The sequence below is a fragment of the Homalodisca vitripennis genome, chromosome 1 (assembly GCF_021130785.1).
Source record: "Homalodisca vitripennis isolate AUS2020 chromosome 1, UT_GWSS_2.1, whole genome shotgun sequence".
Lineage (NCBI taxonomy): Eukaryota > Metazoa > Arthropoda > Insecta > Hemiptera > Cicadellidae > Homalodisca > Homalodisca vitripennis.
Window position 1 is genome coordinate 194,159,115 of NC_060207.1, and position 144,179 is coordinate 194,303,293.

At 34.3% G+C, this 144,179-nt stretch overlaps 7 protein-coding genes across 9 annotated transcripts; 4 read left to right on the forward strand and 3 right to left on the reverse strand.

Moving 5' to 3' along the window:
• Positions 1–442: 442 nt before the first annotated feature.
• Positions 443–37,780, reverse strand: LOC124352976 (SWI/SNF complex subunit SMARCC2). Of its 2 annotated transcripts, none has more exons than XM_046802738.1 (15): positions 37,535–37,780; positions 35,284–35,403; positions 32,607–32,711; positions 19,732–19,900; positions 18,292–18,491; positions 16,116–16,214; positions 11,598–11,710; positions 9,985–10,118; positions 7,370–7,500; positions 6,744–7,088; positions 5,918–6,135; positions 5,547–5,767; positions 4,364–4,518; positions 1,489–1,584; positions 443–1,230 (listed from the first exon to the last, which is right to left on the reverse strand). In XM_046802738.1, exons 1-15 carry the CDS (start codon positions 37,649–37,651, stop codon positions 574–576), a joined length of 2,880 nt encoding a protein of 959 aa, XP_046658694.1. In that variant the 5' UTR covers positions 37,652–37,780; the 3' UTR covers positions 443–573. The 2 variants fall into 2 exon arrangements, with proteins under 2 accessions (XP_046658694.1, XP_046658693.1); XM_046802737.1 differs by having other exon boundaries at positions 32,598–32,711.
• On the forward strand, positions 21,255–24,550 carry LOC124352977. The gene is made up of 3 exons (XM_046802739.1): positions 21,255–22,797; positions 23,148–23,280; positions 23,891–24,550. The coding sequence occupies exons 1-3, from the start codon at positions 21,380–21,382 to the stop codon at positions 24,464–24,466; spliced, it is 2,127 nt and encodes a 708-aa protein (XP_046658695.1). The 5' UTR covers positions 21,255–21,379; the 3' UTR covers positions 24,467–24,550.
• A 9,630-nt stretch (positions 37,781–47,410) lies between the features above and the next one.
• Positions 47,411–66,480, reverse strand: LOC124352978 (modular serine protease-like). 2 transcript variants are annotated; one of them, XM_046802741.1, is made up of 11 exons: positions 66,283–66,480; positions 63,997–64,042; positions 62,845–63,095; positions 61,683–61,734; positions 59,037–59,281; positions 57,794–58,009; positions 55,810–55,914; positions 55,027–55,157; positions 53,432–53,599; positions 51,978–52,131; positions 47,411–49,748 (listed from the first exon to the last, which is right to left on the reverse strand). In XM_046802741.1, exons 1-11 carry the CDS (start codon positions 66,317–66,319, stop codon positions 49,489–49,491), a joined length of 1,665 nt encoding a protein of 554 aa, XP_046658697.1. In that variant the 5' UTR covers positions 66,320–66,480; the 3' UTR covers positions 47,411–49,488. The 2 variants fall into 2 exon arrangements, with proteins under 2 accessions (XP_046658697.1, XP_046658696.1); XM_046802740.1 differs by having other exon boundaries at positions 55,810–55,980; positions 66,283–66,477.
• A 4,717-nt stretch (positions 66,481–71,197) lies between these two features.
• LOC124352979 (complement factor I-like) lies at positions 71,198–95,249 on the forward strand. Its single transcript, XM_046802742.1, has 16 exons — positions 71,198–71,415; positions 73,410–73,437; positions 75,539–75,792; positions 76,765–76,974; positions 77,372–77,420; positions 79,090–79,328; positions 79,885–80,103; positions 81,895–81,937; positions 82,545–82,692; positions 83,927–84,044; positions 84,979–85,182; positions 86,811–86,984; positions 87,765–87,880; positions 89,390–89,557; positions 89,901–90,087; positions 94,628–95,249. The coding sequence occupies exons 1-16, from the start codon at positions 71,370–71,372 to the stop codon at positions 94,837–94,839; spliced, it is 2,415 nt and encodes an 804-aa protein (XP_046658698.1). The 5' UTR covers positions 71,198–71,369; the 3' UTR covers positions 94,840–95,249.
• A 5,880-nt stretch (positions 95,250–101,129) lies between these two features.
• LOC124354453 (coagulation factor IX-like) lies at positions 101,130–102,338 on the forward strand. The gene has a single exon (XM_046804912.1). It carries the CDS (start codon positions 101,130–101,132, stop codon positions 102,336–102,338), a length of 1,209 nt encoding a protein of 402 aa, XP_046660868.1.
• An 18,996-nt stretch (positions 102,339–121,334) lies between these two features.
• On the reverse strand, positions 121,335–122,245 carry LOC124354461 (aldo-keto reductase family 1 member C1-like). Its single transcript, XM_046804925.1, has 2 exons — positions 121,755–122,245; positions 121,335–121,702 (listed from the first exon to the last, which is right to left on the reverse strand). The coding sequence occupies exons 1-2, from the start codon at positions 122,161–122,163 to the stop codon at positions 121,359–121,361; spliced, it is 753 nt and encodes a 250-aa protein (XP_046660881.1). The 5' UTR covers positions 122,164–122,245; the 3' UTR covers positions 121,335–121,358.
• A 1,456-nt stretch (positions 122,246–123,701) lies between these two features.
• Positions 123,702–124,205, forward strand: LOC124354466 (aldo-keto reductase family 1 member C23-like protein; the record flags this gene model as incomplete). Its single annotated transcript, XM_046804939.1, has 1 exon — positions 123,702–124,205. A coding segment is annotated over one exon (504 nt), but the record flags the coding sequence as incomplete, so codon positions are not given.
• Positions 124,206–144,179: the final 19,974 nt, after the last annotated feature.

Genomic DNA, 144,179 nt, shown 5'->3' on the forward strand with positions numbered 1-144,179 from the left:
AATTGAAAAAAAGTTTAAGAGAGGTAACAGGATTTCATACATAAAAGGCAGTTTTTCAAAATGATGTTTCATTTCACACCTTTTTTGTAAAATAAAATACTGCCTGATATTAAATATTTTATACAGACTTATATACTTTGTGGATTCTTTTGACATATTGAAGATATTGGGATAATTTGGTCCCAATTTCATCACTTGAAGGGATTTCACCAAACTTTTACTTCAAATTATAGTTTAACTTGCCCATAAATACATACATTGACAAAAATACTTGATAGACTGCAAAATAATAATTGTTTTCCATCATAAATACTAACTGAATGTTGCGTTTATAAACTTCTATTTATATCGATTGCTCTGCCCATTACACAAAAAAGATAAACTTTTTCATCAAATATAAAGAAAATATTTTAAATTTTTGGTTTTTAATAAATAACACAGATAAAACATCCATTCTCATAATGGAAACTTTTTTAATACTAGTAAAATAAATACTTTTAAAATAGACATCAAAAGTTGTATAAAAGGAAATAATGTTGAATACAGTAAAATAAAGGCTGCAGCAGTCACTGTCTACTGGTTGGGAGAGGGTGAGGTGGCTGCAGGATGTGGGGTGGGTACTGCTTGCGGTGAGGGAGGTGTGGGAGTTGTAGAAGGGGTCTGTTGTTGTTCTGCAGCCAGTCGCTGGTGAGCCTGCTGCCTTGCACGGAACTCTGCAGCTTTCAGCTGCTCAAGATGGAACTGCTGCCTCTCCTGTATCAGCTGTTGTCTCTGGTACTCCAAACCTTCTCTTTCCTTCTCCATCGTCGTCTCCAACTCCTCAAAGTGCCTCAGTTTGATTTCCAATTTCTTCATTTGTGTCTCCACCAGTAGCGCAACCAGTGATTTTATTTTTCGCTCCTCCACAGCAGCAAGGTGTTTTGCCTTCACTGCTGCTGCTGCTAGAGCTGCCGCAGCAGCCGCTTGAAGCTGTGCATCCTTCACCAACTTCTCCCTCTCTGTTTCCTCCTTCGCTACCTCTACACCTTCTTCCTCCTTTTTGTCCTCCTCCATTGGCTCTGGTGCCGGCTCTGCTGGTTTCTCAACCTCTTTTTTCACAATAGCAGAAGCATCAGGAGCTGATTCTTCACCGTTCTGTTTTGGGTCTTCTCCTTCTTTGGATGGCTCCCCTTCCTTCTTCTCTTTCTCCGCTTCCTCATCTTTTTCTGGAACTGTTCCCGCTATACCACTCTGGAACCAAAATTACATTCATTCATTAAAGCAAGATATGATATACAGTATAAAGTGCAATTAATACTGCATTTTAATACTTCTAGAGGTTTAGCTCCTTCATAAATTATTTTAAATTCATATATGCTCTGAATTTGTTCTAAATTATACACTATAAATAAATCTCAATACATCATTACAAGAAATGTATATATAAACAAAGGAATATCTTAAATTGCTCAATAAATATAAGGAATATGAAAATATGAAGAATGCTACCTGCACAAGACCTGCTGCTGGATCGAATTTGCCATCAGTAGTAGAAGCTTCTACATTTTTTATGTGAGCATCCATGAGAGCTGCTGGAACTTCATCCTTGAAAGCAAAATAATAGTTTGGAATTAAAACATTTTATGGGATGATCAGATTTTAAAACTAAACCGCTAAAAAAACTAAATCAGTTCAAAATTTTTATTTTTGTCTCATAACTTGTCCAAATACAATGTCTAATAACTTTCAAAAGAACAAATATATATTTCTGTGGATATGTTTCCAAAATTAAAAGATATTGGAGTTGAGCAACAATAGTTGTTGTAGTTTTTTTCTACACCTTCAACTTTATAAATAAGAAACAAGCCAACATAATTTATTAAGGTAGAGTAATCAATTTTGGGATTGAAAAATAGTGTTATGTTAAATTCATAGCCCTTTAAAATAATTACCCTAAGAACTAAACATTTTTTAACACTCCAAAGGAGATTACAGGTATTTCAAATGGGAAATTTAGACATTCCAATTAGACATCTTTCCAAAAACGCCCACATGAAAAAAGCTGAAGACAAAAATTTAAAATTTGTATATTAGGTATATTTTTGTTTATAAACAATTTTATTACATTAAGAAAAAATAGTTACAAAAATATTATTTTTTTAAATTATATTTAATTTTTTAAATATAATTTTTATTAGTCATAAATGAATATAAATACCCAATTCAAGAATGAGTGACAAGATGAGACATTTAAATCAATAACATGTTAATTTCTTTTTTTCAGTTTTTAACCAGTTTGGTTCACTTCAGTATGGAAAATAGTTTGCTGATCAGAGTATTGTTTATAAAATACCAGGGATGTTATTCAGTAACACTTAACTCTTCATGAATACTATCTGAGAGTTAATTTACATTATCTTTTGTGAAAGTGATAGAAAATGTTCTCCTAAGAAAGAAATTTATCATCAGTTGTAATAGTTTATGTGATAACCGAAATAAGAGAGAATCAAAAGGTTTTAAAATATTAAAGTATACTTACTGATAGAAAAACTATGCCTAAATTAGATTATGAAACATTTTAGTTAATCGTAATATATTGCTCATAATATGATGATCTACATAAACATTCTTATTTAATATGAAACATGAAAACATAACTTTTGAGTTTATAAACAGCTCTCTTTAACAAATCAGAAAAATGTATGGAGAAAAGTATGATATCAAATATAGTTTGTTTACACAACAAAATAAAAGAGCAAAGTAAACCATTAAAACATAAATTTACCATGTTCACTAATAACATACATATTTCTTGCCCTTGTATTGCCAAATGTTTTTACCCTTTTTTTGTTTCTGGCTTGGTTTCAACAAAATTGTTCTTCCGAAACTATTGCCGCTCTAGTTAAACTGAAAGGACGGATTACATCTTAATCTTGTAATTGATGTTATAGACTTTCAAAGATTTCACAATTTTCAATGTTGCTGGGAATGTAATCACAAATTCAACAAAAAATTATCCTTTTAGGGTCCACTTGTTCCCCACCGGGTTGACTCAACGGGTCCAGTTTATTTCAAGTGAACATGCGTATATTTCAATATTCACTCTTGTTTTTTTCAAGAAAGAACCTCTTACCATTGTTGTAAAAGTAATGCAAAGTAAAATTTGTATTTATTTTTAAAATAAAGTAACAATATATTTTTGTTCAGGATTTTAAACTTTATTTTTTTTTAGTCAAAACTCTAGGGAAGTACCCATCATAAGTATTAGTCATGTTCTAAATAACCCACATGCATTATTAAGTTCATGGCTTAGGAAACATGTCATTTGAAAATAAAAATGTATATTGTAATCTATATATAACGTATTTTATTCATTAAAATACCTACATTTTAGCTTATGAACGAATGTAGTCCTGCACTTAACATTAATAAACTGTAGAAGTGAATTAGTTGTTATGCTCTTTTGAACAAAGTAGGCTACTTGAAACATAGTTAGGCCTACATAAATTAATTGGGTTCATTTTAACTTGAAAACTGAGTATTACAGTACTATGATACTAAATAAAACTAAAATTAAAAGTCATTACTATAACAATGGCTTATTGAACTGTACATAAAATTAAAAATGAACAAAAAGGACATTTACAAAATATACACATAATTCCCCAGTTATGCTTAAGTCTTAGACCTACTCTCTGTAGTTTTTTGTAGTATGATACTTGTCAAAACATGAGTTAGGATGGAGTCCAGGTTTGCATGGGCCTCGGTCTAGACCTTACCCTATCTAGTGCTGAAGGAATTCAGCTTCATTGTCATCTAAATCAGGATCACTCATTACACTTCCATCCTCAAAAATAGCAAAATCAGGATCAATATCATCATCTTCACTATCAAAATCAAAGAGTGCAACCTTAATATATTTCTCGTGCAATTAAATTTGCATCACCGCCGCCTTGGCTCGTTAACGTCATTTAAGTTAAAAATGAAAACTCATTTTACATGCTTATTTGTTGACAACGAAATAATCATAATAAATCTCTATTTATTTCTAAACAAACGACTTCAAAATTAACGTTTAACCAAACAGCAGCAGACGCTACAAGTTGTTGACTGGCTGAAAATAAACACTACGCAGGTTTTCAGCTATACAACGTAATAATGGCAAAAGTGAAACCACAGAGAAAGATAATTTGTGACTAGTTATTTAAAACCATTTCACAAGATTTACAGAGATGTTACATGGATCAAATATGAGTCCGAACTCCTTTTTTTGTTAGATTTTTACGTTGCAACAAATGTTAGACTGAGTCTGGCCTTGGACCGGAACAGCCGAGATAGCGATGTCAGACTGAGTCCGCCTACGGACCCCAAAAGGTTTAACTACCTTAATGTTGGCAAACTCCTCCATGGCAGCCTTGGCGGCACTGGCAGCTACTCGGGGGTCGACTACGGAAGCCAAAAATGCCACAGTAGACATAATAGGGTTACCAGCTTTGCTGAAGGGGATAGGCTGGTATGCAAGAGGACCCAGTGCACCACCTGCAGCACACATTTAAACATTGATAAAGTTCATATCTCAATATTAAAACTCTCTAACTCAACTCTAAAAATAAATTGTAAACCATCTATACATGTAATAGGCCAGTTTTGATTGTTGAATAACATATGAATGAACAATAATAATCCTTAACTATAAAATGTGACTCGCAAATAACAAACAATTAAAACGTTAACTATACAACACTGATAAAATTTGGTAGATTCAAAATTGAATTATTCATTTTAGAACATACTGATGCAATTTTAAAATGTTAACCCTATTAGTATTACAACATATGACAGCCATACTTAACTCTTTGGCCTAAAATTAAAACTTACTAGTAACAAAACAGGCTCATTTGAGGCATTTTGTATAGTTGTGCCATTATTACTGTAGCTCTGTAATGCTTATAACTAGAATGGTCATTTTTGGGGTTGGGCCAGTACCTAAAAAATTTAATTCCAATTCCAGTACTGATACCAAAATTATAATCACGATTCTCAATTCTGAACTGTATACCCATTCCTGAATTATTTGTAACTAAGAATATAACACGCTAAGTGGTTTTGTTTTGTTACCGTAAAAGTAGATCTGGTCAGTACGAGTGGCCCGCAAAAATTTCAAACCACTCCTAGCCATGATAAAACATTTTAAGATATAAGCATACATATATTCTTATATAGGACATTTTTACACAAATAGACAAATTAGGAGATAAACAAAGATTAGAGAATGTCCATTACATGTTACACGATTTATCCGTACAAGTAAATTTTATAACAATAAATGACTAATTATTTCAAAGTATTATATTACTATCTTACTAATACTTGAGTTCAATCCTAAATTACATGTCAGCCTCAATCTAAAGATGCGTTCAAATCATTCACAACCTAACTCATTACATTAAACATCAGTCATTTGTAAACACTCAATAATAATTATTGTAAGAAGCATGCAAGACGTCTGTGTCTTTCATTAGTATTAAAAGACTCTCTGTTTGTCGAGTGTAAGAAATGGGACGTACCAGCCTCATGGTCCTCTAGGTAAGGGTCCTCGATCGGCAGCCGTAGGAAGTGTAAGATACACTCGTCCTGTGTGCGTGAGCCCACGTGTTCGCAAACCTTGTTCCAATCATCCTTGTACAGTTCCAAGGCCTCCAGCAACAGCAAGGTCTCCTGTTCAGTCCAATCACGCGTCAGATTGGCCGCTGTCTTGTTGCGTAGTACCGCCGGCTTACGAGCATATCTGGCAACAGTTCTATTTCAGTAACATGTACTTTCTAAAAAAGAGGGACAAACCTTATGTAGCTGTGACACAAGTATCACTGGTACATGTTTTTCTGAAAATTGTTTACATACTTTGTTTTTGGACAAATTAATAGTTTGAATGACTCACTGATCCAATTTGAGGCCAAAATTCATGCCCAAATCACTGTCTGCTTTCTTAGGAGTACCGTCCAGTTTCTTGTCCATGTCCAGGAGCGTCTTGGCAGCAGAGGGTTGAGGGGTCTTGGGAGGATTGACAGGCTGCAGTCCAGACGGTGTGTCTGATAACACGTGGAAGTGAGAGGTGGGGGGTGGACCCATTGGGGTAGGTCTGCTGTCGGCATCCACCTAAAATAGCATTGATACTAATAAAAGTGTCATAAACGTACAACATAATCTTATTTATTTTCAACTATGTCCTGTGTCCATGCAAATAATGCATGAAAAATAAACTCAATTACATACTTAGGCTACATTATAAAAACAGAAAATCCATACTTGCAATAACTTATATAAGAAAATACTAAATAAAATTAATTAAGCATAAGAGTTGGAATTGGACCTGGAATAAGTTTATTCAACTATTATACTGAGGAAACTTATAGTAAATATCTTAGTTTTGCAATTAATTTGTAAACAGCAATTTCAAAACATTGCTAAAATGCTAAAATAAGTAATTTAATATCTACTAAATGGAATTTAATACTGTCATAAATCCAAATGAATCTATGATAAAATGAGACATTTTAGTTGAGGAACAATTTTTATAGTATTGATTTACACATTTTAATAAATACTGGAATCTATAGTCAAAAATACTTGTTTTGTACAATAAACGCCAATTTTCTATTCATAAGTTATGCAGAAAACTCACTACCGCTGTTATGATATTCTATGACAAACCTAATCTGTCATGTTTTTTGAAATTGTATTGCTATTATCAGAATGAAACGTACCTGATAGTTAATAAGCCCCCACTGCTCCAGGAAAGCGTGTACCCTCATGATAGCACATACATCACCAGCCAAGTTTCTGCGTGACGCTGTACTTGTTATGTACTCAGTGGGGTTGAGTCTGTAGGTATCTATCATGAAGTTCCGGTATGCCAAGTAGATTTCTGGTGTCTTGCTCTTGTTTTTGCCGTTGAAAAACTCAGGCAATGCCCTCTTTTCTATTGTGTGGATGGAATTGTAGTCAAACCAGGCCGAGTAGCTGGGGATGATAATGTGGTGGGTCTGTTCTGTGACATTGTCTTCCACACCATCCTCTTTCTCTTTATCCTTCTCCTTTATCACTCCCTCCTATGCAGAAAAAGGATAAACCATTAAACAATAATAACTCAAAATAAAAATACTTTGTGGAAATAAAATTGGAGTTCAAGAAGCAATATTGCCACAAAAGTAGAGAGAATGACTTTTTATAACAATAGGGATATTATAATCCTAAAAAAAAAATGTGAACAACTTTGGAAGTGGATGCTAAGTGAGCGCCACCTAAAACTCTTAACTGTATAATCTGTCCAAGTCTAGAGAATTACAATTTTTCTTCCTTCCATTTTAATTTTCACTACTCTGTTTAATACCTGAGAGCTCTGTGGGTCTGGGGTCTTCACCGGCTGACTGTCCTCATTCTTTTCGCCTTCTTCGTCCAAATCAGTCATCGTACCACTCTTGATCGGCTGTGTGTCTATGTCTTTTTTCGAGAGTGATACTCCTGAAAATAATATATACAGTTTAATCAATATTTAATCTTTTCAAATCAACAGAAACCTGAATAAAATTAAATTACCTCAAGAAATATCATTATAGTTCTACTGTTTATAGATGGTTAGATTAACGTGGATCATCATATGTTGTAATTAGAGTAAATATTTCCACATAAGACACAATCTTCCACATTGTCTCATGAAGTCTTGTATGCCTGATCTCAAAAAAATTTCTAATCTCCTTAAAAAGGGACAGCCTATTTAGAATACAGTATCAGGACCCCAACACCGGAATTGCCTGGTTTCTGGAGCCCTCAATCTCTGGAGCTATTAGGAATCTAGACAGCTCTTGTCCTAGAAGATCCCAGATTGTGGATCAACCAGATTTCTGAGATAATCATTATTGTGGATTAACTAAATTAATTGATAGAATTTGTTTACAAACTTTAGCCAAAATCTATTAGCCCCATCTTTGGTACACCATATCCACATATCCAGGTCAGTTTTATTCAGCAATAAGTTTATTCTAGAAAATAAGTTTATTGTAGATAATGATAACCCTTATACAATATACAAATGAATTCATGAACTTTCCTTGCATAATACTTGTTTATAGAATACTCATACCAATTTCTGTTAATATCCATGCATCTATACAATGTCTAGGATAATTTTATAAACAATTTTTTGTATCTTTACACCCTGGCTTCAAAAGCTATTGACAAATTTTCTTAACCTATACTTATTACATAGAATATCCACACCAGTTTTGATAGGTTGTGTTGAAAACAGTTCACACCTAAAACTACACCCACTTGGGTTCAAATGGCCTCAACAACAAAATAGAAATTCCATAACAATATTGTATTTAAGTTCCAAAAAATTATGAGCTTAATTGAGATGATGTATATATAAACTTTTTTTAAACAATTCATCAATAACAGAGATTGTCACATTATTTATTAGATAAATAATGTTCTTTTGAGGATATAAAATTTTGGTTTCACTTTTGTTTTAAAAATATGCTTTTTATTGAGAGAGTTATTCAGTTAAGTCATTCAGTCGTAAACAACAGGAAGTTATAAAAAAATAAGAGTACCTTTGTGAAACCATCTAAAGTATAACATAGCTATGGTAGAAAAGATTGATTTAATGTGAATGTTGAGTTTAGCTCTAGTTCACCTTTCTTTTAGTACAACATATGAAATCTGATGTCAAAGTTATGAAAAGAGTTCATTTTGAGCTTCTTTGCGACCAACATTTTCATCTCTTCAGACGAACATGATTCCAGATCCCAGGCATCAAGTATGTGCCAGTGTCAGATTCTACAATCACATCTTAAGTACTTGATTTCCAAACAGTATACTGATGTGGAATTATATGTAGTGTGACAATGAGTTGACTTAGAGAAAAGTACAAAGTAATAAGTCAGGTCAATACGAAAAACAAGAAGATATTATTTTGATATAAAACAAGACATCATTATTTGACGTGATCATTTATTAATATTTTTAAGCCATGGTTGCCGATGACTATATTTCAAATGTGAAGTGGATTTAAATAAGTTATTGACAAGTAATCCCAGAAATACAACTAAATATTAATTCTTGATTATGAATAAAAGATATGAGTATCTAATAACAAAGTTTCCCAGTTCACACTGCCTCAAATTCTTAGACACATTGCTTACGCTAATGCTTTCAACTACAGTGGCATCAATTAAGCTAATACATTGTTTACTATTTAATTATAATTGTGATAATGATAATGCAATAAATCGTAATTAATGATATATTAAATTTTTATTTAGATGTCCAAGAATACTAAATCGACCCTGGTTTCTGGAAATCATTCTTCAAAATATTTATTATTTTTTAATGTTTACAACTTGAGTTAATAACTTAATGTTATCAACTCATTCGTAATCAGCTGTTCTGATTGGTTAACTCGATTTGCACCAGTTGCTCACATATTTCTATTACTAGCTGACTCGCATTCCTTTCTCACACGTTTAACTAAAATTATTTGGGAGATGAGTGAGTTTGAGGTTATAATATGCCAACACTATAAGTACCGATGACGCATTTGTGTCATCAGAGTACTGTATTTTAAGTGAAAAATAACATTTAATCTACTAAACGATGTTATTACTATATATATACCTGTATTTATTATATCAAGAGTTTTAACGTAAATATTTGGTCAGTGTGACACATATTTACACCGTTAGTACCGATGACGATATGGTGACGGCGTCAGAGTACTTTTATATTTAAAAACTATGTTTGGGGTTTCTGGTGCTATACTCTACATAGGACTAGGCTTGAGTGTGTTAAATTATTGAAATATTTCAGCCTCACTGTAGAGAGCCATCTTCAGTTACAGATGTTAAACCGAAACATCAGTTTAATTCTGATAGTTTTAGAATTATCATCAGACCATGTACTAAGATTTATGAGTACCTTCACGAAACGAATTCTAAAAAAGCTTACCAGGTTTAGGGACAGGAACCTCAGTGATGTTTGGTTCTGGCACAGGCTCCGCCATATCCTTGGTCAAGTCATCACCCTCATCGTCGGCATCATCTGACTTTGACTTCTTGGTGCCCACAGCTGGACTGCGGCCACTGTCAATACCAACCACAGAAAGAACAGATTATATTTGGACCAATGACTAATGTGATAGATTTATTTTGAGAGGAAATAGAAAAATATTACTAACATCTTCTTTGTGTGGAAGCTATACAACGATTTACCATGCACAGTTGTTGTACAGTGAGATGTTGGTGAGGTGAATAGTCAGTTTACTAAAGGAATACTAAACAAAAAAATAATTCAGATGTTACGCTACAGCTGTTCATTTCCCCTAAAAATTCTCAGATTTGTAAGTTATCAATATTTTTTAACTTTTCTAACTGGATGTTTCTTTGTATTCTGTCTAAATTTTGGTTCACAGACATCAATTTTTATTAACTTAAGGTCTGAGGAAATATGGTATTTATTTGAATGAGAATGGTATGAGTTAATTACATTTATCATTAGGGTTATGTTCATAGCTTATGGAATCTGAAGAACTTATAAAATGAGAAAATAATAATTATAATGAGAAATTTAATAAAAGTATTAAGGAACTTTAGCTGTGATTTGAGTTATTTTAAACGTTTCTATGTGTGGAAAGCATAGGATTTTGTTTTGTCTTAAAAAGTTGTTAGTTAAAATATTACTACTCCAGAAAGTTGAAGATGATCACAAAATATTTATGAGATTTTTGTTCATATTTATTTACAGCCCTGATGATAAGAAAACCCATAGTTTCACTCGAGCCTTTGACATTCAAATAAAATGAACGAGGATTCCAAATTAACAGCTATTCAACTCAAAATACAATGAATTGTGACAGATCCCAATAATGTAAGAAATTTAATAAGATAAACAAATTTGAAAATAATACATTTGATTCCAACAGTATAATTATGAAAATGATAAATGGACTCATGTGTAGAAGCAAAACTGGAATGAAACTGTTTAACCCTTTGAAAAATAAATATATTTTGTTTCATTATTACAAACTAACATAAAAAAAATTGTGTATATTAATCATTGCATTCACTTCACACGCTGAATAAAATTTGGCCTTTACACAATTAGCGCACACTTTGTTTATTTTTAGTTTTTGTTGTTCTTTTTTTTCTCTTGGAACATGAAAGGTAACAACAAATCTGTATTCAAAAAAAATCCGCTGTGACTGGTGCCCACCAGCTAGCTGACAGTCATAGCTGCCGTACACCTATATACGAATACAGCAACACGCATCACCAGACAAAACGACCACATAGATTTACACTGGTTATTGATTTACTGTTGCCATGATAAGACTCTAGTTTACTTCCTGACAGTAACAAAATCAATACATTTATGTATTCCTGAACATTCGTGGAACTTTAGAGAATTGTATTGAACACAATAAACTAAAATAAGGAAAATGATACAAAATGGGACAATTCAATTAATTCCAATGGTTCAAACATTTCCTTATTCCGTGTTTTGCAAAGTAAAACTAATAATAACAAAAAATTGAATATATAAGATTAATTGCTTATAATTACCTTTTTCTCTTCCCTTTTAGAGGAGGTGGAGAAGGGGAACGTTTTCTCTTCTGTTTCTTCTTAGATTTATCAGGGTCACCTTGACTCATCAGATCTTCGACAGACAAACGGAGCTGAAATAATTGATTTAACATGATAATAGATTCAAAACACAATCGCAGATGATATAAGCTGGACTGTAAAATGAAAATTTCAATCAAATCTCTCTCAGTGTGGGTGATAAAGTACCGAGTGGGCACAAAATATCCCACTTATAGGCCTATGTGTTCATTTTCCAAAGAGGAACAACTTACCGATTTGGTACAGATAAGTCTACCTTTCCTACTCTAATAAAACTTTCTCGTTAAAACTTATCTTACCCTATTAAATAAAAAAGTTTTCATATATAACATGTCATGTTCCTTACTGTTGCTAACTCAATAGTGAGTAACAATGATTTTTTGGCACACTTTTGATGAGCAGAAGAAACCAAATTTGTCATTGAACTACAATTCCAAGTCACTTAAACAAATATAGTTAAATATCTTGTTTGTAAAATGCATTATAAACAAAAGCTTATACAACAAAGAAATATATTTTTAAACATATAAACATATAAAGAGATCAAATGTCTGAAATTGTATTATTCTTTCGTTCACTCACTGTCAATAACAGACTTTAAACAAGAAATTATAACTTATTATTTACACACCAATTTATTTTATGAGAATGAGTTATTATACAGATTGTTCATAGATTACCTGAATGACATTTCATTTTTGTTTTATTTTCAACTGCTGAATAAAAAATTGAAAACAATAAAATAATAAACTTATTGAAAACGTATATGCTGGATACTTTAAAGTGGGAGGTGTTTCCACATCCGCCTTACAGTCTGGACCTTGCACCCAGTGACTACCATGCTTACAACAATGAAGACCTGATTCACATCGCAGCACTTTGATGACGACATGGAACTGCGGGAAAAATATGACTACCTGGTTTTAAGTCTAAGGCGGCAGAATTCTATAACACTGGATTTTCAAAACTAGTTCAACGCTATAAGTGCATACATTTTGTATGGCGATTATGTTGAAAAATTGTATTTTAGTGTAACTCAAATGCATATAATACAATTCTTTCTACTTTCTGGATAGCCCTTGCATGTGCGCCTGTGTGTGTGTGTAATCTGTATTTGAATGTGAATAATTCCATTATTAAAAAAAACCTTCAAGACTTTCCATGAGTCTTGTGACAGTTTTAGGGAAAAAGTAATAAATTAAATAATTGAAATTAGTTATTCTATTATTTATTTCAATACAGGCACTCCCTTTTTTTTAAATCACAAACTCTTTAAATTATTATTTATATTGAAACCAATTAGATTATCTTATCTTAACCCTTTTACTGCCGACGTCCGATATGTCGGACGTCGGCATTTTTGCTGAAAACGCCAACGTCCGATATGTCGGACGTCGGTATTTTTTTATTGTTACTGGCTACTGTTTATGTTCAAATGCCGAAATATTCCGTATTTTGGTTGTTTAGGAGCAAAGGATAATGAAAGAAGCCATTTGAAGAACTTTGGATTTCTATTTTCGTCGTCTTTGACTAGAATTGACGAACTACCTAGACAGCTGTCAAAACCAGTTGATCGGGTTATGTTACTGAAATCTTCGTTCGTTGTTGTTGTTGTTTACAATGTTATCGAAAGTTTTTTGAAACTGTTACTTTTGTTGATTAAAGATAAAATGAGTAAAAGAGTTAGATCTAACTCTCCTGTGAGTGAGGGAACAATAATTAACAGTTTAATCGATGGTGGTATACATGTGCAAGACGAACTGAGTGACGATTTCCTTCAGAATTTGTCAGATTCAGATGCCGAGAACGAATCTGATATTAGTGTTAGGGCTAGTGATGACAATGAAAGTGATGTGGATGACACTGATGACGATCCTGACTTTATCTTACCATCAGATAATGAGGAATTATTAGATAGTGAGGAGGATGTGGCACAGATAAGTTTACCTTCAACTTCCACTGGTAGGCCTAGAGGGAGGCCTAGAAGGAATAACCTAATAGGCTGTCCTAGTGATAACATAAATGATGGTTTATCTTCTCGTGATAGTCACAGGCCTAGGCCTAGTAATCTACATGCAGGACATGCTCTAAGTGATGTAGTATGGACCCCAGTAAATGAAAACAAATGACCCCGGACATAATCACAATTTTTATTTTACTGAGCAACCAGGTCCTAAGCACTGTCCACCCTCTGACTCTAAGCCAATAGCTTATTTTAATCTTTTTTTCACTACAAACCTTGCTGAACCTATTTGTTTCTTAGAACAAATCAATATGCCGACCAGTACATGAGGGCCCATCAGAACACTTTTTCCCTGGATCTCGAGCTAAATCAGTGGAAAAACACCACCTTCGCTGAAATTAAAGGGTTCATTGCTGTCATCCTGAATATGGGGATAATCAGAAAACCAACAATAGCTAGCTATTGGACAACTTCAGACTCCCACTTTGTGCCTTGGTTTCGGCAAATTGTTTAGCCGTAATCGTTTTGAAGCCTTATTACAATTTTTTTCATATAGTCGATAATAGCACCCTACCTCAACGTGGCCAACCAGATTATGACCCCTGCTCCAAATTCAATCCACTAGTAGAACACGTCAACAGACTTTTTAGAACATACTATACACCTCATAAAGAAATTTCTATAGATGAAAGTCTTGTAGGAACTAAATGCGGTCACAATTATTACAGTATCTCCCGAACAAGCACCACCACAAATGGGGGGTTAAAATGTGGATGATTTGTGACTCAGTTAGTAACTATTGTCTGGGTTTTTATTGCTACAAAGGTTCTAAAGCTAACGATGGTAACAAAGAGGTAGGCCTAGCATTCAATGTTGTCAAAAAACTTCTTGAACTTGGTCAGTATCTCAACAAAGGCTTACCACCTCTTTGTCGACAATTTTTTTATGAGTATTCCCTTGGCCCAATTCTTATACAGTAAAGACACCTTTGTAACTGGCACAGTGAGGAGGAACAGAAAAGGTATACCAACTCAATTGAAGGAAAAATTTAAAATTGGAGAAAAGAAGTACCTGAGAAATGGCAACATGCTATTTCTTTGATACTGAGAAAAAGCATCTCAAAAAAATCCGGTTATCTTGCTTTCTAACAAAATCAGTCGCACTGTCCATTCAAAAACGAAAAGTACGCCAAAATGTTGAAAACAGTACAATCCAAGCCAGAAATTATTAACTCTTATAACATGTTCATGGGAGGAATAGACACGTCGGATCAAATGTTGTATGCTTACTTAGATGAACGACGTACCGTTAAGTTTTGGAAGAAAAGTAGTGTTCAACATTTTTTCTCGGATTATCCTAAATGCATATATATTGTACAAACATAACTGCACTGGTAAAGAAATGACGAGACTGCAATTTACTTCTTCTATAATTGAAGATCTAGCAGCAGAGTGGCTTAAAAGCAAAAAATGTAGATGTGCCATTACGTCTAACAGCAAATGTTGGAGGTGGAGATGGGCCCCAGCGATTTGGAATGGAAAACTCTGCCAGATAAAAAAGGAAAGGAACTGCTCTGTTTGTAGCAAAATAAGCACAGCTAGTGGTGGGTCAAGAAAAAAATCAAGGACCATTTGTGTGGCATGCAAAAGAGGTGTGCATACCACCTGCTTTGGACAGCACAGGTGCTAAAAACTTACATCAGGCACGTTTAAATATTGTAAATATGTAGAAATTAGGTTTAGGTTTTGTGTACTTTTTTATTTGTTATTGCTATATATTTGTGTTATTGCTTTTTATAAACTAATAAATGAACAGAAGTATAAGAAAAAGTGTTTTCGTGTGAAACGTCGCAGTGTACATCAAATGTCCAGAATTTGAGGAGTGTTGAGTTTTGGGAAAATCCTCATAGTGCAGCTATGTTTCAAGGTAACACCTTCAAATTTGGTATATGTTCTAAGCAATTGCTCTAGTTTTATAATGATATCATGCTCATAATTTTAGTTTAATTTTAAAAATAAATTATCACATGCCAAACACAATTTTTATTTTTTTATTTATTTTTTATTTATATAATTTTTAAAATAAAATAATAAGTTTGTTTCAAATTAAAATGTGATTTTATTATTTAAAAACAGCATTTAAATACGAGTAAATAAAATAAAAATTTCATGCAAATCTAATGAAAAATAAAAAAGATACAGCATTTTTTGTAAATGAATGCACAACAGTGATTTTCCTCCTTGGCAATCTTGGCTGGTACAATAAAAAAATGGCTGGCAGTAAAAGGGTTAAAAAGTCATTCATAAACTTCCCAAAAATATATTATGATTTTTTTATTTGGTAAATAATGTTGAGGTTTATGTTTCTATGGATATGTCCATATGTTGTTGTATGAACATTTCCAATAAGTCAAGCAGACATTCCCTCACTAAAACATTGATAATCTACTTAACAAGACATGAGGTTTAGATATGAATGAATACATGCAACATTACCTTGTGCACTTTTTTTCTCCCACTTTCATCCATTTCGTAATCCTCTTCATTCATCCACTCATTATACTGATCCAGATCCAGGGCCCATGACGCTGACACCTATCACAGCATTCAAATGTCAGGTTTTCATCACAACAATTTACCTCTACTTATGAATCCCGTTTATATAAGTCAAGTCCTGAATATTTTGCTTACAGATATCAATATAATATTAGTGAAGTTCTAATGTCTGAACATGTCAGTTTGTTAGCTCACTTATTGTATTCAATAAATCCTTTATAAAACTATAAGATCCAATGTTAATTTTTTTAACTTTGTAAATTATTAACTTAAATTATTACGTTAATACAATACAAATTAAATTAACTGTTATAAATTGCAATAAAACACAAAAATTAAATTAACTTTGTAATAATTGTTAATTATTTCTTCTTTACTTCAATATCACCTCAAATAACTCAGCAAAATTTCGATCACTGCAAACAATAAATATACTTAGGTAATATAATTCGACTATAACTTGTAAATTTTGCCCTGAAACTATGTTATTTAGTATTCTTAAATTTAAAACAATTTCACAGTATATTATATTTTTATAACTTTGTAATCATTTCTTATAATTTTTATTGCAGCATTGATCTTAGCAAAATTGTTTTCTTACAACCAGCAAACTTTTAAAATAGTATAAATTACTTAAGATGGAACAGTGAAAATTATGTGGTCTAGCACCAGGTTGTTGGTGCCAATTTGAAAGAATGTGAAGGAACTGTGGTATTGTAACCAAAAGTGTGTGAAGGTGTTGGATGTCAATTTGGAATGGTGAGAATTGGTCAATGTCCAATGTCATTAAATATAAAGTCTCAACTAATATTTGATAACATGTCTCTATGTCATTTGACACAAATATTATTGTTTTCACAATGTTGTAAATTAATTTATATTTCATTTTGGTATTGGTAAAAGTCCAGTTGAATTCTAAATGCATTTATTCAGCTTGAAATTGGTATGTAAAATTTGTACATTTGATTAGATTTTAATCACTTACCTCAAAAATTATACTATTATACTAACCTCAAAAATGTGTTCCTAATTAAGATACTCAATTCTCTTTTGAAATTTGTTGTTTATATTAAATGATTGTTTCATTCATCTTTGAATCAATGCTGAGGTGAGTTTTTGACAAAAGAAACACTTTTATTTACACACAATTCATTATTTCACAATTTCTGTCACTGCTAAATATTAGTCTAACAACTCGTGTTTTAGGTTACTTAAAATTAGTCAACACGTGGTTGCTCAAATTTCACCAAAGTTACAACAGTTTACATTAAAAATATAACTTTTTTTGAAATTAATTTACTTCTTACATAGCGTTATATAAAACACAAACACTGTGGTTCACTAATTAACAAAGGACCAATAAAGATCAAACTATATATTAATTTTTATGAGCTCCCAGTATGAGGTGTTCCAGAAGAGCCAAACAAGAAAGGAGAAAGACGAAGGTCAATAGTGGGGAACAACGGAAGTAGATCCCTTCCCCTTTTAATCTCAGACCCACACCAATACATTTAAAATTCAATATCTCTGTTTACGCTGTTTATAAAACACGAATTTCCTTTGTAATTGATATAATTTGATTATTCGAATTTTGTTCAATACAAATTTATTTTATCTTTTCCCTATTAAATTTATTTTAAGGCTTAAATATGGTGAGCTTTATCGGTGGCAACTATGTTTAGCGACTTAAGTGAACTAAGTCCGCTCACCAACTTACTACTGTAAACATCAACTTATTTGAAATTTGTTTACTTGACAATATTAAATTATTACCGATCCGTCACAAGAACCAGCAGTAAAATTATTTTAAAGTATCCAAATGCTTTTTAGTTTTTTTAAGTGTACACTTTTTGAATGTTTAAACAATGAAGTACAACAAACTTAAGAGATTTTTTTCTGAATAACCTGTAAAGAAGTTTTTTTTTTTAATTTAAAAGCACTGGATACCTATTAATTATAACTTTAAAATGTTCACCTCCCATTATTTTACAACTAAAAATAAGCGCATAAAACTGCATCAAATTTAACATTATTCTTATGGGGGGAAACTCAAGGTAATTTTACTACAGTTAGCTCTTAAGACAATTGGTTTTAATTCTATAATTGCCAAACTGACCCGCCAAGGAGTTGTGTGGGGTTGCGGGCTGTCGGGCGGGTCCAAAGGCAGGTCTGCAGATATCCACGAGTCATGGGAGTCCGGGAAGTAATACCAGTGCATGAGCACCATCCGGTCACGCTTGAGGGAGGGCCTGGCATACTCCTCGTCTAGGGGATCACACACTGGGTAGATGATGTGGGTGGCCTCTGTTTCGTTCTCTACGGCACAGAAATATTATATTGTTAGAGACACCTGTAGCAATTCTACATAATTTGAAAACATTAAAAATGAATGTTGACATGTAAAATCTTATTAAATCAATGAAATATGAATTGTAGATATAGAATAGTAAGTAAGTAAGAATAGTAAGTAAGTAAGATCTGTGTAGAACTGAAAGCAATTAATAATAACTGTACACGAAACTTGGTGTTCAAGATTATTACAAGACACTTCGATTATTGATTCTACTTTTCTATAGAAAATCATTACAGTTTCTTGAGCAGCACAGTTCACAGGTCGCAAGCCAACTTACTTGCTACTCATTGTGTGAATATGAGTAGGGGTAAAATGTAAGGAGAATGTTTCTAAAAATTTGATACTATTTATTTTAAATATTCTAACCCACTTGTTCTTTGGCAAGGCCTTTCATTTACTGTATCGATTTGATAAATAAAATTCAGAGTACAGTTTTCAAGAGCTATCTATTATCGTATACAACTTATTTAATTGAAGAGTCATGAATAAAAATGTCTGAATATACATGATGGCACTAGTCTATTGGAAGTTAAATAGTATTGAATAAAAGTAAACATTTGTATTGTTATAGTAATGTTTACTTTGTAAATAAGTTTTAATAATAATTAATTAATTAATTATAACAGATGAGCTTCGTGAGGAAATAAATTAAAAATTAGAAATTTTTTTTAGTTTACACATTTTTAGATTTTAGTTTACCAAAGTGCTTTTGTTCTGTTTGAGAATGTTCTTATTTTAGTTTGTTGAATCTCGATCAAAGACAGTGGATCTTCAGCTTTTGTTGAAGTGAATAGTAGATATAATTAATATTATTTTAGTATTAGAACTTTAGATTTTCCATCATATAAAACAATTTTTATTTTATTTGGAGAAAGAATTTAGTTTTTTTTTCAAGGAACACAATCTTTTTACTTTTTTATTTCCATATATTTCACATATTAAATAAGAACAGAATTTATGTGATTTCAGTAAATCACAGTCCTTTAATCATTTTGTTATATAAGAAATATTGAACTTGTATTGAAATTGTATTAATTAAATTAAATCCTTACATTAGTTACAACTTTGAAATAAATCTTTTAATTAAATTTCCTGAACCAAACAATATTTATGTAACGTTGGTGCAGTAACAAATGTACGGTGACTAATTCCACTTAGGGAATATAAATCCATTAAAACTATTGAACAATATAAGTTACTAACCGGTGACTGTTCCTTGGTGTCTCTTAATGATGTCTCTGACCCGTGAAGCATTCGCCTTGTCCACATCTGGCCTGATGTAGGCAATAGGCATTGTCAGACATTTATTCTGCACCAAGGCCTTCTCTACATTCATGAACATCTCCACGTTCCGGTCCATCCGAGAGGGACTCTACAACCAAAACACATGTGAGAGCCTGAAATAAACTTTCTGTTTGCCTACAAAAACCAACGTGACCTAACAAATTAGTTCTCATCATACTTGCAACTTGAAGCAGCTGCATACATAATATGTAGCACGGCCAAAGCTTTCGAAGTCCGACACTAGCCGTTTTATCATTGTGCGTGTTGTCTCTTAGCCTATTATGGTCCTCTTCGAACACATTAAGAAAAATAAAGCTGTATATGCCATGATTGCTGCTGACTTTCAAAAGCTAGTGGCCCACACGAACAAATTTGGCTGCAAGATAGAAAGTAAGTTGACACTGATACATTGCTACAATAGGAGTATCGCATGCCATAAGAGTAGTATAATAAGGCCGTGATCAGTTAATATAAAAATTAAATTTAAGCCTTTTGCACAATGAAAGTGGTACTTCTTGTTTTGGCCATTAGGACGAATAAACGTTATTGATAATGTTTTTCAAAGTCATTTGAGCTCAAATGGAGCTCAAAAAGTAAATACCGAAGATGAAGACACTACTATAAAAATTGAATAAATTGTATTACATCAAATTTGGTTACCTGAATTTTTCATACCATTATTATACCTATTGTTTAAAACCTCCTAAGCAATTTTCTCTAATCGTCATTTATCTGAAATTACATGACACAAACTTTCCACAAAAAACCTTTAGCTAAACACTTTTTTCTAGAACAAAACGTTGAAAAGTAGCTAGTTAATAACAGATAAAGTATTCAACAAAAGATCGAATGCAATTTAATTTGTTTTAATTCAGTTAAGCCACATACTTAAGCTATGTTAAAGCATATCCAAGTAAAAATATTCTTTCACATTTTTTAAACTCGTAGAATGATTTGCGCTAATTATAATTTGACCTAAGCTCACACTCAATCATGTGTCAAAGTATAAAACCACATTACCCTAACATATACAATTGTAGACAGCACGTTCAAAATGCAAACACAAAAATGAATTTCTTATACCTGCTAAACAAATAACTAACAATGAGTATACAAGGGAGCTTTGTAGTACAACTAAACATTTTAACAACTCATTTTATTTTCCTCATGTCTACATTTTTTATTTATTACATTTTATGACATTAATACATTTATTACATTAAATGTATTCACTTGAATACATTGACATCACAGAAATAAGAATAACAATTTGTAGCAGAAAAAGGGTAAGAGTCCATATGCTGGTTTTACTGCAACCAAACATTCCTACATGGCACAGAGAAATCTTATATTTTCTCTTAACCTTCTATGAATTAAAATAATAATGCATGCATTCTACATTTTTACTACAAACAGATTTAATATTACCAAGCAACCCTTAATAAAATATTTTATTCCATCAAAATTGTTGTTTAAACTAAATTTAATTTTATTGCACTCTCAACAAGAGAGTCAAGCACAAATTGAATCAAAATTGTGTAAATATTTCAAATTTCAAGTTCCTAGCATGTCAGGAAAACTGAGATACTCTCAATTATTGAACGATATTCTGGAGAAAAACACTGTTCAATGTCTGTGTTCCACAAAGTACATGTCTAGCCTGCAGCCTCAAAAAGCCAAAGCAAAAGATGGAGAATGTCAGTTTGGACCCAACTGTGAGTTTTTTTCAACCTGCAAACACAACAAGGACGTGTGTACTTGCAAACCACGATGTACGTGTGAACCAAGCTCACAAAAAACTGAAATCGCCAAAGAATTTTGTACGAAAAATGTATGTGACAAGTTCAAATGTATTTGTGTGGGTACTTGCCTTTGTAAATCAGAAGAGTCACTAACCAAAGCATACAAGCCATTGACCTCTTGTGAGAAATCTGTGTGCATTTGTGCAGGAACTTGTCAGTGTAAATCAGATGAATCGCTTTCACATAATTCACAAAACAAATGGGACAAATCTCCCAAAGATACAGATAAAAACAAATACTCTAGTGCTGGGACTTTTCCTTCTAAGAAACAAGAAATGCTTTTAGCAAAATACAACCCTCCAACTAATTGTGATAAATCTATATGTGTTTGTGGTGAGACTTGTCTTTGTGAATCAGAAGAATCTACTTTTAAAAAAACATACAAGCCTTCAGATGAGTGTGATAAATCAAAATATATGTGTGGTGACAACTGTCTTTGTAAACCAGAAGAATCGTTTTTGAACAAACCATGCGAGCCTTCAAGCCACTGTGACAAATCTGTATGTATCTGTGGTGGTATTTGTCTTTGTAAATCAGAAGAATCAGTTCTGAATAAATCACACAAGCCTCCAACTCACTGTGACGATAATAAATGCATATGCAGCATATGTATATGTCAAAACCAACATGACTCTAAGGAGCATCTATTTCCAAGTTCCTTTAGAAACATAATCAAAAATGAAGCGTTTTCATTAATGACTGATGATAGAATGAAAAAGGAATGTGCAGAGATAAAAAAATGTATAACGGATCACAAAGAAAATATGAAGATAGAGCTTGAAAAAAATAAACCACAAACAAGTTCTGAGCAGAGTACCAAAGAAGTGAAACCATCTTCTAACTCCAAGGAGGAAAAAGATAATAAAGCAGTGCCAACATCAAATAATCAAGTACCTATAAAAATTCCACAGGTAAATGAAAACAAAGTATCTCTTGGACCTAATCCAGTTGAAGAGAGCAGGTTACTGTCACCTGAATATATTTCAAAGAAAAATGGAAAAAGATCAAATACATCAGTCGATGACGAGTCAAAGAGATACGTAAAAAGGCATAGAAGAAGTCACAGGAAGATAAAACCATTGGAAGAGAAACAAAAGCAACCACCTTGCTCAGTAAAATCTAAGTCGTTAACGTACTACAGCTGTGGCAGAACAATTATCAAATCCAGACCTCCTTACATCAGGTATGTTCCATAACACACATAAAATTTGTTATAGAAGCATTGAAAAATTGAATAAGATCTTAGTTTCAATTTACTCTATAACTAGGATTTGGATAAAATAATGAGACAGTTTTCACATATGTGGACTTAAAAATTGAAGTAAGAAAAAATAGTTTTGACATTTGTATAAAAAGTTTACAAATTCTTATGTTTTTTTGCAAAACTAATCAAAGTGTGATTTTTCACTTAGGACAAGAAAGCTAAGGAAAGCTCTCATTGCCATTAATACTACATTAATATTTGTCACAATTTGAAAGTTAAACACAATATATTTCAGATACAAGCATTAAGTAATACAATGATTTTGACAGATATTACTACTCTGGAGATACAGATCACTATGGGGTGAAAATGGGCCATAAGCATTGTCTAGACTTGCCACAACTAGTGCCAAAAAATATGGGTTGGCTGTGGAACATTGAAGACCCAGGAAAAGGAATCCGAGTAAGTAACTTAATCAATTACTACAATTATACTTATTTTTTATGAATAACTAACGCCATTTAATAACGTGGTAATTAGTAATGATTCCTGATTTGGTATAAATTCACAGACATAGCAGGATTATCCATAAAGTAACTAAATGTTTTGATGAGTTAAGCCATACAGTCATGTTTTTTACTTTGGTGGTGGAGGGGGGCTAGATTCACAATTTTCCTATCAGAATATCTCCACATATCTTCTTATATTAGCTACCAGTAACATAAATGGTAAATAAGAAAAAGACAGAAAGAGTGTAAGAAATAAATTTGAGGAAGGATCATGTACTTATATGTTGACTCTTTAATTTACTCAACCCCTACATAAAGGATCATTAAAAAGACTACAAAGTTTCAAAGCAAGCAGACTACAGCTATGGTTGGCTGCCTTTTCTGGTACCTGCCATTCCATTCCATTGAAGGCTTTGGACTATTGTATATTTAATACTCAACTTGCCTGGGGTTGTTATCAGGTAACCTCTTCCCTTGGCATAATCATCAATGTTAATTTTTATTCTTTCACGAATGAATTTTTGTTAACATATTTAACAATAAAAATCCTTATAAAATTACAGGAGAGAAAAGGATGGCCTCCTGGTTTCATTGGAAAGAACATAAAAAATATGATTAAAGTCATGAAAAAATTCAGCGAAGATCCTGGAAGCAAAAAGGATGAAGTTCACTCAAAGAAATGGCAAACAGTGCTTGAAGTGGACAAAAAATTTGAACACAAAGAGGAACCTCCACTAATCCACATCCACAAGAAAGGCAGAGTGTACAACATCACATTCTGCCCCAAGAACAGTGATGACGACATCGGACCTATCCCGATCCCCTTCTCAATCACACAGAAGAAACACGATAGCGACACTGAATCCTCCGAGTCTACCCTGGAGTTCGAACTACACTCACCAAAACCTCGGAGGAAACCCAATCTGCCAAAAGTGGTACAGAAGAAAGTGGAGGATGAAGCAGAAAAAGAAAAAGTAGATACTGAAGCCTCCAAAACGGAAGCAGACCTAACAGAGTCTGTTGTACAAACTTCCATTACTGCCAAAACTAAGAAGAAACCAATCAAAAAGAAATCAGATGAAAATAAAAATTTGTGGGAGGATCAGCCAACCCAGGTTCAAAAAATTACAGAAAAATAATATTGTAAATTAAAATAGTTTGTTTACATTTGAGTATTTATTATATACAATGAAACCAATGGAATAAAACAAAATGTAACTTTATAAATTTGTTATCTTAAACAAAAGGAGTAAACCTTAATAGATAACTATTACAGACCGCTGTTATAGATACATTTTTTAACAAAAATCCATTAATGATAACTATGCTAATGGGTGCAAAATTCTTATTGATTTACACTTGTGTTATTAACAAGTTTATAGTTTAGTATTTATTCATGATACATACTACATTAGCAACAGTCTTTTGAGCAACCAATTTTTATAGTCTTTACAGACAATTGCATTCTCTGACCTTTGTTGCAATTTTAGTGGAGAAACTAGTAAACTAATCGTCAATGTAATTTGCTGTTTTGCTGCTAAATGTTGTGGGCATATTATTTCTTCTGTTTCTGTTGCAGCGAAAGCAGAGAGAACTTAATGTTTACACACTACTGTCCTAAGTTGATTCAAAATCTGACCCTGAAACTTTACCAAAAAAAGACCGCACCTTTCAGCGACAGTAACGGAAAAAGTCAGCACGTGGTTTAGTGCCTTCATTTATTTATTTATTTATTTATTTTATTTATAAACAGTTGTTTTACATAGTCTTGGCCTCACCAAGTTCAACAAAACTTGTCGGTGAGGACCACTTGAAAAAAGTATATAGAATACATTGATACAAATATTCAACTTTTAACTTTCTTTTAATTTACTAAACTATAAACTCAAATTCGGCGGTTTAGGACAATGCTGTTAAACACAACAGAGGGAATTTCACATTAGCAAACTCTGTTTGAATACAAAAATCCCAAGAAATTCTTCACTGTACCTCGTGGTATGTGCAGAGTCTTCAGAGTTAAAAATCAACTAAACACATTTGAAAAGGTCTCTGCATGCATACGTCAAAATTTTAACTAAATATGACTATGAGTAAAATAAGCCTTACAATAAAAAAATAATTAATACTTAAAAAGCACCACGTACAGTGGTTAGCTATTGGCCCAGTAGATATTTATTTATGTTATTAATAAATCTACAGTTTATTAAGAGGCTACATTCACATTAGATGAACATAAATATTAATAACAAACAGTGTAAACATCATACATGTTAGAATACTCTGAGCCTCCCGTAACATAAGACAGCGGTACTTGATCGGTTAGAGGAACGCTCTTTACCATATATCTGGTCAGATGTACATCCGTACAGCATGGCGTGCCCAACCGACTACATATTATCTTCATTTTCTACTGAGAATGTCCAAGAATATGGTTGAATTTGTGATTAGGATAAAAAGGAATCTGAACTTACATGAATATCCAGAATAACCATTATGAATTCTACAAGACATGTATAGTAATATCATCTTTGAAGGATTACACCAATCATACAATTGTAAAATCAATTTTGATTTGAACATATTAATACAGTTTACAACAGTTGAACCCCACTTATTATGAAAAATTATTTAGGTCCACATAAGGAAAAAATTTTAATAGAACTACTCAATATGTTACACATCATACGTAAGATGCCCTAGAGAAATGAACGATATCTGACGGGCTTTGTGTACCCATTCAGGTACATATATCACAACCCTAAAAACAAAATAATGGCATGATATTTACACAAAATATTGAAACTAAAATATACTTTTCTAACCATACTTAAAAACAATTAAGTTTAAAATATGTACTTATGTCTTGTAATTAATTTACAGGGTACATTCACAAGAGATCAGTTAGTTACTGCAATTCCACAAAGATGCAGGGTATGCCATGCTATAACTAATGTACTGGGACAAGCAAGTTATAAAATGGATTAGAACTGATTTGTCATAGTGCAGGTGTAAAAACATTCAATTGCATAAACACAAATACTGATAAAGACATTAAAGCTCAAAAAATTGAGATTGCTACTTTAAACTTTATACATTGCAAAGTATGTTTTTTTGTGAGGCTTTGAACATCATTTTAAATATCGATGAACCTGTGGATCCATAAAAATATATGGTTGGATCATTTGACAAATCCTTTTAAGAAATTTGGTAGATGTTCTAGTCTAAAACTGATATGAATTAAAATATAAACCAGAGCTATACTTTTAGACATTTTCCAGATACTTAAACTCAACATATCAATTTGAAACACCAACAATTTGTATAACATTTGGAAAAAAACAAAATGCAGATGAATAATATCTTGTATTGTCATTACTTACAATTTTATTTATTGTATTGTCAACAACACAATAAATAAAATCCCTCATGAATTTTTAACCTTCTGAAGGACATCAAAACAACTTTTATCTTTGTTGGGTTTAAAAATTCTTAATACATTCACTGCTAATCTCTTCAATTGGAGATGCTGAACTTACCGTGGGTGCTGCCTCATCTGACCGGACACCATCGGCCATTGTTTTCAATATACGTTAACATTTTTCAGCACTCCATTGAGTTTCAATATTTATCTTAGCAGTGAATGTGCTGAAGGATTATTCTATATTTATATCTCAAAAGTGCTTGCAATGAGGAATATTTACCACCTTTATTTAAATCTTTTCCTAATGGTGGAATAGAAGTTGTTTATGAGTTCATTTAGTGTGCAAAATTGAAATCTTGACCTTCAATATCTACAGAATAAATAAAGATTAATGTCCATTTTTTAAAGTTTTTCTTCAATTCTAAAATTATCTCACAAAAGGGAGGTGTCATTAAATAAAGTCCCTGAGTTTTCTATATGCAGTGATTCAAAATTTATGATTAGAACATACTTTGTAATCATTCTCTATACATTTCTTACTATTTTGACATACTAACAACATTTTCAAAAATTAAAATTTCAAAATACTATAGAAGAATTTATAGTTATCCATTGTACAATATTAGATATGTTAACTGATGTGAAATTGGCATGGATTTTACTTTTAAAAGAGACACCCAAATACTGCAGAGGAAATATACCTACAGTCCAGTAAATCTAGTAAATAAGTGTCAGAGGTCTGAGAATCAAATAGTTTTACGTTTTGCTAAGACAATCTAGAACGAAGAATCGTTCTGCAATAATAGACAAGTTCTTGCATTGTAGGTTCCTACAACTCTACTCCATAATTGGATGAAATAGCTCAGCCTTGACTATGATCAGAAAGAAATATTATATCACATTGTATATATGAGGGGGTTTGCTAGGATTCTAATTAATTAGTTTATTACGGCTGAAATTACAAAAAGAAGTCCAAAAAGTAGATTAAAAAGGTATTTTACATCATCATTTTAAATTAACTTTTCACATAATAGTGAATTTATAATCAGAAGCCAAAAGAGAATAATTATTCACTCGTATCTGAAAAAACATGACATTGTAAAAATCTAATATGGAGATTAGATATCATGCATACAATTGTTTTTATGGGTCTATTAATTTTGATTGTGATTATAAAATGATAACAGTTATTATCTAACTAAGAACTTATGACTGACTATAGATGAGAATTTCAGCTGGAAAAATACATCCTAATATTAATTCCTCTATACGATAGGTAGAAATATATTTGATGCGAGATAGTAAAATTACAATGCATAAAGCTCTAACTGAATTATAATTATATGGAATAAGTACATGGTTAATGGCTGATAGTATTCATCTCCAAGTTTTGAGAAAATTGCCTAAAGTTACTCAGTATTCTTTAATGTTATCTTTATACTGATATCATTAATTGGTTGAACATTAGCAAAGTCTATTACTCGTATTACTTCGTGTAGCGTAATCCTACCTTTTTAGCAAATTAGCTTTAAAATCATAATACTCACCCCTAAAGCCTTTTAAAGTTCATTGATTTAAATATACGTTTTTGTAATAATAAGATACGCAACTGGTGAATTTAGATTTATTCAGATTCATCCAAACCTCCCCCCCCCCCCCCCCAGTGAGGTGTGCTCTTCAATCAGATTCATCCTCCCTCCCCCACCAAATCCAAATCCTAGTTACACCACTATATTGATGTTAATTACTTCTTTTATGTCAGATATTCCAACCCTCAGCCACACTATTGTTATATTGTATGTGAATTAATGTAATTTAACGTAATATTAACCTCATTGCATTCAAATCCCTTCCCACGTCGTAGACGGATATATTTGAATGGCAGACTTTGACCTAAATGCCAAATACAGTTATATCCAATATTATAGGTTATGTCTCCTGGAGAGTTTTTTAGTTCACAAACGGCCTTCAAAATGCCCGATGCTTGTTCCGTGCTTGTCGCGGTTGCCGAGGAAGTATTTATAAATGACTTTCACTCTGCAGCAGCGGGACGGGAGTGCCCTTTGTCTAACTCCGACTGCCTGCTCGTCAGTTCTGCGTCTCCAACAGAGCCATAACCAAACATATCTGTGGCGTGTATTACTGCTATCTCAGTTGTCACGAGCGTGCACGTCTACTACGTATCTTGTTATTATTCTTCATCATGTGGTAGTGTTGTGATTAGTTTGAAAAATGTATTTTATTTTACAGTAAAATTTAATTAAATTTTTCACTTTAATTACATTTTACAATTAAATTGAAACTGATTTGAAATAAACAGTTTTGTAAATAGTTCTTTTTTATTTATATCAATAAATACGCTAATTTTTAGTAAAGAGTCCTGTTTTATACTTTTTTTCTTTTATCTTTTATAATTTAGTTATAATAAAAATTAGTTTTTAACTAAAAGAAACAAAATTTTTTACCTGTCTAGGTGTTATAGGAAAGTTAATGGATTTATTAGTGGCTTACAAAGGGTTAAGAGTGAGTGTAACATGTTAAAGAGAAAATACAAATGTACAAAACACACATGTTTCAATACAATATATAGAAAAGGCACCAAAATTTAATAAGTAATAGTGAATAAAATGAAGGATTAATACAACAGAATGTGTTAAACGATTAATAAAATAGTGATCACAAGTTAATCCAAGGGATATGGATCTCAATAGGCTGTAGTCAGTATACAAATCAGAGATCCTACAGGACAGTTTGGTTATGGTGGTAACATTTGGCCCAAATGCCACCATAGCAATGATGTCAGAAAAATAAATTAAGATTTTCTTCATCAGATATGAAGATGATTCGCTTGTGTTATAGGAAACTTACATTGAGGATTTGATAAAGATGCAAGAGACTTCATGCAAAGTTACAGGGGTCGATCACAAGACTTGCAACATGACTACACAAACGAAGCAGGTCTTTGACATATCACTTGTTCACAAATGCTGTTTAGGTGGTTTACATGTTTTTTCTGATTTCTGAAACTATGTACAATAATACTCCCAAGTCTTCCAACATATATTGGCCAAATATAGCACAACCTCCATCTTTTATTTTGGAGGTATAGACAACTACTACAGCCATTGGGGATACTCGTTCAATAATAATAATTAGGTTGAAGCTGTTCTCGATTTTGCTAAACAACCCGATGAAATGCAAAGCTGTTTAGATAAACTCTTGCAAAATTGCAATGAAAACGAGATAGAACAACTAACTACGAAATGTAAATCGCATTTGAAAAATAAGTTTACAGTGTTAAAAATATTGTTTTCAATAATACTTTAGGATAAAATAATACAAAATATTAGACACCGCACCACACTGCCAAATTGTGTGGTTGGAAAGCGCCTGCCTACTCTCAGATCAAAAAGTGTAAATACCCAGAGTTTGAACATTAACCAAAAACTAAGTAACAGAGCTAAAATTATAGGAGTTACATTAAAATCTAGCTTATTTATTTCTGTAACTAGACATATAAAGCAAATTATTTACAAACCTAACCAAGTTTTGTGTCTGTAAGAATACACAAAGTACTGGTTTTTGGTGCTTTAGAAAACTAAACTGCAAATTTGAAAATTAATTATACATTGCTTAATCTGCCATTGGAGATCTAAAGCCCGTGTGAGAAAAGATGATTACGGCTTTCTCTTGCAGACAATGACGCGAGCAGATCATTGACGATGCAAGAGTAGTGTCCAACGAACGGTAATGCACAATGCAAGAGTAATGTCCAAAGAACGGCCATGCTTTGTTGCTATGAAAACAGTGCTGGTGCGCTGTGGCTGACACACATACAAATGAAAACAAACATTGAGCTTTCTATATGTCTCTAATTAGTACTGGAGATTTTTTTAAATTTATGTTATAGTCATATTTTATTTGGAATGACAAGACATTCATAATAGACTAAGTATAACCAATTTAAGCACCTAATAGAAAGGAGTTCATTTCAATAAGGTTTAAACATTAGTGTTTATAAAACAAAGAAGGCTACAGATTTAATGAGGCTGGTTCTTTAGCAAGGGTCTAATTAGTTTTCTAAAGATAAACTGATGTTAAAAGTAACTTGTTTCATAAAAAATTACTATATTATTTTATTTTATTTTCTATTTTATACTGAGAGAAGACTATTCATTAAAATTTATTTTAAGATTTTTTAAAATTTATGTTATAGTCATATTTTATTTGGAAAGACAAGACATTCGTAATAGACTAAGTATAACCAATTTAAGCACCTAATAGAAAGGAGTTCATTTCAATAAGGTTTAAACATTAGTGTTTATAAAACAAAGAAGGCTACATACAGATTTAATGAGGCTGGTTCTTTAGCAAGGATCTAATTAGTTTTCTAAAGATAAACTGATGTTCAAAGTAACTTGTTTCATAAAAAATTACTATATTATTTTATTTTATTTTCTATTTTATACTGAGAGAAGACTATTCATTACATATTTATCAATTAAATTTTAAATGTTATTTTGTAACTAAACTGTTTTTAATCAAATCTCTTCACAAAAATCTCATATGTTAATTATTGAGGTTTTAAATATTTTAATAACAGTATTTTACATTCAAGTAAATATTGGTTCTGAAAACTAAAGTATTACAGAATTTCAGGCTGTTTTTTGATAAGTATTATTGGAATAACCGCTAAACACCAATATATTAATAAGTACTATATAGGAAAAATATCTTTGGCTAAAGAGTCTGAAGAGCCTGTAGCATTTGTGCTAGGAAAATTTTCATCCTTGCTTAAACCCTATAATAATGGCATAGGTCTTATAAACTGGACTGAACCAGTTGGAAAGAAAGTTCTTGGTACTTTTCCAGTCTGTACCACAGGCCTATCATATTATTGGAAATTATACAGTACAAGACAACCCTTCAAAAAAGCATTTCCTTTCCAAGATGAAATTTTACTACAGAAGATTGGAAAACCTTTATGGGCTATAAAGGTGCATCATATTCTGTCACTTGAAAACATTTTCATATAGCTGATTCTATCTTACACAAGTTGTGTATAGTATGAAGTTTAAGAGAGGAATAGTGTTTACAGAAAAGACATTGAAATGGCTGAATCTGCCAACTAATCTTATAAAGAAGCCATAAAGAAATTGACAAAGGTTTGAGAAGTTGATCCAAGGCACTTCTCTGTTCAACAAGAAAATGATGTACAAATTAATGAGATTATAAAAAGGCAGAATCTGCTGAAAGCATCCAGATCCTGTACATTAGAGAAGCTTAATTACCGCTTCTTCTACAAAGAAAGCACCCGGCTTGGATGATATTTTCCTGAATTCCTAAAACACACTGACACTAATGTTTGGATGCGGCTCCTCACTTTTTATTGTACTATATATACTATCCAGTATCGAACCACTCAACATCAAAAGATCTGAAATCATTTCAATATTTTAATTTGGAAAGGAACTTCTTTAATACACCACTACTGTCTGAAATAGACAACTGGGATTGAGATTAAAGAGACGTGGCAAATGACATTGAGAGGTTTTAGAAACATTACGTGTATAAAACTGGAGTTGAAAACTTGTTTGAATTGACACACTCAGGAAGTTTGATTTAATAAGGAACCCCGTACATTCAAATTATTTATATTAGTCATATCATAAACGAGTATTTGATATTAATCACGTATTATTATCATGTTTAGTATTATTTAAAACAATACACATAAAATAGCATCACAAGGTACTTACAAAACAGGTGCTACACACTAAGCCAAGCCGTGCGTTACAACTAGAGTGAAGTTAGTGAAGTGCGAGTGCGGGTCACCCGTGGTGTCATACCTTACTAACCTGGAAATCGAATCTCCGCCAACCCTGTTCACTCTTGAATTTATATACCGTAGCCAATAGGTGGCATAGAGCCCCTCCTGGCTTCATGTCCAGGAAACAACGCATCTGAAACAAACAGTAAAACATTTATATTTCTTATATAGATAAATATAACTAAGTACAGGTTTTATCTATTTTATTCCAACTCATCTCTTTAGGCAATAAAAAGTTTTTAATTTTAGATATATATATATATATAAAAACTAAAAGTACAATTTTTTAACAAAAAGTATTGTATTTTTGTGATTTTCAAAGAAACATAGTGAACAGATTTGGTACAGTGTGTTACTAGGCATCTCAAATATGGTTCATTTGAGGAAACATTCACACTGATCCAACACAATAATATTATAAAGAAATATATAAATATCTATATAACACATATCAAATATAAATATACAAATTTGTGGTAAATTTGACCCTTGTCTAAGAATATGAACAATTTAAAACATATCTTATCTGCAGATTCTGTATTAATTTTAACTTGAACAAAGTTGTAGCTACTTATTAACATCTAACCTTTCTCATTTCCCACTGCAGCCCACCCTACTACTATCAGAAAAAAGCAAAATTGTTAACAGAAAATAACATTACGTTCTATTAAATTAACCTTAAGAGTCCCTGACAGACGACAGGAGCAATTTCACTTTTCCCCCACTCACTAATTGTTTCAACCCTTTCTCTCCAGTACCTGCAGTTGTCTTTGAGTCTAAGTGGTTCGTGTGGTATTTCTGCCCTGTGTTTCTACTTTATTTATAGGCCACGTTGCTTCATGGACGAACCGTTGGGAATGCCATTTATATATTCTGTGCTTTATTTTGCCTGTTTTACAAAGTATTCTGTGGAGTGATTAACTTCATGATCGTAAATTCTTATGTTATTTATCAACATAACAAATCTTCAAAGGCAGAAACCCCTTTTTCAAGGTTAACTTTGCCAAGAAATTGCACAATGAGCCGCAATTGTGTAATTGCCTGATTGAAACACTACTTGCAATGCCGGTTTTTGGCCCACCCTTTGCGACAATCAATAGGAGCCATCTTACTTTGTTAGGGCTCTGTTGTTCTACAAGAAAACTTACAACAAGGAGCTCAGGGAAGAAGGAAATTTTGCCATTTCAAGAATTGGCGGATGACCAAGTACTTTTGTGTACAATAATTCAAGCAAATGTCCGTGGAGCATTAAAGACAATGGTGGTTTCAATGTGTCACAATGGAGTAAGATTCTGTAAAATAAGATTTATTATCTCTTCTGTGTTTTAGCTTTAGTTTTTGTGAAAGAATTAATTATTTTTTCAAAACATATTTGCCTTCTAGTTATTTATCCTAAGAGTAGTCCCACAAATGAAGCATTGGGAATAACGCAATATCAGCACAGGGACTCTTAATTTGAATATGGTTTAAGTATCCACAATTTACAACATATATATTTTTTTATGTTATCACACATCGGCGTAACAAGGACTTGGTTTCAGATGGGAGGGATGAATCTGATTGAAGAGCAAATCACGTCAGAGTATGGGAAGAATCTGAGTGAATCAAAACTTGAATAAATCAGATAAGCCTAATTCGAAGTAAGACATTTAACTGCTGTATTTCAAACAGTTGAATTGCTGCTACACAAATTTTATTTTTTGTTTTAAGGCTCTATGAGGTGGTAATATCTCCCTAATCTCTCCTATAGTCATGCCACTGCAGTTCCAATCCTTGCCCAAATGTGTGTATACTTGTGGTGTTTGCCACTTTTATTTTGTTGGCCGGTGGTTGGGCTGGTAGCTGTGTCGAGCCTTTTTTCTATTCTCGGCTACAGCTCGTTTCTCGGTCTGTAAGTTTCTAGTCTTCTGGGTAGTTGCAGCTATAAATATTACTTGTCTGCACTTTTTGCTTCAAAGTTTAATTGAGTTTAGGTTTTGATTGCTCTTCTCTTGGAACCAGCACACAGTGAGGATTTCCAGAAGAATATTCTGTGGGCAGAGACGAACCATTCTTCAAAGCTGTCTGCCCCACTTCTTAATAGTCCCAGCACGGTGAAGTGCTTTTTCAATATCGAGTCCTTGCCTTCCAAAAAGGTGCATGTACCTTTTACATTAGTTTAGGACCCAGTCCAAATTCAGTTCAACCAACGCTTAAATTAATTGCCATACTTTCCATCCTTATTGTTCTGAAAGCAAATACCTACTTTCATTATAAACAGAGTTTTACATACTTTTGATTGTTTAATTCACTATTTCCTTTAATTTGAACCTCAGGGATTATGGCCATATCACTCCCTTTCTGTATAAATAAACATATATCTGGTTAATGTAACTGTCATTTAATGAAGTAGCACTATTTTTGTTGAGCAAAACAAAATTTGCCCGCAAACAGAAGTCAAATGGCAAGCAAAAACAAGTTCCACGGAACTCATCTGTGCAGATGGCAGGTTTACCAAGTCAATTGGAAAATAAGGGATCGTAATTTTATTCAGTAAAAATTATGTAAAATTTTTAACAAACACATAATCAGATTAATGTAAAATATTTTTAGGCCTATTAAAGGGTTTCAAATTTATACCAGAGTTATGATTCAATTCAAGCACAATATTTGAAAACTCATTTGTTCTTTCTAGATTAAGTAATTTACTTAAGCGAGCTACTTACTGGTAAGCGTGTAAGAGGGGGTTTGCTGACATTTTTACCAAGATTGTCTTCTTGGAACTGTATGAGCTGGATCACAAGTTGTGCCAAACCTTTGCTGGTCGGAGGATCAGTTTGGACATACTGTAACAAACATATTATTTCAAAAAAATTGTTTTTTTAATGAGTATAGAATAAAATATGTTTTTTAAACCAATCCTTTGACATGGTTGCTTTAGCATGTGCGATGACCACTACGGCTGGACTTTATTGAACAAAGATACGATAACTACACTAAAGTTTTCAGCAAAGCCTCAATAACTTGGCTAATTTCATGATTTTTTAACTCAAATAGTCATAATGAAATTCACAATAAATGTAATATATTACTTATATTAAATGTTATATTTAACTATGATTGAATGCCTAATTTATTAATTACTGTCAGGCAAAAAACATTCTCTAACCAGCAGTTGATTTTGCTATACTTAGCTCTCATTTTGGCAATTTAATTTAGCTGTGAGATAACATATCACCAAATCAAACACTTTCCTAAAAAAAAAAATCAATCCTACTATCGTAAATAATCAAGAAACATCCCAGTAGAACAACATAACTGCTTTGATACTCTTGTCACTATAAAGGCAATCAAATGACAGTTAAGCCTATTGAATACTGATGATACTCAGCAAAATAAAATAAGCAGAATAAAAAACAATAGTTTGTTGTTTGTCTTCAATGTTCCCATAGATACTTAATCGGAATAATTCAAGAACTAGACAGATAGAACCATACGATGGGGTGTCCTCATGTGCTATGGACGACAAACTACGAGTAGCAAGTCCATATAAAATTAAACCGAATCAAAGGATTCTTGAGTCTAGAGTCAGGTTAAATAAGCATTCCTTATACGAGTTAGGTCAAAATAAATATACATTCCTTTGGATGAGATGAGGATAAATTTATAAAATAATATTATTCAACTTGGTGGATAATGTTTATGTTAGCCATTACTTAAAACCATTTTTACAATTTCTTAAATAATCTACTTTTATTTTCAGAATTTGTAAGCACTTACAAACCACATACAGTATTGCATAAAAATTACCAACATGTTTAAATTTTAGGTCTTACATATATATATATATATATATATATATATATATATATATGTATTATATATATATATATATATATATATATATATATATAAACCTGATAAAAAAGGTTGTTATGGGGGTTAGCTTATATTATGTGGTAGACCTAGTAAAACTTGTTACTGTTGGTGGGTAACTTAGATTTTAATAAGCGGCCTACACTCGTTATTCGATTGCTATTATCGAATGGTTTGATTGTTTTTATCCTAAAGGTAATACGATATTATAATTTATTTAACTTAGTATTTTATGATTTCAACTTATTAGTTATAGTAGTTTTAATGTAAACAATAAACAACAATAAGTAACTTAATTTTGAGACTGAAAATAGCGATGAACATGATGAAAATAATATTATCTTATGTCAGATATTTCTCAAAAGTGACGAGATTTGTTTAAGTGGCTTCAACATGTGGATTTGGCAGCTGGTAACACATGGGGAGAATTCTTTCTTCCATTACACAAAAGCGGTTACTTATTGATATCATCTGGGCAAATTACAAATATTATAAAGATTTTTTTATATCTAAGTCTAGGCCATAGTTGGTTTTGTTATATTATTGTAAAATTTATTTATTTAAAATTATAATGTAGAGATTCTTCTTATTGGGGTAGCCTAACTCTTATTGTGTACGATTTTTACATACATTGAAGTTGGATAATATATCAAATTGTTCGATAATAGGAATTGAATAACAAGTGTAGGCCGCTTATTAAAGTCTCGCCCTGTTGGTAACTTACATATCAGTTTCACTCCAGGACTTTGCTTACTAAGGCTAAACCCTATTCAAATTGTAACTCTTCAGAACACAAATTGATATTGTAATTATACATAATTACAGTTAGCTGAGACATATTCTATAGAGCAAATATCTTGTATCACTATTTGTACAACAAGGTATTTGATTTAGAAAATCATAGTAGAGAATGTCCGACCATCATAACGTAAACAAGTAACATAGCACATAATTCTGAGGATATGTTTAAAGTTATTCAGGCTATTCTAACTTACACATAGGTAAAATTCCAATTTGGAACGATACAACATTTTATAATCAATAATAAAAAGCTAAACAAATAATATTTAAATGTTTACTTGTCAATTAGGTTATGTATACCTTTTTACAATTCTTTTGAAGCCACGATTTGATCCCATCAAACAATGAAATTGTTTCAGGCGATTCAAAGAATTTGATATTTGGTCCACCATCTTTTTTGGGTCCAAGTGCCAACATTTTCACTTAATTACAAGTTTATCTTCCTTCCAAACAATCCCAAATGCCGGACATAAACTCAAAATGGCGGTGACTGACGACTTTTACACTGCCCAGTGACCACCGGGACTCATTCTCATGACTGATTAAAATGGAAATACTGAGAATAAAGCGAAGGTTGGCAGAGAACGACCGAGCATAGAGGAAAACACAAAACAACGCTTCGGTCCTTCCTCCTTAGCAAGACCATCAATGAGGCGAATGAAGGTCGCAGTTGTGACAAAATAAAAAATTAATAACACATTGATTTTATTAGTTGTGTAACTAGTAAAATCAAAGATACAACACGTTGTTATAGACACATTTTATATTCTTAAAAATATTAGCAATATTGTATTAGAATGTAGAATATATTATTAGAAGCTGATCATATGTTAGTTGCTTATTTAAACACATATGTGACAAATACGGTTCTTTCTTTCTTTCTTCTTGTTTGCTGAATTTCAGCAGGTTCTGCTTACTTTGAGCATGGAACCTCGAACAAATACGGTTAAATACAAAATAATTAAATCGTAAAAAGTAAGGGCTATATGGTGTAGCCTAACAAGCTCGCCAGGCGAGTGAGTGATCCGGGTTCGAGTCCCGGAAGAGCAAGTACTTTTTGCGACTCAATGTTTATTTAAAATCATATACATATATATATATATATATATATATATATATATATATATATATATATATATATATATATATATATATATATATTTGTGTGTGTGTTTTTGTTATGTAAAACAATGGAGTAAATTAATAATTATAATTAAAAGTCGGAGCAATGCATTTAGTATTGTACAATATAACAAGTTAATCTTATACTATTAGAGAGTACGTTTTACAATAGTGGCTAGCATTTTAATCGGTTACATTAAACATTTTAAGGAGTTTTTTTACATAAGATGCATTTTAATAAGTCACAACGGACGTTTTAAGGGAAACCAATTTAAACTAAATTTAGTTTCTGGGAGTCGAAAGCGTTATCTCTCAGTAACAGAGCTGCAGCATTATCCCTATGCTACGGTGAAGATAATTGTTATAGAGAGTCTATATAACCTACATCAAATATACAAATTCTCTGTTAATTCATTAAAATTGTATACTTACAATATGCCAATATGTAAAATTACTGATTTAACTTTGATACGCTATTTTATAATCGTTATACTTTATATATTAAGTATTTATTCATTACATTAATATGTATGTATTAAACTAATTTACAAGTATATTGTATTTCTGAGATGGTGTAAAATGAAATTACCACCTTATTAGTATTCACGACCAGTACGTACAGTATGATAATGTAATATATCATACATTATTTTTAAAATCTCAAAATAATAACTAATAACCGATGTTGTAAAAAAAATTACACCTTTAATTATTTACTTAGAACTCTCAATTTTTGGTATGTCGTTCTTTAAGAGACATACAACAAATGCTGTATAAGATTTTTTTGTACTGTCATTACTTATAGAATAATGATGAGTTAAAGTGGAGAAAACTTAAATTTTAAAAAGAAACCCGCGTTTTTCTCTATATTTTTGGTTATCATAATCCACAATAACACACAAAATATTTTTCTTTTACTCAAATACATGGGTGAATACTACTATCCAATCAGTAAACGATTGTTTCCGAGTATTTATAAGTTTATATTTTAATGTGGTATACGTTTGAAGTGAGATGTTTTGTGTGTGTGTGTGTGTGTGTGTGTGTGTGTGTGTGTGTGTGTGTGTGTGTGTGTGTGTGTGTTTGTGTGTGTGATCGCTGGCACCCGGCTCTGTCAGGGATCTTCTTTAGAACAACTAACTATAATGATTGGCTAAAGCTTGAAAACGTCTAATACTATATCGAATATTTCAATACCCATTTGAGATTAATTTTGTATTATTAAATTATACGTATACAGGGTGACAATTAAGTCTGGAACCTCATTTTTTTTATTTTTGAACCACAATATAAAAAAAAAATACCAAAGTTCACACGTGCTTACTGGTGATAGTAACGCACACATCTGCCCAATTACCGACCGGATAATCCCTTTGGGGACGGTCCACAAGGAGTCAGACAAAATTCTTATATAGCAGCATAGGTCACGTTTAATATCAAATTAAAGGTCTCACTTAGCAGAGTACAATGCCGCAAACCGGACTTCAAAAGGTGGATTCATTCAGTAGTTATAGCTATTTGAATTTTTAAAATAATAATAATATTCTTTATTGCAGGAAACAATTAATAATAATTGTATTGCAAGGCGTCATGTAGAAATAAAAGTCCTAATCTAATAACTAACACAATTAATTTTAATTCTGAGTAAAAAAATATTCGAGTAAATTTAAAAATAAAAATTACTTTTTGGGTATGTGCCACCTGCCACCGTTTTTCTCGATAGTGGCCAAATTTTCTTGGATATCAGAAGGGGAGTTGGAATTTTTTAAATGTTAGTGAAGACTATCCCAGCGACCCATCGCAAACTCGTCAACTGAGTAAAATGCTTTGGACACTAAGAAGTGTTTTAATCGAGATTTAAATTGTTTGTGGTTATTGACGCGTTTGATCTCTTCAGGGAGCCTATTGATTAGCCTCACACCAACCTGAGATGGCAAGCGTTCAAAAACAGTAGTTCTGTGCTGTGCCATACGAAAGTTGTCCCGGGGCCTCTAGTTCCGTATTGGTGTACGTCGCTACCCCGAAGTGAGACGCACTTGAATCGGCAGTATAGCACGACGTCGACAATGTAGAGGCTAGGCAAAGTGAGTAATCCAAGCTCCCCGAAGGCTAATTTACACGACTCTCTCTGATTTAATTTGTAAATGATTCTGACAGCTTTCTTTTGCATTCTAAACACTCTATTAAATTTGTATCTGGAACAGCCACCCCACAATCTTAGACCATTAAGCTAAATGTGGATGTATTAGGCCAAAGTAAGCTGTCTTCAGAATATCCAATGAACAGAATTTTACCAAATTGCGTAAGACATAAATGCCAGAAGCAACCTTTGAACAGACACTCTCAATGTGAACGTCCCATGTCAGCCCATCGATCAAGGTGCATCCCAAGAAACTTGGTGGATTCTTCTTCTTCTATTATGGTTTCATCCACCATCACAATTGGTCGGATTTTCGTTTTCATGTTGCCGAAAACAGAAATTAATCACGCTTGTTTTAGACAATTTGTTTTCAAATTGATATTGAAAAAATGATCAATGCATGAGTTGAGTTCTTCAAAAGGCTTTGATTTCAAGATCTGGTTTGGTTTTTGATCTAATGCAAGAGAGTCGTATCGTCAGCATACTGGATCATCTTTCCATTATGGATTGATGAACTCAATCTGTTAACGTAGACGAAAAAAAGGACAGGCCCTAGAATCGATCCTTGTGGGACTCCATAGGGTATTTTAACTTTTCCTGAGAGGGTATTCGCGATCTGCACACACTGCTCTCTATCATTTAGGTATGACGAGAGCCATTTGTGAGGCAAACCACGAACACCGCTTGACCATAACTGGGGGCAACAGTATTTCATGATGCACACAGTCAAAGGCCTTTGAGAGGTCGAGAAATATGCTAAGCACATGTTCCCGCCTCTCCAAACCAATCGACAACAGAATCAATGAGACTCGTGACAGCATCAATAGTCGATTTGTTTTTTCTAAATCCAAATTGTTCATTACAAATAACTTCAAAGCGATAGAAGAAATCTTCTAATCGTCGAAGGAAGGCTTTTTCGAAAATTTTGCTGAGGACCGGAAGAATGGAAATTGGACGATAGTTACTTGCGACATAAGGATCGTCCTTTTTAAAAATTGGAATGACTTTTGCTGTCTTCAAAGTGGACGGGGAGGGGGAAAACGCCTTGGGCGAACGACAGGTTAATCAATTTTGTGAGTGGTACTGAAATGTGCTTAAAGCCAGCGCTTAAGTAACCACACAGACATCCCATTGATGTCACCAGACTTTTTCGGCTTCAGCTCCCGCACCACACAGACCAACTCCGCCTCGCTCACAGGAGACAGGACCGATGGACGAGACCGGTCCCATAAATGAGTCCTCTCGGGTGCTGTTCCCACTAAAACATGGGTCCAGCCCAGCAACCGTGGAGAGAAAAAGTTATTAAACCTCACTTGCCACTTCAAGCGGATTTTTTGTTATTTTACCTTGTATTTTAAGGTTAGGTTTGAAATGTTTTAGGACTTGTGTTTGAGTTGTATTTTTAATTATATTCCACGCACTTTTTGAAAAATTTTCAGAATTCATTAGTCTATTTTCGATATCCCGAGCCTTAGCGGCTTTTATTTCTTTGCGGTAATTTAGCTTGTATGCTCGAAAGAAATTTTTGAATTCTTCATTTGTCGATTCTATGTAAATTGAATGATAAAATTTTAATGTTTTTCTTAAATTGAGAATGTTTTGATTTATCCAAGTGTTGTGTTTTTTGTCTGATCGCTCTTTGAATGACTTATAAGGGCAAGTGATGTTCAAATAAAAATTAAAACGGTCTGTAAACGCAGAAAACGCTTCCTCCGCATTATCAAAACTATCAATAAAAAACCAGGATTCTTCTTGGAGAAATCTGTTAAGAATTTGGATATTTTGAATTTTAAGATCTCTTCTTATATTTACCGAAAGAGGTTCGATCTTCGGACTGAGATTCCCGATCACGGCCTCCTGCGCGAAGTGGTCGGAGACAGCCGCGTCCAGAACGGAAACCGAAACGTCTAATACGTTTGTAATGACGTTGTCGATGGCCGTACTCGATGTAGCACTCACTCGTGTTGGCGTGTTCACGGACCAAACTAAGCCGAAAGAGGTGAGAATATCGCGTAGCCGCTGAGTCAGGGGGTTGGTGTGTGGTCCAAAAACATCGATGTTAAAGTCACCTGAAATGATAAACTTTCAACGAATTAGAACAGAGAAAATTTAGAAGGGATTCAAATTTTTCAAAAAAAATTTATTGAGCAGCCATTTGGGGATCTGTATAAGCCCAATGATTGTAATTTTTCCTACGGAATTTAGATTGACTTTTATACCTCCCACTTCAAAGTCTAGATCACAACTGTAATCAACCTTGAAGGGTTGGAATATCAGTCTTTCAAAAACAATTGAACAATGTAAATTATTAAGTAATACAAGTAAACACCAATTTTTAAGTACCTGTGATCAAAGTAAGTGTTCAAAATGTTCCCCTCCCATCATCTGACAATGTAGTAATCGAAGCCAGGAAATCAATAAGTATTATCAATAACACAACTACTGTTAGAATGTGAAAGTGGCTCTTTAGGTTTTCCCCCAAAGAGTGAACTTTGACTGCAACCGTTGTTATCTGTATTTTGTTAGGAAGGTAACAGTTCAGTTGCACTGAAGCTTTCAGCGGGTTTAGTTATGCAGATGGAATAATTTTCAGGTCATTAACAAGTTTTAAAAATTGGTTATTAATTTGTTTATTTATCGTTATGTCACTTAGTGAGCGTGAAAGGATACCTCTTTTAATGATGCGTGGGTGGGGAGATAATGAAAGATCATATAGCAGTTACAAATTTATTCAATGATACTTTTCCAGAGAGATATCTTATCTCTAAATCCACAGTAATTAAAGACAGTGGCCCGTTTTGTAGAGACTGGTAGCGTTAACGATCGTGTCAGAACTGGAAGACCAACAACAGTGACGGGTTGAAGCCGCCATCATTAGACGTTTCTTCAGTCTTTCGTCGAGAATCCAAATGAATCAGTTAGATCTGCTGCAGAAAGTCATGAAATGTCTCGTGAGTCAGTTAGAAAAGTGTTTTAAAAAAGCAGCTTTCAAGGCGTACCGAGTACATCTGATTCAGGAACTGAATGAAAGACGACTTCGATCGGCGGCTCGAATTTTGTGAAGTAATGATGGATAGAATTGACCGAAAACAAATCCTTTTGAACGATATGTTTTTTCTGATGAGGCAACATTTATGTTGAATGGCAGTGTCAATAGACATAATTGTCGGTATTGGGGACAACATCAATCCGCACTGGAAAGAAGAGAGTCATACACAGCATCTACAGAAACTTAACGTTTGGGCAGGTATTATAGGAAATCAAAATTGTGGGCCCATTATTTATCAATGGTAATTTAAATGGTGACTCGTATCTAGCAATTCTCCAAAATGAGATAATTTCTGCACTACAAGCTGCTCTTGGTCGACAATTTCAAAGAATTTATTTCCAACAAGATGGCGCACCACCACACTTTGCTCACCTTGTTAGAGAATACTTGGATACAATATTCCCTCACAGATGGATTGGGAAGACGTGGTGCAGTAGAGTGGCCCTGCTCGTTCCCCTGATTTATCTCAGCTGTTTTTTTTTTCTTTGGGGATACCTCAAAGATAAAGTTTATCGTACTAAGCCTCGAGATTTGGCGCATCTGAGAAATCCATAGTCCAAGAAACTCAAGATATTCCTCGTGACTACCTTCAAAATGCAGTGGATGGCTTTTACAAACCGCCTGGGACATTGCCCAGACGATGGGAGGGGAACATTTTGAACACTTACTTTTGATCACAGGTACTTAAAAATTGGTGTTTACTTTATAATACTTATTAATTTACATTGTTCAATTGTTTTAAAATTCAAATAGCTATAACTAGTGAATGAATCCACCTTTTGAAGTCCGGGTTTACGACATTGTACTCTGCTAAGTAAGACCTTTAATTTGATACCAAACTTGACCTATGCTGCTATTTAAGAATTTTGTCTGACTTGTGGATCGTCCCCCAAAGGGATTATCCGGTCGGTAATTGGGCAGATGTGTGTGCGTTACTATCACCAGTAAGCACGTGTGAACTTTGGTATTTCTTTCTATCGTGGTTCAAAAATTAAAAAAGAGGTTCCAAACTTAATTGTCACCCTGTATAAGAATAACACGCCCTTCATCTAAATATCCCTTTCTCATTCTTTGTTATCTAATGGTGATTTTCTTACTCTGAAATGTAGTGTCCCTAGTTACAAGTCTGATGATATAAAGAATGTGAGAAGTTGTAGCCTTGTAGCTATTCAATCTGCACTGGCCAATCCACTGCACTTGCTTCATAATCTCTTTCGATATATCATCCTATTTTTTTGTTTCAGTCTAGGAATGATATAATGTTTTACACACCTAATCAGTACCATATGCCTCTACAGTAAGAAACAGACCTACTACCCCCTCGATGGCTTTCTTCCATAAAGGTTGCACTTTATGTTTGGTGTATTATGACTAGTGTAATGGCTTAAATAATTGTTACAACCTTAAATATATTTAATAACCAACCTTCATCGTAACAAAGTGAGAAGCTTAGGACTCACACTGGCCAAAAATCATCGTTGAGCAGACTACGCCATTGCAACTTGTAATAGGGTGCTTGCTAGCATTCACAGCCTCAAGAAAGTTCTAATTTTATGCCATTGAACATTAATGTGATACTATAGTAGCACCCTAGTGTTTTCATAAACTGGAACAAGGCTATATAGCAACAACGATACTGCTGGATTTCAGCAAAGCATTCAACTGCCTTGATCACAAAATGATCATCAAAAAGCTACAAAATCTTGGTATTAATGGAAAAGAACTTCAGTGGTTTGACAGTTACCTCAGCAACAGAAAACAACTGGTAAAGATCACATATAAAGACAACCAAATAGTAAAGAAAGCAAAATCAGACGTTCTACCAATCAGTAAACTTATAGGAGTGCCCCAGGGATCGGTCCTTGGTCCTGTCCTATACATTCTCTTGACAAGCGACTTTCCAAATTACCTACAGAACCTCTGTAAAGCAGTGATGTTTGCTGATGATACTGCACTGATTGTTGCAAATAAAAATAAAGAACAACTGGAAGTAGATACTTTTATAGCCTTCAACATGGCCAGACAATACTGCTATCAAATGATCTAGTCCTAAACGAAAGCAAAAGTTAACAACTCATTTTTACACCAAATCCAAACCACCACCAAGGGCTCCCAGAAATTACTACAGTCAAATCTAGTAAATATTTAAGCATAATAATTGACAATAACCTCACATGGGAACCTCATCTAGAACAGCTCCGCAAGAAACTTAACTCGGGCATTTTTGTTATACGAAGAATTAAATGTTATGTACAATAAAGACATTCTTTATTTCATTACTTAGTGATTCCATTAAATTTTCAAAATTAATTAATTTAAATTGCTCGTTTGATGCATAAAATTGAAGTCACAGAGCAAATGTTTCAGTATTATCAGTGCCCGGTCCCTCCGTTTTTGTGCCTACGACTACTATTAATACAGTTCTACAATATAAAATAAAACTAATAAATTCACTTGCCTATTCAAAATAAACTAAATAATTTGAATTCGTCACAACTGGCATCTATAGTAAAAGTTAGATTTTACTACATTCAAATTTTTTGCACTTCAAAATTCTAGAATAAGTATTTTATAGTAAGTAGTAGGCCTATTTCATTTTAACAATATGTCTATGTTTTATTGTTAAATATAAACAATATGCATGCCAAATTTGGCCTAAAACTGTGCATTAGAGTTTGATTGAGTTTCAAACATCCAATCTTTTTCTTATATAATATTATTAATAGGATATTGATGATTGTATTAATCTAGGAGTATCGATCATAGGCTGGTTTTAATCTAAGTAATTTATTCTAAACTTTAAAATTCTATTTAAGAAAAAGTTGATCCATTCCATAATTGTTTGTAGCTAATCTAAGAAACGATAGGAATAAATACTATTTTATACAAAGAAATAATTAACCCTACAACTGATTAATACAATTAGGAGTCCACGTATTGTTAGTAACTTTAAATGGGATACAATTCTTATTCAGCTCATTTTGTAAGTGTAGAAGCCACTGCATATTTTGTAAGAAGAATACAGAAATAAGAATAATGATATACAGGTATTTATCCATATATGAAAGTTAGAGATAACAATAACAGATTGATATTAGTAGTTTCAGTAAAATATACTATGCATTTTCAGAGAATCCATTTTTTTAGTTAAAAAGCAGAACATCAACGTCTGATAGTATAACTGAGCAATATTCGGTAGGCACTGCGGTTAATGCCACGCGCTAGACAAGAGTATAGTTAGCCTAGCGAACACGTTCTGTTAGGCCATAGACCATTAATACAGGTATATATATATATATAAAGAATGTTCCTTTACTGTTACTTTTATTTGTTCCTTTAGATTAATAATAATAATTATTTCATGTATCTTTTCTGTTCCTGTGTGTGGTGTCTGTCAAATCTTGATAGAAATAAAATAATTCATTCATTCATTCATCCTGAGGCTAAGAAATGTGTATTTAATATGTTATGAAAAGTATTTTTTAATTTAATTTAAAGTTATTTTGTTTTTATATTACGGTGATGCTAAGATATTTATTTTTTTACGTGTCCAAATATTTATATGCACAAAACATTTTTGTAATTATGTATTATCTCTCTTTGCTGGAATAAATTCATTCATTCATTTGTCTAACTTTAACTGTAGATGGCAGTAGTGATGAATTCAAACCATTTAATTTATTTTGGTACATAAAATTATGAGTTTCCTTTGACGCTATGGTACAGCACATTTACCAAACACTAGTTTAACGTTGACATTTATTGTGTTTCAATAAAATATGTCACTAAAATTTGTTTTTACTTTTACCACTTATCAATTATAATAATTGCTACCTTAAAGGGTGCTTTGTTAATAAAACACATATTTTTAGGTAAACATTTCTTTATTTTGTTCATGTAATGTTAAAAATTGCTTAAAATATTTGTTATTCCATTTGTTCCTGTAAGTGTAACAATCTTATAAGTTTTAAATATGTAGCTCACTGACAGTCTCAGTTATTCATGTAAAATCTTTAGGAAATATTTAATAAGGTACACAGAGAAAAAGTTACCTATATTTGAAATTAAATTACTATATAAACAAACATACTACATTCCATTTTACACTAAAAAGTGAATAACACAGTAAATAACACTAAATAATAGTAAAATTAAAAATAATTTATCGTATTAAAAGATGTAATAACTTAGCGCATTAGAAGATCTTTAAAGCCACAAAAAAAGTTGGATTACTAGCAACTGTGAAGTGGCACTAATGCAAGTGTATAAGTTTTTTGGTTTCATTTATTGTGCTATATTAATATAACACAAGTGTCTAATAGGGTTAGAAAACATATTACAATTTCATCATAGAATCATTTCACTATGTGGCATTTGGACCAGCATGTGTTATTCCATGAACAGCTGTCATGGAACTGTACAATGGTGTGATATATAGAGACCAAGCCACTCATCATTGGAAAAGTTCTGTGATGCAGTATTTGTGACTTTTCCAGCCATTATTGAAGAGTTCTGTAAAAAGACTGCTAGACTACAGCAAAGCTTTTGATTGCCTAGACCATGACTATGTACTAAAGAAATTTACCACCCTAGGAGTATATGGGACTGCAGTCATGGTTCTCCAGTTACCTAACCAATAGAAGCCAACTGGTTGAATAGAATTAACACATGTAAAAATGGAAAAAAACTAAAAAAGTCAACTCGAAAAAGACAAATCTCACAAGGAGTCCCGCAAGGGTCAGTCCTAGGACCAGTTCTTTTCATATGATTCACAAATAACTTCCCAGTGTACATGCAAGACTATAGTGAAATGGCAATGTGTGCTGGTGACACAGTACTACTGCGTGGTAGACCAAGAGCTGATGAACTTGAAATAGACAGCTATATTGCCCTAAACATGGCAATACAATACTGCCATCACAATGATCTTGTTGTGAACGAAAGTAAAACCAAGCAACTAATCCTGGGTAGGTAAAGCAAGAATACCAGAAGACTACCTGACAATGTCGCAAGTACAAAATACCTTGGCTTAACACTAGATGAAAAACTCTCATGGACAGCATACAACAACTCACTCTACAATAAATTAAGTAAAGGCCTATTTGTAATAATACAAATGAAGAATTCAAGTAATTTAGTGACAGCTAAAACAGTGTATCAAGCATTTAATACGGGATTGCAGTCTGGAGCAGCACTACAGCGGCAAACATGCAACACATTCTTGTTCTTCAAAAACAGGCAATTTTGGTTTTGTGTAATCTGCAGCCCAGAGAAACCTTTAGAAGACCCTTGCAATAATCAAAGATTCTCACGTGGTCAACCTGTAAATTCTGGAGACAATAACCCAAGTGGATTGCAAATTCACAATTAAAACAGCAGATACGCAAACAACTACTCGCTACCTGTGCATCGACTTATTTCCACAGAAAAGAAAACAAGTTGTATTGGTGCCAAGATGTGGAACACCTTTCCAGATGTATTGAAGAATAGCAACATGCAGCTCCTCATCCGATACCTGAAGAACCGGCTGCAAGATTGACCATAAACCGCTGTATCAAAAACAAATTTTTTTATTACAATTGTAAAACGACTTTTTAACTATTCATTAATACTGTGACACTTTACTTATAATGTAATAAATATATTCTTGACTTTGACTTAAAGCTGTAGTTGGGACTGAACTAAACAGTTTTGTGATGAGGTATTTAGCACCATTCCAATAATCATGGAGGAGTAAGTTCTTTGAAACAGTGTGTTTGAAACCAACCCAGCCATCATGGAACCATTCCCTAATAAGTGCTCATTGAGTTAATGAGGTCTAATATCGATATTGAGTAAGATCTTTACCTAAATCATATTTAAGTAGCCAGCTCAAGATATGGCAGTGTTATTTTTAAGTCATTAGTGTTACTGAAATATTTATTTCAATGTCTAGAATTTTCATTAAAAGTTGGAACACTCTGGTTGTAAAAGAATCTTATGTGGCAAAATAGGAGCTGCTGTCCACTCGCAAATGGTCTCCTCTATCCATTGCCGATGAGTCGGGTGTGTGATGTTGGTGAACACTGGGTAGCTGATATCTCGCAGATACTCTACCTCTTCCCTTCGCACCACTTGTGAGCTCAGGATGCCGGAGATGTAATGCTTGTTGTTCACAACAAACGAAAAACTTCCACCGATAGATTTTCTTGCAGCAGCACGAACTGGACACATAATAATTTGTTAGTTACCGAAAATAACAGAGAAAAACAAATAGATTACTGTATGAGTACTGAGTACACTATAGAAACTAATTAGGATAGGAAAGAAATAATATAGTCCAAGAAAAATATTCTCTAGATTAGAAACATCATTAAAACTGTTATAGTCTATTTTAAAATACCCTTATCATAAATCTTTGGTGACTTTTTAGTGTTGTTCTGTATAGAGATAATTTTTCAGTTAGGATAGAAAGTTTTCTAGGAAAAAACCTTATTGAAATCTTTTAAAAATTCCATTAGTTTTAAAATCTACTTTTGTTTAAAACTTTTTAAAATTGATATTTGTTTTCTAAGTTGTTAAACAAATAACTTTGCAGTGTAATTAATATTTAATACTCCAATAAAATTTTTCCAGGGTTTTGTATTATTTCAATTTATGTAGTCAAGTATGGCATTATTTTATGGCCTATTTCCCCCTGATCAGCTAAGGCATTCAAGTAAATATAACCTTTTGTGAGGCCTTTTTGCTTTACTATATTTATTTTACAAATAATTAGAAAACTGAACAAATACAAAGAATCCAGCTATTTAGTAGTTTATCTCTTGTGACATACCTACCATGCTATAAAAAAATCCTGTAAGTTTCATAATTACATTTATTAAAACTGCGTTATAAATAGGAACTCATTTCAAATCCATAAATTTTCACTTTAGAAACTTGAATTTTAGTGTCTCAAGCTAAAGGATTGTTAAAAATATAATTATGTGAAGATTCTTGGAGATTCTTCAATAATTATAAATAAGTTATAGTTATTAATAATATAATCTTCTTAGAAATAAAAATGTGTTATTAAGCAGTAATATTAAGGATGGCTAATTCAACTAAACAAATTTGGCTAATTCTTTTTGTAAAATATTCGTTAAAATCCTTAAAATGTTTATAAGAAGAGAAAGATAAGAAAAGTCACTTGGAATATTCCATAATTCTGAAAAATTGTGGTATTTATGTTTTATGATTCAAATGTAACTGACACTGAACAGTTGTTGAAACTTTTAGATGAAGTTTTACAAATAGGTTGAAACGTCATGAATATTTCAATTTTCCTCCAGATTGCACCAATGATGAATTTAAAACATATAATGCATTGTAAATACTATTTAAACTTAATGTTCGTTAAGGTTATAAAACCAACCTTAATGAACAAATCTGTGAATGTTTTCACGTACAGTACTCCTGACTAGTGGGCTTCCTAAGCATTGTGATATAGCATTCAAACAGTGGCTTAAGGAAAAACAGAGAAATGAACACTAACATACCTCGACAATCTGTTCGTTCCCAGACTACAGTCTGAAGAACAATAAGACTTCCCGACGCTAAACATTACAAATGATTATTTTGGAAAGTTGCATGAATTTAATAAAGATTTTCCCCTTATACAGGAAGAAGGTAGGATTTTCCCCTAGGATGTAATAAGCTTCCCAGTCCTACGTATGAACATGTTTTTTCATCATCGAGACAAAAAGGCAAACTCTACTATGGCACTGAACATACCTTAAACCAGAAGTACATGACAAGGATTGAATAAAAGCTCTTTGACCGAAGTAGGTTTCCAAGATCTACGTATTTGTATTTTTGATCGAGGCAACAAGGGAGACTCAGCTGTAAGAGCCAGAAATGTTCATACACATGCAAAACATGATATAAGAGTCAGGTTAAACTCTACTCAAACATGAAAAATATCATAGGACTCCATCATATTACTTCATAAGTGCATTTAATAAGTATTATAAGGAGTTTGATTAAGAAAATTATGTGAAGTCACAGGTAACAGCTAGTAAAAGAGATAAAAATAATTAACAACTATAAATAATTAAAAGTTACATTAGCAATTTATTTCGATTATTTGTTAATGGTAATGGTTTGTAATTGGAGAGTTTATTACAGGAAAATCTATACTGAATATAAATTATAAAAAAATACAATGTGTTAAGTGATAATCATATTTGTAACGATTCATTAGCATCTATAACTATAATCTAAGTCTCTGAACTGAAGCATTTATGGATTTGGGTTCTTACTTATAGTATAGTTTTAAACTTTAGCTCCATATTAAAAGCTAAAAGGCCTCAGATGTTAGGGCAGCAGCAGCTAACTCAGTTCGCTCTTAATTTTGGTGTGGATAGTTGTGATTGCGAAGCTTAAGATTTGTAGAGTTAAATTAAATTATGTACCTTCAACTCCACCACAAAATTTGTCAGCAGAAATGTAACCTTTCTTGTTCTTGACCATGTTGTAGAAGCAAGATTGGTAGTCCTGGAAGGGCCAAGAACAATACAACACTGTGTCACTGGGCTCCAAGTGTTCAGAGTTACCCCATCCTGTTATCTGTAGCAGGACAGAATAATGCCATTTAAATAAAAAAAGAAAAAAACACAAATGATTTAATAATATGTGACTTACTTAAATATATGACTTAAATTAAATATATTTTACAATTGTATTTCAAAAAAGTCGTTTACAGAATAAAGGGGGCTGTCAAGTAATTTTTTCTTTAGTGCTTTTTCGAATTTTATTTTATCTTTAATAAGTTGTATTGCCTGTGGAAGTTTTATAAAAAAATATTATGTCCATATAAGTTGATTTCTATTTACAAAATTCTAATCTTGATTGTGCTATAGTTTTAAATTTTCTGTATCTTGTTTTGTATTTTTGATTTATCTCCAAAAATGGATGGCAGATCAACCTCTGTGAGTATCTTGGCTTCAACAACCAATATACTTTGGTAGATCGTTAATAAAAAGATTGTAGAGAATGGACCCAATAATGAACGTTGTGGGACACCTGACATCACAATGATTGACCTGGACTTACACAATGCGAACTTCATAATGAGCCTCCTGTCGGACAAGTATGACTAGAAGCAGTTCAGCAGAGAACCCAGTATGCCAAAACCCTTTAGACTTTCAACAAGTATTGGGTGAACAAGCCTATCAAAGGCCTTCGCATAATCCAGGTACAAAACCTATTGGGCCCAAGTGGTAGTAATATGGTTTTGTAAAACCTCTACCTGGAACATGGTCCTGTTTAATTTAATTCTCAAGTGTTTTTGTAGTACTATATAATGGTTCTAAATAAATAAAAATACATTGAAATATATCAAATCAATTTATTAGCTAAAATTAATTAAATAAATCAAAATAAAACCCATTTTTATTGAAGTAAAGGCAAGAGGCAACATAACCTAGACTAGTTGTGTTAATATGTGTATCCTGGCAATGTTGATTTTCATTGGTCAAACAAAACCAGTAAACCAGATAAAGCAGTCTGTACATGGGTGAGAGGAAAAGTATAGAAAATCAGGCATGGATTGATGAAGTAGAGAAACAGTTGTGAAAAAGAACTGACTAAGCTATTTATGTTGAACTAGAATTTTTGGCAAGTCCTTCGAGCTTGTTTTTATTTGGGCTTGATGAAACAATTCATGTCCTACTGTAAATGTCTTGTGGAATGATTTCTTGAGAAAAAGTGTTTCTATATTTTCTGTATTCAGGGGAGTTACCTTAAATGACCATGAATTTAAAATTAAAAAATACTTTTCCAACCAAAAATTGTTTGCACCACCTTAAAGCGTTATGTTCGGTTTAGATTTTCCACAACTTTACTATTAATAAGTAAATTGTCTTACATATCCCAGCTTGTAGTTGGTCAGGTGTTGAACTGCAGAGGAGTTGAGACAAACTGTCATCACTGTTGCACTCGTGGGCACATTCTCACTGAGGAGCAGGAGGGCGATGTCAAACTCAAAGTTGGTACTGGTGCCTCGGTAGCCTGATGGCACTTTGACTTTTATCACCTTGGGGACAAATTACAGCACTTAAATCAAGAGTGATGTTCCACGCCATAACATCAGATTTGGGTTTACCATATTGATGAACTACTATGAGATAAAGTCTACCTTCAAATTGATAAACATTTTTATGAACATGATATTAACCCTAGACCTGGTCATCTGTTTGTCTGTGCTAGTGATGCGCAGATCATGAGTGAACCGGCTCACTGATCCGGGTCATGAATTGATCTGAAATCCGTCAGATCATGTGATGAGATGAGTCGGTTCATTTGGTGAGCCGACTCTTGATTGAACAAACCATCGCAATCCGAGTCTGAGCTGAGAGTTTAACATTCTTCGGTTCTCGAAGTTCTTTATGATCTGAGTGATCTGCTAAGCAGAAGTAAACTGTTTAAAATCTGAATTTATTATGGACAACAGTTACACCCCATTGAAAACTATTGTATTTCATGTACAAAGCCTTTGAACCATTAACATTTATTTTACAATACAGATATCATTAATGATGATTTTTGTATCAGTTACATTTCGTGGTACACAAAAGGAAAAACAACTAAATTAATTTTTACATTATATTTTTATTGATAAAAGCAAAATTGATTATTTTAACTATTGATTGAATCAAGATAAAATAATTTACTAAATTAATTGTTTAATTTTAATTGGTTTATTCCATGGTCTGATCGAGCCGACAGAGTGAGTGACGTCAGTTATCTGAATGATCAGAAGATCTGGCTCATGAGCCAGTTGTTCATTTCAGTGATCTAATCCGAATGAGTCGGATCATCCCAAGACCCATTCTTCCCATCACTAGTCTGTGCTGGCAGGCCTATTTTGGCTGGTTTGCATAGGTTTCTTTAAATTGATGTGAAATATTTTGTTTTTACTCAAAATTATACTTGTTACATATAATTTTTTTAAAGCTTAATGAAAAAGTGTGTGATTTTATAAAAGAAACTAAACTTGTAACTTTTTTCCTCACAGATAAAAGTTATAATAAATAGTTTATTCTTGTAACATGTATTTGTTGAAAATTTGTAACTTTTGGGTTTCCTAATTCAAATCAAAAGAACTTTTACTATAAAGCAAAATAGCCAATTAATGGAAAATACATTATTATAGAAGTATAAAATTGTCAAAAAATGCAAAGCAATCAATTTTTTTGAAAATTAAAAAATTTTTATATCATTGGCAAATAAGAATATAGTTTTAACATATTAACCAATTCTAGTTGATGGCTAATATGAGGGTTAATATGTTTAATTGTTGCACAATCTGGATTGTAAACCATTGAATAATGATAAATATAGTATATTTCTGCAGCACAAAAGAACTATTATGTTGTATAGCCCAAGAAGTTGGCATGAAAAACTATTCAAAACACCAGATACAATCTGATCCTCATGTGCTCTTAATTACAAGTGACTCACCTCCCTCTTGATTTCTGTTGGTTCAAATCTGTTCCAGTCTCTGTAATACTTTCCAAGTGCTACTCGAATGTTCTTAGGATCCATGAGTTGTATTGAGCGATCTTTACTTTCCTTCACAACACAGTAAGCGGCTACAATCATATAAATTCATTTATTGTAATCCTCATTAATATGTCAAGATTATATAAAGGCTTTACTAACGTAAAATTTGGTTGAGAAATTAAGTTATCATAAGTGTAAAGACTGTGAGGGAAAGTTTGTTTTGTAGGCATTTTTGGTTCGGTTAACAAAATGTTATTATTATTTTTACTTTCTAGGACTGAGTGCCTCAAAACACAATTTATTATTGCCAATAATAAGTTTTGAAATGTTTGAGTGACATAATGCCACTTTTTAGCCCTGTAAAACTAATTTGGTAGAAAAATACATATCTTAATAATTTTAAGGATGACTAATTTTTGAAATTTCACTTTTTAAACCACCTTTTTTAAAAATTATTTTTTAAAGAAGAAATACCCTAAAAATTTAGTGACAATACAGAATTAAGATGAAACTTCTTGTAGTTTCAGGTCATTTTAAATTAATGGAGATGTGTAAATTAAGTTTATAAAATTATTTTGCTTAATTAATGTTTTACAAAAAAAAAATTAAATTAGACTAAAATGTAAGACATCCATATATATAAATTTCTTGTTCCTTTCTTTATTTACGTGGGAGGGTTAGAATCCAAAACTTTGTGATTATAACTACTATTTAATTGTGGATTATCAGTATTTTGTTTACCTGTAACTATCACATTTGGCCTGATCAGAGATCCTCCACAAAACTGTTCCCAGCCACCGTTGTTTGGCTCTCTGTGGTAGATGCCAGCATGCCAAGGAAAGTTACCTAGAGGTGATGGATCACCATCAATGATTCCTGGATTACTGCCGTTTATCAGGGACATTCCACAAGCTGAAGTAAAGTACATTTATATGTTAGTACAGCATATTATTAAAACAATTAATGACATGTGTAACAGTTTCCCCCCCCCCCCATGTATAAGCTTACTACCAGAAACAAAACAATCTGATTGCATCTTTTCCCAATTATGAAAATATTCTGACGCCTTCTGTAGCAACTGTAACTAATTAAAATTACTTGGCAGAAAAAAATGTATGCAGCTTCTAATTCTAAATTTCCCTCCATTTCCATGATTCGGTATGACCAAAAACTAAACTACAACTCTCAAGCGAGAGTGACAAAGCGAGAGTAAACTTAATTAATTCTATCAACTGCCTTATACAATAAGATCCAGCCACAAATGTTCTGGCAAAGCACCTTGGCAAGATAGTACTGATACCATAATATTTGGCAAAGGGAAACAGCTTCTCCTCCTCTAGCATTCATGATACAAATTTTCCCTGCTCAGTGGTGGTATAACTACAAAGAGATATATAAACAGCTGTTTATAGCTGGAAATCAACTTCATATTCAAAAGATGAAAGACACTGCTGCACGCATTACTATTTACTAACAATTACTAAAAAGACTGCCAGGATCCTGCTAGGGGAAAGTTTCAAAATCAAAAGGAGCAGTTTCCATACCTATCAATTTGAGAAAAATGTTTAAATCCTCAGTTGAAAATATATTTTTACTAATTTAAAATCATTATTGAATCAAATTGATCATTTTTAAGTTTTAAGATTGAAATAAAACAAATATATTTGTTTAGGATTGATAAATTTGTGCGGGCACAAATTCCACTCAATTCTCAGGTAGTCTTAAGACGTAGCCAGTGAAGGGGTTCAAGGGGTTCGAACCCCCCCCTCCCAAACTGTCAATGTTTTTATGATTATTATTATTTAAATAATTCAGTATTACTGACATGTACTACTAAAAGATCATTCTCAACAAAGAGACGGGTCAAGTACTTTTTAAGGAACAAAATGTCCACTACCACTACGGAAGAAGCTGTCTTGACCCCTCCCAAACTTTTTTTCTGGCTACGTTCTTGTCTTGGTACATCAAAACATCAGAATAGTCATCATTTAGTTATTTAATCAAAACCCTATTTTAATATAAGCTTGTTATATTACTACTATACTAAATCTACACAATAAAACAGTAAATATGGATATATTATCTTAGTCTATAGACTACAGACATTGACTATAGTCTGGTGGAGAAACCGTTTTAATTCAGTAAAACCTATTAACCCGTTCCTCAAAATTTTGCTCTATATTCTCTAAGCATTCAATATCCTGATATAAAATTACAAGAGGTCGATCTACCTTCCCCTTTCCTATAGAACATTTTGAGATGAATTTGAGATTTGGTCCTCCAAACTCAGATCCTAGATATGCTACTGAGCTAAGGGTTTGATTAACAATCCTACTAATGGATTTCTGCTCCAATTTTAACTGATCATATTAAAACTTTTTTCTGAATTTTGTTCCAAACCCACTTACAAATTTTTATTTGTCTCAAGCGAATTGAACCGATGACTGCTCAGTTAAAGAACAGCAACATTATTTCTATGTTACTTAGCAGTTTGGTAGTTCACTAATATTTCAAAAGGTCATCTCCAATGTAAACATTCTAAAATGTATTTAAAGTTTTATAAATTGTTTGATAACTTTTCAGCATTAATATGAACACTTTCATATTTTCTTTTAATTTTGATTGGATCTTAATTGAAAAATTGCTCTTAAATGTTTTAAAGTTGAACAGACGCAAGGTAAGTTTCATTTTGAGTATTGAGCTGTAAGTAAATGGTAGTACATACTCGGCTGGCAGAGTGGGGGTAAGTAGGTCCATTCACCCTCAGCAGTACAGGCAGGTAAGTGTGCTGAATCCTGGGGGTCTCGAGACCATAACAACTGCTTTGTGCACCTGTGACTGGCAATCGTTCCAGGCATCATAGGCTTGCTACAGTCCACCTCTTCTGGCCCATGGAAACATCGGAACTCCTGGTTCTTTGACTCTAATGGTGGACACTCCTCTGAAAATAAGAACACTGATGAATTACAATAAATAGTTTACAAACTAGAATGTTAAAACATAGATCTAAGCACGCACTTATGATCAGCAATTACATCTATTTAGTGAAGACAACTGTGTTACCCTTCAAGAGGACATTGTGAAGCTAGAGACTTGGTATCGGGAGAACTACATGGCTGTCAATGTCAAGAAGAGTTTCATAGTCTCTTTCAGGAGGAGGGAAATTGGCCTTGATTTCCAGTGGAAGCTTCTAGACAGCCCCGTTGAAAGAGTTGACTCCATTGGTTTGCTTCTCACAACTGATCTTTCCCAAGGAACACAAATTGATGATGTGGTGAACCAAGCCACCCGTCTTCTGGGGTTTTTAACTGGGACCACAATAGGCATATCCAGTAGCAGAGCCCTCAAAGTTATATACTGCTCCTCATCAGCCAAATATTAGAGTTCTTGACAGTTGCATGGTCACCTTTCCAAGTTGGTCAAATCAGTGCCCTCCAACACATACAGGACAAATTCGCAAGAGCGACAGGGCCTTCGATACAGAGATGTTCCAGTTGGAGAGATGACAGTTGACATAAACTTGGTGTCGGTGGATGCTTGAAGAAGGATTCAGGATCCCCTGTTCTTGTACCAGATCTTGAAATCCCTCATCAACTGTCCACAACTGCTTGACAGAATCGACCTGCAAGTGCCTACTGGAACCAGGCCCCCAGGAGCTTTTAGTGAGCCTGCGGCAGCCAGAACAGTGCAATGGCCAGGGTACAGAGAGTCGGCAGTGTAATCTCTACAGAAGTCGACTTTTTCAACATTTAAATCTCTGCTTTCAAGAATACAGCTGAGTTTTTCTCTTCACATTAGTGTGAACATAAAAACAGAGGAACACCCACATGCACTCTCCCTTGTTATACTCTCTTGTTTAATTAATTCTTTAATTCTATTTAATTAATTTCTTACTATTACAATTTTCTGCAAAATGCTAATACCGTTGAAATGAATACAAATACTCGGGTAAATATATAATTACTAACTTATACATAGAGGAGGTTTCATATCCCAGTCGCCGTTGGTGCAGCGAGCATATTGAGCACGTCCGTTTTTAACCACCTTGGAATAGCCAGAGTCACAGGAGTATGTGATTGTCCAGCCGGGGGGCACAGGAGTCCCTGGAGTGTTGGCACATGCTGGGTCACTCTGGGAGCTTCCCGTACAGAATGCAAAGTAATGACCATGTTGGGGTGGTCTAGGCAGCACACATCCCCCTGGCACTGGCTTACTGCAGACAAGACATCCCAGTTCTCAAAAACTATTCTACTATTTTGCATAAATTAAAATTAGATTTTTAAGCAACAGGTTATTACAGTACTGCTTTTAATATTTCTGGTTGTGTCTTTATATTTAGATAAGCACCTTTCTGATAAGATGAAAATGAGAATGTTGAATTTAGCTCCAGTTCACTTTTTTCTTAGTGCTGTGTCTAGAATCTGACGCTTTGTTCATTTTTATGCTGTAAAAGACTTGAATCATGGAATCTGGAGTCATGTTCATCTGAAGAGATCCAAAAATATTCAGCGACAAAGAAGCTCAAAATGAACGCAGCATCAGATTCCGGATGCTGCATTAAGAGAAAAGTGAGTGGAGCTAAACTCAACATTCACATTAAACTTAAAATAATTAATTAATATATTAAGATTAACCCTTTCACATCAAAGCTACATTATGTGTTGAAAACTTGGTTGCTCCACCATGCTTAGAGGTCGTGTCTCAAACATCGTAGTGCACTCAATTGTGCACTTGACGACACAATGTGATGAACTCTTAACCCAGATTACACTATATTTCGTAGTCTAGGTGCCTCTGATGTCGAAATGATGTAAAAAGTTCATTATGAACTTCTTTGTTGCTTTTATTTAATCTCTTCTAGCAAACAAGACTCCAGAATCCGGGAGTCAAGTCTGTCACAGCGTCAGATTCCAGACACTGCACTAAGAGGTATGTGAACTGGAGCTTAACTCAACATTCACATTGAATCAACCCTTCCCACCATAGCTACGTTATACAAAGATCAACATGAAGAAAAAATTACAAACTAAATGGTATTGAATAGGGAGTAGGATTTCGAACATTTGCCATCGTTACATGTTACAAAAAATTATGTGTAACTTCGTGTAACATGTAACAATGGCAAATCTCCGAAATCCTATTATTCTTTCAAATCATCCATTGCTAATAACAAAGTTTAAATAAATGGTATTGATGTACAATCTCTTTCTCATAGTTTCTCCTTGCTCCATCTGCTTTCTAAACTAAATTTAAGTAACATTACATAGACATGACTGCACCTTCTACAAGATTATTAGAAGAGAAATATTATACGTCCCCCACGCATGAATCACAGTTAGAGTACCATTTTGTTTTCTACGTCAAGGCCTCTAACCTTTATGACATGAAATGCAATGTTTCATAGCCTTTAGATTTATAATTTACTTTAATGGAGTAGGCCTATTGCTACTCGAAATATTAATTAGATTGTTTCAACCAAATGTTGTATGGCTTCTTCCTACCCTTTAGATCTATGTAAGTTTTTTTCTTTTAAGAACGTTAACATTATTAATAACTGGTGAATACATTATCATTATTTTTCTTTATAAAACCTGAAGGGGGCAAACTTACATTAATCATTGTTACTTTTACCTACAATACTTCTAATCAAAATAATTATTAACAGCAACATCACAAAAATATTATGGATGTTTTCGACTATCCTAAAAAAACTAATTTAATAGTACTTCCATTTGACTGTGTATCTCTAAAAAAATGTAATGTACACTCTACTTATTTACTACTTAACCTTTAACTAATGGGGTTATTCTCTTGCCCAATCAAACCTCCAACCCATACCCTTTTTGACTCATAAATACTTTGTAATGGATATGATATAATTTTATAAGCTCAAAGGTTACTAACCTTCACTCATTGACAAACCATATCTGAGTTTCAATTTTTATTATAAGAAATGTTTTTAGTGATGATTTTGTACACCTGTTGACAGTATTTAGTATTACACTGTATAATTTGATAACTTTGTATTTGTATATGCATATGATATTTTCAAATAAGCTGCTTTGTGGTCAATTGCATTACACTAGTGGATACAATCGGTTCACAAGTTGATTGCTTTTAGTATAAAAAAACTTGCATAATTTTAGTGGGTTTTATACAAGTGCTTTTCTCTCTGCTGGTGACCTGTTTACCTATTATTCTGTATGTGATATTGGTTTGAGTGTTAAGGAAGAAAGGGTTCATTCTGATTAAACGGAGGCCACTTATTCAAAGCACGCTGCGGCTGATGTTGTTAGGCGATTTCGATTAACCAAACTATCCTAACCATTAGTGTTTATTGTGTAACTGCTCACCCAAAGTTGCTGAATCCCATTTATTATCGATGGCCTCCGTTTAATCAGAAAGTACCAAAGAAAGAATACCTTTCTATGTCTTACTGTACCCACTGACTCACTTATACTGTCAAGAAGGATCAAATCTACAGAGCTAAAGACTGAACTAAAACTTTAATTTAAATAATAAGATTTTGTTTCCATAATTTTCAATGATTTTCAATAGCAACTATTAGTTCTATATAAATAGTTGAATAAGAGAATCATATCTAGAGCAGTTACCTGGTGGACTTTGGCTTGTAGGCATCACTGATAAAATTTGTTACCTTTTCATCTGTAAAAAAAATATAACACAGTTCATAAATATGCAATAAATACAAGTAACTATAGTCTTGCTTTCTAAGAAACTATGCATTTTATGAAACTTATTTATCTCTGTTTTGCCTTAAGTACAAAGCAATGGGGATAATGGAACGTAGTGAGTTATTATTAATTAATGAATTGTTAAATTCTTAATAACAAACAAATCACAGAAAAATCAAGCACACCAATTTCATTGAAACAACTTTTTAAAGCATGATACAGTGGTTAGGCCTAGTACTCCCACTGATGGGACCTAACACAACATAACAAATTCTGTTGAGTTCTAGCTACTAGTCTCAGTAGGCTGTTCAGGTTTAGATTGTGATGTAAATTACCTTAGTTACAAACACTTGTATAGAAAATATGAACAAGAGATGAGATAAATATGTCTAAAGATCAAAATAAATAAATTTAAATTTGATTAACTGTATAAGTTATTTTCTGAGCTAAGTCTTCAATTGTGATCTAAACTTTATCACCCGTTTTTTATTCTGTCAGTGTCTACAAAATTATGAGGTTTGAATTTATTTTGGATTTGTATACTGTATTTACAATAAATCTCGATATACTGTTCATTCAGCACCAATATAAATTATAACCTAAATGGTAGCTCCAGTAAATTAAATGTATTAAATGAATGAAGTGCATCCTCCTATGACTTCACTTTGAAGTCAAATATTTTAGTCTTAAAGCAACCTCTGAGATACAAATAGTTCAGAAAGTTCCCAGTCTAGCATGTAGCCAGCGAGGGGATCCAAGAGATCCGGACACCCCCAACATTTTCACATTTTTTTGGCCAATTTGGAGCTAACAAAATGTGGCCTTACTCTCTGTTCACTACGAGAAAATATCAGTTGTCTAGGCCCCCAAATTTTTTTCCTGGCTACATTCATGTCTTCAGTGTATTAATTACCTAGAAACCTTTCTCAAATCAATCATAGTTGGAATAATATTCCAACTCTGGAGTGCTATGAGGGTAACAATTTATAAACCTCAAAACCAAAATATCTATTCACCCTGCCAGCCTCAGTATGAGGTTAGAATTTTCACAGCCAAAAGCTACTATTTCCTACATACATACCCAAGCAAACTGGAGGAATTGGAGCCCATAGTCCGTGGAGACAGCGAGAGTGGTAGACTTGGAGCTCTTGTGGCAGGTGGTATCCCTGGTGACAAGTGTATGCCAGAAGCCAGTACGGAGGGACCGAGGTACCAGGGGTCCCTGAGCAGTGGGACTGTAAGGTGTTGCTGCCCTCACACTTTGGAAATGTATAATTACCATTTTGGGGGAATGCAGGCAGGATACATTCTCTTGCTTCAGGATCAGGAGTCCTGGATTATAAAAAAATGTATATATGAGTGACACGACATTGTATCTAATTCCAATTAATTGTTGGTCTCTTTACAAATCTCTTATTATTTTGAAAATAGTAGTAATTGACAAAAGAACCTAATAAAGCACACCTACTACTCCAATTCCATGTTTACTTTTATAAATTTTAAATGTAAATTGTAATTTACTTTTGTATTTTCAATCACTTTCTTGTTATTTCCTCCTTGAAAAATCATTAACACCTTTGTGACATGGGCCATATTCCGACTTTAAAACAGCCAGTATAGTAGTAAAGTGCATTAACTGCGGTCAATGTGTTACTATGTTACATCTCTAGCTAAAGAATATATGATGTTAACATATTCATTGCGTCTCTTCTTTTTCTATGGGGCAGCCTATTGCCTTGCACTTAAGCCTCAAGAGTCTTTTGCGTATTCCGGCAGCACACCATGAGGCCGACCAGACTACGGTTTCAGCAAATCTACAAACCGCCGAAAACAACCGACCAGTTCCTCCTGGGGAAATTCACCACCCTTGTCCAAACTACCAAAAATGGCATACCTCTCCCTTGCTATTGCAGAACAATCAAAAGAGCAGTTTCCTCCTGCTCGTCACACATTGTATAAAGTGAACTCTATGAAGACGCTTCCTCTGGTGACCATGTTCCGTCATCAGACCCATAACCCGAAAGACACTGATCTACTTAGTCAAAGAAGGTTAGATGTGTGAACAAATTTTACATTGCGATGGTTCTTGCAACTAGCGATGCAGCTCTCGTAAGTACTTGCGACAGTTACCGCGATTAAAATGCTTATCTTTGTTCACATAAGTTCCCTCGCAAGTGTACTTGCTACTGAATTAACGTAGCTTTATAGAGAAGTAAAACAAAACTTTACTTACTCTGTGGAAGTGTCACTAGCATGAACAAAAGAGGACCTGCTCACAGCTGTAACATAACAAGAAAGTGAGGTTATAATAATTGTGATGAGTCAACCTTTGAGAAGAAACGGACATTGACGGGATGATTAAATACAGATATGAATAAGGAATATTCCAATATCTTTCACTATTACGTCTATTATTTTGTATTACAATGACTTATTATAAGTCATTAATAAGTAAGTAATTGTTCTTTACTAGATTTGCTCGACATTTATGTCGTGTCACGAATTTCAAGGATTATATCTGATTTTGATTAATCATAAAGGGAGTCTGTATAGATCTGACGAGAAAATTTGACACGTAAAATTAAATTTATAATATAATTGTGATTTTATCTAAAAAGACATGTAACCGAAGTTTTTCCCCTAGCAAAACATACATCCATAGCCCGCAAAAAAGTAGTCACTTCCTGTGCAATATTTTTAGAGGTTCGCTGAGATGCCATTAGATAAAAATAATTAAAAACCCTTTGAAATGCGTAATATTTTAATTTCATTTTAAAGAAATTTAGATATGCTGATTTATTTATTTCTGTTGTATCTGATGATGTCTTCGGCAGTGATTGTACGGAAATACGAATACTTAACTATTGAACGTTTTGAGTGTTTGACGCGCACTCTATAGATAATTTTGTTGCGTTACTTTGTTCAATAGGCATACCAGGCGCTCAGCTCGAGCCAGGAGATGAGATAACGGAAACGGAAGCAGGATGTCTCCTCAAGCATACCACAAGACCCATAAAGGAAGGTCGGATTTTGGCTGAGTCAAGAGTTTTAAAATACATAGTCACAGACCTTTGCCTTTTTTTAAAGCAACACAAATAATCACTCCACCTGCCATTATAGGTAATTATGTAATCGGATTAGAGGAAACGGGCTGAAAATATGAATATGGACATTAAAGTGTGTAAATGAATAATAATTTTAAAAAACCACATGTTTGTAACGAATTTTTACTTGAAAAAATTATTAAAAATGATTAAAAGGAGATCTGACTGTATAAAATATTATTTTCAGTGAGACTCAACTTGTGGTGAAATTATAAGTAAGGTTATTGCATGTTTCTCATATATAAATATGCCGTTCACTCCAAACATATGCCACATACACACTGTAAAAGAATCATATCCTTACCTCCAGCAGTTTAACCGTATGCCTGAGTTCAAGAAATGGGTGCATATGGGGAGCCAAGCAAGCCACCCCCCTCTCCGAATTCTTGAAAGAAAAACATTAAACTTGCACCCAATAGTTTTTTTAAGCCAGAACACATTTATGACATGTTAAAGTTTGACAATTACATGAGGAAATGTTCCCGAGCTCCTGTTTTATTTCCATAACACCCCCTAATGTAGGCATGTCATTGTTATTGCATACAAAAATTGGTTAAGATATCCGCATGTTTCCAGACATTTTTACACGCCATGTATATTTAAACATGATAAACAGGGAATCATTTTATGCAATTAAGAGTTTTTAAACCCAAAAACAAAACTCCCCTCTTACATTTTAGTAAATAATTTAATAACCCAACTCAAGATTTGTGAAATCGTATTACGTCCACTGGGGTACGTTTACAGTAAATGTGGAATTTTACATTTTTATAAATATTAGCATTAACTAGCTCCGAATCAGGTTTCGAGCCTTGCATATGAAACCCAACTAAATATTTAAAATAGAAACACTTTAAACAATGTTGGTACTCTAATTAGTAAAGTTATGTCATGCAATCAACAAACTTAAGGTTTTAATAAATGATCTACTACTATCGTAATATATTGTTTTGTATCTTTCATATTTATATTGAATCGTCACTGTCGAACGTTTTGTTTATTTTTTATCTGACAGTAACAACTCTTTACAAATTAATTTTGTCATAGAAGCTTTATGCTTCTTAGTGGTACGCTAGAAAAAGAAAATATATTTTTAAAATGAATGATTTCTCACCCATTGTTTTAAACAATTAATTTAATGATTTCGTATCGGAACGTAATTTATTATCATTTAATAGTAGAAGATAATACATTGTTAATGACAGATATTAGATAGTCTCTTTTATCAAGATCTTTGTAATTTATTGTTGTTTTTCTAAACAAAAACGAAATAACAGACCAATTTCAGTATTGATTAATTACTTATACAAAGTAAGTCTCCGTTATTAACAGGAAGAAATTTACCAATTCAACTAGTATCTACCTCTGAAAAAAAAAACAATAATTGCATTTGTAATAATAACTAGTACACTTACCTAATAGCAGGAGAACAGCATATATAGAACAATTCATAGTAGTAAGAAAAAAAGCAGAACTCAAAACTACACGGGTTCCGACACTGTAAACATAATGCTATCACAGGAACTGGTTGCCACCGCCGCACACATAACCTCTATGAAAGAAACCCAGCGGTCAACTCGTGACTGAGGCCTGACTGAGCCGAGAAACCTTGGATCTGGTCTCGGGTTGGCCGTTTGACGTCATTAATATGAATATCAGACGTCACTCTCATAAACTTGTATTTTTTATGTGATTCATCCAGGCGTATTCCCGATTCCAGACGGTACTTCACAGGTATTCATGTAGTTAACTACTTAATTACGCACCAGAATATCTACAGAACAAACTGAATCACTACATAGCTCATAGCTGTGATAGTCATAATAAATGCAGTGTGCATTTACACATTTCAGTTGTGTAGCCTATTTACGTTATTCAAGAAGATAGTAAATTTAAATCTATTATTCCTGTCTCTGCCTACTTAAACATCTTCAGTGCTATCGAAATAGTATATCGATAATTGTTGTACTCCTGAGCTCATAACTAGGCATAATGAGTCAATTAAGACACACAATTGTATGCTGGTATAGTTCGTTTTGTGCTTGGAGACGAATTTACATAGTGCAATTCTCACTTTCTAACATGAACGGTTTTACGTCATTTTCTTCGTCACTCATCGCGAATGTTTTCTTTAAAACGGATTACCGTTAATGCACATTGCACTTGTGCCTCATTTGACCTTGGCGTATATAATTACAACGTGCCTTATCGGTTTCTCAAAAACTGTAAAAACAAGAAGGTCAAAAATTGCGATACATGTATCTGGCAAGACGAGGTCAGTGAGAACGCCAGGGTAAATAATGTAGCGTTTACAAATGTTAAACCAAAACCAAAGAGTCAACCCAATTTATTCTTGTATTAAGCACAATAAACAAACTAGTTGTTCTGGTGCCACAATACAGGGTATTCACAAAGGGTGTCACACACTTCAGTGGATGATAGTACTCAGGGTTCTAAACAAAGAATGTTCATAAACATAGGTCGAGAAATGTGTTTAGCCGCTAGCCACTATTTTGTATTTTTTTATAAAAAAATATTATCTCTAGAACTAGTAAAGCTACAGATACCAAACTTTGCACCTAGGTTATGAAAAATAAGGGGAAAACTCAAAATTTGTGTGATTTGTTTTAATACTAAAAAATGGCGTCTATCTAAAATATTTAAAGTCAAATAACAAAAAAAACCAGTATAGTAATGAAAAAATTACAATACACCAAATATATTGCATATTTTATAACAATTCCAACGGTAGTTTACTCAATGAAATCCGCCAACGCATAAGCGAACACGACCACTTTAAAGGTACGCTTGCACAAGACGGGAGCGAGAAACAACTGATTCCTCTCAATTGAAACATGTTTGTTGCTCCCGGCTTGTGCAAGCGTACCTTTAAAGTGGTCGTGCTCGTTTATGAGTTGGTAGATTTCGTTGAACAAAGTACTGTTGGAACTGTTGTAAGAATTCCAAATATTTGCAATCTTGTAACATTTGTATAACTGATGGAAAACAGCTGATGCCTTCCAACTGATAAAATGTCTGTTGCTCCCGGCTTGTGCAAGTGTACGTCTAAAGTGGTCGTGCTCGCTTACATTGATGGATTCCGTTAAAATATGACGTTGGAATTGTTATAAGAATCGTAACATAGTTGGTATCTTGTAAATAGTTTGTAACAATAATAGTTATTTTTGTAATTTAACTGTAAACATTTTCAAAAGGCGCCATTTTGTTAGTATTAGGCTAAATCAAATTACACAATTAATTATTTTCTCTTATTTGCAAACCTCAAAAATTGTCTACCTACTGTTGTGTTGTTATTGTCTACCGATGTACAAAGTTTGGTATCAGTAGCTTAACTAGTTCTAGAAATATTAGTTTTATTTTATAAAAATAAATGGCAGCTGGCCGCTATAAACACATTTATTGACCTGTGTTTATAGGACATTGTTTGTTTGAAATGGTGTACTATCAGCCCCAGAAGTTTGTGACACCCTTTTGTGAACACCCTGTATAGTCGATTTAAATTCTACTTGCCCCAGAAAAAGGTAATAATATTGCAACAATGTAGGGTGACTCGAATGTTAACGAGTTCAAGTTTATAAGCATTATATTTTAAGAAAATAGGTAATGGGGTTGTCAAATTCTTTGTTTTAGTCTTTCTTTGCCTATAGACCTACTTTTTAATACTATTAACTTAGAAAATGGATCCGATACTGAGGAAACTTGCATTTAGGAACACTTCTAGTTGTGTGTCCGACGCCATAATTGTCTCGAGCAAGAAAATATATAATTATGTAGGTCTACATACGTAGGTCAAAGAAGCAGATACTTCGCGTCTACTTCCGGCCATTGTAATCTACTTCCTGTCTAAACTAAGTTCGGTGTCGTAGTTAACTTTGACGTGTTTTTTTCCAGTCAAGAAAGTATAAATATCCCGTATGTACGTATTGGAAGCCTACTTCCGGTCATTGTAATTTACTTCGTTCTAAGTTATATTTGGTGGCGGTAATTGAGTTTATCCTGTCCAAGAAAATATATACCATAAGTAGGTTTGGGAAGCCTAAGTTACTTACGTGCATTGGTGTTTAATCACTTTGGGAAATGGCATAGTTTTCTGCTACCTCTATTACAAGGTTATTGCTAGAAACGTTCCAAAATTTGTTATCAATTGAAAATCACAAATCATAATAGTACGACCATTTCAAGGAATTAATAAAACATTTATTTATTAGTAGCAGTTAGTAAGTTTTATTGTAGTTGTCAAACTTGAAATTTTGATATTACTCATGTTTTCTGATCTTTATGGTTGGAGAGATTCTGAGATAGTGGTTAACCTAAGAAGAGGAAGAGCCGGGAATAGTCAGCCTTGATAAGCAAAAATAAAAAACTTTGATATTGCGTTGTTAATTATCCTGCTTTTTCTGGATGAGGAAAGTACAAACTGAAAACCTTAATGATATAAGCCTACAAATACATAGACCGTAATTCATATATGACATAAAAAATATTTGGATAAAATATTTCTTCAAAAAAGATTTTATTATTCTATAAGAAATTCAAAAATATGCCTGTTATTTCGGATTGAATTCCCGAAACTCCTATTTAAAGTTTGAATTATTTAGACAACCAAATTCTAATGACATCAACAGTTGGTGACAAGTTATTAATTTATATTTAAATATTCGTAATCAAGAACTAGTATTATGTACTGAATGTAATCCTAATAGTATTATAAGTGCGAAAGCACCTTTGTTTGTTTGTTTGTTTTGCTATCTCGCGTAAACTATTCAACCGGTAATAGTGAAATTATACATGTACATTCTTACGGTTCCCAGGATGAATATAGGCATATCCTTATTTCGAAAATCCTCCGGCCTAGGCCCTTTGGTCTTTAAAGTAACGAAAAATCCCATCTTTGTCTCTAAGGTTATGAGTTGTTAATTGAAAGAGCCTATCAATTAATGTAATTAACAGTTTTGTCTAAACATTGTTTTATGACAACACGACCATAATATGTTAAACTAATTTAACAATTATTTTCGATTTGTTTACATTTATAATGTTTGAATTCTCTAAGGAGTAACTATTATTTTTCACGCCGTTTTTTTAGATCTCAGCGATTAGGTAAGTACTTTACCTTAGAAATCTATCCTATAAAATACCTATCCTAAAATATAAGATTGTCAGAATTTGACTTTGAAGACTCCATTTGAAGCAGTGGGCAACAACTATTGTAGATGAAAGTTTGCTGGACTGTGCTTTTGAACTAATGCACCGATTCAAGGTCTAAATGTTCTAAAATATTAAAAATATTGTTTAATTTATAAAGAAACAAACATGTTAATAGTGACATTGTTTGTGTATCTTTAACTGTACATGTTTAGCAAATATTAAGTATTAGATATAAAAAACAAAGTTACTATATAACTTTTACTATAGATTTAAAGTAGGTTATAAATCCTCTTTGACAGAAGTAGCCTTTTTTGATCTGTGATATATATTTTCTCGACCAGGAAACAAGGCAAAATCAACTATGGAACAAAAATACAACGAACAAAGTCAATTACATAAATACACACTTTTTGACGTATTTTCTTGTTGGTGGTAACAAGGTAAACTTAACATTGGCCTCGGAAAAGAATTCATTCGAGCCAGCAGTGGTCGTCAGGCCCGTACCAGACAGTTTTTTCGGACAATTTTACCGGGGCCCGGGCCTCGACACACGTCTATTTGAAGGGATCGTGTCGACGAATATCTTTTCCGGGGCCCGTCAAATCTAAATACGGCCCTGGTGGTCATACACGTACAACGCCTACTAAATGTCGTACAATTGTATAGCAAACTTTTACTATACATATAAATACCATTATGAAATCTATTTTAGTTGTCTTTTGACATAAGTAAGCTTCTCAGAGCTGTGCATGTATATATATTTTCTTGATCGGGGAAAACCAAAATCAACCATGGAACGGAAAATACTAAGACTGGAGAACATTTTAATGGCCTTAAATACACACTTTTAACGTGTTTACTTGATCGTTACAAGAAGGCAAATTCAACAGCGGCGTCTAAATTACAATTCACTCGAACAAGAAGTGCTCATACAGGTGCAAACCCTAAAAAATTGCGGGCGAAGCCGCGGATAACTGCTAGTAATATATAACACGATACTGAAATCGTATTTCATTTGATACTGCATAATTGCCTGGCGCCAGATAACAATGTGACGTGCGGTGCTCGTGCCGTACGCGGCGAAAGGTTATGAGACGGGATCGGCTGACCGGTTCGATTAGCTTTTACCGATGGAGATTTCCTCCTCAGTATCTGAGTCAGGGATCAGTGGTATTCGTTAGTGACTTACAGGGCGCACGATCGCGCATCGGAGCAGGCGGAGCTTGTTTCCTCATGGTCAACTGCAGGAGCGTCAGTGTTACTTTGCATCTGTATACATATACAGTGCCGGTTTGTTGTGTGTTAAAGTCTGACTGGGCCTACTTTTGACGATATGAGGCCACTTGCTACGCATTTGGTGCTTCATATTTTCTTATTAGGTAAAGTTTACTAGGATTAAATCTGTTTACTGCTATTTTTTTCCTTTAAGCACATAAAAATAACAAAATATGAGGTTAAAAATCGAAAATATATAAACCCTAATTCTTTTATTTCGTAATTTGTAATATTATTAATGGCTGGCTATTAATCCTAATACAAAAAAAATAACTAAGAAGGAATTAAAAAATTCTTAATACAGTACAGTGGTGTAAAATAATAAAAAAATCAACCTTGTATAAAACTCATTGTGGAATAATTCAATAATATCTCATAAAGTTGCCACTGACTGATACTAATAATGAGTGATTTTGTTGGTATGTTCGACAAAAACAACAAATAACTGTTTTTGTTGTCAATTAGATAAACAAGCAATTTTCAGCTGTGTTATGTTACAATAACATATCATAACAAGGTCAGCTTCATAAAGACTATACTCATGATCTGATGTTAAATGAAATCAACATGTAATTCATATTATAAATATTGTAATAAAAGGTTTTTGTAAGATTTCTAATTTTGTATGTTTTAAAGGACAATAAATTATCAGCCAAAATAAAAATCATATTTGGGTATTGGTCTAAAAACAACAAAATCATGTAACAATTTTTATTGAAAATTACCATTGATAGAGTATTAAACTGTTGAGGAAATTTTAAATCCAGGAGTGCCCAGAGTAGATATGGAGATAAGCCTCGTGTTACTTATGAGTATTTTCAATTAGATATTAACTCAAAAAGTTCAGAATTCTAATAATATGTTAACACACACACATGCATATAATATAGTCTGAATATGTAGTAGAATATAGTTAGAAAACGATTGTCATCTTACCTCATGTGGACAACTGAGCAAGTTGACTGACGGTCAAATAAAGTTCCAAAACCAGCTGGTGGGCAAGTTGAGTAGTTTCGGCAGGGAGGCAGCCACTCCACCACTTTTCTGAACCCGTCCAAATACCACCACCCTAATTTTTACACTATCAACAGTTCTCCTGTATACCCAATGTAAGCAGTCCATAGGCATGTTTTGTGGTGTAATTATTTCGTTCAGATTATTTAGTAAAATAGGAACTACAAGTAAACATGAAGTGAATGGAAGAGGAAACATTAAAGAGCTATACCATGAAGAACATTTATGGAATCGCCCAAAGATAAACAAAGTGGTAAAAAGTATGTACACTTTCAAATAGTTTGCAGTAATCTGTTGCCTGAACTGAGCAGGTTCTCTATCACTGTGTTCTCAGTTCACTGTATTTTTTTTAAGACTTGGAGAAATTAGATAAAAAGAGTAGACAAATTATCTGTAGTTAATATGCGAAAATTCTTTGCACTTACCTGATATTGTTCATTTAATATTAAAGAATATGCACCAAGAGTGTCTTTGCGACTAATCCAATCTCTTACCCAAACTTGTGCTTCACTGTTTGTTTTCTCTTCCACCATTTTGTTTTCCATTTCTACCACCAAATCAAACAACCACCCATAATTGTTAAAGGTAAAGCTGAGGATGTTGTTTCACTGGACATTTCTGGACTGATTTACACAGTTCTATATAAAACAATTATATTTTTTGTGAATCTGAGTGTAGACACAGTTTTCTAAAACATGGCTAATAAAATTACCGAGTCAACTCAGCTGAGATTACTCGACTAAATGTAAACCAATTCAATAACTGCCAGTATTAAAAGTACTTATACACTATTAACCACCGTAGGCACATCCCTGCATCTCTCTAGACTTCCAGACTCTATGGTAGTGAGGAATTCAAAAATACTATGCTCAGTCTGTGAATGTAAAAAAATGTCCATGTTTTGACAAAAATCTTTTTGTTATCATTAAAAAGTTAAACAGTGAGAAGCTATTAATAGAAAGTATATTCCCACTCTGTACGATCAGCATAACTATGTTAAAGAAAGGTATAATAGTAAAATTTGTACACAAAAATAACAGTATTGTAGTGTTATATTTGTAATAAACTGATTTATTTGTTGCAGGGAATATAGTGGGGCAGGTTCTACAAAGGTAACATATTTAGTATTCTAACGTTGTCAATTTATTTTCTATTAAAATGTTATACAATTAAATTTATCTAATAATTACAATATGTTTGAAGTTAACTTAATTTTTTAATTATAAAATTACAATTAAATTTGGAAAATAGATTTCTGAGTTTGTTTCAAAGCATTACATTATTGATGATTACGGTATTTTATAATTTCATCAATGCCTTTTTCTTCCTAATTAGAATTAAACAATTGATAATGTGTGGTACAATATGGTATACTTATGAACACAATGATAAAATCAAATATGACACTTACTTACCGGTATAGTAGTTTCAAATAATTCAAAGCAGCGTTTTAAAATTCTAATACACAGAGTATGTATTGCATGCCATGTAACTAATGATTTATTGTGAGGTAAACAAATCATACAATAACAATAGTGGCTAATGGTAACCATTGAACAGCCCTTAGGTTAAGAGTTAAAAATAACTTTGTCTGATAAAATGATACCTAGGTACTTTAATTTTTATGCTTCTCTTAAAACTACCATAAATATATTTCTCAGGTAACATAACTTTAGAAAATAAAGAAACTTATGTTTGACACTGGATGGTACTTCTATTGGTAGGCCTATGACTACTATGTTTCTATTAGTTTGAAAAGAAATATTTCATTAACCTTTCAGTACCTCATGTGATTGTGTCAGAGGGATGTGAATTTAGGATAGAGGTTGAATTGTAAAGCAGAAAGCAGTACTTAGAACTTGGGTAGTTTATAATATGTGATAGGTACCTACAAAATTGCCAGTTCATCTGAAGATAATTAAAAACTTCAAGAGGTATTGTGAATTTTTTAATAATTAGAAGAAAACAACAGTACATTAAAGGCATATGTATTTTAGAATGATTCATCTCTGTGAGTTAATACTTGTTCAGTGATGCTAATTATGAAACAGTAAAAATTATATCACTTTTATTTAGCTGAAGTATGTTCAGGAGACGTGGATCTCTAATTGATTGCTTAATGCGTTGCTCCACGTTTGTAATCTTTCTCATATTTTCAATGTGAGTCACCACTAACTTATATAGATGCATTATGAGTGCGATATGGTTCACGGGTGACTCTTAAGATGGCAGACTAGCATCTAAAAGTTTGGTACAGGTCAGCGGTAGAATGCTCTGGGTGAAATTGGCAGAACTACCCGTTTATCTATTAGGGACCGCCATTGTGTACTGTGTTTACTTTGACCTGTAATGAGCCATCTGTAACTCATGCCGCACATACCCCAGGAGGGTTCACTTCTGGCTGGTTCAAATATCTTCCAGTTGACTGGGTATAGTAAAACCGATATATCACTTGAATTGCGTAACCCTATGGATGTCCAGGAGCGACATGTCACTAACCGCAAATGTCAAGATATTGGGGTGCACGGGTAGTCGATAGGCTAGTCTACAGCAGAGGATGACTGTTGGAATTAGTGAAGCAGTTAAAGGCAGTTACTAGCCTGGGCATAGAGCATACTACTCTTACCCGCTTTGACTGGAGAGGCTGATACAGAGCTGGCCTCTCCTTCTAAGGTGACATGACTGAGATAATACCCACAATCTTTTCATCAATCGTTATATCTTGAGAACTTTCTACCAAAACCTACAAAATTTAATGCATTTTTTTGAAGAAAGTCTGACTTGGAGAGTATAAATTATATTTTAGATCATGTTCCCATGACAATTGAAATATCCTCATGATAAATTCAAATCAGTAATTCAAATTGGATTCTTGAATCTATATTCATTTGGAAACCAAACCATGTACCCAGTTTTCTGCACTGTAGAAAATATGATGGTTTATCACCTTCATTTTTTTAATTCATTAAAATTTGCTGTATTTTAAAATCATTTGTACATGTAATTTATTACATTTTTATGCCAAGGAATTAATGTTTTTTTTACTATATTTTCATTCATAACATTGCTTTTTTTCTCTAACGAAAGAGGTATTTTTAATCAAAGTAGAATTTTTTTCAAGGGGATATTTTATATTGCAAATGAAACAAAAAGTATTTGTAAAACGGTAATGTATATTTTATGATGTAAAATAAACAATCGTTTTTTGATGAGGTCACAGGATGAAGAGCCACAAGATTACTGCCGTCTGCCGCCATTACCCAGCTTCGGTAACTACTTCCTTGCACTTTGCTACGGGCAGGATAATCCCAACCCGGCGTGTCTCAACGTGCCTAACACCCCAATACCTCCAGGCTGGGTGCTCACGTACATCTGTAACCAAGGGGCGTACTTTCCCCGAGGCCAGGGCTTCGTAGACAGTCGCTGTCAAGGGGGACAGTGGGTACCTCCACCACCTCCTTGTAAAGGTGAGTGTAACTATCATGACTGAACTTATAGCTGGAGTCCATTGTTTACTTTAAATTGATTGTTTTAATACCTTAAAAAGGTATCAATAAAGTGCTTAAATTCATTATGATAAGAATTGATTAAAGTTAATACAAATATAAACCATTAAAGATTACAGTAGTATGAAGTTTATTGTGTCTCTCACAATGTAAAGTAACAAATCGAAAAACATCTTTGAACCAGCTTTATAATTATTGTTATGTACTGTGATTGCAAATAGAGCGTATAGGCTTTTTCATTTTTAAAATTGATTTTCAATGTTAGAAGGAAATACTAGAAAGTTTAATGATACATTATTTTGGGCAACTTGTATTTTGGACAGTTCAATTATGTATGTTTGCTCAAGAACAATAATTAAATTCTATTCTAAGTGGTAGAAAGAAACATTGTTGATTTTTTTATGAACTACCAAAGATTACAACCAAGAACGTGGCCAGGAAAAAATTTGGAGGGGTGGTCCAGACAACTGATATTTTCCTGTAGTAGATAAAGGGTAAGTCCCAATTTTGTTCCTTATAAAGTTTTTGACCCGTTTCTTTATTGAGAGCCATCTCTCAGCAGTACATATCAGTAGTACTGATTTATTAAAATAATAATAATCGTTTACTAAAAAAGTAATTAAAAAATATTTAAAATTTGTGGGGAACCTCCTTCGCTGGCTACGTCCTTGACTACAACAGCATTGTTTGTTGTGTCAGACAGTCACTCAGCACTCGATAGTTAAAGAGGAAAGTGATAATAACATAAACTATGTATTATTTTCTAATAAAAGGTAAATATAAACTACAAGATAACTGATTGGTGCCAATTTAGTACTGCTCTACATAACACATAGCATAATTAGCGTCTAGCATAGGCTTGTGTTGCATTATTTTATAAGAACGCTTGTGTTGTTTTTAATCAAACTAAAATCTCTCATGTTTACGACACAGAAAGAATCTGTAGCATTCCTCAAGATCCTCCCAATGGCCGGTATACCTTACACCCATTGGAGTGCAAGAAGGAGAACTGTATTTCCGACCACTCTCGTCTCCGAGACAACTCTCTGCTGATCCTACAGTGTGTGGCTGGTTACGAGCCTCGCATGGACAACAGTGCCTTATGTATCGCCGGAGACTGGTTCCTGCCTCTTGGATGTCAACGTGAGTTCTCACATACAATCATAGCATCACCACACTTCACCACTCATGAAAATATTGCTCTAAAATTTCAAATGAGGTTAAATTCTTTTTTGGTTCCTCTCTGTCGCTACTCAAGTAATGTTTGTTTACTTGCAGGAATTAGACTCTTTAGAGCATGGAATTACAACAGCAAAATTGTTATTCTTTTGTAAGAAAAATTATGTACCTTCATTGCTCAAGTTTTAAAAAAGTCTAACAATTGCACATTTTTAGAAAAAACGAGCATTGCAGTAGAGGCAGTAAATGATAATGGTGACTCCACAATTTAATTTTAGTTAATGATTCTCTTGATAAAATGTTAAATATTAATTAACTGAATTAATACTTAACATTGAAATTGATTGGAATATTTTTTCAGGTATTTCTAATCGGACATCAAATAACGAGGATAATTCTCTGATTCCAAGGTAAAGTTATGACATCCAATCAGATAAACATCATCATCATCTGATACATCCCATCATTTTCTTTTGAGAATTTATTCTTATCCACCATAGCTCCCATCTCTATTGTTGGCTATTCTTTCACATACCTGTCCATTCTTCACAATATGCTCACCTACTCTGTACTTCATAATGTACTGACCTATAATATTGGTCTTCCATCCGGTATCACCTCCTTTACTGCCCTCTTCTTTGCAGCATATCTTCATTTGTTCTTTTTAATATTCAAACCACTTAATACTATAATTTTAGTGATCCTGTGTTTGATATTTTGCCTCTGTCATTCCCAGTCTGTCTGTTCCAAGTGTAAGATAAAATTACTTTCAATTTGTCAAATTATAAAATAAAAATCATAGTAAATTAAAAGTAACATGCAATTTGGGATTTAAAAGACTGTACGTCTTTAATTACAGAAGAGCCTTGTTTTCCAAACAATAATAGAATCATCTTTTTTGTCTATGTAAAATATATTTTAGAACTTCAAAAACTCATATTATAATGAGGGACATTTTCAGTATATTGGAAGATTTAGAATGCTCATTGAAATTGTTATTGCGAGTATTATTATGAATAGCATTGCACATTCTGCAATTATTTTCTTCTCCTACTTCGTCCTTTTTCTGTATCTATATATATATAAATGTGAATGTTTGTTTGTATGTTCCGTTATAACTCTGGAACCAATGCACGAAACATCGTGAAATTTTGTACAGTGATTCTACACGTTCCTGGAAGTAACATAGGCATACTTTTAGAGAGGTGGTTTGGTCCACTGGAAAATGTTTTATTAATTAATTTTTAATTTCTAAGTAGTTGTTGATTTTATAATATTTTACCTTCGATCCGGCAGACTGCGCTGCGACACGTAATACAAAATGAACTGATACTTAACAGCTGTTTATACTTTCAGCTGAAGTTCATCAAAGAGGCAGAAACATTTGTTTACATTAAAAATTTAGAAAATTATTATTGTTAAGTGCTTAATTAGTAGTGTAATGCAGATTGCAAAGACAAAGTTATTACCTAATTTTAAATTTATATTGCACCAATGGTCAATAAACTATCTAATGCAAAGAAAATACTATTGAACGCTGTTATAAAAACCACCTCATTGTACAAAGCCGTGAAAGTTTGTACATAAGGTAATCGAATTTGGTTAGACCGAAGGTAAATGAAAAGAGCCGAAAGAAGACGCTTTATGATCGAAATTGGTTTTCGTTGATACATTTTCTTGATCGGAGCACAAGGCAAACTCCACAATAATACTGGAAATATCTTAGACAGAAAATTAATTTTAACAAACCGAATTTGATTCTTTATAACCAAAATAGTTTATCGACATTCATCTATACAAAGTAATTATACTGAATAACTTATCAACACCTAGCAAAAACTACGAAAGACAGATCAGGAAATATTGTTCATACCTTCATAATGCGCTCAAGAGGCTCACGAAGGAACGACTATCAATTATATCAGGAGTGTTTAAGAATGTGACAGAAAAAGAATAAGTGAATATAGTGTATTGTTTTTCAACAGGATATTGCGTGCGAAGCCGCGGGAAACTGCTAGTTCTAAATATATATTACTAGCAGAATCAATCTGATCTAATCTTCTGATGTATGTTTTGTAGGATGAGCAAATCCTGTCTGATGCCAACACCCCCAAAACATGGTACTTACATGTCTCCAATGTGCTATGGGGACACTAGTCTTCTATCAGAGTGTGAGGGGATCCCAGGAACCCCTGCTCGAGACTCCTGGACCCTCACATTTCTCTGTGACAAGGGGTACCAACCCTCCAACAACCAAACACTCTACCACTCCAAGTGTGTCGATGGTCAGTGGTTGCCTGCGCTGCCTTCATGTTCAGGTCTGCTATTGACTGCATAATCTGTGTTCTGTTTCATGTGGGAGGGACAGTGAAACAATACATTTATCTGTTCATTTACAACCAAACCAAATACCTGTCAAACGACTTTTATTTACATTAATTAAATTTGCATAAATGGTCTGATTTAATTTCAATAAACATTGAATCACAAAAAGTAACCGCTTCACCGGGACTTTTAACAGTGGCAAAAGTCTGATAACAGACTTGTATTAATGACTGACCTATATTATTAATATTTATTTTCTTACTGTCACCTATTCAATACTAAATATTAACTCCAAATCCTATATTCTGGTCCATGCCCTTTATATTGAAATTGTTCAAGTAACAAACACATTTAAGAAATTTTTGTTAATCTAAAATTTTACAATTTCTAACAACATCAACTAAGATGATCATTCTTTAATGCCATCTAGTAACAGTAAGGAAACTAAGATTTGATTAAAACTTTCAAAACATTGATATATTAGGTAAATCAGTTAAATTTAACTAATTGATCTCTTAGGGATGTTCAAACTTAGTTTTGTGTTTACAGTATCTCTGGAAGATGGATGTACACAACCACGGAACCCTGCACATGGACGTTACACTGTGACATGTGGAGACACACAGTGCGCAGGGGTAGCTGGCTCGCTAGTTCCACGCGCGAATAAGCTCTCTCTCTCTTGTAACCCTGGTTACCGACCTGTGGAAGGCTACGTCATTTCCACTTGTACCGACAGGATGTGGACACCTCCTCCCCCTACTTGTGTTGGTAAGCTGGCGATGAATTATTGAAAAAGCCTGCATAATGTATTTCAAAGAAAGGAAAATTACATTACTTTTTTATGAACTGATTAATTATAACTACTATATGGAGCTCACATGTGATGTAGGGAGAGATATAGGAGAAGTACATTAGATTTGAGTGAATCCCTCGAACTAGTCATTCCAAAAATATGCTGTTATACTTTTCCCACCCCTCCCGTAGTGCCTCTGTACCCCAGTATCAACTCATTGTCCTCACTGCATTCATGTGTCTTATTCAACTTAAGAGTCATATTAGACGTTTTTAACAGTATAGTTAACCTAGTGCATTATTTAATGAGTACTCGTAATTTATGAAATACCAAAATTTATTGATAATTGTCGTATAAATGAACTAAATTTCTTAATGTATGTATGGTAACTATTACAAAACAGACACAAACTATTTGTGTCTGCCAATACTTTTTTAATCCATGTAGTTTAAACGGATGAAATAAATTGATAACTATAAAAGTTGCAATAAAATTAATAATGCAAAACAATGTTGCAATTATATTACAATAATTTCAAACATTATAATTATTATCTACTAAAAATAGTCAAATAGATAAAAATAAAACAAGAATAACGGATGAAACAATATGATTAATAATACTATTATTAATCATATTAATAATTAATACAATTAATAATTAATACAATTAATAATTAATACAATTAATAATTAATACAATTAATAATTAATACAATTAATAATTAATACAATTAATAATTAATACAATTAATAATTTATTAAATTATTTATTGTAATTACAAATTAAATACATAATGTTAATTTATTCTAAAAATTAAGTAAATTATTCAGAGTCTACCATACGCAATGTTTTTAAAAATGCATGAAAAAAGATTGACGGGGAGACCTGAAAGGCGGAGGACGCATTCCTCTCGCTACTCCACTTGTGAGTTTCATGAAATTGTGTTATTGTCCGTCTATCTGTATGATAACTCTTGATAGAATGGTGATAGAGACTGGAAACTTGGTACACGAGTTCATCTTGGTCCAAGAAACAACAATGTTGATTTTGGAGTCAAAAGGTCTAATGGTAGTCCATTTGTGTGATTGCCTGTCTCTCCATCTAATCGTTTGTGTGATAATTCTTAGAAGAAAGGTACTAAAGACTTGAAACTTGGTACCTAGATCTTTTAGTCTAAGAGAGAACTGTATTCCTTTTGGGCTCAAAAGATCAAAGGGCAGTCCATCCATCTGTCTATGTGCCCATCTATAATAACTACCTACTTTGTTATGTGATGTCAGGTCCTTCAATATTCTGTTATATTGTAGCAAATACTTCTTTTTCACGTCTTTTTTTCAATACTTACCCTTCTTGCTTGGATAAAGAAACTGAAATGTACATAAGGGAAAAAATAATAGAAAATATAAAGGTTAATCTCTACCAGAGAACTATTAACTCTGAAACATCAGGCTGAAAATAAATGCTTGTAAACCAACTGTAAATTACATTTGTTTGTAACTACATACTGTACTAATTACAACTGTAAATTACATAACCTAATTATGTGTTAGGTTAATTATTTACCTGAAGAAGAGATCAGATTGCAGATCTTGAAACCTAGTATTACTGATTTTTTGTATCACTGAACGATGGCAAGTATTTGTAAAAATCCTTTTTCCTTCACAATCCTTCCATCATCAAAAAACAATTTTCAAACAAAGAAATTGAAATTACATTTCTGTAGTCTGAGCAATCATGCGATTTTTATGTTTAATTTGTTTCAGATGAGTCAAATAATACGATTCTCATTGATAGCCCAGATGTGAGGTAAAGTTTCATTTTAAAACTACTGTATTTTTACACAGTTAATTAGTATATTAAGTCATTTAAGTCTATAATTTGGCCTTAATCATGATAATATTGTTCAGGCTTAATATGATATTTATGTTATTTTGCTCAAAGAGAAGTTTTCCTTAGTGGAAACGTGATTGAAGAAAATAACAGTTGTCACTGATAAAGAAGGCAATTTTAAGTTAATTTGATTGTTTTGAAAGATGAGAATAAAAACAAAATACTTTCCAACTGCCATTAACACATTCGCTGTGGCTCTATGCTGAGTATGCTTAACCATCCAGTACACACTAGGACATCGTTGCAGTCAATGTTTGGATCCCATCAAGTGCAATATTGGTTATAAACTGCAGTTTTTGTTTAGTAAATTTATAGTTTTGTATTTATTTTAGACACAAAATTCATACTCATTACTCAAACATTCTTCTTGATACAACTGCAAGCATGTCTAATCTTTCCAATTGTGAATATCAAAATAAATATATTAATTTGAAAAGCTGCAACTTACAAATAGCTTTATTTGTACCCAAAAAAATTCCAAAACGCAATATCAAAAACTAATGTGTTTAAACATGCCCTTTAGTGAACTACAGGCCAAGTACAAGTCATGTGTGTTACCCCAGCCACCACAGCATGGTTACTACTCACTCTTCAGCAATAAGTGTTTCGGTGTTCAACTGGCTTCACCTGCGTGTCAGAGAGCTCCCGGGGAGAAGGTGCCTCACCTACAGGTACATTGTAAACATATTTTTTATCATTTCTTATAGTTCCAATAAAGACCCATAATTCAATTATTTGACAGTCCTATGAACCATTCATTTATCACTAAAAAAAAAATTTTCATGAATATCTTTTTGTGCAGCAACAAATTTAAATCGGTTAATTGACATAGCTGGTTTAGATCAGATTCTGTAAGGCTAGAAACTGGAAACCTCCACTAACTTTTGCTTAAAAGACATTTTATGCAGCTTACACAGTGACAGGGTATTTAGGAATAGAACTGCAATCTGACAAAATCCAATGGTGAAGAAAAATTAGTGAAGAATGGGTTAATAAAATTGACCTCACCTCGATAAAAGAGAAAACTAACTAATGCTTCCACAACAAACCAACTGAAGCCCACAAATTGTGGACTTTCCAGATTCAGATTTATCAAACAGCCCTTTGAATAAGGAATCCAAGGAATATTCTCCTCAGTGGATTAAGCCTTTTGCCAAGATCTGTTCTGCAATATATAACCTCTAAGTCATGTATCTTGTAGTTATTGAGGCCAATAACATGTTAATCTTGGACATTTATCTCACATGGAATTACTGGATGGTGATTTTGGATGATTCTCACTATATCACCAGTCTGGGACCAAAAATAAGGACATAAAAGTGTTTGCAGTTTAACATTGTGCTCATAAGGCAAAAGTAAAGATGGTTTTCTTTGCCCTTAAAAGATTGTTTTTGTTAGTCTGGTCCATTGGTTGTAATTCCATTTGCAATGGTCTCACAGGCTTGCTGCACTTTCTTGCTCAAATTGTATTTATAAAGGGAATATCTCATTGAAACATGTTAGTAATCTATCCCTCTGATACTATTCCTTCAGCTATAGTAAATACCCTGTGCCACCATATCAAAAGAACCAATATCCAGTACCTCTAGAATAGCTTGTTATTTCCTATTTCCTAGGGAAGACCAATATATATATGTCCTATTTTTTTCATACCATAAAATCTGAATTTTAAATATTATGTACATTTTAAAATAAGAAATAACCAAATCGTGAAGCCATTCTTATGTGAGATGCTCACCAATATATAGAATTTCCTTTTCTATTTATAATAGATACTGAACACAAAATGGGCTAAAATGAATTACAATCCACTATTTGTGACTTATTTTACAATACAAACCAAACTAACTTTTTTACTCTTTTAAATGAGTGTGTGGTGTCAATCTACTCTTCTACTATTGGTAGGTGGTGTCTGTCTCATGCGATGACGGCTACAGACTGGGAGGGATGAGTGGCGACAGTGTAACGGCTCTTACCAGCTGTGACGACGGCAACTGGAGCCAGCCTTTCCCGGAATGTTATAGTACGTTTAGTTATTTTAAGTCTCATTGAAGAACTTCATAAAGTTCATATGTACTTTTAAATTTGTAAAGTATCCAAGAAGCACTATCTTTACACAGGTAACGCTGATGGATTGAAATTAAAACTCCTCCTTTATCTACCACCCTCTCCTTTATAGTTGAATGTGTGGGCTTGAAGAATATGTGTCTAAGCTGTTGTAGCTCTTATGTGCCAATGACATAAACACCACTAATTTAGAGTGAACTATTTGAAATACTATAAATGCGGAAGTGAAAGGATTGCTTATTAACATAAATAGAACACACAACAGGGATCATCTGGCTGGTTTGTACCTTCCAGTTGAACCTACCACTGGACACAGCAAAAACCGAGGTGTCTCTTAAATCTGGGCAACCTTATAGATGTCCAGGAACCGCAAATGTCATCACTAACCGCAAATTTCAAGATTCTGGGGTTCAAGGGCAATTCGATAGGTCTAGTCTATTACGGGAGATGACTGTTGGAGTTGGTGGGGTTTGTTCCCTAACCTCAGAGGTTCTTGCTAGACTCAACAAGGGTGTGCCATCCCCTGCCTACTTTAACTGGGGAGGCTGGTTCAGAGTTAGCCTCCCCTTCTTTCGGGGGAGGCATGACTTAGTGCCCTAATTCTTTCTCATGGATCTCGATAGGAGGCGGCCCCTACTCACTAACCTTATCCATCCTGAATATCCTGTCACTCCGGAAGCAACACTAATGTTCTTACAGGACTAAGTGCAATTTATAAGCTTCTCGTCCTAAGGGAACAAAAAAAAAAAAAAACAAAACAACATAAATAGAATTATATAAAAAAGCAATTTTAGAAAGAAAATATTGAAATAAAATTGATTCCTATTGCAAAATCTCTTCTACAGTTGGTATGCTCACTACTTATGTGCTTATACTTATATGATGTACAGGATTGTGCCCGAATCTAAAGTCGCTGACAGTGGAGATGGAATGCTACCAAGGTCCCAAGCTTGTATCCTGTGATGCTCCCATGTTGCCAGGCTCCACAATCACCAGCAAATGTCGGTTAAACCACGCCACTGTAGATGACCCTAGAAACCTAGAGTGTCTAACCTCAGGACAATGGTCTGGCAGACTCCCATACTGTAAACCCAGTAGGTGACAATATTAAAGCAGAAATCAGTTATGATAAGCTAATTATCAAATAATATTCTTACTAAACTACTCTATAGTATTATCTTTAGTAAAGTAAAGTAGTCTTATTTTACCAGGCGAAGTTAGGGCTAAGAAGCCCTCTCTAACACTTAACCTGGGGACCAACAGCTTAAAGGTAACTTCCGAACCAACACTAATTGGGTGCGGGCAGGCGAGTTGCTTGGAAGGACTGGGTTGCTCAGCGGTCAGCCCATCCAAGCAGTAGCCACGCTCAACATTGCTTGATCCGGTTATCTTGCGATAACCGTTGTACCCACTACACTGCGCCATTAACTTAGTCATGGTTAAGAAACAAGCAAGGGAATGTCTAAACAACTAACTTCAAACCGTAACCTACAAATTTATGTTCTTCCACTTGTATATATTTTTGTGTTTAGTGCTTTTTGTTATAAAAATACTTATTTATATTTTTTAACTGATTGAATTTCCTAGTCAATAAAAATTCTGTGATTATCACTGAGTTAGATTTATTACAAGTGCAAACTAAACTGGATTGTTCTAGATTATTTTTGTTTTCATCTTTGTATTACAATATTTATACAATAATAATGTGATCCTTTTTTAAAATTCGTTATTTGTTCCTTAATCCAGCCTTCCTCTTCCAGATGTCTGTAAATTGTGTTTCATTCTTGATTTTCATAACTTGATTCCTGGAGTCTCACTTTGATACAGTTGTTATGTAATGTTCTTAATGTATCTCTATCAGTTATAACATACATCCCCCTACCACTCCCAGTCGACTCTCTGGTTTTCATAATTGGACATCTTATTGTATGACTACATGTGTAATTCACCTCTTATGCTACAGTTCACAATGCTATCACAGAACACTCCTTTCAGTTACGTTTTCACCACATTCATTTCCACTAAAACTATCCATATAACCCTTCCAGATGAGCTTACTTCTGACTGATCAGAACGTCAAGTAGAAATTAAACTTGATACAGCAAATTCTGTAAATTTTGCATACATCTGAGTAATCTGAGGATGCCCAGGAACAGTATGTCATTGACCACAGAGAAGGCACTTGGAGTCACTGGGTTTCTGTCAGCGCCAAAGACTGTTGGCAAGCATGTAGACCCTTTATCACCCTGTTTCAAATGGAATATTATGAACCATCTGTTTCCCTAATGTGGTAATGGCTGGAGCTGAGAGTATCCCACATTCCTCTACTCCATAGGATCTTGGTAGAAGGTGGTCCCAATTCTTCTCTAACCATAGCATAGATCTGAAAAAGAGGTCTGTTTGTTTCAACTGGTATAATATAAACAACCTCTTTTCCTAATGTGGTAAAGGGTTTGGCTGAGAGTATCCCAAATCTTTTTAGCCTCTGGATATTCTTCTCTAATCATCCTGAATGTCCAGAAGCAACAAAGAAGAACTTTCAGGTTTGAGAGGACAGCGGTTTACTGCTCCTTCCTCTAAAGAACATGCAAAATTCTGTAAATAGTAGCACTTATCCATTAATCTTTATATTGTTGAGAATACTTAGCCATATATTCTAGTAAGAATATATCTAACTAATTCCAGTACGGTTTATCCTAATATAGGCTACTGATTATTCCAGATTGTGGGCTGTCCAAACTACACAACTACGATATCGAGCCAACAGTGGTGGGTGGTACTGCTTCGCCCTTAGGCTACTTTCCCTGGCATGCCGCTCTCTACCAGCAAGGAGACAGCGGCAAGTGGGAAAATAAATGTGGTGGCACACTTATATCTCCTCATATTATACTTACAGGTAACTTTCACCAGGTTTACATTTAATTAACATCTTGTGGCTTTTTCACAGATTAATATTTAACATGCAGGTAGTTTCTGTAGTGTTTCCTACATATTTTTTGATAAATTTAATTAATAAATAATTATGGGAGGAAGTATATACAAACATTTTTTTTAGAATATAAGTAGTATTGTTAACACATAGGTAAATTAAAAATGTAATTTCTCAAGAAAGGATCAATGAACGTAGGTGATAGTACAGAAAGATAACTGTTTCCCTGGAATTCGACTACAATAACTGGTTACAGTAAGGTAGGACGGTTGACAATTAATTTCTTCAGCCTTATGATTGGATAGTTTATATAATTCCTTACCACTGTTGAACAACTATCCTTGTGCCACAGACCAACCTTTATTGGTTAAAGCCACCTTGTGTTGCACTCAGCGTTATAACAATTAATGCCTCCACTCTGCATTCTGCAGCATGTTTGTGTTGCATACACAGAACTCTCTGATACATGGTGATGAGGAGTCATTATTATACCAATAGATTAAAATAACCTCTACTAGCTAGAACTGTTTAATATGTATGTTCTTCACGCAGTCAATTATTTCATCATCTAACTGACAATACCATAAATTTCAATACAGGCTGGATCGAAAAAGATATTCATGAACAAATTACTCACCATAGAATTCTGTTATACATTCACCATTATTAATATGGCCAAACTTAATAGCATTAAAATCTTCCACACCTCAATAGCCAACTTAGTAACAAATTCTCCTCGTGTTACAGCTGCTCACTGCGTCACGCAGCAGGCCAACAAGTTGAGTCCAAAACAGATTAAGGTAGCTCTGGGCAAGTATCACCGTGACTGGTACGCTAATGAGACAGAGACCGTCACGAGAGATGTGAGTAATTTAAGTCTATTTTATTTTATTACAAGAACAGACTGTTCTCCACTTTAACACCTTCACTATAGCACGAGACATACACCGAATTCAGAACTGCAGGGATAGAAGGAAGTTGCTCTCTCACTTTGTTTATTTTTAAATATTATATTATTAAGTATTTTAGAATTGTGAGAAAGGAACAAAAGACTTCCATCTAACCTAGCATGTAAATAAATTAGTACGTTAAATAAAGCTTTTGTTTAAGTGTTCATTTGATTTGAAATTTTTTAAGTAAAGGACTGAATGTAACAAGACATATTGAACATTACACAGGAAACATAAACATAAACAAACATTCTAATTAATTCAAACACATTCAAAGATCAATCATATTTAACAAGTTGAATGTGGCAGACACCTCACCGTGCAGGACAGGAGTGAGACTTATCGTTCTATAGAGCCGCAGTGAAGGTGTTAACTACATGTACTATAGCTAGACAGTTATTGTACTGCAGTTAACAGGTCTGAGGCCAACGCTTCACCATGCAGAAAAGGAGTGAGACTAATTGTTCTCACTCAGTATAGAGCTGCAGTGAAGGTGTTAACTACATGTACTATAGCTAGACAGTTAATGTACTGCAGTTAATGGGTCTGCGGCCGATGCTTCACCACGCAGAAAAGGGGTGAGACTAATTTATTGTTCTCACTCAGTATAGAGCCACAGTGAAGGTGTTAACTACATGTACTATAGCTAGACAGTTATTGTACTGCAGTTTAACATGTCTCCGGCAGACACTTCACCGTGTGGAACAGGTGTGAGACTTATCGTTCTCACTCAGTATAGAGCCGCAATGAAGGTGTTAACTACATGTACTATACCTATGGCTGTTAGATAACCTATTTTATACACTAGATGAGTTCTTCCGATTAAAAAACATTTTATTTTAAATTCCCGAATGCCATTGGCTGTATTTGAGTATTGTAGTTTATGTTTCCGTAACATAAGATATAATTAATCTAAGATTTATAACTGACTTGGCTATATTTATAATGAAAGCTGTAATGAGACTTTATCAATGATCTTTATTTTATGGCAATAAAAAATGTTGATTGATTGTTGATTGATATAGCTAGACAGTCTTTGTACTGTAGTTTAACACGTCTCCGGCAGACACCTCACCGTGCAGAACAGAAGTTAGACTTATCGTTCTCACTCAGTATAGAAATGCTGTGAAGGGGTTAAACCACTACTCTGTACAAAATACGGTAACTTAAGAAGAAGCTCCTTTCATTTTAGCCTGTGAATAATAATTTGATTCATGTACAATTAACTTCTGAAGATACAAGATGTTTAGTAATGAACAGCACTGAGACTTAACTGTATATATGAGTTTTGAGTAAAATTGTATTACTTTAAAAATTAAATATTTGTGGAGCTAACAAAACTAACATTAATATTTATTGATTTAATAATTCTTTCAGATAACCATTAAATCGGTAATGTACCTACTCTTGACCCATTTCCAGGTAAGAGATATTGAAATCCTACCCAACTACTTGGGACAGGAGTCTTTCCTGGATCTGGACATTGCTCTCATGGGTTTAGACTCCCCTGTGCCAGTTAACAGTTTTGTCATGCCTGCCTGTGTGGACTACTACCTCAACCATCCTTTGCAACCCGATATGACTGGTTATGTGAGTATAATTCAGTTTATAACTAAACAAATTTTAGTTCCAGTGGAACTTGATTAATTGCAATGCTTCTCTTCCGAGGGAATTCCATAATAGATGGTGTGAGTTCATATGGAAGATAATCTATGTTTTTATTCATTCAAGAAATTATTGTATAATTAAAAGCAGATGAATATATGTTGTGTGTCCCATAAATCAGTTTTCTTTTGCAGTTATAAGACTACACCAGTATCATTAACTCTATTACAAATTCAATTGTTAATTTATTCTGGAATGAATTTTAGTTTACAATAATAACATCTTATTTTTTATGAAACTTTTAAAACCCAGAGTGTCATATGTCTAGCTCGTAGGCTGGGGCAAGACCCTTGAGTGTGCCAGAGGAGAGAGTTGTGGGGACACAAGTGACACTCTGATGTACACCAACACATCGTTTCTGTCCTTCCGTCAGTGTTACGAGGCCATGCAGCGCATCAAGAGGCTTCCTTTCTCCCGGATCACCACCGACAAGTTCTGTGCTGGCAATGGAACATGTTAGTATATTTATGTTCATAGTAGATTTTAGTATGCTACGTTCATAAAGAGCACATTAACATTTTGAGTTTTTCAGTAAATGTCCTACCTGATGGTTCCAAGAATATTTCAGAGATGATTTTCGATTAGCATTTGAGTAAGCTCTCTGTCACTATATCTTGATACATATTTAATGCAGTTTATTTAAAGTCTTAATTATTTTTCTCCCAGAAAGTATAAAAAGTACAAAATTGTCTAGTTAGAAACATTTTTAAGCAAAGACAATCCAAACATAAATTTCTCACTGAGATCACGGACTAGGACTATTATCAGAATTCAATAATGTTTCAGTGGATCCTGTTCTTATAGTGAGACTTTTACGTTATTTCTTTTCTTGGACCTTATTTTCCATTCAAAATTGTGTTTTTACTCAAGGAAGAAAACTTTTCACAATGCTCCCAACTCAAAAAATGCAAACTGTTTCTCCTCTGAATAAGTAAAAAATTCAAGCAATTTCACTGTTTTTATCTGACACAGATTTCTTGAATATAAATTATATAATTTCATATAAATGAACTCATATGCTGTACTTGAATACATTTATGTAAAAAACAAGTGAAACCTGATAAGTGTCATGTAGGTCATTACAGTCGCGTTTTTTAAATAGATGGTTAATAGATCATTATATGAAATTGATGTTATATAGCTATGAGATTCCATTTTTTAACTCTGGTATATATTATAGTCCGGTCAATTTAGCCAAAAAATAGGGGTAACTTTGCATTAATTCCCAGAAAGCTGAAAATTTGCATAGATGTTAGGGACAGCATTGTTATGAAATTGTGAAAAGTCCCTATCAATCCCATGTCTGCAAAATTTTTTATTCAAGGTCAAATTTCACAAAAATAGGTTTTTTTGAATTTTTTAGCGAAACGGTTAGTTTTATAAAACAATATGTCAAACAAAAATTGTAGATCATGCAATTATCTACAAAAATGGTCCTTATGCTTTTTTTCATAATACTAACCATTTTTGTGAAAAAACAATTACAAACTTTCTTAAGCTGTATTGTCCATAATAAGCACGACTAAGCTGCCTATGATATCATTGGGCGTGTAATATAAGTAAAACTGTAAGTCTGCGTAACTAATACATTCATATTGACCGATAATTCTGAGAATATGATATTAAAAAAACATGTGCCCTTTGAACAATATCTGCCTGTCATTCCATTGTTCGAGTGGCCGTTCCATCTACCTGCTTTTTTGAGGTCACACCTAAATCACCGTTAGTCTTGAAATTCCTTCGTAGTGAAAACACGTAGTTATTTCAAATATTCTGTGCTAAAGTTTATGCTGTATTCACTTTTTGTTGAAAATATGTCGCAATAGTGTTTTATTTGCACTAAACTTTGATGTGAATGTGTTATTGTTGATCGCGGCATGAAGACGTTACTTAACGCGAGTATTCAAGGGGGGAATCAATTTACTGATTACTTGAAGAATGTAAATTCAGCTACAAATAATGTGCAGTGTCGCAAACAATATAATAGAAAGAGTACAATTGCAGCAGCAAAACGGAAACATGAAGAGGAATCAGCTAGTACCTCTCAAAAAGTCCTCCTTGTACACATGTAAGTGAGTCATATTTTTCCTTCAAAAATTGTTGTTTATTTTGCGGCGACGAGTTGAGTGAGAACTCTTTCCTTTAAAGACTCAGTTATGAAAGCAGCTCAGTCTCGTTCTGATGACACCGCAAAAACTATTGTTGCTCGCATTGGGTTTGTACACGATTTAGTTGCTGCTGAAGCTAAGTACCATTATGATTGCTTTGTACCATTTTTAAAGCCGACCTCTGGAGGCTAAGTTGGCCTTCCTCAAGATTAAGCATTGTATCTCGCCATGGGGGAAATATTTTCATATATTGAAAGTAGTGATGACTGCCACTTTACGTTAGAAGAATTAGAAAATATTTGTAAAAACTTAAGTGTTGATAACAGAAAAATTTAATTACGGTTAAGTTAAATTATGGTAATAGAGTCATTATTACTCAGAAACTAGGACAAATAACATTGTATGTTTTCTTATTAATTATCATGATATTATCAATCAAGCTTGGAGAGAAAAAAAACCTAAAGGTAAAGAAGAGCAATTGAAGGTCCTATCAATTGCAGCAGCAATTATTCAGGAAGATAATCAATCGGTTCAGTCATATACAGTTTTTACATGCTATGACTGGCTGTGATACAACATCAGCAATGTTTCAAAGGGGTAAAACAACAATTTTTTAATTGTTTGAAAAAGAAAAGTTTATTACCTGTGCACAAGCTTTAGAAGATATCAACTCTTCAACAGAAAATCGCTTTCTTCTTTCTTTATATGGAGCTCCAAAAAATTACTTCCATAGACAAATTACGTTACTTATCTTTTGCAAAACAAACACGTAATAAAGAACGTGTGTAATTAACCTGCCTTACTCCAACCGTGCCTTCCACTCACCAACAGTTTTGTCATGTATATTACTAGGTTCAGGTGTGGCTTGGTAATCAACTAGACCCAGAACAATGGGGTTGGAAGTATGTCAATAATGCATTGGAACCAACCCACACGCTTCTTCCACCTGCACCAGAAAACCTTCTTAATTCTGTTTTATGCAACTGCAAAAAGGGGTGTAATTTAAAATGCGGCTGCAAAAAGTAGGCTTATTTTGTTCACTAGCGTGCACCACTTGTCAAGGCCAATCATGTTCAAATGTTGTATCGCTGTTAGTACAATTTATGTCTGCTCAAGAAGATGAGGAAGAAGAAGAAAATAGAGAGAGAAGAAGATGGAGGGGAAGAAGAGGAAATAATTAATGACGATGATGATGAAAAAAATATGTTTACAATAAAGTATAACGGGACTTGTCACTCGAGCTGTACCTGATCGACAACGACCACACTGACAAGAGTACAACAACTGAAAAGAATAACCAAACATTCATTAAAGTTTACTAGAATAGACTGTGGAATAGGCCTATCGGGGAAACCACATTAAAAAAATTGTGCTAGGTACACTACCTCATAGGTGGCGTGAAAATGTGTTTATATTATAGACAATACTCGTACAGCGTAAGAAAAGTAGTAATTGTTTTTCCTCAAAAATGGTTAGTGTTATGAAAAAAAGCATAAGGACCACTTTTGTAGATAATTGCATGATCTACAATTTTAGTTTGACATGTTTTTTCATAAAACTAACCGTTTCACTGAAAAATTCAAAAAAACCCATTTTTGTGAAATTTGACCTTGAATAAAAAAATTGCAGACATGGAATTGATGGGGACTTTTCACAATTTCATAATAATGGTGTCCCTAACATCTATGCAAATTTTCAGCTTTCTGGGAATTTTTGCAAGGGTCAATGTCGAAATTGACCGGACTATTATATGAGTGAGTGATATAAAGAATGAGCATGCATACTATAATTATAACCCAAGTATACACTTTTAAAGTAGAACTGTTGGGAAACACTGAATCAAATCTCGTTACCTCAGAACAGATTCTAAAGATGGTTCGAGATTACCATTTATACCAGGAATCTCTTATGATGTCCACGTTAAAAGCTCTGGTGATAATGGAGTCTTATAAAGATATCAAAATGTCACTAAGGAAGTGTTGTCAAACAGTATAGCTGTGGACCTTTTGTTTGGAATGTTTATTAATTAAAATTGATCAGAACCCATTTGTCTAAAAAGTATTCCTAATAGCAAGTGGTCTCAGGTGAAACGGAACAGCATACAAGCAGTGCTGTACTCTTTTACAGAGGCCTAAGTGATATACAGAGTGAAATATTTCAAGGAAGCAGGTAGTCCCATCAAGACAAAAGAACAAAAAAATTCTTGTTCCAAAAGCCGTGTCCATCCTATCACATGAAGTAAGTAAGTAGTCATTGTCATTCACCACTTTTTAAGTATCTGTAAGATATAGTACTGATCAACAAAATACATCCAAACTTACTGATAGAAATGAAACTAATCCTTCCTGCTCAGTCAGAATAAATAGGTAGACTTTGTGATAACTAAAATATTATTAATTTATTCCCATGGGATTTATACCAAACAGGTACTCATATCTCAAAAAACATTTGAAATAAAAACATTGTTTATAACAAAAAGTTTAGGAAATGTTATAATAATTTCAGAAGACTGAGTTTTTCTGTAGCTTCATAAATAACAAAAGTTGTCAGTTAAAAGTTATGTTTAAAGGTTTCAAGAATCAGCATAGCTGAATGAAATTCAGATTTAGTTACCTAGAAGGGGGCAGTGTTAGAGGAGTTATCTTCGAGTTTGAAGGTATCAACTATGTATATGGTGTGGCCAGTACCAAGATAAGCCTCCAAGATAGCTGAATGTTTGTGTAATTTCTATGACGTGTTCTCAGATTCAGTGGCCCAGCAAGGGGACAGTGGTGGAGGAGTTACCTTTGAATTTGAAGGTATCCACTATGTAAAAGGTGTGGTCAGTTCCAAGATAAGCCTCCAACATAGCTGCAATGTTTGTGTAATTTCTATGACTTGTTCTCAGATTCAGTGGCCCAGCAAGGGGACAGTGGTGGAGGAGTTACCTTTGAGTTTGAAGGTATCCACTATGTAAAAGGTGTGGTCAGCTCCAAGATAAGCCTCCAGGACAGCTACAGCTTCTCTGCATTCACGAATGTCTCTCATCACATCACATGGATACGCGGAATGGCCTCCTACTTTGATAAAAGAATACTTGAAAAGACTTTACAGTTGTAAACAAACCTATTGTTTATTCAAATATGTAAATACCTTTTTAATTCTACAGAATTTGAAGTAGTCTGATATGGAAGCTATGTTATAAGAAGCACAAGATGAGTTTCCTATGGGCATACTTTGGTTATATACTTTGGTTTAGTCTTTGTATGCATAACATAAACCATGAAAAAAGCTTCATAAGTATGTTATTTACTAGATGTTATGTGCTGAAAAATGAAAGTTCAAATTGGTCCCATTTTCTAAACTTGTGTATTGGTTAGCTTGTTTATTTAGAATCCTTTTTCATAGATTGTTCTGAATCTTCTTTCCTTGAAAATGTACAAACCTTTCTCTTAGTGTTTGTTGTGTGTGTGTATATATATACAGGGTGACAATTAAGTCTGGAACCTCTTTTCTAATTTTTGAACCACAATAGAAAAAAATACCAAAGTTCACACGTGCTTACTGGTGATAGTAACGCACACATCTGCCCAATTACCGACCGCATAATCCCTTTGGGGGACGGTCCGCAAGGAGTGAACACTTACTTTGATCACAGGTACTTAAAAATTGGTGTTTACTTGTAATACTTAATAATTTACATTGTTCAATTGTTTTAAAATTCAAATAGCTATAGCTACTGAATGAATCCACCTTTTGAAGTCCGGTTTGCGGCATTGTACTCTGCTGCTAAGTAAGACCTTTAATTTGATACCAAACTTGACCTATGCTGCTATTTAAGAATTTTGTCTGACTCCTTGTGGACCGTCCCCCAAAGGGATTATCCGGTTGGTAATTGGGCAGATGTGTGCGTTACTATCACCAGTAAGCACGTGTGAACTTTAGTATTTCTTTCTATTGTGGTTCAAAAATTAAAAAAGAGGTTCCAGACTTAATTGTCACCCTGTATATGCAATTGTTATGCTTTTGAGGAATATGAAAATTGTACAAGCATATAATAAAAAAAAAATACAGTGGAAAGTCCACGTCATAAGTAGGTGCTAAGATTTGATTTTAATGTACTGCCACACTGTGGTACCCTCCTTTGCTCACCGAAAATAGGAAATTCTCTTATCCGGTACAAATCATGTGGCACCAATTTTAACCCTAGAACTCTACCGTGCGTAAGTTTTACGTATATGCGTCATGTTTATAGTCACACCTATTCTCCCCCCCCCCCATCCTTCCGGTTTAAGCTTTGGGCAGTGCTTCTACTGATCAATGGTCATTCGTCCTCCGAAGTGTAAGGGTGTGTGTAGTTCTTTTTCTTATCTCAATATTGATTTATATTTAGGCCGTGCGTCTATTTTACGAAGCGGTAGTATTGCTTGATAAACAAAATAGTATATTTTACGTATAAGTGTGTATAGTAAAATAAGTAACTAAACCTATTTTAGCTTTTTTTTTGGTAAATAAAAGTCTTGGAGTTAGTAGACAATTTGTAGGCTTTTTGGAAAGGATGAGTTTATGGCATTTTAGATATGAAGATAAGGTTAGGAAAACACCATGTATCACACATGGACGCATTACACACACGCTTAAACACACACACATCACATCATCACCTTAAGTAAGCACATAGGCAAGAAAATACACAAACACAATACACAGGCATGAAAATAAACCTTTACTTAACCTAAAAAACAAAAATAAACATGCTACGTAAAATTTACGTATCGACAGTAACAAAGGTATATCAAAACACGGTAGTGTTCTAGGGTTAAACATTTCACAGCAGTAACTGTTATGGTTTAATTGAATTTAGTGTATTTTAAGAACAGTATTAACCCACCTTGTTAGGAAATAAACCAACAAGTATGTTTGTAATGATTTACAGCAAATAATAAATTCAAAATTTTGTATATAGATGAGCTAAATAGTAGCAATCCACTGAGTTAAATACAAATACCAAAGCTGTTGATTTTTTGTATTTTATAAAAGTATCTTATAGTTTTAAATATAGTACAGCTACTGCCAATTACCTTTATAGTTTAATAATTTCGTAGCATTGAAAAAAAGCTCAATGAATATATTAACAAACGATTGATATGTCTTAGTTGTAATTACAAAATAGTGATGGTTTTTATGTATTTGTGATTCTATACAAACCAGTTTCTTATACTTTTAGAGAAAAGTAACCAATCAAAAGACTTAGAAATTGTGTTCTTTTCTATAAAGTTATTTATTAGTGTATATAATGAATATACATAGAGTTTATCCTACCTTATAATGCAAAATAATTATCACTAGAATTTAAGATTTTATATGAGCATTAGTTTAATAAAATGGTGTTTCTATATTCATTCCAAATCAATTTTGTTTACAGATACTGATATATACTGTTTTTGAGGAGACTCGTTAACTGCAATACTGTATTTCAGTTTTGAAAAAAGAAATAAGTAAATATGTATACTTATTTATTGAATGTGAATGTACATAAATTACAGTTTCTGAGGAGACTCGTTAACTGCAATACTGTATTTCAGTTTTGAAAAAAGAAATAAGTAAATATGTATACTTATTTATTGAATGTGAATGTACATAAATTACAGTTTCTGAGGAGACTCGTTAACTGCAATACTGTATTTCAGTTTTGAAAAAAGAAATAAGTAAATATGTATACTTATTTATTGAATGTGAATGTACATAAATTACAGTTTCTGAGGAGGCTCGTTAACTGCAATACTGTATTTCAGTTTTGAAAAAAGAAATAAGTAAATATGTATACTTATTTATTGAATGTGAATGTACATAAATTACAGTTTCTGAGGAGACTTGTTAACTGTAATACTGTATTTCAGTTTTGAAAAAAGAAATAAGTAAATATGTATACTTATTTATTGAATGTAAATGTACATAAATTACAGTTTCTGAGGAGACTCGTTAACAGCAATACTGTATTTCAGTTTTGAAAAAAGAAATAAGTAAATATGTATACTTATTTATTGAATGTGAATGTACATAAATTACAGTCTCTGAGGAGACTCGTTAACTGTAATACTGTATTTCAGTTTTGAAAAAAGAAATAAGTAAATATATATATATATATATACTTATTTATTGAATGTGAATGTACAACAGCCTTTAATTAGTTGACAAAGTTGTGAATTTTCAAAGTTGCAGTTTGGTTGAGAAGAGACAAAAACCAGTTATCAATATAAAAACCGTACGTTATTGTTTTTAAATTGTTTGGTTTATACATCTAAACACAGAAATAAACAAGAAAAATGTTAATGCAGATAATGTTATTGTAGATTTAGTAAATATTTTGAGGGTAACTTTCAAACTCGGGTTTCTAAATTATTTTATCTTCAGATAAAAGTAGTACATGTTCGAGCACTAGCTGCATGGTACATCTCGTCACATGTGTGCCATCGTCAAAATGTGTGCATTAAGATGGTGCAATTGAGATTTGGTTAGATATTTTTTAAATACCAAATTCATAGCTTTTTAAGAACTTCTCTAATTAGAAAAAAGTATTAAATATCTTTTGATCATCTTACATGAGATTACTAACATAACAAAATGTATTTTAGGCCCTTTTATAATTAGGACCAAATAAACCAGGCTGAAGATAAAATGAAAAATTGTAAGGTATATACATGAGGGATGACAGAGGGAGTGAAATTATTTTAATTTTTATAAACATTTTATTTTATTAAAAGAAACATTAAAAAACATGTAATTTCTTAAATCATATTTAATGGAAAAATAATTTCTGTCATCTTCATACAGGAAAAACAAAGTCAGATTAGAAAGACTCAATAATGGCTATACCGATTATAATTATCGCTGATCTGTTGGATTCGATCTGCCACAAATAGCTGGATAACTATTGAAATATCGTAAAAGTTTATGGAAAAATCAGTTAAATAGAAAAAGAAAAGTATAATAAAGCTATCTTTAAAAGTATAGGTTGAAAGAAAGTGTTAAATGTGATAAACTGTTCTGTGTAAACATCGTTTTATGACAGCACAACCACATATTTTCTTAATTTAACTACTATGTTCAATTTTCTTATACATAAGTGATTGAAAAAAAAAATAACAACAGGTTTTCTCCTATACATTTTGAGTAATTTAAGTGTAAAACTTTTTATAATTCAAAATGTACTAATTTAATAACTGGGAAATTTTCCTGTTTCATGATAGAACTCAGCACTTATCATAAGACATTGTAGTTTACGGTGTTCCAATACCTTTTTAAATTTTAAAAGACTTTTAAAAATTGGGTACAGTATTTTTTTCAGTCATAAACATAAGAGACCAGTTTACTGTTGGAACTATTTTTTACTTCCACATTGCACTGACTTTTATAATAAATACATTGAGTAAAATTATTAAAAAATCTATTTTTGTACTACAGTTTTGAAACCATTGGAGATAGAAACAAACTTTAAATGTAGAAAATGTTTATTTTTTAAAGACCTTTCTAATGATACAACACAACCTAGGTTGCTATTTGAGTTTTTTAAGATTGGGGCTGTGAAGTATTTCAAAATTCTATGTATTTTTAAAATGTGTAAATTTTGGGGTAGGGTGACATCTGATGATATTTTTCGATAAGCCGTCTCATCATTAGTTTTGAATAAAAATATCGTCTCTCTACATTTGTGCAGGTAGTTGCAATAAATTTACCCACAAACCCCTGATTTTTTAACGTTTTGGTGTACCCTGTACATAAGCGGCAAGATAGGTTCAAACTTTTTGCATCAAAATAATCAGTGAAGAAATACCTTTAAAATGAGGTATAACTCAACATACCTTTATATTTGAAAATTTTCCAAAAACCACCCTTACCCCCCAAAAACTACCCTTTTGGGGAGTTTTAGAGATTTCAAAATAATTTCTCCAAATTCTTTGGGGTGGAAATAGGGGGGTTTAAGTTGTTACGAATAATCTACCTCGTTTGGTTTGGCCGCTATGCGTACTGTACGAGTGGTCTGCCTCACCCTGTATGGATTTTTCTTGGTCCAAGGAGGAATTTTATTGATTTTGGGGCCAAAAGTTTGAAGAGCAGCTACAATCTGATAGGCCCCTCTAAACTCCGTTGTATCAGTTTATTCACAAAGTGTTTGTGGTTAGTGTATTTTATTTATTACCTTATAAATAGTAGCGAAATCTTGTAGATAGAATAATACCAGGACTCAGATTCTGAAGATGAACGAGCAAAGTTTGAAGGTAATCCAACAGGAACGTATAAAACAGAAAACAGACATATAGTATGTATGATTTTGTACTAATACATTATATTTATTACTTTGATAACAGTATTATATGCAGAGTTGTCCCAGATTCTTGATATGCCACTATTTTAAATTGACCATAGTAGGTTAATTTAACAACTAAACACAACAATCACTTGAGTGGAACATGATATAAGAAATCTACGCTGACATGAATATTTATTTCCATTAATCTGATTGGAGGAGGTCGGATATGTACGGCTAATCAATTTGAAGCACTAATTTGTTGACTCTGAAAAAATACAATCATTTATGATACATACATGAATGAACATGTGTTTGGTAACTGAATGATAAATTCATATCTGCATAGCCAACGCGACATATTTCATCTGCAGCTGACTAATTAAAGATTTCAACACAATACTAATGGTAAATAATTATTACCATCGCAATGGCAAATTTCTTTTTTATTTATTCATTACTGCTGATTCCAGAGAACAATGACATATAAATATAATGTCTAATTCACCTCTAATGTCTCATGTCTAATGTTCGTTTCAACATCTTGCACTAGATACTTCAAAGTGAAGTTTCAGAGAAAGTTTACATGGTATATTTTAGAATGTTATTTAAACTATCGATCTCGCTTGTTATGTTATGTCCTGTTTTACCACAGGAGCTTACTACACGTTCCCAGCTCAAGTTGGTGTCAGATCTGAAACACAGTTACTGTGCTGCCTCCAAGAACTGGGTAGCCCCCCACTTTGCTGATCCATGGTTCTGTGTTGAGAGGGAGAAGTGTCGTTCGAATGGGACAAGACTAGAAAAGTACGATGTTTACAAAGAGGACACATGTAAAACCTTTCAGCACGGCGGTAAAAATCCCATATGCTGCTTTATAGGCTACATTGTAGGAATGGATTTAGGACTTTTTATTAAATATGGCGTAGAAAGTCAAAAAATTGATTTCAAAGACCCTCCAAGAACCATTGGTTTATTATTTTTTAAAGAATACGAGAGAAATCATTATATTAGAGCTGTATCAGTAGCAGTCGCAGAAGTTTATAAACATAGCCATGTATGTTCTCTGGTACCCTTTAGATACGGGGTTGATGTAGTTGATATGGTCCATTATGTGCCGATGGTGTGTGCTAAAAAGGAAGAATGCAACAGAATCAAGAGATTTTTCAAGGAGGATTCTATTTTCGGAATGGCTATGGATGAGGGTGTTGGCAACGAATTCTGTGAGAATACACCTGAAGCGAGTGGTCCAGTGTGTTGTCACCCTGCTGCCATAAATGAGGGATTAACGGTCGATTCTAACTGGGAAACTCCGACTCTGGCAATCGATCAGAAGTTCGCCAATAGGTTCAAAACCAGTTTTCAGTGTGAGCAGTACTCCAGGCTTGTCTGTGATGGCACGACGGACAACTGTGCAAAAGTGACCCAGAAATCTGGTAACTCAACAGCCGGTGAGTTCCCTCACCTCGCTTTAATAGGAATTGCTATCCCGAGAGCTCAGTACTTCTATTGCTCCGGCACTGTAGTCAGTAAGTATATGATCTTGTCCACAAGTTTTTGCAAATGGCATGACGACAAGATAGCGAGTGTGGCTTTGACAGGGGATTTTGATCTGTGGGCTTACAATGAGAGTGGCTCTAACGAAACGCTCTCGGATATCATCGATGTACTGGAACCACCAGACTCTGATCCCGAAATAACAGATTTGGTTCTGTTCGTTCTGAGAAAACCGTTGGTATTCGGCCGTTACTTGAGGCCAGCCTGTGTCAACACGCTGGCCCCATTTCATAAAGATGACACCGGTTACGACCACGGTACCTTCACTGGATTCGGCACTGTGACCACTGGAGGACGCTGGAGTCAGTATCCCAAGAAGATCGGCAACATCAACATCAAAGACTTGGATGTGTCAGGATGTCAGAAATACAACAGTGGTCATCTAACGCACAATTCCAGTTTCTGTTTTCACAGAACCACAGGAGGGCCCTGCGAGTTTGACCTCGGAGCTCCTATAACTTTAGAGCCCACAAATATGTACTGTCAGTGGATCCTTTTCGCTTTGGCCACTACCCAGATTACTGAATGCAGTAGCTCTGACCACATTCTATTCAAGAAAATTGAATCGGCATGGAGGTGGTTTGAGGATGTTCTGTTTAGAGACGACTTCGACTTGTTCGAATTTCAAGTCACCCCTCCAACATGTCATTATTCCGATGATGAACTTTCCAGACATAGATTTCTCCATTTACGTAAAAGGTACTCAAGTATATATCCAGATGGCTATCCAATTATCGATATCCCAGAGGATTAAAACATTCAACACGATTTACTCCTATCTGTACCTTAACTGTTGTACTTGCAAGAAAAAGAATATAGTAGGTTAAACCACTACCTATGTGTAAACCTCCATATATGAATAGGCCACAATGTCACTTATATTTATCTTTATAAAGAGTATATATATTCAAGTGTTTTCCAAAACATCCATCCGATAAGAGCCTTGCAAAATACTACAAGAAACTAATATAGAAAAGCAAAACTTGTGTAACCATACAATTTAGGCTAATTTGCGCATCTCAGAAAAGTACTTGGACTTGAAACCCCCTTAAATACTAAAGCACGTGTCCTGCCTGTATAAGCAAGCGCGCTGTGACCTAGAATTGGCTTGGTGGAATTTCCATTTAGTCATTAATTTTATCGAATTTTACAAGAATTATTTTATTTTTGTTTAAGCTGATATATTTAATGAAAATGGAGTCCAAACACAAAATGACTGTTTGGACATTCCTGACGTATAATTAAGGAAGAAATAAAGGAGAAAAATTATGAACCCAAATTTGTAATCTCAGTTACGTAAACTTTATTTTGATTAACACCCGTTAATACTATAGATTACAATAAGGCCAATAGATAGGACATCGGGTGCTCGCAGGTGAAGCCACTGCGAAGCAAAAATGGCATAATACTCAACAATATGGCGGCGCGGGCGTGAGTCACCCTACTGAGGAGCGACGCCTTGCACCCCCGCTCTTCACTTCGCCATTGTCGAGCTTACTGTAGTGACCTGCTATACATTTGTTTTGTTTGTCATCATGGTTGGAAATGGTCACCTAAAAACAAATCTATTTCTATATTTTCTTTCTTTTTAGCGCAATTTTTATTGAAAAAGGTCAATAAACTAACATTTATAATATATGACTTAAAACTTCCTTATCTTCTCAACTGAGTATTATAGATTAGTTACAATTGACTGACTTGTAAAGTTGAAACTATATTTTATTGTACATTTAAGTAATTTTCCATACTTTATTAAAATTAATCTATAAATCTTACTTACTGCCTTACTATTGTATAATAAATGTTTACAGACTTACAGACAAAATATTTTATTAAACCTTTATACATTTTGTTATATGTAAACATAAACTTTAGATATTGTGTTTTGGGATATTTTGAGCTGAAGGATTATAAGGTTTAAAGTCATGTTTCCATCATCTAATAATTTACCCGCATATACAAACTTTGCTCATATTATAGTATATATGCAAAAAATAAATAGCAAATAAACTCTTAGTTGTACTTGTTTAGAGTATTAACTCAGATTGAAATCCCTCATTAATTACATAACTTATGTGATTTTATTTGAAGTAATTACTGTAAACAAGTACAAATAAAGCGTGTTTTACTTACTTTTTATAATATGCTATAATGTACGATACGAGGAAACAGATGGCCCGGCACGGACCGCACGGAGCGTTGAGCTCCAAGCGGTCGCGGCACTCGTAAACTAACGTCTCACAAACAATAACTTTCTGGCCAAACCATAAAAGCTAATTAAAAAAGAAAATATGTTCTGAAAACTTCAACTATTCAACAACATTTTCCACCGTTTTTAAACTTGCCTGACCAAAAAACGGCAAAAGTAGCAGCCGACTAACTTTTTTATGTCAAGTTTTAAAATGTAAACATGATTCTCGACTTTATTTAATTATTTAAATTGTAAAACTAAATTTTTTGAACATTTCAATGATACCACAGGCATCCATAGCTTATTGACTTCACTCATACAAAGTTTCAAAGTATTTTCTTTATTCTAAGTAGGGTAGATCACGAGTTGATTGAAACGGGAGAACTGAATTTTTACACTAATCGGAGCGTAGTTTGAGTTTCTATCCCACGAAAACATGGCGGACCTGGCTTCACCTGCCCCAATGTTGGCAAGATAGGCATAGCCCATCTATTTGGTCTTATTGTAATCTATGGTTAATACGTCAAAAATTTTAAAAACTCACAGTTTTCAAACTACAGTCTAGTACGTGTTATCGAAACAAAAGTGACGGCAGGTGGGCCGGGCAGCGCGTATGGCGGTATGTGCGCTAGGAGCGCCTAAATCTCTGTGGCTCTAGAGTATCTGGACACACATAAAACGGTAGTTGATTATTGCCGATGGACGATTTGAACGGATAACAGAATTAAGGATATTTTTAACTGTAACTGATATTTGTGAGTTACTAATTCTGCAACACCACGTTTCTAGATTTAATATTTGCCTTGTTAGTAATGCATAAACACATAATGGCGCAGTGTAGCGGGCAAAGCCGAGCGTGACCGCTGCTTAGATTTCGATAGGTGGACGTTGAGCGATTAGAGATGGGCGAAGTACCTGTAACCGCTACTTCTGTACCGTTATTCTGCGGTTGACCCTCCGCCTGTCGGGGCTCCCTGTCAATCACTTATCATTCATTCCTAAAAACATTGTGCATGGTCGACGATGAATAATTTACTTTGTTTTTGAATAAAATAACATTATGTATTGTAATTACAATATATCATTTAAATCTTATCGTTAATCAGGAAAAAATGTATGTCTGCATAGCATAATTGATCATATTGTTTTGGTCGTCGTTCTTGTTTTATTTCTACAAGATTATTTTCATTGGTTAGTAATTCTGATGTTTGTGATAACTCTAAGACGATTGTAATATTGCTTATTATTGATTGTATTGCTACTTTTGTAGTATCAGTTTATTTCATACGTTTAAACTACAAGCATTAAATAGTATTGATACACACAAATAGAAAAGTTGGCCGCCTTGTATTAAGATTACGAAATTTAGTTAATATATATATATGTATATATTTATATGTACATATTTTTTGAATGGTTAGTTCGTGAAGGAATTCGCTAGAATGTACCCCGCTCCCCTTACCACTCTCTACAATACATCGGAGCCCCCTACAGTACAAATACGGTACTGGTCTTGCTCACGATTTACTGAATATAGGTACCTACTCTGATAAGTAGGACATTTAAAATCAGTATTTGTGTATGAAACTTTTTAAATACTGTGTATTTTTTCTAGTAAACAGTTTAGGTACACTGGGTATAATTAAAGGTTATAAAAATAAGACATAAGTAATTTTAACTTTCTTTGTTTATTTTTATATGTGAACACAGAGTTGTATCATGAAAAAAACTAAAACAAGATCTCATTTGAAATAAAAACTAAACACATCAAATTATTATATTTAAAAAAAATTAATAATTGTTACATAATGTACTATATAAAATTAATACTACATAAATATACAAAGCTACGCTGAACTACTGACTAGACAAAAGTATTTGTTTGGACTAAAATTTATTAAAATAATCATTTTCAACACAAAGAGTTTTAGCGCAATGTATGAATATGAAATTATTGCAACTCTAAATGAGTACCTACTTCGGTATCAGTGAGGATATGGGTACTTCGGGACTAATAAAGTAATCAGTAAGAGAAAATATCTGTACCTTGTAACCATGCAGAGTACAAGATACAAAGTATCTGTCATCAGTATTTTTGGTTCGCAGTATCTGTTACAGATACTGGAGAAATATAACCGTTACTAAGTACTGATTACTGAAATATCGTCACACCATCTCAGCTCTATGAGCGATCCTGTCCATGCAAGCAGTCCACTTGCCCAGCCGGTGTGGTGTGGTGTATACGGGTATGACGCACGAATCGCAGCAGGTAAGTTATACTTGTACTTTACAGGAAATTATGGTACTTACTCGACTCAAAAATGCGACGAGCCAAGTCAAGAAGCTGACATATTACAAAACTATGTGGATGGAGTGTGAGCAGGCGAATTTAGTGTCGCCACTTATCTACATTTTTCTTGATATCTAGACAACATGTTTATAAAACTTAAGTCCAAGATTTTTATGCTTAAGTCGCCAAATTGATATGATCCGTTTAACGTTTAGTCCGCAAATTTGATATAGTTTTAATTGGCCTTTTTATGAAAAATTACGCTATTAAGATGCTTATTAGATTGACTAAACGTAACTAAAAAACTCGACCTAATAACGATTACGTCAATCTGCGTCATTGAACGATTTGCAGATATGCAGTAATGCTGTTTCTTGAAACTAAACCAAGTAGCTTCACAAATTATTAAACATTGCTATTTAAACAGTATAACACGTTATTGTGTGAGGAACATAGAGGGGGGTGTTAAAAATTGTTCAACAATTGCGAAGAGAGTAGAGTAAGGCACTGAAATTGTTAACTATCTCTTCATCTATCCGGATAGGATGTTAGTATGATGCCCTCTCTGAAAATTTCGATGTCCAGCTAAAACGGCCAAAATATCGAGCTACAGCAGAGGTGTGATCCAACACTAACCAAATGATGATATATTTTAAATTAGTACAGGGGGCTGAGCGCAATTCCCACTCTCGCATCCAAATTTCGTGTCGCATTGCCTCCAAACTCCAATGAGGTCACAAGAAGAACTTGTTTGTCACTATCGCCCCGTTGTATAAGACCTTAGACTCGTCACCTCTAAAAGTAAAATAATATATATGTTGTACTAAAACTTTTAATCCACTTATTTGGATTACGAAATTATTATTGTTTTAATTAAGTACTTCAGTCAATCAATCAAATAATTGTATGTCCGTAAAAAAATTAATTTCTGCAGGAAAGATTCTAACCATGATTTCTAGAAGTTAGTAGTTACACATAATATAAACCATGACATCAATTCTACTGTCATTAACACTACGTGTTTGTAGGCGATGTCGTAGTCACTCGGTTCAAAATAGGGGCGTAACCTCCCTCATAGATATATATATATATATATATATATATATATATATATATATATGTAGTTTTAATAGTTAACTTTCTCTTATGATCACTGTTAAAAACCTGGTACCATATTTAATATAATTACATTATAGAATATTTAATGTATACTATACGATTATCTGAAACGTTCTTTCCTACTGTACAGTCTTCGAACGTAAATGCGTAATTTCCTATTTAACTTCAGTACATGAACTGCATTATGTTTGTCCAAACTAAATCTTAAATCGACTATTATTATACTTTGTTAGATTTCAACAATTTTTACAATACTCAATAGTTTTATCACAACTCTTGATTTTTTTTAAATTTAGTCTTATTTGCTGTCATCCGAACTGCCAATTGTTCGGGGACCGCTTTCCCCATTTGTTAAGAGGGTGTCATCTAAATGAACTAAACTATCATCTAAGATAATAAATATCTGGGGCTGCCAACATTTTGATAATTTGACGCTACCTTCTTTCTTGAAGTTTCTACCGAATTTCTTACCTGATTTTTTCTAAGGTCTCTTTTAATGAATAATAGTAAGGCATTTTTGTTCTACAGAATTCTATTGCATGTTTGATTCTTTCTGTGTTCCCCTGTGGCCCATATTTCCATATTTTCACGTGTGACTAATATGTTCACAACCTAGTGTAGATATTAAACGATGTTTTAACCAATATAGACTGAGTCCTACATGGTATTTCGTACACTCTACGCGTACAGAGACACAATAATTGGTTGTATCAAACCACATTACAGCTCTGCCCCTGAAATCACCTGCAGATATGTTTTATTGAAAGTTCAAGTTTAAGTTTAACATCTATTGGCTGAAGGAGACTGTATAGCGAGGGTAAAATAGTCCGTGATTTTTTATGTGTTAACAATGTTTCTACGCGGTGAACCATAAACGTATATGACAGTAAGACACTTATATCACTAATTTAATGACACTAACGTATATGACAAAAATTATGCTATAGTAATAAAAATCGTAAAAGTTAGGGTCGTTTTTATTAATTGACTGAGATAAATTTATAGCAGAAGAGTTAAAATTACTAATTCAATTTAGCTGCATCTTACGTTTGATGGCTTTAATATAAATGTAAAAGTAAAACAGTGTAAAACTGTTCGATTGCTCTTCAAGTCAATTCTTGGTCTAAAGATAAATGATCCCGCATGGTGGCTTAAATAGTTAAAAAGCGTATTATAAATAAATATTGTTACGGAAATTTATCATCATATTTTTCCTTCTTAAGACTGCGGATATTTATGTACATTGTCTTACATATAACTACCAATTAGTTTATCCATGGATTCGCTCGCAGTTTCGTAGGCTTTGCTCGTGTTTTAGCACTTCTGGATCGAGTGAATTGTTTTTTCGATGTCAATAACGTTTAGTTTGCCTTGTAGCCACGATCAAAAATATGCCACAAAGTGTATATTTATGGCCATTGGTCTTAGTATTTTTCGTGCCATAGTTGATTTTGTATTGTTACCCCGATCAGAAAAATACATAGATTAGTCTGAAAAACCTAATTCTGCCAAAAAAACTAAGATGACAGTTGTCTTCACAATTATAGCTAAAGTTAAATAGTAACTTTGTCTTTGATATCTGCATTGCAGTACTGACCGCTTACTTAATGTTTGATAAAAATTACAGTAATGTTTAGTGCATTGTAGCCATGATCAAGAAAATATGTCATAAAGTGTATATTTATGGCCGTTCTAATTATTTTTTACCATTGTTGGTTTTGGCTCACTTCCCCAATCAAGAAAAAAGACCATAGATAGTTGTCATAACAGCTCTTTTATACATTTTAAATTTATAGTAAAAGTAATGGTAACTTTATCTTTTATACCTGCATAATTACAGTATGGCCAAGCACTGCATACTTAATATTTGATAAAATGTACAGATACAGGTATTGTACTAAAACTGTTCATTCTCTTATCTGGATTAAGAAATTAATGTTTTAAATTCGGTAATTCGGTCAATCAATAAAATAATTGTATGCCAGTCAAAAATGTATGTCTGGCGGAAAGATTCTAACCATGAGTTCTAGAAGATAGTTACACATAATATAAAGCAACACATAACCACTTTATTGTCAGTAACACTGTGTTTTTAATGCGATGCCGTAGTCACTTTGTTCAAAATAGGGGATAACCAATTTTGGGAGACCAATCCTCCCTTCGATTGGTTCATAAGTTAAATTCCGTTTTACCTTATGAATATTCAGTCAGATATAACTAAAAATTACACCATTCAAAATTCTAACAATGTTACACTTACATGTATATTTATTTATATTATAATCATAATATTTTTGCTTTCTTTTATCTTTAATAGTAAACAGACGCTCTTCCCTGAAATCATCCATCCCCGTAGGCCTAATACACCCACGCCCCTGTTTTAAAACGATCGCATATGTCAACGGTATATTAGTTTGGATACTGTAGTGTTACTTCAATCATATTTTGCAATTACTCAAAAACCTGTAACTGTGTATTTTTAATCTGCATTGTACGATGGAAGTAATTTCCTATTTCAATTCCGTAGTTAATGCAACGAACTAAAACGCCTTTTATGAAACAAGTAATACAAATAACAATTTTAATATTCAATATATTGATGATTTTTTTTTCAATTTGATGTTACGAGACGCACTTTTACTCGGTGAGGATTTGTACAGTTGATGATGGATAGCATTAATTTTTTTAACTATTTTCTTAGCCACAGTCCTTCAAGACGTCTTTTACTGTAAAGGGGAAATATGATACAAATGTTAATCAATCCACGGAATTTCAGAAAGTTAAATAATTGGTAATTAGGGACTATTAATAATATGAAATCAATAAAAACGACTGAAGATATGAAAACTAATTTTTACAGTACGTACGAATAGCATATACAAAAGTTGACTTCAGAACTTTCTTGTAAAGAAATCAATTTGTTGTAAAAAAGTTAAGACTGTCTTAGTCTTATTTCATCAGGCGAAATTAAGTCTAAGAAGCCCTCTCTGATATGTAACCTGTGGCCAAATGGCTTAAAAGTGACCTAAGAAACAACCACCAATGAATGACCTGGCAGGCGAACTGCTAGTAAGGACAAGACCGCTCAGTGGTCACCCATCCAAGCAGCAGCCACGCTCGACGTTGCTTGACTGTTGGGATAACTGCCGTACCCTGCGTACTAGTTACGCTGTTTTTATTAATTATTTAAAAATTTAAGTTTTATTTTTACTTCATATTTGTAATTTAAGTAAAAAAAAAAACTTAATAATGACAAGCCATTAAAAATATGCAAATCCTTGGGTTACAGTTCATTTAGTCTACTTCTGTAAATAATTCATATTTACTCGCATTTTCTGCCAATTTCACTTGGTCCTGGTTACAAAATTCCCACAAAACCTTACTTTAAAAGCTTTTAACTCCTCATTGATTGAAAAGGCCTTTTCTCTAAGCTGTCTACAGGTAAGTTATTTTAAAGAACTGTAGCTCTGAATTTCCAAAAGATGAACAAGAAAAAGTGCTGCCACCCTAACTTTGTTTAGGAGATCACGCGCTTGCGTTAGAAGAGGCTACAAATCACACTATTTCAATATCACAATTGCTCACAATATATGTGCATATTTGAATGAGTCTCAAAGCTAGTCCTATAAAATCACAGCGTAACAATATAATGTATTCCGCTATGATAAATATTCACTTTTGAATCCGCCTTTGGGCTGGTTCCATAAAAGTGTGCACATTTGAATCAGTCTGAGCTAAATCCCTAATAGTGTGTACTTTCGAAACTGTCCTTAAATTAGCTTTGAAAGTGTGCACACTTGAATAAGTCTTTGAGAGAGCTTTATAAAATGTACTCGTTTGAATAAGTATTTGAAGTGTGCACGTCGATATTTTTTTTGCATCGAAGAAACCTCGTAATTTTATAACGGGTTAGGCCTAACCCATTGAGTGTTACGTATTTTCCCAAGTCGTATGCATAGATCCGGGCTTTTTTGAATATTTGCAAGCTTTTGGAAAAAAGTTTTAAAATAACTATCCAAACAGAATTTCATAATTTTGTAATTTGTTTAGTTAAAGAAGAATACTAGATATATCTTAAAAAAAATTTGTTTCATAAAAATGTAAAAAGTTTAATTAAAAAAACAAATTTTTATTTTTTCAAAAAGTTAAGTTTGAATCTAATTTTAATGTATAAAGTATTTTAAACTTTCTTTATTCCATGTCAAAGAGGCCATGAACATCTGAACAAATTACATATACTATAACATTTTTTACCAACAAAGAGCATGTAGAAAGGTGACTCCCCTGAAGGTAAAATTTTACTTCAAATTACAAGTATATTTAGGAAAATGTATAAACAACTGCTGCCCGATATCGTCATTTTATAACTTATACGCCATTTGTCAGAGTTTAGAAGTTACGAGTACAATAGTGTAGTTTTCACAATACCTCCCAGTAATAAAACATGAAGATTACACAAATAAATAGGATTAGTAAATGTAGCCAAAAATAGCACTATTATATTTGCACTGAAAACTCGCGTTTTTCGTTTTGGCACAACTCAAATGACTTGTATAAAGCACATGTTACTTTTATAGAATAAATAATTTTAAACACTGTATAAGTAACTATCTTAGTTTGCACATCCTCATATGCTTGGTTACCGGAACATAAACAACAAGAATGCCCGTTACGCAACACGATACTCGTCCACTACGTCATATATGACTGGAAGACAATCATTGTCATAGTTACTTTATTATTATCCAGAGGCCACTATTTTTGGAAGATTTTTCCTTATCGGGGACCAAAATAAATTTATTATATGTTACTAGTACTTTCCTTGTTTCGTATTTACCCGATGTTTACTGTACTTTATGTTTATGTACTATACTTTCTTACTTTATGTTTACTATAGCTGATGAATTATTACCCGCCAAATAGGCCTAGACCATCGACCCTTCAAGTAGGCCTGGACGAAAGAATCATCTGTCTTCTTCGAGTAATTAATTGTTGCCCTTTTAGTTTTTGTTTGTCGTAATGAGTTGTACATTTAAAAGTAGGTTAAATAAAGTATGTTCTTCTTAATACTATAATTTATTTTGGTCCCTATAAGGAAAGATCGTCCTAAACTAGTGGCCTCCGGATAAGTACCCAAACAACATAGGTTTCACAGAAAACCAACCAGTCGAAATCAAATGTTGTTCATTTCTCTCTCCGACAGTCAGATGCAGAGCAGCCTGCTGTTTTTGTGGATGAGGACCTTTTGGAGGAAACTAATTCCATGACGTTTTTGGGAATGCTCCTTGATAGGGGACTGACCTGGAACGATCATATAGATAACGTTTGTGCTAGAGCTTCCTCAGGCATATTCGCATTGCGAAAACTAGCTATGTACTGTTCCCCAAGAGTCTTAAAGATGGCCTATTATAGCCTTATCCATGCACATTTAGCGTATGGAATAAGACTCTGGGGAGGTTGTTCCAAAAGCAAAATGGAGCGAGTTTTTAAACTCCAAAAAAAAGCTGTAAGAGTAATTGGAAAGTTAAACTTTAGAGAGTCGTGCTAGGAATCTTTCAGGAAGTTGGGATTGCTGACTTTACCCTGCCTCTACATTTCTGAGGTGATCATGTACTGCTTCTCCAAGTGTGTCTTGGTTCGTGGCAGGGAAGTTCACCAATATGAAACCAGAGGCAGGGACAACTTCAGAACACAGCAACGAAGACTGACGTTGTCTCAACACCTCCCGCAACAAGTTGGTGTCAGACTAATCAACAGGCTCCCTGAAAGTGTGAAAAATTCAAACAACACAATCAATTTAAAACTCGTCTCAAGCGCCTTCTGGTGTCTAAAGCGTTTTACTCTGTTGAAGAATTCATGATGAGCCGTTGGGAAATTTAAAAATCGAAATTTAAAATCAAAATTCAACAGCTGGATCTGATGTCGGAATGTATGTGTCTGTATGAATGTTTAAAATGTATGTCTGACTGATTGAAAACGTGTACATAGTTTTTTAACAAAATGTGTTAAAGTTGACAATTGCAATACAATGTCAGAAATTACTTAAATGCAATAAAGATATTATTAGATCAGAGTAAGGAAAACAAAGTAAAACTCGTATTTATCGATAGTTTGGAACATATAGAATGCAGCTATTCTTATTTAACCGAAATAAATTGGTACTATGCAAAATATCATCGAAATGCGAAACGTCAAAATTTGCGACGCCGGCACTTAACACACTTTTAGTAGTCAAAAATAGCGACGCTGCGGCACTCAAATGGTTAAAAGTCCATTTTTCAATATTATAAGAGCTGCAATATCCATTTAGCAACCGAATATCCTATTGTTCCAGTAAACGGCACCTGCTGTAGAAATCAGTTGTCAACTTTATTAACTACATAAACACTTTGTGAATAACAGTAAAATTCGCTATGTACAGGAGCCTTGAGTCTAGTTACGCTACTAGGTTACATTGGCCATACTCAATTAACAAACAATTACTTCAGAACAATATATCTGAATAAATACGTTAATTTGAACATCCATTATATTTAATCCATTATATTTCAGAGTAATAGACTTGTACTGCCTGCTCAATTTGGTGTAGAGAACTTACTGCTTTAGACGAATAGATCATATTTCCACTTGTGGTACTATATGGCACCTGTTTTACCACTAACAAAATAATCCATTCATATCACGTATCTAATGTCAAGCGATTTATCTGCAGATTACTGAAGACAGGTAATTAACTGTCAATATCAAAATGGGTAATATCACACAGTTCTACTTATTCCGTATTGTCGGTACTAGAGTAACTTGTAACTGTGACATTTTCTACAAGTGCCAGTTCCAGACGAGAGTACTGTACATTTTAAAATGTTGCTTCAAATGTCAATTCTTTTCGTCGCCCTGTTCCCTAGCTTATCGCTCGGAATCAAAATGTTCACACGTCAGCAGTTCAGAATGCTGTCCGATCTGAAACATAACTTCTGTACCAGCTCGAAGAGCATGAGAGGCCCGTACTTCGCCGACCCGTGGTTCTGTGTCGAGCGGGAGAGGTGCATAGCGAGCGGCAGGCGCTTGCCGGATCTCATACTCTTCAAAGCCGACAAGTGTGCGAATTTCGAGTACGGCGGGAAGGACCCCGTGTGCTGCTACATAGGCTACATAAAAGGGTTCGAGGTGGGATTCCATCTTTATTTCGGCGTGTTGAGGCACAGATTCGGATACTACGGACCTACAAGACGCATCGGTATGATCTTCTACGAGGAGTACGTGCTGAGGCTGTACGAGGACAAAATAAATGAAAATGTCGTCGAGCTGATGGCACACGAGGACACCCACGTGTGCGATCTGATCCCGACCAAGTACAGCGCCGGTTTCGTTCTGTACGTGCCCATGGTGTGCACCACGGAAGACAAATGTGAAAAAGTCAGACCGTCCTTCAAGCAGGGCACAGATATCAGGCTGAGAATGGACACGGACTACGGCAATCAGTTCTGCCACAGGACTCGTAACGGGGACCTCGGACTGGTGTGCTGCCATCCCGCAGCGCTCAACCCCGCAATCACGGTAAGCGAGAAGTGGGAGGTGCCGACCTTGCCGACCAACCAGAGGTACGCCAGAGGGTTCAGGGCCAGCTTCCAGTGCGAGCAGCACGCAAAGCTCGTGTGCGACGGCACGACCGATACTTGTGGTACGGACTGGAGGGATCCGCGAGGAAAAACTACGCCTGGCGAGTTTCCACACTTCGCCTTAGTAGGAATCTCTAGCCCGAGAACTCATTTCTTCTACTGCTCCGGCACCGTGGTCAGTAGGTACATGATCTTATCTACGGGTTTCTGTAGGGAGTACGAGGACACGGACGCCAACGTCGCTCTGACCGGCGATTTCGACCTCTGGGAGTACAACGAGAAGGAATCCAGCGAAACTCTCTCCGACATCGTCGACATGATTCAGTCACCCAAGACCATCAACAGGTACGAGTCCGATATGATTCTGTTCATCCTTAAAAACCCTTTAGAGTTCGACCGTTTCCTGAGACCGGCTTGTGGATTCACGCACGATACGTTTCTCACAAAACCGGACGCCCACAACCTCGGTTACTTGCCAGGCTACGGAACTTCAACCACCGGAGGACGCTGGAGCCGGTTTCCGAAAAAGATCAGTGGAATCGACACCACCAAATTACACGATGGCGGCTGTATCAAATACTTCACCAACTCGTATTCTGACGACCCACGCAGACAACCTAAATACTTTGAGTACGAACACTACTGCTACCTGAAGACTGGGGACGGACCTTGCGAGTTCGACAACGGAGCCGCTATAGTGTACCGGTCCCCCTTTCTGTACTGTCAGTGGGTAGTGTTCTCCGTCGCCTGCACCGAGATCACAAACTGCAGTGCCTCCGACTACGTTTTGTTCTACAAACCCGATCACGATTGGTTCGAGACTATGGTCTACGGTGATGACTTCAACTTGTTCGAGTTCGATGTTTCTCCTCCGACGTGTCGTTCGTACAGGGAAGTCGAGGATTTTCAACACTTGCGTAAAAGCTACAAAAGCATATACCCACCGGATTACTTAGCCCCCCTAGTCCTGGACAATTGAAGAAGACAGCAGGTACTGCTCTACAGAAAAACTATATTTCCTGTATGACAAATAATAAAATAAGTTAATGCTATGATGTGTGATTAGTCTGAGCCTCTAATATTTATCTACGTAAAGTATATAGCCACTACTGAACTGACTGCCTTGAGTGTTGTCCCATTAGATCACTAATCACTGAATAATTTAAGTCGAGCCCTTAAAAATCGTTAATTGCCTAGTTGCACCGATGAAAACTACAATAGTAGTTTGCATATGATAAGAGGTTTCGTATTTCTAAAGGGTCCAATGATGATTCACGAAGAGTTATTTAACTCCATTGGGGTGAGTTTGGGGACAATGAAATGCCAAGCGGGAGTTAAAGCTCCTATTGACAATCACGCTTTGAAAACATTTTACACATTTTACTCATTTCCACCACTTAAATTCTACCCGTAAATAAGCAAAACAATAAAACCTGCCATATACAAATTAACATGGCGACAGACTGGTTCCGTTATGAAAACATTTAGGAATCACATTTTGATACGCGTTAATTTTTATGAAGGTATATAAGGTGTTTGAAAAGTCTGGGTACGGCTTAATATTTTACAAACAATAGCAGATAACATCTATAAACTTTGCACAGTGTTATATGGCTATGTAAACTATTTTTCCTTGATATTACCATGACATGCCAACCATGGGGGGACGGCCCACAGAGGAAAAAATGGAAATCTTAAATTAAAGCATGGGTCCAGTAATACCTCATTTGAAAGAGCTCACTTAGTAGAGTTGAATGCCGCAAACCGCATCTCAAAAGGTTTATCCAATCAGAAATGGCGGGTTGTTTTAAGTACGCAATGTGAAGTACATTATGCGCTGTCATTTCTGACTGGATCGTCGTATTCTGATGCGGTAGGCGGCGTTTCACTCTACTAACCAATGGTTTCACTAATTAGTATTCATAAAAAATAACAATAAAATATAATTAAAAAATTAAATGGTAAGTTAACTATTTCACCAACAAAGAACAATTGTAGAATTTAAGTATTGATATTATCCACTTTAAAATTTTTAAATGTTTAAACTAATTTATTAGAGGAACTTGGATGTTTACTATTGTAAAAGTTTCCATTCATGGATGCTGTCACTTTCTAATGTTAGACAAAATGACCTGGGTTTTCCCTCCTTATCATTTCAGGTTGTTATCAACAACAGACAAAGTCCTACATCTATTAATTCCTGTTACGGGAAATCACATTGTCAGTTCTCAGTTCTTTCATATATTTTGTGAGTGCGCGTACAGTGTTAGTTGTTTCTAGTTTAAATCTGTTGAATTTCAAGTTAGTACCGAAAGAGAAATGGAATTATCAGACTTTTATAGAATTAATATACTCATTATGAGGGGATATGGCGACTTCAAACGCTTTTACCAAACCGTAGCAGATTTATTTCATGAAAGATTATTTCCTATTTCAAAAAATGGTGTTGTCACCACCGTCCGCCGTTTCGAAGAAAATGCAACTGTAAAAGATCTTCGTCGCAGTGGCAGACCTAAAACAGCGACTAATGAGGGCATGGCTACCGACGTACTTGTAACAGTCATTGAAGAGCCACATTTGACTACCAGGAATCTTGCTATTCAGTATAACATTAACACATATTCTGAATGTAAAATTTTAAATTCTAACAATTACCACCCTTATAAGGTACATCTTGTACATGAACTATCCGAGGACGATTTTTATAAACGTATCGAATACTGCGATACAATGATGCAAAAGTTAGATACACACCCGAATTCGGTTAACAACATTGTTTTTCAGACGAAGCAAGTTTTTTGTTAAACGGAAATCTCAACCGACATAACTGTCGGTACTGGTCAGATACAAACCCTCACTGGATGAGAGAAGCTCACACCCAACATCCACAAAAAAGTGAATGTTTGGTCAGGCCTGATAGGATCCAATGTAATCGGTCCTTTTATTATCGATGGAAATCTAAATGGGGATACTTACCACAACTTGTTGGTTGACAGAATTATTCCAGCTATCCGAAATTTGGGATTAAATTTTGATTCTGTTTGGTTCCAACAAGATGGAGCACTCCCTCATTATGCGGTAAACGTCCGTGATCTTTTGGACCAAACATTTCCAGAACGGTGGTTAGGTTGGAGAGGAAAAATAGAATGGCCTGCAAGATCACTAGACCTGTCACCTTTAGATTACTTCTTTTGGGGATATTTAAAAAATAAATTTATCAAACCAAGTCTTATGACATAAACGACTTAATACAAAGAATATTACATGAAGCGGCAGAAATACCTCCTGAAATACTACGCAATGTTATGGATGGCTACTTCAACCGGCTAGCTCACTGTCAAACTGCAATGGGAGAACAATTTGAACATTTATTGTAAATAAAAGGTTAGTTGCAAATTATTAATAAGTAAGTACTTTGTTCTAAGATTGTATTTTCACATAGTGAATAAAATAATATTGCTGGCGTGTAACTATGTCAATTCATAAACATAAAGACGACGAATTCATTTTAGTTTTATTTATTGTGTTATAAATTTATGACATAATTTGCTAATTAAAAAGAAGTCAGTGAAAACACATCGGTTAGTGGAGTGAAACGCCGTCTACCGCATCAGAATACGACGGTCCAGTCAGAAATGGCAGCGCATAATGTACTTCACAATGTGTACCTAAAACAACCCGCCATTTCTGATTGGATAAACTTTTTGAGATGCGGTTTGCGGCATTCAACTCTACTAAGTGAGCTCTTTCAAATGAGGTATCACTTGACCCATGCTTTAATTTAAGATTTCCATGTTTTCCTCTGTTGGCGTCCCCCCATGGTTGGCATGTAATAGCAAGAAAAAATAGTTTTCATAGCCATATGACACTGTGCAAAGTTTACAGATGTTATCTGCTATTGTTTGTAAAATAAAACCGTACCCAAACTTTTCAAACACCTTATATAATACTGAATACGAAACCTGCGTGTATTGCGGGTATTGCAGCTTAATTCTGTAGGCACCATGTAAACGAATGTTACAGTATAAAGTTTCCAATTTAATATTATTTTATTTTTTAATTCGACGGGATTCCCGTAGTTTACCTTGTTTTTAACGGTATACACAGCAAAATAGTTTAAACGAAACTAAATGACACAAAACGTATCCGATGGTACATTCATGTGACAACCACATATCATAATATTGCAAGGCAGAAATACTAAGCGAATTCAACACAGGTGTAACAGGCTCGCTAATGTTACATGCTAAATTTTAAGTTTATATCTAAATTCATTCCTATAATAAAGCTACATATTTTATTGAATATAATTTTAAAATGCCATATGGTCGTACTCAGTCTGTTTACAAATTTATTCTACGATTGTTTCGTTGCCTTCATGATTTCCCATAAGATCAATGTAATGTTCACTAAGACTAAGCTAAACCCCATGAAGTGGTATGTACCATAATCGAGGTAAGTTTATCCTCGAGATATATAGTGGGCAGACTGACAAACATAAATTACACTTTTTCCAGCCCCTCGAGTGTTAGGCTTTGCTAACGATTAGCCAATGGTTAGCATGCAGTCTGCTGTATTTATTAGCTCATTTCACTTAAAGAATATAGTGGAATGTATTTCAATAATAAGATTATGACATACTGTGTTTTAGTCTGCAAAATGTATTTCTATCAAATTGGCAAATGTTAACCGAGTTAGAAAATGGCCACAGGTCTTATCACGCAATTTTGCATTGTATGTCAGTTTTGTTTTTATTTTTGTCCAAGGTTGCAAAACTATAATTTCCGATGATTATAGAATATATTAAAGCTCTACGATTAACTGGAGTTTCTTCTTGTAGCTCTATACCCATTTATACATTGAAATAAAACTCAATCAAAACAATCTGTACACATTACATAAGGCATACATAAGGTACATGGTAATCTCAAAACAAGAATAATGAGGAATCATAACATTATCACGCCTTTCTACTAACATGACAATATATCTTTACTATCATATTTTCAATATACGAGTATATGATAAAAATAATAATGCGCGAACTTCAAATACACTAGAATAACTCATTAAATACTACTTCCTTAACTAAAAATGATGTTTTGAAGATGGCAGCTTGCGAGGTTGGCGATCGTGACATCTGAAGATTGGCCCGAGGGCAGCAGGCCGGGACAAGTGCAATATGACGTCATACATAGTGACACCTGACCCAGCCTGATCCTTATCTCGGGCTACTTACTCAGCTGAAAACAGGTGATCCTGCCATCAAGGTCCTGTCCATTAAAATAATGCAAGAAATTCTTATCATTACTGTAAATAACACTGTAATACTTTAATAGATATTCTAATTTAAAATAAACCCCAATAGATGGAATCCCAATAATTGTTACAAAATCCTTTTATGACCACATGTTCAAGCGTTGGCAATTTTTATTCTCTAATAACTCACGTGTTCATTAAAAGACTTTTGTAATTGAGACCGTTTTTAGTACAGAATATAATATGACAGCATGAATAGGACAATAACATTATGTAATTTATCACATTTACATTCCCATTAAATTCACCATCGAAAAGTATTATGATCAATTTTATTAAACACATATTTTACCAAAGAAAATTATACAAGACATTTTCAGTATTGAAAATATTTTTAAATAAATGAGCTTGCACTTTTGGAATTCAAGCCCTCAAGTTTACATCTTTTGTATAAAACACAAATAAAATTGCTTGATTAAAATCCTTACATTTGTATTACAATAAAATCGAGTGTACATTTTTAGGAGATTACTTAGTACATACGTAATACAATCTACAATATTGGAGCAATATAGAAAATTAACAACTATATTATAAGTATATTATAGCTACATGAACAGTTCTAAAATCTAGATTTAAGATTAAACTATAAAATAACAAATTATTAAAACTTGAACATTCATGATTACATATCAGTGAGAGAACATCAAATTTCTGTAAAGAATTTTATCTTGTAGACCGCGCTAAACAGCTATACAGTTGAACCTTAGCAAATTTAATACTCATATGGAGAAATATCATTCAACAGTAAGTGTCTTATTACAGTTATTAGATGAAACCCAATTCTGGCATGATTTTTGTCTCTTTATTGAAATTAATTATAAGGGTTGTTCTACCCTTACAACTACAATATATTCAATTTGCAACTTCCCAAAAAGAGTTTAACCTCAAACCTAGTAAAAGAACAATACTGTTTTTGCGTCAGTGTAGGAATTAAAAAGGTCAAATTATCTATTTTATTGGGGTGAAACATAAAAAAGCAGATCTTGTTCATTACCGCAAAAAATTTATTTATTAGAAGGTTTACAAATTTAGGCAAAGTAATCACATAATACATTTCATAACCAAAAGACATAGTGAAGAAAACATGACTTTTCCGGACATTTGCCATCGTTCAGTGAAACAAGAAATCAATAACACAAACTCATATCTTAAAACCAAAGTAAAATTCGCGCATAACAACGCGTATTTAAAACAGATGAAGGTTAAAACATTGTTGGGCCAAGCACGTAATGCCTAATCATCTAGCGGGTGAGGATTTTCAGGATGTTTTTCGTATCCCTTGAAGAATCCGACCAAACTGAACTTTCTTCCATGTTCGCCCTGATCCAGAGCGTTCAGTTCGGCCAACTCTTGGGTGCTGAGCTCGAAGTCAAACACGTTAATGTTTTCCAACATGTGTTCAGTGGTGCTGCTTTTGGGGATGACCACAACCCCGAGCTGCAGAAGATGTCTGAGCAATATCTGGGCCTTGGTCTTCTTGTGGACCCGCGACAAGCGATCTACCAAGGGGTCATCCAGAGGAGACTTCATCTTGATTTCGCTGTTCTTCCTGGCCTCTCTGAAGAAGTTCATCATGGCTGGGGACCCCAGGCATGCGTATGCCGTGAAGACGACGCTATTATCCTTTGCCCACTGGCGTAACTCCTGTTGTTGAAAGTAAAGGTGGCATTCCGCCTGTATGTTTGGCGGGCGGGATTGATGCTTTCTCCATCAATCGGTCTACTTGACGGAGCGAGAAGTTGGACAAGCCAATGTGCTTTGCACAGCCTTTGTCCACTTTCTTCTCCATTGCCTGCCAGATTTTATCGTGATCGCTCTGGAAGTCTAGTTCGATGCTGCCGTCCTTGTCGTGGGGATAAAGCTCGTATCCAGGCTTGTACACAACAGTATTCTGGATTAGGTAAAGTTCTACGTAGTCTAGCTGCAGATTTTTCAAAGATCTTTGCAAGTATTCATCTACCAGTTCCTGGCGCATGGCGATGTTGGGCAGCTTGGTAGTTATGAAGAAGTCTTCCCTTTTCAGTCCTCCAATGTCCATCCATTCCCTGATAGCCTGACCAATAGCCTCTTCATTCTCATAGGCGTAGGCACTGTCCAGGTGTTTGTAACCGATCGCACTAAAATATCAAAAACGAGCATATTCTACCTCCAGCACTCGTTGTGTCAACATCTCCTGGAACAACAGAGATGAGCGACATCTTTAAGAAGATGGGACAGCGTGCCTTAAGGTTGTGATCAGCTGACTGCCCGACTCCGATGACGTGGAGGTGTTCGATGTCTTGACTGACGAGAGCTTCGCCGTCGACGAGATCGTGCGACTTAGGACAGCCAGGGGTCCTATCAGGAGCTGGCTGATCAGGCTGACCAGGGACAGTGAGTGAGAGAAGTCCAAGTCGGGTAGCTAGAATCAGATAAGATAAGGTTTGTATTGATCATTAGACATTACATGCAATAGATCACGTCAGAATATATTATACTAACAGTAAAATATCATAACCTCTGTGCGCTCCTCATGTTCTGTTGGCAGTATCTGAGCAGTTGGGCTCATTGGCTAGCGGGTTGACTGGAACAATTAGCTCCTGCAGCAGTCTAGCATCTGGTCGGTGTGCCACTGAGGGCCACTGAAGAGTCGTTGAAGAGCCAGGTGAGGGCGGTCAACTGCGCGGCTATCTCGGCTAAGGCGGCTTATAGGCTGCGCTGGGCGGGGGCGGCTGCTTCTGCTACCGCATCAGCTGCAGCGCCTCCGCTTGTTGTGGCAGAGTGGCTGGTGGAAGTGGCCACTCAAGCTTCTGCCTGGGTGTTGCCCTGGGCCTCCGTGTGACCGGGAGGTCAGCCACAGGTACCGGCGGGCGAGGCAGTCGGTTGGCTGGATTCCGGGGTTTCCTCCGGCGCTTCTTCTGCGGCATTTCATCCTCGGCATCACTCTCCAGTATGGAATCCGCTGGTGAGACATCCCGCGCTGGTCGCTTGGGCGGCTGGGCCGTTGGTCGCCTCGCCGCGGGTTTGGTTGGCCTGGGCTTGCGGGCCTACACAACTGTTTTCCTGACATTCCGGGGTACTGTTTATGCATATAATTGTAAACGTTGTATATTTCGCGTGCTTGACTGTGAATAACAGGGTTTTTTTACAGTTTTAGAAACCGAAGCACCTGCGTTGTCCATTGTAACAACTGATACGTATGTTTTTAGTCACGCTAATAAACACTTCACTCGTAGAGTAGATAGAACTGACTGACAGCGCTGCTCGGTGAGCGGGGCGGGCCGCGAATGCGCGCAGCGACATCTGTCCACTGCGCAACCAAGGACCCTTTCACGTCTAAGTAATCTAAGAGTACTTAACAGCTGGCGCTCTGGCCTCCTTGTAGGCTGAACGCCCACGATAGCTGGTGTTGTGATCACCGCTATCACTGGCGAAGTCAAGACATCGAAGAGCTCCACGGCATCGGAGTCGGGCAGTCAGCTGATCACAACCTTAAGGCACGCTGTCCCATCTTCTTAAAGATGTCGCTCATCTCTGTTGTTCCAGGAGATGTTGACACAACGAGTGCTGGAGGTAGAATATGCTCGTTTTTGATATTTTAGTGCGATCGGTTACAAACACCTGGACAGTGCCTACGCCTATGAGAATGAAGAGGCTATTGGTCAGGCTATCAGGGAATGGATGGACATTGGAGGACTGAAAAGGGAAGACTTCTTCATAACTACCAAGCTGCCCAACATCGCCATGCGCCAGGAACTGGTAGATGAATACTTGCAAAGATCTTTGAAAAATCTGCAGCTAGACTACGTAGAACTTTACCTAATCCAGAATACTGTTGTGTACAAGCCTGGATACGAGCTTTATCCCCACGACAAGGACGGCAGCATCGAACTAGACTTCCAGAGCGATCACGATAAAATCTGGCAGGCAATGGAGAAGAAAGTGGACAAAGGCTGTGCAAAGCACATTGGCTTGTCCAACTTCTCGCTCCGTCAAGTAGACCGATTGATGGAGAAAGCATCAATCCCGCCCGCCAAACATACAGGCGGAATGCCACCTTTACTTTCAACAACAGGAGTTACGCCAGTGGGCAAAGGATAATAGCGTCGTCTTCACGGCATACGCATGCCTGGGGTCCCCAGCCATGATGAACTTCTTCAGAGAGGCCAGGAAGAACAGCGAAATCAAGATGAAGTCTCCTCTGGATGACCCCTTGGTAGATCGCTTGTCGCGGGTCCACAAGAAGACCAAGGCCCAGATATTGCTCAGACATCTTCTGCAGCTCGGGGTTGTGGTCATCCCCAAAAGCAGCACCACTGAACACATGTTGGAAAACATTAACGTGTTTGACTTCGAGCTCAGCACCCAAGAGTTGGCCGAACTGAACGCTCTGGATCAGGGCGAACATGGAAGAAAGTTCAGTTTGGTCGGATTCTTCAAGGGATACGAAAAACATCCTGAAAATCCTCACCCGCTAGATGATTAGGCATTACGTGCTTGGCCCAACAATGTTTTAACCTTCATCTGTTTTAAATACGCGTTGTTATGCGCGAATTTTACTTTGGTTTTAAGATATGAGTTTGTGTTACTGATTTCTTGTTTCACTGAACGATGGCAAATGTCCTGAAAAGTCCTGTTTCCTTCACAATCCTTCCATCGTAAAAAATAACCTGCAAACAAAGAAAAAAAGCATATTTATTGTTTCATTCTTGATAAATCATGGATAAAAACATTAGTTGCTTAGTATAGTCTACAATTCAAACATGGTAATGTCTACAAAACTCTACAGAAAATAAAATTGTCATTTTGCCTGTTTCAATAGTCGTTAGTAATATACAGTGTAGGAACCGAGAACCAATTTGCATTATATAGGCGTTACAAAACTTGGATTTTCTCAAAATCGTCAGAGGAACTTCTCGTAAGAAAGTGATTAATCAGCCTTGCTGGTTTTGGTTGAGGTCAAAATCGGAGGGTATCAAAAGGGTTGAGAATACGAAATGATCATTTTTCCCGGATCGTTTTTTTTCTTGCTTGACAGTCACAAATAAACCGCCAGACATATAATACAAGCAGTTACATTGCCTAGCTGAAAGACTTTCACTTGGCACCTATCTGGTCTGTACTCTGTATACGTAAGCTGGCGCCTATTTAACATTTATTTTATGCATCTGACGGTTTATGTTAAGTACACCAAATAAAAAAAATAATATCTGAGAAAAATATAGTTCCATATTTTGTCTTTTAATACTTTCCCATGTCTCCCTGTTTCTATTACGCTGAGTGAGAAAAAGAGCCTATTGATAGTCCTAACCTTTTTTTCATTTCTATTTCGACCTCCACTTATACTAAAGAGGGGCTGACGAGCGCTTTCTTTTTAGGAAAAAGTCCCATACCGAATTCCCTAACAGGCTCTCTGCTCCAGGACCACTGGGCGATGGATCGAAGATCATGTATATTCAGGATTACTATAAGTAGCCTAAAGTTCATAAAATAAACCTTATTCTGGGGGCATTTAAGAAGGAATGTTTATCTCTTAATAAAATCCTACAACACAAATTTAAATATTCTACTATTTTTGAAGTACACTCTACAACTTTCAAGTAGTACGCTATTACAGCTGTATGGCTCTCATTTTTTAACACTAAACTCAACCTTTAAATAAATTCTAAAAACCTTTACTTTGATGGACTTGTGCACGACATAACCATGAATTAAGTTATGTAAATTATTGTTTCACAGACTGTAAGTACAGACAACAAACATTTTTGACTGATGTGGTGATGTAGTGATTGGTGTGTGTGTGTGTGTGTGTGTGTGTGTGTGTGTGTGTGTGTGTGTGTGTGTGTGTGTGTGTGACTAACGTTTTTGAGTGGTGCATCACCACTTTACATACATCATCTTTTTATGGTCATATTTTTATCGGCATTCAACAAAGACATAACTTAAATTTACAGATATACCGAAAAATATAGAAATACACACACAGAAATACAATTTCATGACAATCGGTAAAAACACGCTATGACATCAAAACAGACAAAATGTCAAACAGATCTGTGTAAATACCTATAATATATCTTTAATCATTTGTAAATAAAGCTTTGATTATTGAAATAATTTATATTAAAATTGTTGAAAAATATCTTGATGCTCGTTCTGCGGAGTTATGACCGTGTTGTAGAATCAAAGCCCAGCTTGTAGTGGTGTCCCAGCGCAGCGTGTTGTTTGTTGAACCCAGAAAAGGCCGGGACAAGTGCAATATTAATCGAACAAATAGTTACACCGATCACGGCCTTTCCGGAGCCCAAGCCTTCAAGAGGTGAATGTCTTTCCTAGACGTAAATTCCTTATTCTCAGCAGAATTATATAAAACATATCCAAACACTAAACGTATAACAACAATAATTTACTTTCTTTACTAAAACAAAACACTAACATAATAAAGCTTGGCGGCCTTTCATACTACAAAAAAATCATACATTGTTAATGCATTCAAATTCTTTTAACCTATTTGTTGTACAACATTGGATTACATCTCAAACGGCTTAAGAGACATTTATTACATGTAAATCCTATCAAAAATAAACTATTGGTATTTTAACTGTTACAAAACCTACCTACTTCTTCCGACTGAGCAGGAAGGACTATTTTATCACGATAACATTTGTTTATTGGGTTCTAATTTTTAAGCTTAAAACTGGAACAAATTACATATCAAACTAATCAAACGTAAACTTAATTAAAATAAATGGTATTGTATTCTGTTAATTTCAAGTGTTTGAAATTAACAGAATATTACCCAAGAATATCAGTTGACAGTGCAAACAAATTTGACATCAAAACACAAAACATAAATGCTAGCTGTTATTTGGTTTGTGGCAAATTTACAGATTAACACAACAAGTTAAAAGTTTGTTGTAGCCAACATTATATACCACATATTACTTGGTATCTTGTAATAAAGATTAATCCTTACTAAGATATACAGAGTTATTTTCAGAACTTATAAAGACACTTAACAATAGTAAATGGAAAACAACAACAACAAAAACAGTATAAAATGATATTTAACATAGTGTACTATAGCTAAAGTAGCACTGGTATTTAAACTATTAAATATGACTAAAAGGATTATGGTTATTGGCTAAAGATAATGCAAATTAAATAAAAAGTACTCTGTTTGATGTTTGACATTTTATATAGTAATGTATAACTCAGCGTTTTGAGTTTTTAAATCCATCGCCTTCATCAGGTGAAAAGACTTTCACTTAAATTCATACAACAAATCTGATGCCTTATTATTTCTATGTTTTAAATATAAATAGTGTCCCTCTTTGACGAGAGATTTTACAATTTCGATGTGTTTTGTAAGGTGAATATATCTTTGAATTTTGGGATTGTGGGGATCAAACGCAATTTTAATGGTCTGCCCTGCGGCGAGTAAGACACATTCTGAATGTTATCCATCCAAAGGGAAACACCTCTACGAGAGTATCGATGGAGACGTCGCGTAATAGTACAGGTAGCCCTTAACCGTCGTTTGCCAAAGTTGGCTGGAACAGGCCGGCTAGCAGCGTATTTACGGACGTTTAATATCTTCGATCTCTATAATAGTCACCCAAAATCACTGATACTCCTTAATCAAAACGAAGATGGGCTTGACCATACACCGTTGTGTAGGTCTATAGCAGTGCCAATGCTAGTGCCAGGTGCAATGCGCATGCGCGAGATAATGAAGATGACTTCCGGCCAGTCACAACAGGTGCGGGTAGCAGGCCTACGCACGCGCTCCATCAGAGCAGCAGGTGACGGCGCATGCGTAGACTCCGCGCCTGCGCCGGGCCGTGTGCCATCTGCCCGCCGCACCGCCGCCGGCCAATCGTAATCTCCTATTCGGAGAAAGAAAAAGGTGGAACGAAAGAAATATTAGTTAGTAAACAATAAACGAATTGATACAACATCTAAATTGGCTACATTTTAAAAGTTACAATGAATTTACATTGACAGTTACATTTAATAAGAATTTATTTCGAAATATTATTTTTAATATTTTTAATTCTAAATTACATTGTTACATCGTGTTATGCGAATATTGAAGGAATCATAATTATTTATTAATATTGTTATTATTAATTATAAAGATATTGCAAACAACTAGATCACATTTAAAAACAATGTTAGCTATAACTCTTTCTAATTCTGTGTGTAGAATTTTTATTTTATTTTAATGTTTTCTCTAAATTATCCTATTATACTATACAATTGTTTTCAAATATTAACTACTTTACATACCTTACGTTAAAAGACAGTTCAGTTATGAAATTTTCGCATATTTGATAAAAATTTATACAAATATTATGTTTTGTCAATTTGTACCTTAAAATGACAGATTGAATTTTAATTTGTAATACATATTTAATTAGTAAAAAAGTATATTTGTTTAGTTATTTAGACCAAAATGGTCAGTATTTTAATTTTAAATTTTTGTTTGACTCACTGCGCAGCGCGGCGCTGAGGGTGATATAGGCACAGCCGTGTACTGCGTGTATAGCATATCGCCTTCACAACTAACCGAGAGTAAGTACGAGATTTAATCTTCATAACAAATACACAAACGCATCGCAAAGCGTATATATAACTAAGCTGTGTGCGTTACTGGGATCCATAATCATTTTATATGAACACAATTCGCAACGGAAATTGATTATGAATATCTATAAAATCACTCGTATTCGTACAGATACTTTTATTTACGTACAATTTGTAATCGTATGAATCGCAATCACTGAATTCCAAACACACATTAAATTATAAACATATGTACACTATACAAACCCAATAGTTTTTATACATATACAAATATATAATAAATTATACAATTTAAGTAAAATACTGCGATAGCTAAGAAAGGTTTTGGGTTATTAATTGTTTTTGTGATTTCGGCAGATATACCAAGTGTTATAAAATATAACCCGACAACTATTCGTATTTGGTAAGGACCTGGTACTCGTATAATAGCTGACACCCGTGTTGTGTTTTGGCCTAAAATATGTTTAATCTAAACACTTTCATTGCGACACGCGTCATATACCGGTTTTAGGACAGCAGGAGCAGTAGACATTTGCGTCCACTGAAGTTAATGAGTTAAAATTACATTCTTTTTTATTTGCAGCAGACTTTTTTTGTCTTATTTTAAATGCAGTTATTTATATTCTTACAATCTATTATTTTGCTTTTTCATTTAACTCTACCAATAAAAATGACATGTTGAAATCTCACATGATTGTACTAGGTTGGTACACAAATTTATTTCTCCTGCTATTTTCTCGTTGCCATTACTATTACCAACAAGACATATATAAATATATTCGCTAACTCTCAGCCAAATTCCAAGGAGTGGCATGCACCATCATCTAACTTAGTGTTGCTCATATTTAAATGAAGCTTTATGCAACATTTAAAGACTGCAGTTCGTTATATATTCCAGATAGCGTGGGGACATATAGAAATAAATTCGTCCAGTCTCTCGAGTGATAGGCTTCGCTAACGCTCAGTTAATTAATATTGTACAATAAGTATAACGTATAGTGCAATTTATTCACTGTTACTTTAATAGTCTATTGTTTTCCTACAACCCAGTCTTCATTTTACGCAGTCAAAAGTGGATAAAAAACCTACGATACCTAAAAGTTTTTAGGATTGCTGGTTGATAAACACGAACGTTTTAAATGAGTTCTCATAAATATGGATGGACGGTCATACAGTACTTGTGGAAAATGGCTTTCATTCACAAAAATACGACAGCAGCTTACGAATTTTGATATCAACCGGGGGAAGGGTAGAAAGAGTTCGTCACTAATTAGAAACATCGCCGAAGACAAGGGCAACACCTCAAAGCCGCCTACCTTGAAGGAACTTATTATAGTACAGCGTGTGGCGAATTAATGAGTCATTTGTTAGTGTTGGTACCACTGTTTCCGGCCGGACAGTCAGCTGGTCGCGCCCACGTCACTTCCGGCGCTCATCTGATCGCTGGACTCGCAGAGGTAGTTGTGTGTGACCTGGCCGCTCGCCCAACAATGTGCCCCCCCCACCCATTGCAACTCTTCCACTCGTCTTTGTCCAACGACTTGTATTATTAATATTGTGTTTGCCATTAAGATAGCTTCCCACTCCAAGAATCTAACGTGACATCCACACAACATGCTACTCCATTCAATGTATATGATTTATTGTTGTGTGGAAGGCAAAAACCAAATTGAACAAATTTTCAAAATCTTCTAACACCATACCTGCGGTGGACAATAACTTCATTTCCCTATGTATCATAGTCTTGGACTAATTGCGTGTCTGCTGCCGCAGTATTATAAATTACTCGTACTTTGTGAATTCAGCATTATGCGATTTATTAGATCTAACTTATTTAAATACCCTCCTACATAGCCCATGGAACGTAATTTTATACACTATTCACTCGAGACATAGGTTTATTAAGATTTTTCTGATGGAAGTCTTGACAATGTGCTTCATTTCCCATTAAGGTCAATACTTCATATATATCATGAATATTAAACTAAACGTAATATCATTCAGCAGGAAATAGCTTATAAAAGAACACAATTTCCAAAATTGTTTGGTACTTAATGTGTTATTTTTTTAACTACCATGGGCTTTAAAGGGGAAGAAACAAGCTTGTTATTTTTGTTACTGCTTTTTCGAATGTATCATGAAGCAAAACATGTATCGAAAATGCAAAGTCCGCGTAAAAATATTGAATTGTATCGAAATCCTTTACTTCCACGGATTTGTCTAGTAAGCTTACCGAAACCGGGAGGTTAGTTTCTGATACTAACCACGTGACTACAACTCAAATTCACTAATACTACAAGTACACTGATGTTACGTCACTGCTGTGCTGAGTTTGACCTACAAGCGTATATCTTAAATATTTCTCCTTAGTATACATTTGGAGTTGATTTTTGTACCTTTCCATACTTACGAAGAATAACAGTAAAGATGCTAAGTTTTATGATTATTCATTACTACATTTTTGAACTAATATAAGGCCATAGAGTAAAGATATTTCTATATTAACATATATTCTATGCAGAAATATTTTTCAGTCCATGGTAAGACTAATCTCTAAATAGATTGCGATATGACAGCTCTTGTGACACCACGCCTTCAAAATCGTTTAGGCAATACAAATACTGCTATGAACTGCTGTGTGAGAGATTCAGGCGCTCCTTCCACCATCAATTTGTCAACCATTAAAATACAGTAAATCTTTTCTTGAGTACAGTAAAAAATTAGTGTTTATTGTGAAACATAAAAGTAAAATATACAAGATAATCTACACAACAAATTAATATAATAAAATTAATAAAAACACATTTTAGATATTTTTGTTTAATATACATGTTTTAACAACTATTAATGATTTTTTAATTTACTGGTTTTTTTTTCAATTTGATTAAAATTCACAATTCAAGTTTCAATACAGTTTTATTGATTTTTATCACTTATAGAATTAAGTGATTAAACGCAATTACGAAAAAAGCTAAATAAAATACAAAAACTTCAATTGGCAAACTAAAAAGTACGATATGCATTTGAGGATACGCTAGGTTATGGATTATATAATTATACACAAACAATTTAACACTCTGACTTATACGTATAGAAACATTAGTTAGTTATTGTAGTATAATTTAACTCTGTTTTTAAATATACTAATTAAAAAAAACAAATTTCTGCTTAAAATGTAAAAAAGATTGTAAAAAGTAAAATGCCAATACTTATTTCAAAGTAGAAATTAAAATTTACTCACCAAATTATTCCAGACGACGACGAAGGTCCTTTCATTAAATCCTGCAAAACACACAGTAATTGAAATATACAATCTTAAGTATTCGTAAATATGGTAATATATTAAACATTTGTCAAGAAAACAGTTTTTTTTATTTTTGAATAATTGGGTTTTGCAACCAAAACCCTAAATTATTATTATGGTTCAGAACATGGGGTTGAACAGTTTCTAGAAACAATATTTACATTATTAATCAGTGAAAACAACTAAACAATCTAAAAAAACTTGTACTAAATTACAATTACCGTAGGCATAGTATAGTACTTCAAAGGCTTTGCGATTAATTTGAAGTTTCTAAACGCCGTTTTCCTTACGGTGTTTATCGTGCAATAGTCGAAGTAAATACTTTATCAAAATCGAATCGGCTACCACCTTGAAATCTTTCATCCAATGAATCTGGCTAATACTCGCTCCAGGCATTCACACGAACTATTCGGTAATATTTTGGGAATTCGTCCTCCGTGAGAAAAATGTAATACAAACGTAAGCCAGAAATGCTTAATTTTGTCTGTCTGTCTGTATGTGTTTTTAAGATTTAATTTTTTATTTCAGAACCGAGTAAATAAAAAGAAACTCAAATTCAACACGAGTACCGTAATGCCCTTAAAGTCTCAAATCAGGAGAAAAAATAATATAACATTTTCATTTCATTTTTCAAAATGGTGGACGGTTGAACTTTTAAAAGCATAATACCGTAAAAATTATCAAGACTATGAAAGCTTATTAAATAATAATAAAAGTTTGTAAATTTAAATACAAACCTTTTGTACCTAGATGATAAAAATGGATAAGTGAATATTGTAAAAGTTTCTAACTATTGTTATGCACGATTAATGATGTCGTAAACAATGAAAATGTTTCCTTTTATAAAAACAGTTACAAATCTACATGTACATTAATTATTGATCGATTGTTTTGTTATTGAGCTTTAACAACTTCAACCGTCCGCAATCTTAAAACGTGGAATGATAATATGATATTGGGGTTTCTCTAGACTTAAAACTGCTGTAATAATCATTTTACCAAATTTGAGATAGGTTTCTGAAATTAAAAATAACATAAAAACATATATAGACAGACTGACTGTAAACTAAGCATTTCTCATGATTGTTTATATTTCATGAATTGTTTGCCTTTGTCTAGAAGAACAAGCCCCCTTTGTTAAGAGTTTGAAAACACCACTTTATATGCATATATTTAAAAAGTAGTATTGTTTTGGAGTCAGAAGGGTCATATTTGGCGAATGCATCAATTCGCCGAAAATCCCACCATGAGAATGTAATAATATGCATATCTCTGTGACATATACCTCACATTTATTTCCTGTCCAATTGTGAAACAAGGATTAATCACGAGATTCAGTTGCGCCATTTTTTCTTTCACGTCGCTGTAACCCGAAAATCAAGGTGCTCGACCTGTCGTGTCGCAACGCGGATCTCCGAGCGTCTGAAGGGGAGGGATCGTTACATTTTTCAGATCGCAGATTGAGATTTCCCCTTTTTTGCGGTTTTGAAATAGGCGGGGGTTGTGAAATCGGAGAGGGTGAGCGACAGGGGCGCCCCGGACCGGTTTGTGGGGCAACTCTTTCAATTATCGGCCTGCGGAGCGGCAACAGTTGACAACGTCAATGGTACTGTCACAGATGACAACGCCTGGTCGGATTTAAATGATGTGATCATTTGGGGTCCGTTCCATACACAGAGTGACCCCTCCTCCGGAGCATCGACTGTTGAAAACATCCATTAACTCCATAAATAAGTCGTGCATTAAACAGGTCCTTAGTTAGTGACAGAAGTTGCTGAGGACTAATATTTTTTTCGAATTGTCACGAACTATACACAAGTAAAGTTATAGATGCCACGCAGGCAGTGAAACACGAATGACGTAAATATCTTTACACATTGTCTGCAATGTTACTGGATCGTTTGGTTGCGAAAGGAGAAGAAAAGAAGTTAGCAACACCATTTTAAGGACCACCAATGACTGAATGAATATTATCTCCCGTCTTGATTCCGAATTGTTTGGAAACGGATTTTTAAATCCAAGATAAACAAATCAGTGTTCTACCATCTAAATCTCAAGCACTAAGCAAGATGGTACAATTTTCCAGATTCTCGCAGATTCCTCATCACAGATTAATTTACCTGTAGCGCAGAGTACAGGAGTGGTTCGGCAGTCAAGGATAAGGTATACTCCAGGGCTGTAACCGATTCTAGACTCAGAAATTGTGAAGAGCAGTCAGGGCGTTATAAAAAGTTTTAATTCAACTCCAAGATTTGGGCAAAGCTAAACAAGAATTTATAATGTCACATTGGAGAGTCTACAAAGTTATAAGACTATATTTAGATTACAATGGGTTTGGCATTCGTAGATCTATGGAATTCCCAGGTTTAAGATAAAGAAGACCAGTTTCTTTTCTGGACAGTTTTTAAATCACCTATTCTGTTGAAGTATTGAGAAAGATTTGATAATACCTCTTAAGCACGTGTTAATGTTCCTTATAAGCAAAACGTGTGGAAGTATTTTTGAATCAGTTACTAAACAAGAATTTCAAGAACACTCGATATGGATTTTCGGAAGAAATCATTAGACAAGCGGTTCGCGATTTAGATATATTACTTTTGTTATCCCGCTTAAGAGCATATTAATGTCCCTCTTAAGCAAAATAAATGTGGGGAAGCCCTATTTAATCATTTACTAAAGTAGACTTCGAAGCATGATATGGGGTTTGGGAGCGTATTACCAGAGAATGTATAAAATAGTATCAAAAGTTTAAAGTTTGTTATTGACGATGGAAGGTTTGAAAGGATAACAGGATTTCAGACATATGCCATCGGTAAATGTTACAAAATGTACATCAAAACGTTTCAAGGATTGAATTCTATCATCATCGTCGGGTGAGAAAACAATTGGTGTATTCTGTCCTCTTAGTCAGGTGAGAAGACATATTGATGTACAAATTGTCTTCTTACCTGACTAAGGGGGTAGAATTTGTAACATATAATGATGGCAAAAGTCTGGATATTTCCTTTTAGTATCAAGATTATTTGGAACATGTTTCTGCCTCACCTACTCTAACAATGTCTCACATAAAAGCGGGAGATTTAATGAAAAATAAAATCAGTAAGTGAATCAATATTTTACAAACTGACACTACACTACCAAACACACGCAACTTCCATCGAGGTCTGTTACCATTTAACAATTCGCAGCTCACAGTCGTTTGTATATTTAAAAGTCCAGTGTAATAATGTCCCTATCTCTTATATAGTGTCACTTCTAGTAGAACCATTAATGTTTGTAAACTCGGTGTTGTTGATTGACTTCATATACACACTTACTTCATTGGAGTCGTTAAAGAATGAGAGCCAATTGTATGTCAATGTGATATTGTTGCTATACTAAGAACACATCTCCTAAACACTCACGGAACTGCCTAAAAGTCCAAACAAAGACACCGAACTCTTGTGTATATCCTGCACGTTCGCACAAAGGAGGCGCGGATGGAGCAGCGTGCGGGTCACATTTCTCAGTTTGATGATTTACAATCGCTGCATTACACGCGCGGTCTGAACGTCGCGAATAGTACAATAGACGTAGAAAGGTGAAATTTGGCAACACCGCTGAAAAGATCCTTCTCGGAAGCGACCGTTCCCTTCTTTGTGGAACTTCTTTTATTTTCTGGACCTTCAACGCCTGTTTTTGTGTACCTCTGCTGAAAATATACTTTCTAACACACCCAAGAATCGTTTTAAAACGTCCTAAAATATTATATTTCCATTGGAAGCTTTGAGACGTTTAACCGTCAAGTCCCAAGTACACATTACAGTAATAAATCCATGGTACATACATCGTATACCTGTATATTGGATATTATTCTTCATAAATGTTACAAGTCAAACATTTCAATGACGTTTTGTCGTGGTAAGGTCTTTCGTAGAAGACTCACTCTCCAAATAACAGTAAAAATATACCTAAACAGCTTTGTGATTCATAATTAGCATGAGTTTTATTTTCCACTCTACGTCGACACTGACGCACATTCAGCGCCGTGTAATAAAATTGATTATTATCTAGCAAACAGTGTTTCACATTACAGTCGTAACCCACATGACATATAGTTTTCCTTTCATTCCCAGACAAATAACTGCAGAAAGACCAATATATGGTTGTTAATCTCACAAATATACATTTATAGGTATATAAATAACTAATAATTGTATTACCTGTATCAATATTTCTCACAGCTCTATCAATGCAGAGGCCTGGAATGGCCTTTTAACATAATTAGATAATCATAAACTCTTTAACAAACAATATTTGAGAGTTATCAAGAAATTTGGAGTTCCTATTAATTACCTTTTAATGATAGCATCACATTATGTAATATAATGAAAGGTATAGTTTCTAATTGAAACGCCATTTTATACTATTTATACCTTGGTCGTGAGAAACATTTTATTGACAACACCAATTAAACATCTCAAAAAATGTTACGGCCAAAATGGGCTACGGCCCACCACAGCTAAAAAGATTTTGCTTTGGAACATCTTGAAACTAGACTACTAGTACCTGCATTAAAAAAAAGTTAATTCAGGGTTCAAACTAGGGGAAAGGCGGATTCATACAGCACATAAGTTCAATTTACATTATCGTTTGGAATATTCTCGCATGTTTCACAAAACACGCACACACAAACTTATTGTATTATTAGCATATTGTAACCAATTAGCATTTGCCATCCCAGTAGTTTGTCATTAAACATTTCATAACTGTTTTTATTTAATTCCCAGATGTAATGAGGCAAATAATAATTAGCCTTAAGTATGATCCCTATTAGATAATTAATCCTCAATTTGATCATTGCTGCAATAAAGTTGTGCTACACATATACATATACCATCCATACAAATAAAGTGCAATGACAATTTATAATTATAAAACACGTTTCATAAGAAACACAAACAATTTTATTCTTCTGAAGTGTTTAGATGGGCAGTAAGCATGTTCTGTAACCTTCATTATAAAATATTTTTAACAAGGCCATAAAATCAAATGAGATTTTCAACGCTACACGAAGACTGTAGGGTTCGTAGGGCACACCTGGGAAGGGCAGCTGTCTTACGCAACCCCATACAAAAGGACCCTCGGTGGCACAAAGCCCCGGGACTCAAAAGACGCGCATAAAGCCCCCAGGAAGGAAGATGAAAAAGCCTGAATGCGCAGCGCACAAAAGCCTTCCACTCGTATGAGACGCGCACCTACCTCTACGCTGTACAAGCTCGACCGTATCTTCTCCTAGGCCTCGGTCGGGGGATTGCAAGAAGAAACTATTGTCTGGTGCCGTTTCCATCTTTTTGTTCTTTTACCGAATCCCAAAATACCTTCGGGGGATTGCAAGAAGAAACTATTGCCTGGTGCCGTTTCCATCTTTTTGTTCTTTTACCGAATCCCAAAATACCTTCGGGGATAACAAAGGTTTAAAAAGGGAACACCGCATTGTTCTCTATTTTGAGGTTCAGCCAGTGGAAATAAGGTTTGGGTGAAAACAAGAACAAAGCTTAGAATAGCAAGAATTCACAATATCCTCATCTCATGTTAAATGTTTGCGCTTGGATACAGTTGAAATGCTATTTTAAGTACAAGCCGCTGAGGAGCTGATAATTGTAACTGGCTGGATGAGAATTCTTTGTTTGAAGTTTATTTTGGAAGATGGAAAGGATTGTGAAGGAAACAGGATTTTTCCGGACATTTGCCATCGTTCAGTGAAACAAAAAATTTACCTGAAGAAGAGATCAGATTGCAGATTTCGAAACGTAGTGTTACTGATTTTTTGTTTCACTGAACAATGGCAAATGTCCGGGAAAAATCTAGAATGAGAATGTTAACAAAATGTATTACTTAACACCTTTAAAGTAACAAGGAAATATTTTTAAAAATGTTGCAACACATCTCTTGTACAACTCTGGTAAAGGTTCTAAAATAATTCTAGATTGAGATATTGAATTTATCTTATACCAGATCTAAAAATAGAGCCTGGACTGTATGAAGTTGTATAGTATGGGGGTTGTAAAAACCACTAGCTTTGTGTGTATCATTAAAGTTGATGATTTCGGAAGAAGCATGCCCTTTCTGGTACTTCGAGGCTCGTGAAATTGTGCAAGCATTTGCGGTGATGTACCGAACCACCCCTCAATAGCCCAAGAGTGATCCTTACACATCCTCTCACTACCACAGAGACATGCCATGTACGCTTGGGTGACGTTGTGGAACTACGTATCGTCACCAGCAACATCACAATAGCAATCAAGCAGGCAATCAGGTCACAACGTGTGAAGGGGGACAGATAGGGGTGTGACACCCTCCCTTACCCACCGTTACGGCCAGGAGGGGTGTAAACAGAGTAATGTTCGTTATTGTTAACCTGCACCACCGCCGGTACTTGCCGGCCTGTTGACTGTGGCCCAGCTTTCAATTCACGAACAATAATGAGGTGCAACATTGACAAATCTGACTCATCTAACAGGAACGTTACTGGCGTGCTAAAAAACATCGTACTGTTATGAGGGGTTGTTCGTTTCCTTCTTGGGTCTGTTCATGGTTTTTTAATGAGATGAAACCAGAAAGGCAAAATTGTATCACTGGAAAATTAGATACCCCTGTATCACAGGGTCGCAGAGGAGTGAGTACACACGAGTAAGAATACGACGAGATTTTGAAGTGTCGATTTGTACAATTTGAACTTTGTTTGCGTGCAATTTTAATGGCTCAATACCAAGAGTAATAAGAAATAATCCGTTGATTTCACGTGGAACCAAACCACGAACATTTTGGAACACCATATATTTTGCTTTAACTGTGTACTGGACAAGTATAAGAAGCTCTACCGACTCCAGGTTCTGTTAACCAAAAGAACGTCGAATATTCTCCGGTATATCGAGATTCGATAAAGATAGTAGTAGCGTTGGGTGTGAGTCGGCACTAAAATTCCACTGGTAAATCCAGCATATCTGTAGATGTAACAATCACGCGAGAAAACCATTTTCAGACTTTTCCTATACATTTGAGGACCGTACTTCAGTAGTCGCGTGGTAAGGACGATACCGAGAACAGAGCCAGGTGGACGGAAGAGTAAGGATAACGGTAAGGAGAGATGGAGGATACGAGTGGGAGAACCAGCCTGGAGAGCGAGGATTGGAGGTGAGGAGATGGAGCACGAGTGGTGGTGACAGTGATGGTTACATCACAGCATCAGCTATAGAGGTTGCGCCGGTTCATCGCCGATTACCTGCGACTCATCCTAAATCAGCGTTCCTGCTTCCAAACGGAAATGAAGCACAAACGTCCAATGATCGCTACCCTTCTTATCTGCATACACGTTTTCCATTCCAAAGTTTTATAGTGCCTTTTTAGAAAGTCAATCCCGGTGTAATGCGCTTCAATCAAATAAGGTCGTCTAATGTACACACATTATTTTGTAAATATCCGTCTTAAATGAAGTAGAATAAATGTATTATTACTGTTAATTTTAAACGATAATACATTAAAATCAGCGAAATAAGACTAATGAAAAGTACCTTATTCATCAGATTATGGATATCGAATACTTGCACTAAATTACTCGAATTTACTGCCATAACATATGTAGAGCATAACCTGCATGCGCACATAACTGGACAATCCCATGTGAAAATAATACAACAAATTATGAATTTTAAAATAAACAAATATGTACAACACTCATTTTGTTTTGTTTTTTTTTATTATATAAAAAATGAGATAAACCTTTTGAATTCATAGTCTGGTATAATTACGTGCAGAAACAAAGATTAAATCAATTTCTTATAATATTTAAACATAAATGGTTGTTTACTCGTAGAATTTACTACTACACTTTCCATAAAAAACATACAGCATGCAGTTAGTTGATGTGCAAGTGTAGTTAATTCGCTTCAAACTATCCCCATGCTGTTTTATAGAACTGTTCAAGCCCAGAAGACACATGAAAACAAAATCACTCGAAGACAAATTGTTTTGGAGAAACAATCATCATTTTGATTGGATGTACAGGCTACCGGCAGAAATAACAACATTATCGAACTAACCATTAATAGTTTCTAAACTTAAGTATCAGTAACAATAACTTTACCTTTCGTATGGTGTACATGTTGGATAGTTCAGGCCAGCGAGTAACTATTGGTACAACACTACACAGTGGAATCACAAATAATATAAATACAAGCAGCTATTGCAGTGATCACACAAACGATGCACAAGTCGGCAAGTTCCTTGCTACGGCAGAGTACGACGTCCGTGAGCTCTAGGGGAGTGCAGACTAGTCTGTGCTGTGCGGGTGCTCGAGGGCGACTGGCGGACTGAGGAGAGCTGCAGGGTTGTTTACCGGGGAGGCGGCCTTTGTCTACTTCCACAACAGTCGCTATTCCGGGGAGGCCCCATTGATACTGTCCGTCAAACTGACCTTCTTCATCCCTTCTTAAGAAGGTATATTGTTTACCTGTACATTGTTTTCTGAAGAAAGGTGGGACACGTGAGTTTTGCAACAGGAAGAAAGGTGGGACACGTGAGTTTTGCAACAGACTACCCGACTCAAATATGCAGGGTGCTTGTAAATTACTCAAACAAACTTTACCATTGGATTTGTCCCTTCAAAATAAATACGATATGTCATACAAGTATAGTCCTAGCTTGCTTAGTTTACTGCCTGGCCGTCTGTGTCTTGGAGGAATTATATATCTTAAAATTTACAAAATGGCGACTATTGAAAATGTTCAAACTATAATACCCAAAAACGGCAGATTTCATGAAAAGTTTGTAAGAACAGTGAAATGTGTGTTACTTTCAGATGACAATTTTTACTCGTAATACCAAATCTGTTTTGCTACAACAAATAATAATTGTATAATAAAGCTTTTACTGAGTATCACCCTCACTGAAAATACATTAATGGAGTTTAAATGGTGGTTACAACACATTAAACAATGTGTATACAACATTTTTCATTAAAACATTATGTAATGCATCTAACAATAATGTTACAACTATAGTAACAATATAAAATCATCGCAAGCTTGGATTATTACAAACTTTTATTTAATGTACTTTAAAGGCATGATATACATTGTTTAAGCATTGCATGCGTATAGAATATTACTTGCATGCGATAACACTAGTTGATTGAATTCTTATCTCTTTACATTATTAATAAATAATAAAGAAAACAGTCACGCTTGCAAGGGTATGCCTCCTACTAAAGCTACAATATTATATTATTGAACTGATAATCCAATCTGTTAAATGCAACAATCACTTGATATATGTATATTCCACATAGGATATAAATATATAATAAATATACTTTATATACACATATTTTACTTCTTTTGATCTGATAAATCATATGGTGACGTTTGATATAGTAATTAATTTATGGATATACAGGGGTGCTGGAAAGTCTTCAATCAGTCTAATATCTTTTGTACTCGTAAACGTACAAATATAAAAATTTGTACAGAGAAATAGGGCATAAAATTGAACTTTTTGATAAAATTAGTAGCTCTTCGCAACCTAAAGGGGATGGCCTATAAGGAGTCGATGCCACGAGCTGCCATTTTGTACTGGTTTGAGAGTGAAAGCTCTAGTTTCCACTGTTCTTCTTTTTTATCAAGATCTTTCAAATGAGGTGTCACTTAATGATCTTTACATTTAAAAATGTTGAGCCCCTCCCCAAATCCCATTTTTGTGGAAATGGGCAAAGTTGTAACAGTGACTAAAAGTTCACTTCTATTTCCTAAAAAGGTGTCCAACGAGTTTTCATCTTTATCCAACTAAACAGAGTGTATCCATACTTTTAACTCACACTGTATATCCATTGCAACAGAGTATCGAAGGGACCGACAGAATATAACAGAGTCTTTACTGAACTGACAGTAATTTTTTCTTGGATTAGTTCAAACTGATGACCTATAGCTAAAAATGTTACTTTTCATATCTATTAATTGGCGACAGGACATTAATAGGAAAAGAACCTTTTAGGTCCATTTTCCACATTTTGGGATTTTTGTGTGTAATTGTGCATCCAAGCCTGTGAAATCTGGACAAGTTTATATTAGTTGGGGAAGAAATTGATTGTTTGAAAAAAATCGCCATTCTGGGGAGGAGCCTTATACGTCTATGGGGAAAGCCTTACACGAAACAGGGACATTCTTCCAACTCCAACCTGACTTCCATTGCGTCACGTGTTTCTTTTCAAGCATAACATAACCTCAATGTTACCAAGAGCTACATGACATAAATGCAGACAAATAACTTGACTTTTCAATTTACCGTACGTATACAGTTTAATATTGCAAAAACTTTAAATAACTATTTTATTTCTCACACACAAAGCTATCGGCTGTTTTAGAGTTACTTCGAGCCTACCTCATAATGATTTTTGGCATTTCTGTTACCTTTATCTTATGCAAAATAAGAGAAAGTTCCAACACTGCAAGTATTTTTACTAAGAGCCCAAGCATTCTATGAAAACCCCATCATAAATAAATTACTACTTCCACCAAACTAACAATAATTTATGGAATATAAAAAACAAACAAATTAAATTAACAAAAAATGTAAAATAAAAACGTATCTATTACAAATTATTTACATAAAGTGAACATATTTGTATTGTGGTGTAGAAGAATTGACAAAAAAACACCTCTTCTTAAAAATCGTCAAATCTGTGATTTGTAAGTTATTCCCTGTGGTCTTCAATTATGAAAATGTTCAGGTTGTGCCCATGGAAGGAAAAAAGTTATGGGGCTGACTAGCAGGGGTGGTTGCATGTTCTGGATACCCTAACTTCTGCTAAAACTGGCAGCAACTTTATCTCTGTATCTCTAAAACCAAGAGTTCTTCTTTTGATGAAGAGGAACCTATCTATGTACTAAATTTCAAGTTCCTGGATATCTCTAGCAAAGGTTATCGCACAGAAAGACAAAGATGGATAGGTCGAGTCTAAGTAAATCAAACGATCACCATTTCCTAGTCTGTCACACGATTAGTTGTAACGCATCCACATGGACTATCGAAATCCTAGTAGGCACGAGGGCTCCGATATACCCGTATTCGGAGCCGCCAACCTATTAATCACCTTGGAGCTATGTGGAGAGGAACTCGCACGTGACCTTGTATGACCTTGAGCTGAGCCGCGACCCCGTATATGAGCCTGTGTGACCCGGGAGATCCGCGCTGTGGTAACGGTAGGAACCAGTTTGAGCCTCAGCGCGCGGACTACGGGCTGACTCAGAATTACCGTAACGAATCGCGTTCGGCTCTCGGAAATCTCTGCCTACGAGTCCACTGACAACGAGGCCTCTTAAGAGTGATGGTGATGTAACTGACACAACTACCGACTCGCCCGACTTCTGGGTACCACTAGAACATCTAATGTCCAGACTCTAACCCATTTAAAAAGCTTATATAGTCATCTGTTATTGAGATTGGCAAGTCAACAACTCAGGAAGGTACTTCTGGATGATACTTAATTAACACTGGAATTTAACAAAACAAATGACAAAGCACTGACAAGAAAATTGGCAACGGAAAAAACACAAGACGTTGGAAATTATCAACGTGAACAAGAACGGAATCTTTGCACTGGATTTAACTGTCAAATATTAAAGGAGAATATCAAGTTCGTTCACGTGTCTACATGCTAACACTGGGTATGTAGACGAAGTGGTAGCTTTGAACTTTTTTTGTCCTGAGGGTAAAGGACGGTTTGTCCCCGCGCTTAGTCCTAAAAGGCCCTTTGCGCCTCCCTTACTTAAATTTGCGTTCTTAAAGTTCGAGGCATTTGCAGAAGTCTTTCAGATTTGATTGTTCGTCTACACCATTTTCTGGGAAATACTTCTTTTTGGATACTGAATTTGACCATTATGCGTATACCCGATTCGATCAAACTTTAATAGTAAAACACACAAGTAGTAACCAGCTATAATATTATTAAAACATGAATAACGAAAATTCAGTTTTTGAATAGTTAGGCTACATAAGCTTAACCAGGTCTGTTGAAGAGTCCACTTAGTACCCGAGAGATCGACAACCGATGTGCTAGGGAGACTGAAATTTAAATTTTCGATTTTACTTGTCCGTAAGAGATTTACTCTCCATAAAAATCTTATCCGTTATGGCAGGAAAAGTTT

Coding starts and splice junctions, on each gene's coding strand:
- LOC124352977 (XM_046802739.1), top strand. CDS start 21,380: ATGTCAGGAAAACTGAGATACTCTCAATTATTGAACGATATTCTGGAG. Junction 22,798..23,147: donor TCCAGACCTCCTTACATCAG/GTATGTTCCATA, acceptor TGATTTTGACAG/ATATTACTACTCTGGAGATA. Junction 23,281..23,890: donor ACCCAGGAAAAGGAATCCGA/GTAAGTAACTTA, acceptor ATAAAATTACAG/GAGAGAAAAGGATGGCCTCC.
- LOC124352976 (XM_046802737.1), bottom strand. CDS start 37,651: ATGTTGGCACTTGGACCCAAAAAAGATGGTGGACCAAATATCAAATTC. Junction 32,712..35,283: donor CCCCTCTTACACGCTTACCA/GTAAGTAGCTCG, acceptor TGTTTGTTTCAG/ATGCGTTGTTTCCTGGACAT. Junction 18,492..19,731: donor ACACCAAGGAACAGTCACCG/GTTAGTAACTTA, acceptor TCTGTGCCGTAG/AGAACGAAACAGAGGCCACC.
- LOC124352978 (XM_046802740.1), bottom strand. CDS start 66,319: ATGAATTGTTCTATATATGCTGTTCTCCTGCTATTAG. Junction 59,282..61,682: donor TACAAGCCAAAGTCCACCAG/GTAACTGCTCTA, acceptor TCTTGTCTGCAG/TAAGCCAGTGCCAGGGGGAT. Junction 58,010..59,036: donor GAAACCTCCTCTATGTATAA/GTTAGTAATTAT, acceptor TCTTATTTTCAG/AGGAGTGTCCACCATTAGAG.
- LOC124352979 (XM_046802742.1), top strand. CDS start 71,370: ATGAGGCCACTTGCTACGCATTTGGTGCTTCATATTTTCTTATTAG. Junction 79,329..79,884: donor TGCGCTGCCTTCATGTTCAG/GTCTGCTATTGA, acceptor TTGTGTTTACAG/TATCTCTGGAAGATGGATGT. Junction 86,985..87,764: donor TCCTCATATTATACTTACAG/GTAACTTTCACC, acceptor CTCGTGTTACAG/CTGCTCACTGCGTCACGCAG.
- LOC124354453 (XM_046804912.1), top strand. CDS start 101,130: ATGGTCCATTATGTGCCGATGGTGTGTGCTAAAAAGGAAGAATGCAAC.
- LOC124354461 (XM_046804925.1), bottom strand. CDS start 122,163: ATGGACATTGGAGGACTGAAAAGGGAAGACTTCTTCATAACTACCAAG. Junction 121,703..121,754: donor AACAGGAGTTACGCCAGTGG/GCAAAGGATAAT, acceptor TGGGGTCCCCAG/CCATGATGAACTTCTTCAGA.